This window comes from Microcaecilia unicolor, chromosome 8 (assembly GCF_901765095.1).
Source record: "Microcaecilia unicolor chromosome 8, aMicUni1.1, whole genome shotgun sequence".
NCBI lineage: Eukaryota > Metazoa > Chordata > Amphibia > Gymnophiona > Siphonopidae > Microcaecilia > Microcaecilia unicolor.
In genome coordinates, this window is record NC_044038.1 from 86,138,490 (window position 1) to 86,282,668 (window position 144,179).

Genomic DNA, 144,179 nt, shown 5'->3' on the forward strand with positions numbered 1-144,179 from the left:
CCTGAATAAGAAAATTTGAGGCTGGCAAAAAAGGGTTTTTATTATTTTATTATATTATTTCAGGACACAAGCAGTAGCCGAGGGTTAGCTCCTTAAGAAGAAGAAACGAAACAGGGGACTCTCTGTCGAGTGTTCCCTTCTAACTCAGCTACAGCTACAACTCGGATAAGTAGCTCTTCTACTCCAAAAAATATAAGTAGTAAGATAGCCTGCTAGCAATACAATTTAACGAGCTCACATCATATCCATTAGTAACAGACAATAGTGTCCATTTTGGATATGGAGCAACCAGTTTTGAAAACATATGGGGAGCACTGAGAAGGCAGAGCATCAGAAGTCTTTTCCTCCGATATAAAAGAATATAAAAATTAAATACTGAGAGGAATACTTGTAATCAGTACTGATTGAATAATTCTTCATTTACAGGTACCAAAGGAAAAGTAAATATAATATACCACTGCAATCTACAACAGCGGCCAATCCAGGCCAAGGGCACCTGGCAAGCTTCCCAAACATGCAAACATTCTATGCATATTATTCCTGGAATTGTGGATTTTTCCCAAGTCCATTTAGTAGCGGTTTATGGACTTGTCCTTTAGGAAACCGTCTAACCCCCTTTTAAACTCTGCCAAGCTAACCGCCTTCATCACGTTCTCTGGCAACGAATTCCAGAGTTTAATTATGCGTTGGGTGAAGAATAATTTATCCGATTTGTTTTAAATTTACTACAGTGTAGTTTCATCACATGCCCCCTAGTCCTAGTATTTTTGGAAAGCATGAACAGACGCTTCACATCCACCTGTTCCACTCCACTCATTATTTTATATACCTCTTTCATGTCTCCCCTCAGCCGTCTCTTCTTCAAGCTGAATAGCCCTAGCCTCCTTAGTCTTTCTTCATAGGGAAGTCGTCCCATCCCGGTATCATTTTAGTCGCCCTTCGCTGCACCTTTTCTAATTCTACTATATCTTTCTTGAGATGCGGCAACCAGAATTCAACAAATACTCAAGGTGCGGTCGCACCATGGAGCGATACAACGGCATTATAACATCCTCACACCTGTTTTCCATACCTTTCCTAATAATACCCAACATTCTATTCGCTTTCATAGCCGCAGCAGCACACTGAGCAGAAGGTTTCAGTGTATTATCGACGACGACACCCAGAGCCCTTTCTTGGTCCGTAACTCCTAACATGGAACCTTGCATGACGTAGCTATAATTCGGGTTCTTTTTTCCCATGTGCATCACCTTGTACTTGCTCACATTAAACGTCATCTGCCATTTAGCTGCCCAGTATCCCAGTCTCTTAAGGTCCTTCTGTAATTTTTCACAATCCTGTCGATAGTTAACGACTTTGAATAACTTTGTGTCATCAGCAAATTTAATTACCTCGCTAGTTACTCCCATCTCTAAATCATTTATAAATATATTAAAAAGCAGCGGTCCTAGCACAGACCCCTGAGGAACCCCACTAACTACCCTTCTCCATTGTGAATACTGCCCATTTAACCCCACTCTCTGTTTCCTATCCTTCAATCAGTTTTTAATCCACAATAGGACATTTTCTCCTATCCCATGACCCTCCAATTTCCTCTGTAGCCTTTCATGAGGTACTTTGTCAAACACCTTTTGAAAATCCAGATAAACAATATCAACCGGCTCCCCTTTGTCCACATGTTTGTTTACTCCTTCAAAGAACTGAAGTAAATTGGTCAGGCAAGATTTCCCCACACAAAAGCCGTGCTGACTTGGTCTCAGTAATCCATGTCCTTGGATGTGCTCTGTAATTTTGTTTTTGATAATAGCCTCTACCATTTTCCCCGGCACCGATGTCAGACCTCACCGTTCTATAATTTCCCTGATCTCCCCTGGAACTTTTTTTAAAAATCGGCGTTACATTGGCCACCCTCCAATCTTCTGGTACCATGCTCGATTTTAAGGATAAATTGCATATCACTAACAGTAGCTCCGCAAGCTGATTATTTAGTTCTATCAGTACTCTAGGATGAATACCATCCGGTCCAGGAGATTTGCTACTCTTCAGTTTGCTGAACTGCCCCATTACGTCCTCCAGGTTTACCGTGAAGTCAGTAAGTTTCTCCGACTCGTCCGCTTGAAATACCATTTCCGACACCGGTATCCCACCCAAATCTTCCTCGGTGAAGACCGAAGCAAAGAATTCATTCAATGTCTACCCTACGTCTTTATCTTCCTTGATCGCCCCTTTTACCCCTCGGTCATCCAGCGGGCCAACCGATTCTTTTGCCGGCTTCCTGCTTTTAATATACAGGAAAAAATTTTTGCTATGTTTTTTTGCCTCGAATGCTATCTTTTTTTGCGTAATCCCTCTTGGCCTTCTTTATCTGCGCCTTGCATTTGCTTTGACACTCCTTATGCTGCTTCTTGTTATTTTCAGATGGTTCCTTCTTTCATTTTTTCTGAAGGCGTTTCTTTTAGCCCTAATAGCTTCCTTCACCTTACTTTTCAACTATGCCGGCTGTCTTTTGGACTTCCGCCTTTCTTTTCTAATTCGCGAAATATGTTTGGCCTGGGCTTCCAGGATGGTATTTTTGAACAGTGTCCATGCCTGTTGTACAGTTTTTACCCTCTCAGTTGCCCCCCTAAGTTTTTTTTTAACCGTTCTTCTCATTTTATTATAGTCTCCTTTTTTAAAGTTAAACGCTAATGTATTTGACTTCCTGTGTATAGTTACTTCAAGGTTGATATCAAAACTGAACATATTATGACCACTGTTATCAAGCGGCCCCAGAACCCTAATGTCCCTCACCAGATAATGCGCTCCACTAAGGACCAAGTCTAGAATTTTTCCTTCTCTCGTCGGCTCCTGCACCAGCTGCTCCATAACGCTGTCCTTAATTTCATCAAGGAATTGTACCTCTCTACCATGTCCCGATGTTACATTTACCCTGTCTAGATTTGGATAATTGAAGTCACCCATTATTATCACATTGCCCATTTTGTTTGCATCTCTGATTTCTTTTATCATTTCTGCGTCTACCTGCTCATCCTGGTGAGGTGAACGGTAGTACACTCCTATCACCGTCCTTTTCCCTTTTCTACATGGAATTTCAACCCACAATGATTCAAAGGTGTGATTTGTGTCCTGCTGAATTTGTAATCTATCTGAGTCAAGGCTCTCGTTAATATACAATGCTACCCCTCCACCAGTCTGGTCCACCCTATCACTACGATATACTTTGTACCCCAGTATGACAGTGTCCCACTGGTTATCCTCCTTCCACCAGGTCTCAGTAATGCCTATTATATCCAATTTTTCATTTAGTGCAATATATTCCAACTCTCCCATCTTATTTCTTAGACTCCTAGCATTTGCATATAGACATTTCAGAGTATGTTTGTTGTTCCTGTTTGCATGATGCATAGTACTTGACACTACTGATTTACTACTACTACTGCTATTTAGCATTTCTATAGCGCTACAAGGGATACGCAGCGCTGCACAAACATAGAAGAAAGACAGTCCCTGCTCAAAGAGCTTACAATCTAATAGACAAAAAATAAAGTAAGCAAATCAAATCAATTATTGTGTACAGGAAGGAGGAGGGTAGGTGGAGGCAGGTGGTTACGAGTCAAAAGCAATGTTAAAGATGTGGGCTTTCAATCTAGATTTAAAGGTGGCCAAGGAAGGGGCAAGACGTAGGGGCTCAGGAAGTTTATTCCAGGCATAGGGTGCAGCGAGACAGAAGGCGCGAAGTCTGGAGTTGGCAGTAGTGGAGAAGGGAACAGATAAGAAGGATTTATCAATGGAGCGGAGTGCACGGGAAGGGGTGTAGGGAAGGACGAGTGTGGAGAGATACTGGGGAGCAGCAGAGTGAGTACATTTATAGGTTAATAGAAGAAGTTTGAACAGGATGCGAAAACGGATAGGGAGCCAGTGAAGCGACTTGAGGAGAGGGGTAGTATGAGTAAAGCGACCCTGGCGGAAGACGAGACGGGCAGCAGAGTTTTGAACCGATTGGAGAGGGGAGAGGTGACTAAGTGGGAGGCCAGCAAGAAGCAGATTGCAGTAGTCTAAACGAGAGGTGACAAGGGTGTGGATGAGGGTTTTGGTAGAGTGCTCAGAAAGAAAGGGGCGGATTTTACGGATGTTGTAAAGAAAGAAACGACAGGTCTTGGCGGTCTGCTGGATGTGAGCAGAGAAGGAGAGAGAAGAGTCAAAGATGACCCGAAGGTTTCGAGCCGAGGAGACAGGGAGAATGAGAGAGCCATCAATAGAAATAGAAAACGGGGGGAGTGGGGAGGTGGGTTTGGGGGGAAAATGAGAAGTTCGGTTTTGGTCATGTTTAATTTCAGGTGGCGTTGAGACATCCAGATAGCAATGTCAGACAAGCACGCTGAAACTTTGGTTTGGATGCAAGGTGAGATATCAGGGGTAGAAAGGTAGATTTGGGAGTCATCAGCATAGAGATGGTAGGAAAAGCATCTTTTGTCTAACCTTTAGTTGTATTTAAGGGCACCTGGCGTACCACGGTCTATTGTGCAACCTCACTATCCAGAAACCCTATCTTCCCTGTTTGTGAGGTATCCTTGCAAGATACCTTATCCCGATTTATAAGAGATTATTACTCTACCCTATGAAAAGTTATTCCGTTATTATACTTCCTATGTGTACATCCGTATGCTGCCTTCACAAACTGGTATGTTTGAAAATATAAGTGAGAAATAAAAATGTTACCAACAATAAAGAACGACAACGTGCATGCAGCAGCTCACAGGTTTGTTTGCTTTGTTTTGAGTGTATCGGGATGACAGCTGCGCGTGGGAGTGGAAACAAATTACCCAATTGGTTTCAACGTGTTGACGTCACTTCGTTTCCTGTTTTTATTCAAGCTCTTTGATTACCGTGTTGCTGGTAAATAGAAAGACGTTACAGCAGCTGTAATCAGTGTGCGACAATACCTACCGGAATATCTCTGAACCCTCCTGGGCGCTGGGAAACATTGTCTAGTGCAGACCTTTTAGCAAAGAACGGCTGTCAAGGAGGGGAGGGGTTTAAAATCTTATTTATTTCGCTGATTGTGACTTGGCTCCAGGCTTTCGTTAGTGAATAAAATAGACATTGGGTGGTGGGGTTTGAGATAGATTACTGGTTTGCTTCTGCGCAAACTTGAAAAAAAATTACATAAATCCCAGGCCAGCTTCTTTGTTTTTTAGTTAAGTAAGAAAAATATTTCTTATGTACAAAGAGTCTGAGCAGCATGGTTTGCTTTTAGAGGGCTGCTTTGACCAGGTAAAGGATGGGTTGGTTCTCCGTGCATACGCTTAATTTGGGTGGAATGGTTCGTTCTGGTAACGCATCCTTATTGTTAACATGGGACCGAAGTGCAAGGTTTCACATCAAAGGCACTGTCACGTCTCTATCAGGTTGCGAGACTAGGGTTTGTTTGTTTTGTTTACATTTCAGCACAATGATGGATTTCATTACCTTTAGATTTAAGGTTAACTCGTAATCATTGTTTTCATAAGCTATTAAACCCATTTATATTGTTGCTACACACACATGAATGAATTGGGGGTATTTTAGTGGTAATGATTATTTGTCAGAATGGGGTTGCCTAGTTTATTTTAATATTGTAAACTGCACAGATCCAGTAATAGATCCAGTAATAGTATGTAGCGGAATGTAATTTTTTTTATTGTATACATACATGGAAGGAGGCGATTTTTTTTTAAATGTGAATACTCCTCTTTTGTGAGGAAAGTGCTAACGTTTTTTAACCTCCTCCTTTCCTTACGGAGGAAAGATGGTTCCATATCATCATGCTGATCAATCCATAGACTGGTGGGTTGTGTCCATCTACCAGCAGGTGGAGATAGAGAGCAATCCTTTTGCCTCCCTATATGTGGTCATGTGCTGCCGGAAACTCCTCGGTATGTTCTCTATCTCAGCAGGTGGTGGTCACACACAGCAGCAGCTCTGGCTAGGCCTCCAAGCCTAATTTTTAGGTTTTGTTGAGTGCCTGGGGTTGAGGGCTCTTCTTGAGCAAGTGCAAACCTGGTGGTGCCAGGTCCCTCCTTTTCTCCCCCCCCTCCTGCTGGCTCTGTTTAAAAAAAAAAAAAAAATTTTGGACGTCCTTAAGGGCGTTTATTTTCGACGTTTATTTAAACGTTTATTGCAGCTACTCACTGGGACCCCAGGTCGTTACAACTCGGAGCAGAAAGCAGGTAATTTTACCTTTTTGTAGCGGGCAGGGGGTTCCCCGATTGATCTCCACGTGGCTGATGGCGTTGGAGGGCGAGGGCGCAAAGAATCGCTCTCCGGACCGCGTGTGCGCGTCTAGCGGGGATGCGGGGGTTTTAAAGTCTGATTCGCCCTTGTTGGGTGTCAGTTTGGAGGCCGGTCAGTGTCCCGGTTCTTCCTCGGGTGCGGCGGTTTTTCCCGCCATAAACGCCCATCCCCCGCTGCTCGCCTCCGCCATCTTGGCCGGCCACGCTGCTCGGACGGCTTCTTCTTGGGCCGCCCTTGAGGTGGGAGACGTTAATGCCATGGCCGCCCTTCATTTGGGTGACGGCAGAAAAGCGGCTAGTTAAGCGCTGTTCTTCCCGCGCGGCTCCTTCACGGAGTGTCGCGCCGGACGCCATCTTGGATGCGCAGCATGTTTCTCCCCCGCTCTTGCGAGCGCCGGTTGAGGGTGCGTCTAGGGCTGTGGCCCAGGCTGCTGAAGTGCACAGTCTGGGGGGTTTCTCCCCCGAGTTTATTTTGCTGCTGCATCAGGCCTTTCTTATGCAAAACGCTGCCCCTTCTCCCTTGTCCGATAAAGGGGTTGAGGCCCCCGGAAGTAAACGCCCTCGGGTGGATTCCCAGGCCTTAGAGGACTCTGTTTCCTCTGATGTAGATGAGGGCAGCGTATCTGAGTTCTCCCAACGGTCCTTTGGGGATTCCTTGGAGGAGACGGATTCCCGCTCGGATGGAGCGGATGACCCCTCTGCAGCACGGATCTTTCGCTCAGAGGATTTGCCCAACCTGTTAGTGCAGGCCATGAGCATTTTGAAGATTTCCTCTCCAGAGGACGTCTCTCCCTCAGCCCCTGTTGGCTCCGCCATTATGCTGGGGACGAAGCGCCCGCCTAGAACCTTCCACGTGCATGATGCCATGCACACCTTAATTTCGGCTCAATGGGATGTCCCGGAAGCGAGCCTTAAAGTGGCTAGGGCTATGTCCCGCCTCTATCCTTTGCCTGAAAGTGAACGGGAGACCTTTCTTTGGCCTACCGTGGATTCTTTAATCACTGCGGTGACTAAGAAAACGGCGTTGCCGGTGGAAGGTGGCACGGCCCTAAAGGACGCCCAAGACAGAAGATTGGAGGCAGCCTTAAGGTCGTCCTTTGAGGTGGCTGCCTTAAGTTTGCAGGCCTCAGTTTGCGGCTCCTACGTGGCCAGGGCGTGCCTGACGATTGTGCAGCGGGCTTCCCCCTCGGATCCTTCCTTGAGGGCTGAGTGGCCGGCCCTGGAATCGAGCCTGGCTTATTTGGCAGACTTACTGTATGATGTCTTGAGAGCCTCGGCTAAAGGTATGGCTCAGACAGTCTCTGCGCGGCGGTGGCTTTGGCTGAAGCATTGGTCTGCTGACCACGCATCTAAGTCCCGCCTGGCAAAGTTGCCTTTTAAAGGCAAGCTGCTCTTTGGGGTCGAGCTGGACAAAATTGTGACCGATCTCGGCACGTCTAAGGGCAAGAGGTTACCAGAGATCAGGGCTCGGGCCAGTGGTGCTCGCCCTGGTAACTCCAGAGGACGGTTTCAGGAAGCCCGTCGGTACCGCCCGGGCAAGTCGGGCTCCTCTGCCCCCTCTTCCTTCAAAGGAACTTCTCCCCCAAGCAGCATTCCTTTCGCAGAGACCGCCGTCCCGGAGGTGCGCCCTCCGGTCCTCCCCCAGGGTCTAGTACCCAATGACGGGGCCCTGGTCCATGGCCCAGTGCAGATTGGAGGACGCCTGTCCTCGTTTCTGGGCGAGTGGACCAGGGTAACTTCAGACGCTTGGGTTCTGGAAGTCATCAGAGACGGCTACAAGCTAGAGTTCTTCCGACCCTTAAGAGACAGGTTTGTACTCTCTCCCTGCAAGTCTCCGGTCAAGCTGTGGCAGTGCAGCAGACCTTGGACAACCTGATACGCCTGGGTGCGGTCGTTCCGGTGCCAGAAAATCAGATTGGCAAGGGATGTTACTCCATTTACTTTGTGGTACCAAAGAAAGGAGGTTCTGTCCGGCCTATCCTCGACCTCAAAGGGGTCAATCGGGCCTTGAAAGTGTGGCACTTTCGCATGGAGACTCTCCGCTCTGTTATAGCGGCAGTGAAGGCAGGGGAGTTCTTGGCTTCCTTGGACATCAAGGAAGCGTACCTGCATATTCCCATCTGGCCTCCTCATCAACGCTTTCTGCGTTTTGCAGTCCAGGGCCGACACTTCCAGTTCAGAGCCCTCCCTTTCGGGTTGGCTACTGCTCCGCGGACCTTCTCCAAAGTAATGGTGGTCATCGCGGCCTTCCTGCGAAAGGAAGGAGTACAAGTCCATCCTTATCTGGACGACTGGTTGATCCGAGCCCCCTCTTATGCAGAGTGCGGCAAAGCTGTGGACCGGGTGATTGCTCTTTTGAGCTCCCTGGGGTGGATCATCAACTGGGAGAAAAGCCAGCTGCGCCCGACTCAGTCCCTGGAGTATCTGGGAGTTCGATTCGACACCCAAGTGGGCAGAGTGTTCCTGCCGGACAATCGGATTGTCAAACTTCAGGCTCAGGTGGACCAGTTCCTAGTAGCCTCTCCTCTTCGGGCTTGGGACTATGTGCAGCTGTTGGGCTCTATGACGGCCACGATGGAAGTAGTGCCCTGGGCCAGGGCTCATATGAGACCACTACAACACTCTCTGCTGCAGCGCTGGACTCCGGTGTCGGAGGATTATGCTGTGCGCCTTCCCTTGGACCCAGCAGTGCGCAAGGCGCTGAGCTGGTGGCTGCAGACAGACAAGTTGTCTGCAGGAATGCCTCTGGTGACCCCGGAGTGGATTGTCGTCACAACGGACGCCTCTTTGTCGGGCTGGGAGCCCACTGCTTGGGAAGGACAGCGCAGGGGCTCTGGTCTCCTGCAGAGGCAAAGTGGTCTATCAACCTCCTGGAACTCAGAGCCATTCGGTTGGCGCTTTTGGAGTTCATCCCGGTACTGGCGTTGAAGCCAGTAGGGGTCCTGTCGGACAATGCCACGGCTGTGGCCTATGTCAACTGCCAGGGAGGTACCAAGAGCGCCCCTCTAGCCAAGGAAGCCATGAATCTATGCCAGTGGGCGGAAGCGAACTTGGAACAGCTGTCAGCGGCCCACATTGCCGGAGTCATGAATGTCAAGGCGGACTTTTTCAGTCGCCATACCTTGGATCCCGGAGAGTGGCAGCTATCTGCTCAGGCGTTCTTGGACATCATGAAGCGCTGGGGCCAGCCGAGCCTAGATCTGATGGCGTCATCAGCCAATTGCCAAGTGCCGCGCTTTTTCAGCAGAGGACGGGACCCTCGATCCCTGGGAGTAGATGCTCTTCTCCAACAGTGGCCGACACAGGAGCTTCTCTATGTGTTCCCGCCCTGGCCCATGTTGGGCAGGGTGCTAGACCGGGTGGTAAAGCATCCGGGCCGGATAATCCTGGTGGGTCCGGACTGGCCCAGACGTCCCTGGTATGCGGACTTGATCAGGCTCTCAGTGGACGATCCTCTGCGGCTGCCAGTGGAGCAGGGCCTGTTGCATCAGGGTCCCGTGGTGATGGAGGATCCCTCCCCCTTTGGTCTTACGGCCTGGCTATTGAGCGGCAGCGTCTGAGAAAGAAGGGCTTCTCAGACAAGGTCATCGCCACTATGCTGAGAGCGAGGAAGCGCTCTATTTCTACTGCTTACGCCAGGGTTTGGCGTACCTTTGCAGCGTGGTGTGAAGCAGGCTCACTTTCTCCCTTCACTGCTCCAATTTCTTCAGTGTTGGCGTTCCTGCAAGAAGGTCTGGAGAAAGGCCTGTCGCTCAGTTCCCTTAAAGTCCAGGTAGCGGCTCTGGCTTGCTTCAGGGGCCGCCTGAAGGGTGCTTCCCTGGCTTCGCAGCCAGATGTGGTGCGCTTTCTCAAGGGAGTTAATCACCTGCGCCCTCCTCTGCACTCAGTGGTGCCTGCGTGGAATCTCAACCTGGTGCTAAGAGCCTTGCAGAAGCCACCTTTTGAACCCTTGTCAAGGGCATCTCTGAAAGACCTGACGTTGAAAGCAGTCTTTTGGTGACTATCACTTCAGCCAGAAGAGTTTCCCAGCTCCAGGCACTCTCATGTCGAGAGCCCTTTCTGCAGTTCACTGAGGCAGGCAGTGCCTTCCTTCCTGCCCAAGATTGTTTCTCGCTTCCATGTGAATCAGCAGCTCTGTCTCCCTTCCTTTCGTAGGGAGGACTACCCAGAGGAATACTCTGCTCTCAAATATCTGGATGTGAGATGAGTCATCATCAGATACTTGGAAGTGACCAATGATTTCCAGAAGTCGGATCATCTGTTTGTCCTGTTTGCAGGTCCTCGTAAGGGTCTGCAGGCTGCTAAGCCTACAGTGGCAAGATGGGTCAAGGAAGCCATTGCAGCGGCTTATGTGGCCGCGGGGAAGGTGCCGCCTATCCAGCTGAAGGCTCACTCCACTAGAGCTCAGGCGGCCTCGATGGCAGAGGCCGGGTCCGTCTCCTTGGAAGAGATTTGCAAGGCGGCAACTTGGGCATTGGCCCATACCTTCTCCAAGCATTACCGCTTGACTGTGGCTGCTTGGGCGGAGGCCCGGTTTGGAGCTTCAGTGTTGCGGTCAGGGATTTCTATGTCCCACCCTGGGTGAGTACTGCTTCGGTACATCCCACCAGTCTATGGATTGATCAGCATGATGATATGGAAGGAGGGAGACAGACATTAGAAGTGAATAGGACAGATGTAGTATTTGTGTATATTGAGCATATGTTTAATAAAGTTGGTCGCTTTTCAATAGATTGTAGTATGGTCAACTTATACTAGTGTTTAAGAAGAATGGTTCCAAGGGTGGTCCTGTGAGGTATCTGTGACCTGGACTGGCCAGTGATAGAAACAAGGAACTAGATTTGATGGACGGTTTGACCTAGTATGTTTAGGCTAGTACACATCTGTTTGAGTTGCATTTAGATATTGAATGGTGCTATGCGTTTTATGTATATGTATTGATTCTGAAATGATTTCTTTATAGATAGATGGCTGATTCACCTTTTCTGAATGAATGGAGTCTGTGTTTTTGGTTGTGCACCATTAATGGTAATGGTGTTTTGTGATCATTAATGGTTGTGAAAGTTTTATTTTTGAAAAATTTTATCACGACTGCATGTGGTTCTCTTTTGGAAAAGCATCTTCCTGAACCTCTAGGTTTAGTGGCAGGACTGAAGCCAAATCAACCAAATAGAAAGCTGCAACCTAAGAGACTCCCCATCATGCAGTTATCGTAAATCTGTTTAGTTGTTTGGTTTATGAGTTACATTTCTGTTTCTGAGCTAGCTGGTAGTACCTTTGAGGTCTCGGAGCCACTTGTACTGAAAAAAAAAATCTGTACAGCAAATATGGGCCACTGCTCTAATGCCACAGAGGGTAGCATTATTTGGCTAATAAAATGGACGTGTCCAAACATATAATCTCATTTTTCTTCCTTTCTGATCTGTAGGAACCACTGAGACAAGATCCAGGGTTGTGTAAACACTGAAGGAATTGCAAAACTGCTGTACAGCTACTGAAGGAGTAGACAACGTTATTTGACTCTGTGTGCTCTCCTCTTCTTGTTGCCTTCCCAAAATGCAGTAGCAACCCAAACGCTTTATTTGTGCAGTTGAGAAGAAGGAATATGCCCGGACCAACCTCCTGCCAAGTAGGAGCATTTTCTAGAAATGATTGCATGTTGATTAAATGGGGGGGGGGGGGGGGGGGGGGGGGGAAGGGGGAGCATATACAAGCATGCTGGAAACCATCTTGCCACCAGTTTATAGTCCTCTCAAACCAAGTCACTTTATCAATAAAGCATGAATTATCAAAGACAACCAAACAACAATTTGGCAAAATTGTATCCTTTTGCCCACCTGTACTAAACTTATGAAAGAAAATAAGCTCCATTGCAGCTGCTTCTTAAATTTGTGTTAAAACTTAGCACCAGTGATTATCTTTAATCCAAGTGAAAAGATGCTGCACATGTAATAAGTAAAGCATAGCGCTATAAAGATGGAGACCCAGTTAGGCTGTCCTTGATTGAATAACTTAAGCTATATGTGTATGAAAATGGGCTGTATATGATTTTGTAGACATGCAGAGTTCTAGTAGTCCTGTTGGTTTTGGAGAAAATTGAGTTCTTTACAGGTTGTGAGACACTTATTTGGACTCTTGGACCAACTAGCTAAAGATGATATATCTGAACTTTCAAGGTTACAAAGACACTTTCTTCAGAAGGGACTTTTGTAGTTTTAACAGCTTCTTACTAGTTATTCTGCCAGACACCCTATAGATGGAGCCAGAGATCAAGATGTCCAATGAATTTGCCTCCCCCTATAAGTGCATGGTGGTCAGTTTTGTGTCTCAGCAGATGGTGGCATATTGATGCAGTAGTAATGTATTCTGTCTGCTGAACCTCTTGGGACAACAGTCTCGAAGAGCTGCTTCTCCCCTAGTGAAACATAAGATTGAGGCAAGGGTTTGTGTAGTCATGGTCAGTGGCTTGCTGATCTCCATGGTGGGACTTACACTTTCAGGCAATGATTCTCAGGTTCAGTATAGTGTACTACTACCTCTGATCTGCTCTTCTTGGCGTGCCCTAGGATAGTGCTTCTCAAGTCCAGTCCTGGAGTACCCCTGACAGATGAAAGTCCCTGGTGGGGCTGGCCACAGGCAACCTGCTTACAGTGCTCTCTCTGCCAGCCACTGGTTTGGGAGGGCCGCAGGGAGGAGGGGTGTGGAACAGAGGGAGTTGCCAGATCCGTGAATGGGAAGAATGAGCACAGAGAGGCTAGATCTGTGGAGGGGGAAGGGAAACAAATGCTGGACCCACAAGGTGGTGGATGAGGGGAGAGACGAAGAGAGGTGCTGGACCTGGAGGGTGAGGGAAGAAAGAATAACCAGACCAGAAAGGGAGGTGTGAATTGGGGGGGGGGGGGGGGGAGACACTTGACCGAGGGAGAGAGAGATATCAGACCACAAGGGGAGGGAGGAGGAGGGGATTCAAAGGTGCAAGAGGGAAGGATGCTGGTCCCAAGATGGGTCAGTGGGGGCATAAGAACATAAAAGAGTTGCCATACTGGGTGTGACGAATAGTCCATCCTAGCCTATTATCGTCTTTCCAAATAGTGGCCAAGCCAGGGTCACAAGTACCTGGCAGAAACCCAATTAGTAACAACATTCCATGCTACCAATCCTGGGGCAAACAGTTGCTTCCCCATGTCTGTCTCAATAACAAACTAAACTTTTCCTTCAGGAACTTGTCCAAATCTTTTTTTTAAACCCAGACACGCTAACTTCTGTTACTACATCCTCTGGCAAAGAGTTCCAGAGCTTAACTATTCATTGAGTGAAAAAAATATTTCCTCTTATTTGTTTTAAAAGTATTTCCATGCAGCTTCCTTGAGTGTTCCCTAGTCTTTGTACTTTTCAAACGAATAAAAAATTGATTTACTTCTACTTGTTCTACACCACTCAGGATTTTGTAGACCTCAATCATATCGTCTCTCATCCGTCTCTTTTCCAAGCTGAAGAGCCCTAACCTTTAGCCTTTCCTCATATGAGAGTTCCATCTCCTTTTATCATTGCTCTTCTTTGAACCTATTCTAATTCCGCTATATATTCTATATATTTTTTGAGATACGGCGACCAGCTCTGATGCAATACTCAAGGTGCAGTTGCACCATGGAGCGGTACAGAGGCATTATAGTATTTTCAGTTTTATTCAGCATCCCTTTCCTAATAATTCCTAACATCCTGTTTGCTTTTTTGGCCACTGCCGCACACTGAGCAGAAGATTTCAGCATATTACCTACGACACCCAGATCTTTTTCTTGAGTGCATCAGGTAACTATGATTCGGATTATTCTTCCCAATGTGCATCACCTTGCATTTGTTCATGTTAAATTTCATCTGCCATTTAGATGCCCATCTTCCAGTTTCCTAAGGTCTTCCTGCAATATTTCACAGTCGGCACTTTCTTTAACAACCTTAAATAGTTTTGTGACTTCTGCAAATTTAATCACCTCACTCGTCGTCCCGATTTCCATATCATTTATAAGTATGTTAAATAGCACTGGTCCCAGTACTGATCTCTGCGCCACTCCACCGTTTACACTCCTCCATTGAGTGAAGTGACCATTTAACCCTAACCTCTGTTTTCTGTCCAATAACCAATTCCTAATCCACACCATAACCTTGCCTCCTATTCCATGACTCTCTGACTTTCTCAAGAGTCTCTCATGAGGAGCTTTATCAAAAGGCTTTATGAAAATCTAGATACACTTCAACAACCGGCTCACCTTTATCCACATGTTTATTCATGCTTTCAAAGAATTGGTGAGGCAAGACTTCCCTTGGCTAAATCCATGCTGACTCTATCCCATTAAACCATGTTTGTCTATGTGTTCCGTAATTTTATTCTTTATAATAGTTTCCACTGTTTTGTCCATCACTGACATCAGACTTACCGGTCTATAATTTCCTGGATCACCTTTAGAATGCCTTTTAAAAAGCGGCGTCACATTGGCCAGTCTTATAATATGGACTATTTTAACGACAGGTTGCATATTACTAACAGCAGATCAGCAGAGAAGAGAGAGAAATGCTGGCCCCATGTTTTTTTTTTTTGAGGGGGGGGGGGAAGTAGCAGGACAGAGACAGAAATGCTGAGCTAGGGGATGCAGGAGGAAAGGAAGAGAGAAGGAATAAGCTGGATATGGGAAGGAACAGACAGTGAAGTGATGCTGGGTACGGAAGGAGCATAGGGCTAGGGGCAGGGACACAGAGAGGCAATGCTGGACACAAAGGGGAGATGCTGGATATGATGGATAAGGGATGCAGCAGAAAGATGGATAGTGGACATAGAGGGAGAAGAAATATCCATAGGAGAGAGTTAAGGAAAAATTCAAAGCAGAAGAGAAACACTTAGATCAAAGCAATGCTGAGACAACAAAGGTAGAAAAATAAATTTTTTTCTAAATGTATTGTAACGTGTTAACTTTGGGAAATGTGCATATCTAATATCTTGCATTTCAGTTTCTATTTCTATGATAGATTTTCTATGTAGGTCTGGAGTGTATTACTTCTGGCAGGGTTTGTTTATTGGACTCTGAAAGGGTTCCCTCTTCTGCCCCTCCCCATCCCTAATACCTTGGGAGAAATAGAGCTATAGGGGGCCCATCTTAATTTTTTCTCACAGGGGTTCACTGTATCCTAAATACACCACTGCACTAAGCAGCATCCCCTTCCATTTGGCAGCAGAAGATGGTGTTAATAAGACATCATCTTAGCTGCTGTGCAACCAGTCTCATGATAAGAACTGCAAAATCTCACAGCTCTTATCACAAGACTGGTCCCACAGCAGCAGGAGATAATGTTTTATATAGACATTTCCTGCTGCTTGAGAGAGAGGTGGGTTGTTGGTGCTGTGGCCGAGGTTTGTTGGAGTGGAGCCAGGAGGTGGAGTGGACGGGTCTGGAGGGAGTGATGGCATGGCTGGGCAGAGTGGGGCAAAGCTGGGAGCATGGCTTAAATATTCCTCTCAAAGATAAGTCCCCCTTGACAGTTCTGGTGTTTCCACCCTAGAAGACTGTGGCCTGGGGACTCCCTGGGCACTCTGCTCTCTCTGCCATTCATTTAATGTGTAGAAGGTTCAAGTTTTAGTGAATTACTTAATCTGATAATGCTGCAGTGGTGGATGGGGCTTTAGGATGGCTCATGGGACCTTAGGCTGCTTTGGCAGTGGCATACTGGAAAGTTCCAGCAGAGCACCAGCCTATATCTGGTGGTGTCACTGGAAAACTCAGCTTTTTACTTCCATCTCCTAGTAGGAAAGGGACACAACTAGAGAGCTGCACTGGAATAGGGATTGCGGGAGTCCCATGGGGATAAAAGAAGTTGCTGTGGGATTCCCGCGGGAGTGTAGTCAAAATCTCTGGTGACTTCAGAATGAGGCTTGGAATGCACTGAGAGACAGCTGGAACACCAGACTTAAAGCTTGGAACACTTATTGGTTGAATAGCGAATTCCATCCAAAAATCTACAGGAGATTGTTGGGGTTGGAAGGAAACAGAGGGCTGCGAGCAAGTAAATAAAGTGTCAACTCCTGCAGGTATGGGTGAGGATGGAGGAGACTAATTGTGGGGATGGAATGGATCTTAGCAGGAACAGGTGGGTATGGGTTAGATTTCACTGTGGATGGAATTTAACCCATTTGTACAGCTTTCTTGTGGCCGGACTAAAGAAAATAAGTTAACAGGTATGAATTAATTTCACCTAGATTATGTTCTTAGAGCTTAGGTTTGGTGCTTCTTTTTTTTTTTTATTAACTTTATTTATCATTTTCATTAATTTACAAGAATATATCTTGAACAGGTAAAGCAGTTTAACAGGTTACAGGCATTTTTCTCTAGGGAAAAATAAAATTAAATAAGGAAAATATAGATTATCAACTTGTATTAGACCCCAAATTAAAGGGGCTGGAACTTAATACTACTCAGGAGATTAGTTTCAAATATCTTCAAAAATTAAGAGGTAAAGGCTTAACAGTATATACCGCGCATTTTTACTTTTTCATTAATCTCTTTTTCCAAGGCTAATCAGACCTACTAAACTCCAACATAAATTATAAAACCTTTTTCTGTGTAATAAACTGTTTCAGATGCTCAGAAACAAAAAATACATATTTAACCCCTAGATATTTCACATTGCATTTACATGGGTAATTGAGATTAAAAGAGGTTCCCAGAGCTAATGTTGCGGATCTTAGTGCCAAAAACTCTTTCCTTCTAGCCTGAGTCTGTTTAGTGACATCTGGAAAGACTAGTACTTTTTTCCCATAAAATGGGGTTTGTAAGTGCTTTAATGCAGTTTTTCTAACCAGTTCCAGGTCCTGTTGAAAAATAAAAGATACCAAAAGAGTTTCTTTCAGTTATTTCAGTCAAGGAAGATTCTAATAGTTCCGATACATTTAAATCAGGTTCTGTTTGTAGTAGTTCTTGGGGGCCATCTTTCAATTTTCTTGCTGGCAAATAATATACTTTATTGAGTGGAGGTATTTTATCTTCTGTAAATTTCAAATTTTCCATCAAATATCGTTTGAAGATATCCAAAGGGGAATAAACTAAAGTTCTTGGAAAGTTCAACAAACGCAAATTAAGCCTCCTGTTGTAATTTTCAAAGTACTTCAGTCTGCTATGAATCAATGTATTGTCCTGTATAAGCTTTGCTGAAATTTCTTTCATTTTTACATTTTCACCAGATAAATGATTCATTCTTTCTGAGACTTCATTTTTCATTGCTGTAAGGTCTTTAGACAAAGTTTGAACGTTACTCACGAGAGAGTCGATCTTGCTAGTTGAGGTTAAGACCGTCTGAAGTATCTCCCATATAGCCTCGAGTAATACCGGCACTTTCTGGGCCTTAGATGAAACACAGGCATCGACTGGGGAGATCGCTATGGGGCCCAGTTGACTCACCGCTTCGCCGTCGTCGCGGTTTTGCAGGTCGCCTCCATAATTGGGCCCAGTCGGTTGTGGCGGTTGAGATCGCGATGGAGGGGACAACGAAATATCCTGTCCCAAGAGGTCAGCCTCTCCTGGCGCTGTAAACTCAGCGGGACCTCCAAACGCCATCGTCGCGGTTCTCGCGAGAGGTTTGGTGCTTCTTGCTGCACTCTCCTCTTATAGGGGAAGTGAAGTCACTGAAGGTCTTGTTCTCTGCTTCCATTGCAAATACCCACTAATCCGGACTAGTCAAACAGGATTAAATGTCTTCTACAATTTTGGGTTATTTTAATCTTGGTTCTATAAGAGTGTATTCACAACCTTCAATGAATCCTGGTTTTTCAGCAAAAAGATATTGTAGTTCTGTAAACTAATTTGTCCAGTTCTAGGTATACTGACAGTGCTCTGTATATGTTATTATTTCAGGCTTCGGTGACGTTCCATGATGCGGTAGTCTGTTTCTCCCAGGAAGAGTGGCAGCTTTTGGAAGAATGGCAGAAGGAGTTGTATGCACGTGTGGTGAAGGAGATCCACAGAGCCCTGTTTTCACTGGGTGAAGCAGTGTCTTCTCTGCTTATCAGGCAGACTTAGAGTTGCATGTGTTCAGTCCCCAAATTCATGGCTGCAAAATCCAGGTTCTCACAAATCTGTGACCCATGGCATTTGTTTTTCTCAAGGAGATACTGACCTGTTCCTGTAGAGATTTCTTGCTGTGTAAGATTTTCTGCAAGTCTATGAATTTCAAAGGATAAGGGTTTTACTAAGGCTGATATACGAATCTGCAGTGGCTTTGCAAATGCATTAAAATGGCAAATAGTGCACGTGGGGCTCCTTTTACTAAGCCGTGGTACTGACTTCTTAGTGCGGCAAATGCGACAAAGCCCATTTAATTCCTGTGGGCTTCGTTGCATTTTCCATGTGAGAATCTCTATTGCTGCTTAGTAAAATGAGCTCATGATTTTGTGTGTGCGAAGCCATTGTCAAAAATTGTGCTGTTTCACTAATGGAGCTGAAAAATCCCAATAAATCAGCCGATTAGTGATTCATCATAACCAAAATAATGCCAGAAAAATGTTGCAAGAGCAGAAGGCTTCCCCCTCCCCCCCCCCCCCAAAAAAAAAAAAAAAATTTAAACATCTTTTTAAAGGTATAATTAAGATTTTGTTTGCAGTCAAGTTGTGATTTCATACAAACTCGGTCACAAAAAGTTTGGTGAAACCGATTTGCATATTTTAATGGGCTGTTTGTGCAAGAAGAGTAATGTGAAAAAAATCTGTGTATTATTGGATTTGAGTTGGAGCTTTGGGATGGGAAGACTTGCTTTAATCCTGTGTTTATTTGGTTTTTTTATTTGCTTGTTTTTAAATAGGTTGTGCAATTGTTCATTCTGACGTTTTATTCAGGATAAAAAAAGGAACACGTTTCAAAGATGAATGTGATGCCAAGGGGCAGAGAATCATCAATGGGTGCACCACATGTAAGAACTTTCCAAACTTTCTTTAGTTAGGAGACTTTTGTTCTAATAGTTAATAAAGTGGTATAGGCTCTGTATTTTGGCTTCTCCTTTTTCCTCTAGTACTGATTCCCCTATACACAGATCTGCCAGTGCACATCTGTGTGGCCTTCCTCACCTCCTATTTTAATCGCATACTAAATAACACAACCCCCCCCACCCCCTAAAAAAAAAAATCATTCGTCCATCCAGTTTGCCCAATTGTGACTTCCATTTGAGGCGCATGAGCATACAGATTCCATATTCAGCCCGACACAGCTTGTCTATTTACTTGAATGCCCAACACTTCATTTTTATTTTTAATTTTTTTTTATCTCTACTTTGACTCCCTAGCTGACCTGAGCATATTCAGAATCTGTTTACGTGCTGGCTTCTGCCGTTGCCACTTGTAGCAAAAAAAGAAACAATTATATAGGGAAATAAAAACAATTACTATTCTTCGTAGTACACAAAATCTTCACAAAAAAAGTTATATTGAAAATACAACACTAAACTGTGACACACTCTTTAATCAAAATTATTACCCATAACTATAACCTATTTATGGATTTCTGCCTGTCAGGAAATCTAATAATGCAGATCTCCATACATATAATACTTTCTTATACAATAATATTAAACATCCATTTCAGCTTCAATAAAAATTCAAGCTATTAATAATTATCCAGTATATGTATTGGATTCGGTTACATATTCTGTCAAATACTCCAAGCAGATTCATCCATTAAGAGACCACAGCCTCTCCAAATACCAAATAAATGTCACTCAAAAATAGCGCAAAAAAAAATCTTCAAAGTACTTCTTCCAATGTCAGTAGCAATTCTTCAAGGGGTTATCAAAGTGGATACTTGTAGATCCCATTAAGCTTCACTGATAAGATTGTCAACAGCTTTGAAACTTTGTAATCCAGTCCTGAAAGTATCAAAGTAATCAGTGTTTTCAGGAGCTGTTATTCCCTGCCATTGAAAGCAGCACATGAGTTTTAAATTGCATTATCAAACCACTTGTAGGCCATATTAGGCTGTGTAATTATTAGCAGGTAATATTCAGCTGGCAGCGGTCAGTGTTTTTATAAGTGCTGACCGTTGCCGGCTTAATTAGACTCTGATGTTCCATGCTGGGCCATGTCCAGATACCGGCATTGAATATCCAGAAGTTATGAGGCTGTGGCCAGTATTCAGTGCTGTACCTGCATAGCTATTTGGGCAAAGTTAAGACTGCTATTTACGTGGTTCTACTTACCTGGTTAGCTGTGCAGGCACAGCCACTGAATATTATCAGTGCCTACATAACTTCAGGTCTGCCCCGGCTCTCAGCTTCAACTGCCTGTTTTCAATTAGAACTAATATTCAGCAGCACTGCCCAGTTAAGTGCCACTAAATATTGGCGGATGGCCAAATTGGACAGGAGCCTCTTCTGTCCTGTTTTATACCCTTCTGAATATCGGGCCCTGAGTTCCCATAACATGCCTTATTACCAAGTTTTCTAATAATCCATACCACTACCTAAGCTAACAAAACAATTGCCCAGAACTTCCAGCCTTCCTCCACCCAACTCATTGAAATTTGGTGTTGCTCTTTGTAGGTTCTTTCAATTCCTTAGAAGCATAGGCTCTTAGGGCTGTAACCCTAGGAGCTGTTCTGATTGTGGGTCAGGTATGACAAGCTCCATTTCATTGACTGGTTGGAAAAATATACAGGAAAGTGGGCTGACCAGTAGTGCTCCTCCAGATGTTGCAGCCCATTGAGGAGAAAGGTGAGAGCCCGCCAACTATATCTCTCCCATACACATCTGCCCCCCCCCCCCCAAAAAATAAAAAAAATTCTTTTTAAAATTCCTGATGACGTTCTCAGACTGCCCCTTGGCATTTTCTATAATTTAATTGTACAACTTATGTTGGGAAAAGTTACCTTTTTGTGTGTGTTTAATACTTTTCAGGTGTTTAAATGCCTGTATTGTATTTCTACCCTCTCACCTCTCCTAAATGGTATACATTTCTAGATCTTTCATTTTCATCTCATATGGCTTATAATGCAGACTGTACCCATTTGGTGGTCTATTTATATCCTTTCGGTGGAATGTTCTCCAAATCTGAATACAATATTTTAGATGAAACCTTGCAAACAACTCATGCAGATGCATCTACCACTTGTTTTTAATTCTGCTAAGAAAATATTTCCTTATAGAAAAGGGTGGTGGATGTGTGGAACAGCCTCCTGATAGAGACAGACTGTTCCTAAATTCAAGAAAGTATTGGACAAGAACATAGGATGTCTATGGGAGAGGATGGGATAGTGGATGGCGTGGATGGGCAGACTGGATAGGCCAATATGGCCTTTATCTACCATTATTTTCTCTGTTTCCATGCTTGTAATGTCTCTTCCTGTGTTCCCTGTTACTCTAGCTCTGGTCACTGCCTTTTCACCCTCTTGCTATTTCAAGATCATCGGGTGCTATATAACCCTGAGATCTCCTTCCTCTTCTGTGAACATCAGCTTTCCACTCCCCCCCCCCCCCCCCCCCCCCCCATTTTATTCTGAGCCTTCAGGTTTCTGCATCCTAAAGATATGAGACTATTTCTTGCATTAAATCTGAACTGCTACTTCAATAGCTATCGTAGATTACATCTTTCTTTTTTTTTTTTCTCTTAAGTGTGTCCACTCTTTTGCAGGTATTTGTCATCCATGGGAAGGGAAATCTCTTTCTTTCCATATAATACACAAAGATATTGAACAGAACTGGTCTCAGGACCAATCCCTTAGGTACTCCACTACTCACCCTTCTCTCTCCAGAATGAATTTCATTTGCTGCTACCTTTATTTATTTATTTATTTATTTGTGACATTTATATCCCACATTATCCCATACAAGTTTGAGTTCAATGTGGCTTACAATTTTATTTGTTAGGCTTTATTTACCGCCTTTTTGAAGGAATTCACTCAAGGTGGTGTACAGTAAAAATAGATCAAACATGAGCAATGGGCAATTAGAGCAGTAAAAATATTCGAACAACAATACAAAGTATGGCATGGTATACTACTTCCAATGGCAACACAATACGTACTAGAACATTATAATTGGTAGTGAGGGGTAAGGCAAAGTTGTAACATATAGATGAGTAAGAAAGTAGGAAGAATTAGAAAGTAAGGGGATTGATGTGAAGAAAGTAGGAAGAATTAGAAAGTAAGGGGATTGTTGATGGTTAAATATTATCTCAGCTAGGGTAGGAGTGGATAAACATGTCCCGCTGCAGTATGTGCAGCCCGAGTCAATCCTTGTGTGTGAGTGAGACTAACAAGTTAGTTACTTCTTCCATTAAAGGCTTGGTTGAAGAGCCAAGCTTTCACCTTCCTGAAGTAGAGGTAGTCTTGTGCTAAGCGGAGCCTTTCAGACAATGCATTCCAGAGTTTGGGGGCTACTCCGGAGAAGGCTCGCTTGCGGGTATCACATCGTGTAATGTCTTTTGGAGAGGGTGTAGTTAGTGAAAGTCCTTAGGAGGACAATAAACAGTATAGGATACATAACAAAGAATTAATTCATAAGAAAGTAATTTGTTGTAAGAATCCAATTTTACAGTACATTATCATAAACATACTGGGATAACTATGGATATTAACATTTAGAAAATCTATTATGAGTGAGAAATTGTACATGAAGAAAAGAGAAAGTTAATGGTAAGTAGAGTAATAACCAATTCAGGTGGTAATTAATTATTTGAGATATGGTCATTCTTTATGAGGATTAGTTTGAATAGGAACGATTTGAGGATTTTGCGGAATCTAGTATTTTCCTCTATATTTCTTATTTTGGGTGGTAAGGAGTTCCACCATTTGGTTCCTAGGTAAGTGAAGTCTGCAAAGTGGACAGTTTTGTAGGTCACGTTTTTGCAATTTGGGAGGTGTAGTCTGAGAGAGTTTCTTGCCTCATATTTAGTGTTTCTTTGAGGTAAGTTTATTAATGGTATCATATAGTCTGAAGCTGGGCCATTTAGTATTTGAAAGATAAAGGTACATAATTTGAAGGTGATTCTTGCTTTGATGGAAAGCCAGTGTAATTTGATTAATAAAGGGGAGGCACTTTCAAAATGAGAGATTTTATATATGAACCTGGCTGCAGTTTTTTTTTTTTTTTTTTGCTGTTTTGGAGTTTTTTCAACACGCACGCCTTACATCCAGCATATATGGCATTACAATAATCGAATTGGGATAATGTTAATGATTGTACCAATAGGCTGAATGTTTCTGATGAGAAATAGGGTTTGATCCTTTTTAGTTTCCAAAGAGACCTGAAAGATTTTGTGATTACTGAGGAAACTTGAGTATCAAATGTTAAATGTTTGTCTATAATTATACCTAGAATTTTCAGATTATTGTCGATGGGGAATGAAGTGTTGTCAATTGTGAAACTGTTGTAGTCGTTTTGGTCAAATAGGTTGGTAATGACCATGAATTTTAGTTTTTTTTTCTTTATTTAGCTTTAGTTTGGATTCTGAGGCCCAGGTTTTCATCAAATTTAAGCCAAGTTTTATCTTTTGTAAGATACCTTTAATTTTCTTTTTGAAGGTTGTGTATATGGTAACATCGTCGGCATATATGAATGTTTTGAATACCGCTGTTTCTAGTCTGTTACCTAGTGGTGACATCATTATATTAAACAGAATGGTCGATAATGGAGAGCCCTGAGGGACATCACAGCCCGGTGACCAAGGAGAGGATAAGGTTCCTTTCATTTTCACTTTGTAAGATATTGATTTCAGGAATCCTTGAAACCATTTGTGGACTGTGCCACATATACCAAAGTTGTCTGATATGTTTAGTAGGGTATTATGCGCTAAACATATCGAACTGCATTGTTAAGATCTTAGACCCTATGCTAATTTATTTTCTGAGATTTGATACTAGGGTAGTAAGGACAGTGTCGATGGTATAGCATGGTCTGAAACCTGATTGCAATTTGTGTAGTAGGGAGAAATGTGAAAGGTAGTCCATAGTTTGTGCTGCTACTATTCCTTCCATCACCTTTGTCATCAAAGAAGTGGAGGCTACTAGTCTGTGGTTTGTTACATCAGTTATGGTGATTGAATTGTTTTTTGGTATTGGTGTTAGGATAATAGAACCTTTGTTATCAGGGAAAGTGCTGTGGAATAGTAGGAATGAGATATGCTGCTGAAGCAGATTGATGAAAATATTAGGAACTTCCTTCATAAGGTAACAGGACAAGGATCTAGTATGCATTGTGAGTTTGAATATTTTGGGAGGTAATGTTTTACTGTGTCATGGGTTGGTAGTTGGAAGGAAGACCAAATTCTGTTGGTTTCTATTCCTGTATCTGTGTCTGACTGTTTTTCATAAATATCTTGATGGTTGACTTTTAATTTGAGGACTCCTTCTCTGATTAACTATTTTTTGTTTGAAAAAAGTAGCCAGTTGCTCTGTTATTGGTGGAGACTCTGTTGTTGTGGTTATTTCTTTTGCAGATAATAGGCTTTTTATCAGATTGAAACGTTTGCTGGAGAGGGTGGTGAACGCTTGGAATGCCCTCCCGCAGGAGGTGGTGGAGAGGAAAACGGTAACGGAGTTCAAACATGCATGGGATATGCATAGAGGAATCCTGTGCAGAAGGAATGGATCCTCAGAAGCTTAGCTGAAATTGGGTGGCGGAGCAGGTGGGGGGAAGAGGGGGTGGTGGTTGGGAAGCAAGAATAGGGGAGGGCAGACTTATACGGTCTGTACCAGAGCCGGTGATGGGAGGCGGGACTGGTGGTTGGGAGGCGGGAAATACTGCTGGGCAGACTTATATGGTCTGTGCCCTGAAAAGGACAGGTACAAATTCAATTCAAGGTAAGGTATACACATATGAGTTTGTCTTGGGCAGACTGGATGGACCATGCAGGTCTTTTTCTGCCGTCATCTACTATGTTACTATGTTACTATTAAAGAAATTACCACTGATGCTTTTGTAATTTTGATCTAATTTTTATATGTTTTGATGGCAGTTTTCCAAGTTAATTTGTTTTCATTTGATTTGTCTTAAGCCCATTTTCTTTCCAGTTTTCTACATTTTCTTTTCAAAAGAAGGATAGATTGATTAAACCAAGGTGAAATTTTCTGGGTTGGTTTGGATGTAGATTTGAGGGGAGCTATGTTATTTAAGACATTTTCATATAGATCATCCCATTTAATCATAAAGTTGTTGTCTGCGGGAGGAAGAGCAGGATTATTCAAGACGTTAGACCAGAATGTTGTGGTATTTATTTTTCCTCTAGTTTTGTGATCAGTCGTAATACTTTTATTTTTCATTGATTTTGTATTTTTCCTCCAATAGAGGGAAAACACAAGTTTACTGTGATCTGACCAGGGAGTTTAAGTGCAAGTATGGTTACTTAGATGAAAGTTGTTGTTTGCAAATTGATAGTCTAATAGGTCAAGTAAGTGGCCTTTATTGTGAGAGGTATGGCTGTGTGAGTTGCCAGTAGTTTAAAAAGTCAAGTAAATTTTTTGTATTACTGTCATTCTGATTATCTAGGTGTAAATTGATGTCATTATCAAATTTAGTGCATATTTTAGATACAAATTCAGTGAAGATGTTTTCTGTTGATTGCCACCTCCCTGGTGGGTGGTAAAAAAGGATGATGCAGGTAGGATCAGATAATATCATTGTTGATTTTGCAAGCAATTGTTTCGAGAGTAGGGGAGTTAATATGAGATATCAGTTCTACTTTGAAAACGTACCACTTAAGTTTCTAATCCAGTCCATCATCCTGGAACTCACCCCCTAGTCTGCTTGGTTTATTACTGAGATATTTCAAAATCACAGTAAACCATTTTCAGCATATCTCCTTGATCAAAATTTTCTGTGCTACTGGAAGCATCAGTGTGGTAAGCACACTGCCTTCAGCAGCCCCGGAAGCTCTCCCTCTGTTGCAGCATCCCGCCTATGCAGGACAGGAACTGTAGCAGAGGGAAAGATTTCGGGCCGCCGAAGGCAGTGTGCTTAACCCTTTAGTGTCCAATGTTCCCGAAAGCTATATAGGAACAGATTGATGGGAACATTGGACACTAAAGGGTTTAAATTAACCTTACTAATGCTGCCAGTGGCCCGGAATATTGAAGGACAGCGGTGCAGGGAGCAGAGGGTAGCCAGTAGTGCCCAAAACGCAGGCACTTGTCTGGCCACTAGAGTTGGGAGTGCCTGAAGCTGGAATGGGGGGCCTGGGCCCCCAAGGCCCCCCATTGCTATGCCACTGGCTTAGGCACCCTGCTGGCATGTTGACAGGTTAGTATACACTTATGCACGTAAGTGCTAGTATCCTGTACATTTACACGTCCAGCTATAGAATTGCCATTTTAGTTCTTAACCAATTAATCCTCAGTCCGTGCAGCACCATACTTGGTATTAATGAGCAGGTATATATGATTTATGGTTCATTAAACTTGATATGCCTCACTTCCTGAACACACACTTGAAAAGAACCCAAATTGAGACAAAATATATATACACACGTGATTAACTGGAAATAAAATTGAAGTGTGAGAACAGGAGAACCAGCAATCATTCAAAACCTTATATATGTGTCAATATTATAGTAACAAAATAATAATAACAAAATGAAAGGTGGCAGATCTCAGTACTCTACAGGCACCCATGCCTGAATCAGTAGTGTTATAAATGAGTGTGTGCTAATTCAGTTCTCATTTAAACTCTGTTGCACATCCTTGAGGAGGCAACCATATAAAATGAAACTAATGTATGAATACATGTTCTCACTGTGCACACACAACACTATATCAATCCCACTGAAATGTGTCCCCAATTAAAAGTTGAAATCTTCAAAAACTTCATCATGTTATTAAATACTTAATGCTCTGAAGTCTTCCGCAGTCAGTGTACAAGAGTCGCTTATCTGTGGGACAAATTTAAATCTGCCTTGAGAAATGCTTCTGCACACAATGTCTCTTCCAAAGATGAGGGCTATAAAGAGCTTCATTTCAGATTCCTCCTTCCTTAGGAACCCCCAGCTCAAGCAAAAATTGTGGAGGCTGCAGTTCATGAGGCAGGTTGAAACGTGCCCTCTACAATGGCAGCGCTAAAAGGGAATGCTCACTCCATTATACACAGAGAACAGAAATACCTGGATGACAAAATGAACAAACATAGCAGAGCGCTGTACAATAAAAAATATATTATAATCAAATATGAAAGTGGGAACTCCGTTAAAATTTAGGACAGAACGAGAAAGGAGGAGAGGGAAGGAAATGGTTGTAAAACAGATGCTCTATCCCATGCCATCCACTAATTTCCTAATTACCGTATGGAGTGCTGAGGTGTGAGAATAGAGATGTCCCAGAATTTTGTCATGGTTCCTTTACAAAATGTGGTGTTTTTTCTGCCAGCAGGCTGTACCTGTCTGAACCCTGATATTTTGTTACGAATTAAAGAGGAGGAGGAGGAGGAGTCATGTGATCCCCAGGACACAGAGGGACAGGACATCAGTAATGGCTTGGCCACAGGTGAGTTTGCAGCTGTTTTACAAAATGCTTCGCTGTGTAGCCAGATAATTTGTTTGTAACAAGGAAAAAAAAAACTGTTTTGTGCAATGAAGTGATTGGACTGGTGAGCTGGGTATTGTTACCAGGTAAAATGTTGGAAATACTGTTAAGTAAACCCCAGGGAATTTCAGAATTTTTATGCACCAAAAAATGCAAAATTATGCTAGATTCTCTGGTGTGTACATAGTGAGGTTGCTGTGCTGCAGGGGTGTTGCTATCTCTGAGAGCAGCACAATGTGTCTTTTGCCTTCTTTGATTCCCACACCCCCCACCCCACAAAAAATATCTAGAGTGGACCAAATGGCCCATTGCAGATCTCAGTACCCTCCCTTGACACGTCCCTCCCCCAATCCAAAGTGGCCCAATTGGCCCCCTGGCACCTACTATGACCCTCCCCTCTAAAAAAAAAATATATATATCTGTGGTAGGCAAGCCACTTCTACTCTCCTCTCCCTCCCACACTTCCACTCCGGGATCTCCTATGAATTCTAAAATTGATTCAATACTAAAAATGAAGCCACAATCAAATGTTCCAAAATTTGTGAGTCAATGAGAAATCCTGTTCTTTGTCCCCAGTGTCATCAAAGCTTAAGTGCCTTGCATAGTTGGTCAGATTTTTTCTCATTTACAACCAATAGGCAATCCTTGTGATTCAGACTACAGATTTTCTATGGAGGCAAAAGACCAATTCCTCACGGATCTGAATGGAGTACTCTTCCAGATTCAATATTTTGGAAATAATTAGGGCAGATGAATCATGTCATTCCAATATATCTCAAACCACTATGCTTGGTGTTTGTCATTCAATTTGTTGGTCTTAACATGAATTCACGTTTTGCCCCACATGGCGTCATGAGGAGACTAAACTAGAAAATTATATACGTATACATATGTGATCATTAAAAGCAATCATCCTTATGCTTTCAAGGCTATACGTTCAACACTGTACAAAATATAAAAGTACATTACTCACTAAACATCACTTGTGTACAGTCCTGCACATCTTTAACTGGGGAATAACCTCCTCCCGTAGATGCTCAGGAAACTACCGAGCCATACTCGCAGGAACTGGATATGATGGCAGACATGAATCCTCTCATTATATACTATTTTTGTTTCTACTGTATAATTACTGCACATGTGATGTGCATTTATGGGAGGATTTATGTCTGCCATCATATCTGGTTTCCGCTAGTATGGCTCAGTAGTGAATAACATTTGAAATATTATTAATGATCTTTGGTAATTAGGTTAATTTATGAGCTCATTTGAATATGCTTTAACCCAGTGTTATGGTATACCTCTAAAAGCAGGAGTAATACCCCATTTGCTCTTGCCTCCAGCACAGCCATCTTGGAAAATGGTGGTGCCTACCCTTAGCAATGCCTTCCGATGTACCACTAGAGGTCAAATGATGCTATTTGCCAATATGGCGGTAGTGAAGAAGGACACTGCTGGACCCCTCTCTGGGCCAGGCATAATTCAGACCCCCGGGGGGGGGGGGTGGTGAGTTCCGCCAGCATCAGGAGGCTCTCTAGGCCAAGGTCTTGGCCTACATAGCCACTGAGGACAGGGTTGCCTCGAGAAGGGGGGTTCAGGAATGGGGGAGCATCCAGTGCCCACTGGGCCACTAGGTAAATGTTGTGGGGTTTGTGGACTAGGGAGTTTGAATGATGAGGTTATTCTGTACCACTGATGCACAGGCTGATTTTCTACCATAGGACCAGATCTCCTCTGATGCAGCTCTCCACACACATTGCCTGCATTATTCAGGGCGTGCAGCAGAAAAATGATGCTGTTGCTTTGATGAACTAAATCTCTCTGTGCCCCTCAGCATGATTCCAATCCATTTTCTGCCAACTGGCAGGAGAAAGCTATAGACTGATGGGCTCTAGGTAATTGCCTTCTCCCACCTGTGCTTGGAAGCCTTCCACATGCCTTCAGACCATCTTTTTCTTGGGCTCTGACTGCTGCTGAGGGCAGCTTATGCAGAATTACATTATTTGGAGCACCCTCATTACTCATTAATTGCATAGGAAATCATACATGTACATAATCATACATGCGCATAATTGCGTGATTCCCAAGGTATAGTTAAGAACCAAATTGCTGGTTCAATGGATAAACATTACTTAATGAGAGAGACCCATTATGGATCTAGCAAAGAGAAGTTGTGTCTTTCAAATCTAGTAAGGTGTGAATAAGTGTGCGGGTAAAGACACTATAGGAACCTCAGTAAATTCAAAAGTCATGGGATAGGAGGCAGTATCCTGTTATGGACTGGGAACTAGCTAAAATACAGGAAACAGAGAGTAGGTCTAAACATCATTCCCAGTGGAAATAAGTAAATAGTGGAGCGCCCCAGGGATCTGCACTGGAAGCGGTGTTTAACTTACGCGTTAATGTTCTGGAAGTGGGAGCAATGAGTGAAATGATCATATTTGCAGATTACACAAAAATATTCAAAGTAATTTGTCATCCCATCTGAAAAAAATACATTGCAGAACTAGAAAAAGTTCAGAGAAGGGCAACAAAAACGATAAAGGGGATGAGAGTGGAAGAGTTCTCCTACAAAGAGAGGCTAAACAGGTTAGGACTCTTCAGCTTGGAACAGATGATTGAAAAGGGGATGTGCTAGATGTTTAAAAATCATGAGCACGGTGGAACATTTAAATAAGGAATGGTTTACCCTTTCAAACCTTACTAAGACCAAGAGACATTTCTTGAAACTAATGGTAGTAGATTTAAAACAAATGGGAGAAGACATTCTTTAATTCAGTATCACAATTAGGCTGTGGAATTTATTTCCAGATGATAACATAGCTGTTTTAATCAGATACAACAATGATTCATACATATTCTATGAACCGTCATAATTATCATTGCCTTGTCGCCTTAGTTGATGTTTCCCATGTATGAAAATGTAGCTCCCTAGTTTTGAACTTTAGGCTGTCCCTTTGAAATATTTGCTTGTTGTTTTTCTTGAGCAATTCTTTGGGTTGGGGGTCTTGGTTTCTCCTGTTTTTGAGGACTTAATTTTGGGCTGTGATGGAAGTTGTTTGGAAGATTTGATCATTTGTGTTATTTGTTCTTTCCATTACATCAGATGTTATTTGTTCAAGTGTTTGCTTGTTTTCACAAAAAAAAATAATTGAAGTAAGCAAAAAGGGTTTAGACAAGTTCCTGGAGAAAAAGTCCTTAAGCTGAAATTGGTCAGGTAGTCTTGGGAAAACCACTGTTTATCCTGGTAGAACAACAACAAGGAATGGATTGGCTAGATATTTCCTAGTGGCCCGGATTGACTGTTGTTGGAGCCAGTTTGCTGGACTTGATGAATACTTGATCTGACCCATCAGGGTGCATCTTCTTTCTACTCTGTCACTGACTGTTCCATTATAATGAGATTTTCCATTATAATGAGATTTAAGATTTAATTTATGTCGTTTGGATGCTTTTTTTTTTTTTGTTTAGGATCTGGGCATATTTTATTAATGATTAAAAAGGAGGAGGAGGAGTCATACAGGCGGGTTTGGCAGCGCTCTGAGGAGCAGGAAAGCACTATGTGCCCTGGTACAGGTGAGTACCAAATGCTGACAGCATGGACACTGGATTTCTCTTACCTGGCACCAGGAGTACAGAAGTGAACAGTAGGGCACTTTAGGCTGTGTCTGAAGCAATCTTGTCAGAAAAAAATGAATCACAAAACATACACCAGACACATGCATGCAAGCATTCACAGACATACACACGTGTCCATGCATACAAACATGTATAAACAAACCAACCCATACACACACAAAGACTGGAAAGAATTCCATAAGCCATGTCCTCCATGTTTTTCCCAATTAATGTTTGATTAAATACACTTGCAGTGAGCTTTCAGGGGCTACAATCCCGTCATCAAATCGGCTAGGAATGATAAGGAAAAATAGAAATCAATTCTAGTGTATCCTGGTTTCTGATGAGAGCTAGAAAGTAAAAGGGGGCAGGACATATGTTGGGCATCATTTAAACCCAGAAGACATTTTGTCTATCATCGTGGGAAAAATTGAGTCAATCACATTAAAGTTAAAATAGTTTTAAATTTTCAAAATTAAAAATTCCCAGATAAAGACCATATTAAGGAGAACAGAGAAGGACAATATTGAAATTAATCATTCATCAATCAGGATATACTTCCATCAAAAATGCTACTATTTATTTATTTTATTAGAATTTATTTACTGCCTTTTTGAAGGAATTCACTTAAGGCAGTGTACAGTAAGAATAGAACAAACATGAGCAATAGGCAATTACTACTACTACTTAACATTTCTAGAGCGCTACTAGGGTTACGTAGCGCTGTACAATTTAACATACAGCAGTAAAGTATTCAAATAGCAATACAAAATATGTCATGGTATATTACTTACATTGTCAACACGATACGTAATTGAACATTTTAATTGATAGTGAAGGGTAAAGCAAAGATGAAACATATAGATAGGTAAGAGAGTAAGAAGAGTTAGAAAGTAAGGTGACTGATTTAAAGAAAGTTGCACATGAGGTCAAGATAGATGGTTAAATATGATCTCAGCTAGGGTAGGAGTGGATAAAAATGTCCTGCTGCTGTATGTGCAGCCTGAGTCACTCCTTGTGTGTGAAACTAACAAGTTAGTTACTTCTTCTGTTAAAGGCCTGGTTGAAGAGCCAAGTTTTCACCTTCTTCCTGAAGTCTTGTGTTAGGCGGAGCCTTTCAGGCAGTGTATTCCAGAGTGTGGGGGCTACTCCGCAGAAGGCTCGCTTGCGGGTATCACATCGTGTAATGTGTTTTGGAGAGGGTGTGGCTACTAATAGTAATTGGGAAGACCTTGGTGTCCTTGGCGGTGTGTGGAGGATCATCCTATTCTTTAGGTACTTGGGGCCTTTCCCTTTCAGGGCCTTGAAGATCAGACATAGAGTTTTAAATTTAGCCCTGTATTGTACTGGTAGCCAATGAAGGTTTTGCAAAAATGGTGTGATGTGGTCACGTCGCTTGCAACCTTCTATGAGTCTTGCTGCTGCATTCTGAATCAACTGGAGCTGGTGCAGGCCCTTTGTAGTCAGACCATTGAATAGTGCATTGCAGTAATCCAGTCTTGATATTATATCATGGCATATACAACTGGGATATTGTACTATAGACCCTAAATTTATACTTTGCCTCCTACAGAAACTTCTTTTTCTATAAGAAATCTTTCAAGCTGCATAAGATCAAAATAAACATAATGTACATTTTGATAAATAATTGGGCACCTGCAGGGGAGCTGCAAAAAATAAGATGTCCCTATCCTTCAATGTAAGAAATTCTTTCTGACATCTTTGAGAAGTTTTCGCAATGTCAGGAAAAACCTGAACTTGCTGACCACAGAGCTGCGTATGTTTCTTCTGAAAATTAGATTTTAACAAATTTTCTCCTGTTTTAGATGCTAAGGTGACCAAAAGGTAGCTTGAGTATCCTGAAATGTTACTAAAAATGCAGTTAAATCCAAGGACTCCATCTTGAGAGCACCCCTTCACCACCCAAAACATTTTCAATTCCAAATAAGCAAACTATGAGTATTTTCAAGAAGCAATATTTCCTTTAAGTATCTTCACAGCAGAATTTCTGAGGATAAAAGATGACAAATTCAAAAAAACATAGAGACCTTTTTACGAAAGTTTAGCGCGTGCTAAATGCTAAGAAGTCCATTTTAAACTTATAGGCTTCTTAGCATTTAGATGCTCTAAGCTTTATTAAAAGGGCCTCGTAATGTTTTAGATCTGACTATTTTCTAGAAATTCCAAACTGTTTGTGAATCACTAAGCTAATAGTAAACAAACATGTCACATAGTAATTAACATTCTGAGATTCACATTGAGTCACTCTAGATTCCAAACATGTATCTGTATCTGCCAGCCCATCCACAGTCTGTTGAGAACACTGAAACAATAGGGAAATTGATGACTGAACCGTCCCTCAGTTGTTGATCTTTTTATTCTAACATGCAGTTCCTACTGCTTTAGAATTAAACTGCAAAACAGAGAAAATGGACTCCTTTTCTTAGTGGGATTTTGGAGAGATTCTTTTTTGTAAGCAGCTGGGATGTATGTGACACTGGAGTGTTCTGAGTAGAGGTGTGAGTTAGAGAGAGAAATCTTATTTGTTTAAACTCCATGGCCTACTATGGAAAGAATAGTAACATTTTTGGAAATTTACTTTTCTTGTTATGGAATGATTCTGCCTAGTCTGTGGTGGAGTAAGTCTCCATGGTGTGCTTTCTGCCTCTTTGTACCCTGCACTAAAAATGTATGTTTAGTGAAAACTTGATATACCACCTTTCAGTTAAAAATCAAAGCAGTTCACAATTAAGAATTCTTACAAGAACTGCAATAATTGACAGGAAAAGGACAGGGAAAATAAAAATAAATTTAAACAAAAAGTTGGTCTTCACTAAGGATCTGAATCTGAGGAAAGATTGTTCTGAACGAATCTCTACTGGAAGAGAGTTCCAGAGGGACGGGGACAACAGAGAAAAGTGCTGAATGGTGGGTTGATTCCAGTCATGAACAGTGAACAGCTTGGGTAGATAAACAATGTGCAGATAAGAACATAAGAGTAGCCATACTGTGTCAGACCAATAGTCCAGTGGTCCATCTAGCCCAGTATCCTGTTGTCCAAACAGCGTTCAAGCCAGGTCACAAGTATCTGACAGAAACCCAAATTGTGGCAACACTCCATACTACAAATCCCAAGGCGGTATGCAGTTTTGCAGTGAATGAGAAGGAGTATAGGGGAAAATAAGTGAGAGCAACTTTCCAAGATATAAATGTTTGACCTTTATGTTTGAATTTTTTCTGTATTGGGGAGGAACCATAGGTCACCCGTCTATTCTGTCTTTTCGGACCAAGGAAGATAAAGAATCATCGGAACCGAACAAGGAATGTTGGAATTTGGAAAAACAGGAGAGCACTAGCGATCCCGCCTTAAGTGAGTACTGGGTAGCAAACCCTCAAGATATGTTGAGAATGGCATGCGGATATGAAAAACGCTAGAGGAAGAATGGCATTACTGTTATTTTTAGCATTTAACAATGAACACCCAAAAGAGGCTAGGATCTGCAGTAGCCAAAACACTAGAAACAGGAGCAGATCACCCCTTCAAAAAAAAATACAAAAAAATAATTACTGTACTTTTTAGCATGTGCAGGTACCAAAACTAACGTGAAACACTTTAGTGCATGCGGCGTTAGGTTTTTTTTTTTGTTTTGTTTTTTTTTGCACGTTTTAATGTTAGCTTGTAAAACAGCTTGGTAAAAGGACCCCCATGTGATCTAGGTTCAAATTTTTCTCCTGCCATTGGCACTTCTGACATTGGGCAAATCATTTTCTCTCTGACCATCTTGGGTACATGGACTGTGAGCTCCCTAGGAAAGGGACTTGTACATATATTTAGGGCTCCTTTTACAAAACCGCAATAAGAATGATTTGGCGTGTTACTAATTGCTAGCACTGCTTTGTAAAAGGAGCCCTTAGTTTGTTGCAAAGCAGCCTGCTTTAGAGTTCTGTATAAATGCTAAAAATCTCCAGAAATGGGAGCAGATCACCAACACAAAAACAAGTCGTGTTCATTAACAAAAATACCCAACATGTCCATATTTCGTCTAAATAAGCTGCATCAAGGGTCATACGACAATCCTAAAACAGTTACATAAAATACATTAAAAAAATTAAAATATCTTAACTTTAAAACAAGTTTAACATAAACACAGATACATATTAAAAAAATACCCATTTTTAATTAAAATCTATTGAAGACATATACCGTCTTAGTATAAATAAGACTATGGAGTCCTTTTACTAAAGTGCGCTAACAGATTTAACGCACTCTAACGATTATCATGAGCTAAATGAGAAGATGCTCATAGGAATATAATGGTGTCTTATCATTTAGTGCATGCTAATCATTAGCGCAAGCTAAATCCGTTAGTGCACCATAGTAAAAGGACCCCTTTGTAACTTAGTATCAGTTCCAAATGACTTACATTGTAAAGTATTTCCTTAAGGAGACTTTTTAAAAATATTTGCATATACCGCCAAATTGTATAAATTGCACCTAGTGTTCTGTGCCAAAATCCAAATGTATTCTATAACAATGCATGTAACTTAATTGGCTTAAGCCAATCAGAGTTTTAACAGCACTTAAGCAATAATTGGCAATTAGTATTTACATACATAACTCGCTAAGCGTATTTTGTAATGCACAGCGCCTAAATTCTAATGCATGGAGCCAAAAGGGGCGTGGTTATGGGTGAGAAAATGGGTGTTTCATAGGTGTTCCAGAATTTATACATACTGTTTATAGAATACTAGTATAAAAGGCCCGTTTCGGTAGGCAATGAAACGGGCGCTAGCAAGGTAATCCCCCCCCCCCCCCCCCCCCGCAGCATCCTTCCTGTCTCCCCTGCCCCCCCTGCAGCCACCCATGTGCAGCGACTCTCCTCTCCCCCTGCCCCCCCCCCGCAGCCACCCATGTCCACCAACCCTCCTCTCCCCCTGCAGCTACCCATGTCCAGTGACCCTCCTCTCCCTTGCCCCCTGTAGCCACCCATGTCCAGCGACCCACCTATCTCCCCTGCCGCCCCTGCAGCCACCCATGTCCAGTGACCCTCCTCTCCTCCTGCCCCCCTGCAGCGTCCCTTCTGTCTCCCCTGCCCTCCCCTGCAGCCACCCATCTGGTCTCAGGACCCCCTCCCCACTTCCCTCTTTCCTGCCCCCCCACAGCCATCCATGTCCAGCGACCCTCCTCTCCCCCTGCAGCCACCCATATCCAGCGACCCTCCCCTCCCCCTGCCCCCCTCCAGCCACCCATGTCCAGCGACCCTCCCCTCCCCCTCGGCGCATCACCCAAGCCCCTACCCCCCCTCGGGCACATCAACCCCCTCGCCACCCGCAGCCGCCAATACTAACGCTGTCCGGCCGCTGCTGCGTCTCCTGTTGAGCAGCAGCGGCCGGTACAAAAAGAAAAAAGCCAAAAATAGATTTTAAACCTGAAACATGGCTCCGTAGACAGCCATCTGGCATTGGCTATCATCTCTGCAGCCGCTCCTCCTCTCCCCTCTGACGTCGCTGCGCTCCTCCGGGGTCTTCCTGCAGGGGCAGTGACGTGGAGGGGAGAGGAGGAGCGGCTGCAGTGACGACAGCCAATGCCAGATGGCTGTCTATGGAGCAGCGTTTCACGTTAAAAATCTTTTTTGGGCTTTTTTCTTTTTGTACTGGCCGCTGCTGCTCCACAGGAGAAGCAGCAGCGGCCGGACAGCGTTAGTATTGGCGGCTGCGGGTGGCGAGGGAGTTGATGTGCCCAAGAGGGGGGGTAGGGGCTTTGGTGATGCGCCGGGGGGGAGGAGCTTGGGTGTTGCGCCGAGGGGGGGCACTGAGAGCTGATTGGTAGGCGGAGCGTGTTTCCCTACTCCTCCCCCTGCCTGGCTCGCGGTTTTGCAAGGTAGGGGCTTGGGTGTTGCGCCAAGGGAGGGGCACTGAGCTGTTTCCCAGGCAGGGGGAGGAGTAGGGAAACACCCCTTGCCTTGGAAGCTGACTCCCGTGGCACTGAAGAGTTCGTAGGGGTTCGTGCTGCCTGTAAGCATCTGTCTCACTGTCCCGCCCTCGCGTCCAAATGTAATGACATCGAGGGCGGAACACTGAGAGGGAAGGGGACGCAGCATAGTTGCCAGTCACTCTCGAGTCGTCGCAGGACACGCTGCTCTCTCTCTCGCCCCTCCCGAGTTGTGGCTGCACCCTGTCCCCAGGCCACAGTCCTCACCCACCCTGCTCCACGATGGACACTACCCGCAGCCGCATGCAAGCCGTCCCGCCGACCTCCCTCTGCTTTCCAAGTTCGGTCCCTCCCCCTCCTCTCCGACCGACTCCCTCCCGAGTCACTGTTGGACCCCCCACCATCTCCCCCCGCTCGCTCCAGAGTCGCCGCTTGAGCCGCGGCTCTCTCCCGCCCCCCTCACCCACCCTCCTCTCCGATGGACACTCCCCATCTTGAGTCGCCGCTGGACCCAGTCCCCCGCCCAGAGCCCCCCTCACCCAACCTCCTCCCCGATGGACACTCGCCGCAGCCGCACGCTCCCTGTCCCGACGCCCTCCCTCTCATCTCCGAGACCCTTACCTCTCTTCCAGTTCCAGGCCCCCTCCCTCCGATGTTTAAGTCATCTTCACTTACCAAGTCAGGATTATGGCGGCCAGCAGCAGTGGTAAAATGCGTGCAGCCTTGGCCCTTTTCTCTCTCTCAGCTGTGGTCCCGCCCTCCTTTCCTACTTCCGCAAGGGCGGGACCACAGCTGAGAAAGAGAAGGGCCGAGCCTGCATGCATTTTACCGCTGCTGCCCGCCGCTGTAACCCAGACTTGGTAAGTGAAGATGACTTTTAAAAATCGGAGGAAGGGAGATCACGTGATGCACGGCTAGAGAGAAGGTGTCGTCGTGCTGAGCTCCCGCCTTCCCCGCGCCGTTTTCCGCAAATAAATACCTCATTTCGCAGCATTAAAAAGCGAGGATAACAACAACGGCGATCCGAAACATCGGGGTATCGCGGAATACTAAAACGGAGCTTGGCAGAGGTGCGATGGCGGCTAAACTCCCCAAAAAAAGAAAGCATGCGGACCCGTACAACAGACTCCAAGATGGCGGACGGAGACGGCCCGAGGTCAGTGAGCTCGGCGTGGGCCGCGGAGGTGGCAGCAGAAGTCTCTGCTATGTTGGGGGCATCAGTGGATCACAAATTACAAGCGATCAAAGAACAATTAGGAGGCATCGACGCGAAGCTGGAAAACATCCACTCAGAGTTTTCTCAATATAAGCAGCGATTATCTGATGTGGAAGATCGAGTGCAGCAGCATGAGACAACACAAAAAGACCTGGAGAGCAAGGTGGAACGGCTGGAGAGTAAGCTGGAGGACCTAGAAAATAGAGCTCGCAGGAGTAACATAAGAATGATTGGGTTGCCTGAGAAGATCAAAGACTCAGAATTAAGAGACTTTCTAGAAATCTGGCTACCAAAAATTTTACCTTTACAACTGTCTGCTGGGCCTTTAAGAATAGAACGTGCTCACCGTCTGGGGCCTGGAAATTCGAAGGACCCCCGCCCAAGAGTCGTCATTTTCAAAGTCTTGAATTTTGCCCACAAACAGGAAATTTTTCGGGCGTTCAGAAAGGCTGGGACCATACAATACGAGAACCATACAGTACACTGCTTCCAGGATTTCTCGACCGGAGTTTCTTTACAGCGAAGAGCATTTCGTGGAGTGTGCCAACAATTATTTGAAAAGAAAATTCAATTTGCTTTACTTTATCCTGCCCGTCTAAAGATCTGGCATAATGGAAAACACTCACTGTTCTCATCGGCGGCAGAAGCGTTGAAGTTTGTGCAGCGAGACCTGAGCCCTGAGGATCCGGCCTGAAAGAACAACCAAGAAAACCTGGCTGATTTGATTAAGATGGTGAGCTTGAAAAGCGGGGGTGGCGCGCTCACGCCGAGCTGACGGGACACAGTTTGGTAATTTTATAACCCAGAACGTACCTATCTGCTACTGACTATAAAGAGGGTACATGGGGCATGTTATGTTTACTGTTGCTGTTTCAAAGGTTCTTTGTTTGAGGGGGCCCGCAGAAGAGGGGCATGGTTTTACAATTGGGCCCTCACATCTGATACTATAAATTCCCTAGTAGGGATTACAAAGGTTAGATGGGTTTCTTTTGGGATAGAGGTTTTCACAGGGTAATTGTGGATACCAGTAAGGGGATAGCCCCAATAGTGACGGGTCTAGGGATTACATAAGGAGGGGGTGGGGAAGATTGTAGGAGGTACTATACTAGATACTAAATCAGAGGAGGGTGTGGGGAGGGGGGAGCTCACGTGATTTTAACCATGAGGGAATGGTTGAGTGATTCTGGGAGGGGGGTAGGGATGGGGGGTGGGAAGGTTAAAGAGGGAGGGAAGTATCTGACAGAATTTGGGCTTCAGAGACAAAATTCAAAGGGATTGAAAAGGGAGGCCCTATGTGCTGGGAGGGTTTCCCTTCTTTTGTTTAGATGTATAACCTTTTTCATGATGTTATTGGATTTCTGGTGTACTGGGATCACTTAAAATAGTTTCTTGGAATATTGGGGGAGTGTCGTCCCCAATAAAGCGGACAAAGGTGCTTCAGGCGTTGAAAAGACAACAAGTGGATATAGCCCTACTGCAGGAAACACATCTGTCCTCAGGGGAGCATTTAAAATTTAAGACAGGGTGGGTGGGATCTCTCTTGGAAGCCCCAGCGGTGGAGAGGAAAGCTGGAGTCCTGATTCTTTTTCGAAAAGGACTGCAGATAAAGATCACCTCCACATTGAGGAGTTCGGAGGGCCGCTATATTCTGGCAGAGATAGAGATTGAGGGCCATACTTTAGTGCTCTGTAATGTATATGCCCCAAATGTATATGACAAGAAGTTTTTTCAGGGGCTGATCTCCAACTTGTCCAAATTTAAAGGGGGGAATATTATCCTGGGAGGTGATTTTAACTTAGTGGTTGACCCCCAGCTGGATAGATCTGGCGCTGGTGCCAGGGGTTCGGGAGGGGGTGCTCGAGCCTTGACTTTGCTCTGTGATGCATTAGACCTTGTGGATGTGTGGCGTGTTTTACACCCATCGGACCGAGATTACACTCATCTTTCCAGGGCCCATGCATCCCAATCTCGCATAGATTATCTATTTGTTTCAACTCCCCTGTTTTCGCAGATGGTTCAGGCAGAGATTGGTCCCTATGAGGTCTCAGACCATGCTCTGATCTGGCTGAGATGGGGGAGGCCTGTGAAGGGGGGTGGACTGCGCCTCTGGAGATATCCCTTAGACCTAGTAAATGATCAAAAATTTCAGACATTTTTAGCAGAGAGGATAACAGATTATGAATTCCATAATGGGGTTCATAGCCAGCAGCCGACCCTTTTTTGGGAGGCGGAAAAGGCTGTCTTGCGCGGAGACATAATCTCTTACTGTGCTAGAACTCGACGGATTCGAGACAGGGAGATTTTGAGGTTGGAATTACAGGTCCGCAAATATAGAAAACTGTATGGTAGGAATGCTACTGCGGAGAATAAGTCACTGCTTTTCATTACGCAGCAAGAGCTCAACGAATTGCTGCATCGGAGGGCGGTTAAGTCCCAATTTTATTATAAATACAAGCTATTCCAATACAGCAATAAGGCAGGGAGGTTGCTGGCGAATATGGTGCGGAGTAGAAGGGGAGCCTCTAAAATTTTACAACTGAAAGATTTAAATGGAAAGTTGTTGAGAACGGATCAGGGTATAGCAGATCGATTTGGCCAGTATTACGAGGCCTTATACGCTAGGCCGGAAGATGAAGGACTGAATGCTGATATGTTTTTAGAGTCGGTACAGTTGCCCAAGTTGTCCCCTCGCCAAATACAACGATTAAATAGCCCACTTGAGGAAGGAGACCTTATGTTGGCGTTACAACAAAGTGCTTCTCACAAAACGCCGGGTCCAGATGGATACCGAGTGGAGTTTTACAAACAGTTCTATGAACATATCAAGAGACCGCTTTTAGCTTTGTTTAATTCCATGATAGAGGAGAGGACTGTGCCTGAAACAATGAAGAGAGCTCAGATTGTAGTTATCCCGAAAGATGGTAAGGATATGGCAGACCCTGGATCGTATAGACCAATCTCCCTTCTCAACGTGGACGCCAAGTTGTACGCTAAGATACTGGCGAACAGGTTGGCCCAGGTACTCCCGGACTTGGTGGAAGAGGCCCAAGTGGGTTTTGTGAAGGGGAGGACAGCGGTTCGGAATCTTCGTGCAATTTTGGCCTCTTTAGAGACAGTGCAATATAAGAGTCTGGCTTCTCTGTTAATTAGTTTTGATGCAGAGAAAGCCTTTGACAGAGTGAGCTGGCCTTACTTGTTTGAGACTTTGAAGCAATATGGTATTCAAGGATCGTTTTTAGATGCGATTCAGGTGTTATATCAGGAGCCAATGGCTTATGTGTGAGTGAATGGGGTCTGTTCTCGCTCATTTCATATCTTTAGAGGTACTAGGCAATGATGTTCGCTCTCTCCTCTACTGTTCGTTTTATCCTTGGACCCCTTGGTTAGGGCGATACAAACTCATCCAGAGATCAAGGGAATTCCGATAGGGACCTCGAGGTTTCTTCTGTCAGCCTTTGCGGATGACTTACTGGTGCACTTGACACAACCATCCCAATCTCTCCCGGCTCTGTTGGAGCTATTCCAAGAATTTGGAGATTATGCGGGATTCAAGCTTAATTATATGAAATCTCTGGCATTGGCGTCCTCAGAAGACCAGAAGAAGGAATGGGGGCAGGCTTTCCCACTTCGGTGGGCACGAGGGTCATTTCGCTATCTGGGAATATGGTTGTCTATGACCTCAGCGGATCTTTATCGATTGAATGTGAATAGATTGCTAAGTGGTACAGAGACCAGACTGAAAAGTTGGGTGACACTGCCTCTTACACTTTATGGGCGCATTCAGCTGTTTCGGATGGTGGAGTTCCCCAGATGGCTTTACTGTCTACGGATGCTACCAGTCCTTATCAAACAGAGAGATCTCAAAGTCTTACATCGTTTACTCAGACGATATTGCTGGGGGGGGGGGGGAAAAAGCTAAACTACCACTACCTCTGTTAATGGGCAACTGGAAAGAGGGGGGCCTGGGTTTGCCAGACTTGAGAAGATATAATAGGGCATGCTTATTGCGATACTTTGGTGACTGGTTTTTTGACCGTGAAGATTATACACCCCGGAGAATAGAGGCTCAATTTTTTGCTCCTTGCCACTTTTATTTTTTGTTACAGGCACCTGGGGCTCGTATACCTGAACACCTAAGAAATAGCCTGTTGCTAACATCTTTGCGGTTTCTTTGGAAAGACCTGATGGGTATTTGGGGTATATCGAAAAACACATCAGATATGCTACCCATTTGTGGGAATTTATTGTTTAAACCGGGGATGGACAATAAAACATTTCAGGCTTGGGGACGCTTGGGCATTAGTCGTCTGGAGCATCTTTTAAACCAGCAAGGGACGCTATTAAGTTTGGGAGCTTTGGGTATTGGCTATGACATGAATAACATTTTTGCCTATAATCAAATTATACACTATGTGAAGACGGTAGACTCAGAGGCTTTGAAACACAGACATTGTCACCGAGTAAGACAGTTTTTAACAGGAGGAGACACAGAACGACTCTCTGTCTCTAAGTTGTACAAGCTCTTGGGGAAATTGCCACTTCTAAAGGACCGGGAGTTAATACAAATGCGATGGGCCCGAGATTTAGCGAGACCAGGGCTGTCTTTGGATTTTGATATGTTAGTTTCTAGAATTCCGGAGATGACTGGCAATGCAGGCTTCCGTGAATGCCAATACCGAATTTTGCATAGAGCATACCTTACAAAAGCTCAGATTTTTAGGATGGGAGGGGTGGAAGACCCACTATGTGAAAAATGTGGAAGATTACCTGGGTCATTATTTCACTGTTTGTGGGAATGTTTTCGGGTACACCATTTCTGGAGGGAGGTTCTGCAATATCTGTCCTTTCTGTTGGGCTCTGGGGTAGTGGACTCCCCGATGGGTGTGTTGCTGGATAAACATGAGGTGTTTGCACTGCAGAGCATATCTGGAAGACATTTGATCCGTAGGGCCTGTTTGGTTGGCAAGAGGTTATTGCTTTGTCAGTGGGTGGGTAGTGCTCTCCCGGATTTCTGGCACTGGAGGAATAGATTCCATGAACTAATGTTATGTGAGCGCCGAGGGGTGGGAGGTTCGAAGAGGAGGAGGAAGGCCTTTTTGGACATCTGGGGCCCGTATATTCAGACACTACATACCAGAGGTAGAAGTCTGGTCCTGAATTCCCTTTGATTTCACAGCGAGATACATTTCTGGAAGATATCTCAGGGTGGGTTAGGAGGGGAAGGGAGGGTAGACGGGAAGAGTATGATATAGAAGGGTGGGAGTCTGAGAGATGGAAAAAAAGGAGAATGGCATTTAAAACCGTGATATGTTCCTCCTGCCCTGTGGGCGTTAACTTGTTGATGAATCACAACTTTGACATATGATGGAGGAGACATGGAAAGTAGTGAAACACAGGAACTACATATACTGACTACAGAATGTTGACAGCATTCCATATTTATTTTCATTATGAATCTTGCTGAACAATGTTTTGGTTACTGTTTGATGCAGTCCAAAGGTTCCTGTAAAGCTTCCTGGACAATAATTCTGTACAGATTTTCTCTTCAACAATGGATACAGTCAATAAACATATTACAAAAAGAAAAGGGAGGGGGAGGGGGGAGGGAAAGGGAGGGGGGGATAATAAAAATGTTGATGATAGAAGTTCAGATGTATTAGTACAGGTTTGGAATGTTTACTACTGGAGTTTTAAGGATTGGCATGATATTGTATCATTTATGCATTCATCAATAAAAACACTATTACAATAAAAATCGGAGGAAGGGGCCTGGAACTGGAAGAGAGGGAAGGGTCTCGGAGATGAGAGGGAGGGCGTCGGGACAGGGAGCGTGCGGCTGCAGCGAGTGTCCATCGGGGAGGAGGTTGGGTGAGGGGGGCTCTGGGCGGGGGACTAACATCTTGCTGATTGAAATTTCCAAAAAAGAAAGTGATCGGTTCAAGAAAGAGATTGATCTAAAAGATAAAGATTTACAAGAGACTTATGTGGTGGATTACAGTAAATTTATAGAAGACATCAAAGCTTTAGATTTTAAAAAGTGTTAAAAGGTCAAATTTGACAAGTTTAAGAGTGATGAAGCAGATTATAAAAAAGAGGCCTGGTATATCCATGGATGAGGAGCAAACTCCAGATTGTTAAACAATCCCAAAAATACAAGAAACCAATCAGGATAGATCTGAGGATGAACCAAAAAAAGCAGAAAGAGGATTCAGAGTGAAAAAGAGACTTCTTTATCACTGTCATATATTTCACTCTCTAGCCCCTCTCCATTCATTTCAAGGAATTTTTTAATATAATAACATATGGAGCCAACAGCTGATGGAATAAGATGAGGTTGAGGATCTCTGAGGAGAGGTAGAGGACTGACATACACCAGATCAAACACCTGGTGGTAAACCTGTCTTCTGTATGGTTGTCCCAAACTCAGAATAAAGTTCTAGAAAAAGGCTTGTTTTTTTTTTCTCTACCTACAAATATAAGGGATTACAATTTTTTTTAACAAAGTCGCGCTAGCGTTTCTAGCTCGCAGTAAAAATCAGCTGGCAGTAAGTGCTGACACCCATTATATTCCTATGGGTGTCTCAGCATTTACCACCAGCTGATTTTTACTGAGAGCTAAAAACACTAGCGCAGCTTTGTAAAAGGCCCCCATAATGCCTTTCAGACTCAGATTGACCTATTTAAAATGACCAGGAATCTATAGATCAGCATAATTTTTCAAAACTTTCTGCTGGACCATGTGATGGTTCAGTAGCTAAGCGTGCATCAAAATGGGTTTTCCTAGTCATTCCATTCAGATCTACCAGAGGATTAGGATGAAAGACATTGAAGCTGTAAAACAGAAAAAGAAATTCTACAATATTGCAAAAGAAGAAAACCAAGCTGATCTCCCTACAAAAGTACACATATATAATCCATAAAAACTGCTGACAAGGGCGGTGCCATTGTCATCATGGACAATTAATAGACAACAACACAAACTTCTACCTTCCCCTTGAAACTAACTCGAAAAAGGATTTACACAAGCACATTGAATCTCTCATGACCATAGGAATAGAAGTAAGGTTTCTAACAACTAGAGAGAGAGTTTCTTTGTGTGGAATATTCAGTCATCTCTACTATTTATAGTTTGCCAAAAATACATAAATCTTTGAATTCTCCAAGTCGACTGTTTAGTATGAGCTATAGGATCAGTTTTAGAGCCTCTATCCAAATTTACAGATTTTTTTTTCCTTTGACCTCTCATTCTAAAGTTGAAATCATATGTAAGACTCTGCACATGTGATTAACATCCTGAAGCACATTCATATGAATCCCTCAAACATGATTCTTGTTACTCGCAATTAAGAATCCCTCTATGCTAATATTCCACTGGACGAAGTTTTATCCATTGTCAGGTCTGTCCTTGGGAACAGAAATTCCCCTAGGATCCTAACAGAGTTTTTTTTATAGAATTGACTAATCTAGCATTAACAAAGAATTTCTTTACGTTTAATAGTCATTTTTTCAACAAATGAAAGGCACTGCCATATTGGGACCTCCGTGGTTCCAGATTTTTATCCAATTTGTATGTAGTGAAATTTGATGATACTTTTCTGTATGAAAACGACTTCGATGACATTTTTCTTTGGAAGAGATACATTGACGATGTCCTCTTACTGTGGCAAAGAGACCACCAACAACTAGATTGTTTCTATCAACGGCTCAACCAGCGTGATTTTTATCTAAAATTTCAAATGGTTTGTGATGAACTAGAAATCTCCTATTTGGATATTCTGATTAGGAAAAGAAAAGATTATTCTGAAACCACAGCAATCCAACAACCAGGAACAAGTATTTGCATTATCAGAGTTTCCACGTAAGGAGTATGAAAGATAAACTTACCTGTAAGTCAGTTTTTATGCATAAGAAGAATTTGAAGCACAAGACATAGATTTGAAGCACAGATTCAGGGAGAAAGGATATCCTGATATTGCATTACCAGTGCATATATAAAAGCCAGACATATGATCCGTTGTCTTTGTTAACTACAAAACAGAGGAATACTAAGGACAAGTTCTTCTGCCCTCTGTACTTTTCCACATTTGGCTGGAGACATTAAAAAGATTTTAAGAAAACATTTGTACTTTAAAGTTTAGACTGATTTAAGCGCACACCAGAAGGCAGAATCTTAGAAGTAAACTTGTTCCATCAGCCTTTCGTACACACAAGAAATCTGAACATTTCAAATGTGGCAAATGTATGTTTTGCAAACAGTTAATTGTGACTGGTACATTTACATCGTGTTAACAAGGGCAAGGTAAAATTACATCAATTCACTAATTGTACATCAGATTTTTTTTATATATGCTGTTGTCCATGTAAGTTGTTATACATTGGAAAAATGACTCTAAGCTTAAAACAAAGACTTTCTGAACATAAAATCTGCATAAAAAGAGGGTGGCTAAAGGCCTCTTTAGTTGATCATTTTTAACTTGAAACAATTTTTATTGATGACTTCACAGTATCCGACATTACATTCTTACGCAAGCTCTAGCAAACAAACATAACAGATCCAACATGGTAACATCAAGCTTGTGCCATATCGATACCATTAATACTTCCACGTCATCAAATTTTCTCCCTAATCTCTTCTACCCCCGGCCCCCCTCAACGGTCCAGTGAGAATCTATTTAAAATTTGACTTCGAGCTACCGGTGAGATTTTATTCAAATAGGCCTCCCAAATTGCAAGAAACCTCTGCTGCCTCTTTGGAGACAAGTGGGCTCCCTGTGATTCCCAGATCATATGCTGGTGTATCTTATTCTTCCAGTACCAGACCTTACCTAGAAACAACTTCGCCCAGATTCCCAGGACCCCAACAGCCCAGAGTGCAAAAAATCGCTTTTTCAAATGTGAGGGAAACCCTGCGCCCGAGCACTAAGCTATGAAACCCTGCTATTGCCGACCAAAATGGTCTTATGTATCTACACTGCCACATACCGTGAAACAGAGGCATCTGTCGACCCACATTTCTGACATTGTCCCGTATCCACTACCCCAGCATGGCAGGCCTGTTTAGGAGAAAAATATGCTCTGTGGTACTGTACAAAAATGGCATTCTTGTAATTCAGCACTGTGTACTATTCGCGAGCCCCCTCTAAGAGTGGCTAACAAGACTGTGCCTCGATTGGCTGACCCACTTCCCATCCCCACCGATCTGCAACCACTTGCAGACTCCTTGTGGGTGAGCACTTTCCAAGTTCTTTACAAAACCATGATACCGAAACTTGGCCCAGGGCATCCCCCTCCAGGAGCCCCCACAGCTGTTGCCCGAAAACTACTGAGGCTGCCTGCTGGCAAGGCACTCAAATAATGAAACAGCTGAAGATAAGCGAGAACCACCGCGGGGCCCTGTGCCTCTTGGGTAAAAGATTCTTGAAAAGACAGGATGGACCCATCCTCCCTGACTACATCTTCTAGCAATAACACCCCCCCTCTCTCCCAATCTTCGCAAAATTTGGTTCTCAGTACCTGGTGAAAAATCTGCGTTCCCCCCCCCCCCCCCCCAGGCAAAAATACACTGCTGGTAGGCTTCTGTCCCCACAGGGAAAGCAATGAACGCCAGAGAGACCATAGTGGTCGCAGCAATACACTTCCTCGAATCCCCACGGGTAGTCTTCCCTGGGGAGCATGAAGTAAGTAATTCAAGTGCCAGGGATGAAAGTATGCGCGCTCTAGTTCCACATCAGTATTTATGTTAGTATCCAAAAGCCAATCTCGTAGATGCTTCAGTAGGCAAGCCTGATTACCTACCCAAATCTGGGAGACGCAACTCTCCTTGATTCTGAGTGCCCACTAAAAATCTCCATTGCATTTTGGGCTCCCCCCCCCAGCAGAACTTCATCAGCATTTTCCGTAAGGACTCCAAATCCTGATGCAAGACTCTAATGGGGAGCGACTGCAACACATACAGCCATTTTGGAAAAATTATCATACGATAAAGCTGTATCCGTCCCATAAAAGTTAGTGGAAGCATTGTCCAATGCGCTAGCTGCTGCTGTCTAGTGTCCCTGAGCAGTTTAGTAATATTAAGGTCATATAAAAGCTTCGGATTCATTGGCAGCTGTATGCCCAAGTACCGAAACGAGTCCTGAGCCCATTGTAAAGGGAAGGTATTACCCCAGGACTGCCTGACCTTCTCTGAGCTGGCCAGTGCCTCCGACTTGGTTAGGTTAAGTTTGAAGCCAGAGAAGTCGCTATACTCCTCCAGGCTTTCCATTAAGTGAGGTAAAGAGAACTTCGGGTCTGAGATCAGCAGAAGGAGATCATCAGCGAATGCTGCTGACTTGAACATCTGCTTACCAAACCGCACTCCCCAAATCCCTACATTATCTTGAATCGCCCTAAGTAATGGATCCAAAGATAATACAAATAAAAGCAAAGACAAGGGGCAGCCCTGCCTGGTTCCCCTTATAATTGGAAACCAATCTGAAAAAACTCCATTTGCGAGTATTTTCGCCCTAGGATCAGTGTACAAAGCTTGAATGGCCTGTACAAAGAAACCGCTGATGCCATATGCTTTCAACACTTCGAAGAGATATCCCCACTCCACCCGATCAAAAGCCTTTTCGGCATCAAAAGTAATCAGTAGAGTGGGGATATCCTCCGACCTCACCCTTTCCAGTGCTGTCAAAATACGCCTCATATTCTTTGCCACTACTCTCCCACAAGTGAACTCTACCTGGGGTTCCAAAATCAGCGATGGTAGCACCCTCGCCAGTCAGTTGGCCAGAATCTTGGCCAAGTATTTAGCTTCCATATTTAACAAAGGTATAGGACGGTAAGAGTCTGCATGGTCAAGTGGCTTACCAGGCTTAGAGAAGACAATAATTTGAGCCTTATTAAGATGACGAGGCAACTGTCCTTGTATGGGTTCGAGGCAACTGTCCTTATATGGATTCGTTGAACACATCTGCCAGGAGCATTCCCATTTCAGGGTGTAAAAGCTTATAAAACTCTTTACGCCACCCATCAGGCCCAGGAGCCTTGCCTGACTAATCACCCACTCCACCTCCTCCGCTGTGATGGGCACATTAAGCTCTGCCAAACCCTGGTTCGCCACTATAGGCAGATCCAGGCCCGATAGGTACACCTCTCCGTCCAAAGGCGTTGACGTCTGAGGGCCATAAAGATGACCAAAAAACTCTTTTAATACTGTATTAATATTGTTATCGTGGTGCACCAAGCTCCCCCGTAGCATCTCGCAATGTGACTATCTTGCCTGGCCCAGAACTATCGGCCATTTTAGCCAGTTGCCTGCCACTCTTGTTTGCAAATCTATAAAGTTTATATTTGTAATGCGCTTGGGACTTCTTTGCTCGCCTATGCAACAATTCATTTAAAGCCTGTTGGACCTCCAGTAATTGTTTTCTAACCCCCATGGAGTGACTCCTCCCGTATTGCTGACGCAGAGAGGTTACCCTTCTCTCTAACTGCAACACCTTGTGGTGCCAGGCTTTCCGCTGAAAACTATCATAGGATATCACCTCCCCCCCCCCCCCCCCCCCCCCCCCCCCCCGCCGGAGGATAGCCTTCGCGGCCTCCCAGTAGAGAATTGGGTCCTCTCTGTGTTCTACATTGCTAGTCTTATAGTCTTGCCATTTAGATCCTAAAAAGGACTTAAAGCGACTATCCTTGTACAAGAAGATGGGAAACCTCCAAGAACCTCCCTGAGGAGTACCGTCCGTAGCCTGCAGTTGTAATTCCACCCATGCATGATCAGAGATCATTATGGGTTCCAGCTTTATTGCCCCCACAGAGGACAGATGTTCTCTGGAAAGTAGCCCAGAAGATACACACACGCATATTTTCAAAGCACTTAGACTTACAAAGTTACATAGGGGCTCATTTTGAAAGCACTTAGACTTACAAAGTTCCATAGTAGCCTATGGAACTTTGTAAGTCTAAGTGCTTTGAAAATATGCCTTTTAGTAACCTATGGAACTTTTTAAGTCTGAGTGCTTTGAAAATATGCCTTTTAGTAACCTATGGAACTTTTTAAGTTTAAGTGCTTTGAAAATACACCTTATAGTCTCTTAATCTTCTGAAGCAGAAATTGTATCAGCGGTTAGCTTAGCGGAGTTTAAAAAAGGTTTGGACGGCTTCCTAAAGGAAAAGTCCAAAGACCGTTATTAAATGGACTTGGGGAAAATCCACTAGTTCTGGGATAAGCAGTATAAAATGTTTTGTACATTTTTGGGATCTTGCCGGGTATCTGTGACCTGGATTGGCCACTGTTGGAAACAGAATGCTGGGCTTGATGGACCTTTGGCCTTTCCCAGTATGGCAATACTTATGCACTTATGTAATGATTGGATAGCATCTCATGGCCTTAAGCTGAATACGGACAAAAATGCCACTGTTTATTCTTTGGCCCAACCATGGTCACTCCGTCACCTCAACCTCTGCAAATGTGTTGCGTTTTACCAGTGGCTGAACAGGTGCGGGTGCAGGAAGTGATTTTGAACAGTTCCTTGTCCTTCGCCAATACATGTCTCAAATTGTTAAAAGCTGTTTCTTCAAACTGAGAACTTTATTCAATTCGTCGGTTATTTACTGTTTCTGCTCTCCGGGTACTTCTGCATTCATTGGTGATTTCTACATTAGATTGCTGTAATTCTCTATTATGTGGAGTTACTCAGTGACAGTTGAAATGCTTGCAAGTGGACAGAACGCGGCCTTACGTTTACTTACAGGAGCAGGCCATTTTGAACACATCACTCCTTACTTGCGAGATGAACACTGGATCCCTGTCTCATATCAAGTGACTTATAAATTACTGCTTCTAGTTTTTAAGACTCTTTCCTCTGCGTCTCCTCTCATTTTTTTGCAGCCATACAATCCCTCATGGACACTCCGCTCTTCTCAGGGTGGACTACTCCAGATTCCTTCTTTGCTACCATTTGCTCCTTTACTGTTAGGAAGAAACTGTTTAGTGTGCAAGACCCCATTCTATGGAATGCTCTCCCAGTGAACCTACGCTTGACACAATAATTGGATGATTTTAAGGTTAAACTTAAAACTCACTTGTTTCACAAGGCATTTGGTAACCTAGGCGTCTGACTGGGGCCTGATAGTAGTGGGGGGGGGGGGGGGGCAATTTGATCTACAGCAGTGCAGCTCTTTGTTCCTTCTATCTCTCCTTTTCTATAATATTTTAGTTCCTTTTCTTTCTGTGTTTTTTTTTTAATGGTGTTATTGTGGAATTGTACCTCTCTGATAGTTTTCTCATGAGTGGTAAATTGAGTACAAAATAAACTTTAAACTTTTGGAGACGGAGATTAGCAATTACTGATGACATGAGTTTGGATGAGACGGTCAATGGATGGGTAAATTCATTGTCAGAGTCTCTAGATTCAGTAGCCCCGGAAAAAAATATCAAACATATAAATTGCAAGTGACCGACTCACCCACAAATGCGCAGTAGGGAGCATGTCCTGAACGTTCCGCGCATGCGTTTAAGCTCCCCTCGTGCGGCGTTAAGATTAAACAACGACGAAAACCAATATGAAGCTGGGCGGAGCACCAACGAATAGCTCAGCAATGTTATCCAATGCACAGAAGCGCAACGTCAATGGGTGGAGCCGCTACGGCGAATTAGAGAACTAAAACCAATGGTCAGAGGCACAGTGATTGTGGGCGGAGCAACTGCGGCGACTTGCACTAACATAAGCAATGGGCAGAAGCGCTAACATACAGGGAGGAGCCAAGAGCAACGAAAACCAGTGGGCAGAGGCACATCGATTGTGGGCAGAGCAACAGGGAGGAGCCAAGAACGACGAAAACCAATGGGCAGAGGCGCAACGATCGTGGGCAGAGCAACAGGGAGGAGCCAAGAACAACGAAAACCAATGGGCAGAAGCACTAAAATCTGGGGCAGAGCCAAAGCGGAGACCTGAGCGACGAGAAACTAAGGAAGGAGAGAAGAGAACCACGATGTGCAAGGACACAGCAGGAACGGCGACATGGGCGAGGCAAAACAAAGAACAGCAGCAGAAAACAAAAAGAGATCCAAAAACGTTATCGGCCACACAGGAAAAGGTAAGAAGGTGCATTCACACACACACACACGTCCTGCTTTGCTGCCTGAAGCAAAGGCATAACTGTCCCGCCCCTTTGGCTCACTGAACAGCGTGAGTCAGCAGAAGGGGTGGAACAACAACAACAACATGTATACGGGGGGGGGGGGGGGGGGGGTGGGGGGAGTAAAACCGGCACACGATTGCAAAACGAGCCTGACATTCAAAAAGCTCTAACAACTGCCTACAAGGACACAATGAACCACCACTGTGACACAGCTCCAACAACAGACTACAAGGAGACAATGAACCTCCACTGAGACAGGGAGTCATAACAGCTACTAGCACTCTCTCTTACTCACTCACACACACACAGAGAGAGAGAGACATACACACACACACACACACTATATGAGAAGAAGGGGTGGGGGCAGACAAATGAAAAACATACCCTGATTTCCTACTTTAAAAAAAACAAACAAAGGAGCAACTAACACTCCACTCTGACAGGGAGAACTAGCTGCACACTCTCACACTCACTGTCAATTTTCCACAGAAACACACTTCCTCTCTCACGCACTCTCACACACAGACACACACACACACAATGTTATAAGAAGGGGTGGGGGGAAGGCAAATAAAAAACAAACCCTGATTTGCCACTTTAAAAAATGGCTATAAGGAGGCACTGAGCACCACCACTGTGACAGCTCACTCTCACGCTCTCCAAGGATCAAATTCTGTTTACACAAAAAACATTGTATATAAAAGTGTACTGTAAAAATCAAATATTAAATGCTTTTTAACTTTATTTCAAAACTTTATTTAATGAATCAATGACGGGAAGGGGAGGGCAGGGCAGAGAGGAGGGTGCCTGGATATTGGGGGAGGGCAGAGGACAGAGGAGGGTTGCTGGACATGGGGGAAGGGCAGGGGACAGAGCAGGGTTCCTGGACGGGTGGGGGGGGGGGAGGCCAAGGGAAAGAGGAGGGTTGCTGGATATGGGGGAAGGACAGGAGAGAGAGGATGGTTGGTGCACAGGGGGAGGGCAAGGGAATACAGGAGGGCTACTGGACATGGGAGAGAGGGCAGAGGAGAGAGCAGGGTTGCTGGATCGGGGGAGGGGAGGGCAGGGGACAGAGGAGGTTTGCTGGACATGGAGGTGAAATTTTAAAAACTCGCCCGTTTTAACGGGCTTATTGGCTAGTAATATATAAAGAAAGTAATGAGAAAGATCGTTAGTATACTGCTGTTTTGAAAGAGGTGCGTAGAGGAGGGAGAGCAGCCAAATGAGTATGGAGAAAAACCAGAGATATTGATGATCATGAATATATTTGTTGAAATTATTGGAATAGAAAATTTTCTGGGGCCCTTTTACTAAGACGCATAGGCGCCTATGAGCATCCAACATGCGTCAATTTGGAACTACCGAGAGACCCGGGTGATAATTCCATTTTGTATGCGCGTCCCATACGCGCAGCAGAAAATATTGTTTATTTTCTACCACGTCGCGCTAACTGGGTGGTAATCGATAATGTACGTGCGCACACGATTACTGCCCAGTTAACGCATAAGACCTTACTGCTAAGTCAATGGGTGGCGGTAAGGTCTCAGGCTCAAAATGGATGTGCGCCAATATTTATTTAGCTGCACGTCCATTTTTTGCAGGCGCGCTGAAAAATGGACCTGCGCACGTCCAATAATCACACCTACAACAGCACAGGCCATTTTTCAGCACACCTTAGTAAAAGGACCCTCCTATGAGCAAACTAGAAATTCATACTATCAAGAGGCGATTTAAATTGGCCAAAGGAATTATTTCAAACTGTATACTTTTTGATTAATGGTAATAAGTTTGATCAGAGTTTGTCTCTTTAAATTCATGGTGACTGGTTGTATAAAAAGTTATATTCAGATGAGGTTCATTCTTGTAGGGTCGTAAGAGAAGAGGTTAAATTGGGTGTGTCTGAATTATGGTCAGAATCCCAGACAGTGCTGATGAAATTTCTGACTGTGTTAAATCTTTCCCCTGTTTGCTCCTTTTCAGATCCATGTTCTTCTATTTTATTTAGATCCATGGTGGATTCTGCCAGGTAACCACCTGCAAGAATACTTTTTTTAATATTTCCACTAGTGCCGGAAATGCCGTGCGCTGGGGGTGGAACTACCGCTAGCGCCCTTGTTAGGCTGGTTGTAACTCCAAATTGGTGCACGGTAAGCCCGTGGTGGGCTTACCACTGCTTAGTAAAAGGGCCCCAGAATTTGCTAAGCAATTTTGTGTTCCTGTTAGTCGTTTGGCTGAAACATGTAATCAAGCCTTTTCTGTTACAGGGGCAAGTTTGATGGAATCACTTGCCAGGACATTTAAGACTTTGTTCCAATAGACAACAATTAAAGAAATATTTGATGATCTCAGATTTATAATAGGCTGTTCTCTTTGGGATTGTAGTATGATGTAAGACATTTACAGAAATGTTTTGTTTTAAATGATTTTATATGTTGTTTTGTAACCCACTTTGGATTAAAGCAGAGTATAAATATGAAAATAAAATAATTAATAAAAGTAATTAACCTGAGATTTGAAGATCTAGCTTCATTTTCCAGAGCCTCAATTTTAGCTCTCATAATCATATTATCTTTTATTATAGAGGCATCACATGCCTGTATTTTTAATTTTTCATCTTTAAGTTCCTGCTTTGATTTCTTCAAATCTTTTGCCTCTGGAATGCAAAATGCCAACTTCTCCTCTTGATCCTGTACCTTCTGTGCCAGTAAATTAACTTGAGGGATCAAAACTTTCCCCAATTCAGATATGGCTTACCAGATGGATTGCAAGGTAAAATGTTCTGGCCATGATAGAGTAAATTAAAATATCTGAGCTGAAGGAATGTGCTCTCCTTTTCTGACAAGTGCCTTTAGCTCAGCAGCCCCAACGATGGAAACGGTCTCTTCAATGGCATCTTTCTCTCACTGACAAATGCTGAGCTTCGTTCTGGGAAAATCCGTTCTGGTTTCAACTCCTTAAGCCTGCACCTGCAGGTCGCTTATAGCTTCAGTAAGCGTCTGTTCATCCTGCCTGGTCATAGGGAAGGAAGTTTGTTGCTGACTAGGAGCGTTTGCTGCTGTGGGCTGAGAGTAGTATCCAAGGGAGGAAAACTGTCCTCCTGTCTCTGGTTCTGGTCCCAGCGCCTGCACTCCAGAGCTCAAACTTTGAGGTTCTCTACGATGAAAAAAAGAATCCAGTGATCCAAGGGAAGCAGATACAGAGGTCTCCAAGGGAAAGACCTGTGGTTTCCCTTTCCATTTACCAATAGGTATTAGTTTAAGAAAATGTAAAAACGGCATGAAGAACAAGTTCACATTCCCGCCGCCCAATTTTGTTTATTTTATTTACAGGCAGATATGTTATCCAACTCACTATGAATGTAATATTCACCCCTAATGCTGAAACAGGTTGGGCTTTTTTTTTACAATTGATTTTGAAGTGTCTCTCTCTCTCTCTTTCTCTTTCGATATACATACACACACTTGGAACCACCTTTTTATTGGCTCTCATTTGAGCATTTTTTTTTTGCTGCCACATTGCTCATTTTGTTCGCTACATTCGTTTTGCAGTTGATAATTGCCTCTTTTTTTTTCCTGTGACTAATCCAATAACATGTCTATTAAATGAAACCAGTGAAAAGCCTTAGTATATTTCATAAGGAAAACCCTCTTTAGAAATGATCAGCATCTGATATACTGTAGACTTAAAATAAAAAATATTACCTTTACCATATGTATATACAGTGGGGGAAATAAGTATTTGATCCCTTGCTGATTTTGTAAGTTTGCCCACTGACAAAGACATGAGCAGCCCATAATTGAAGGGTAGGTTATTGGTAACAGTGAGAGATAGCACATCACAAATTAAATCCGGAAAATCACATTGTGGAAAGTATATGAATTTATTTGCATTCTGCAGAGGGAAATAAGTATTTGATCCCCCACCAACCAGTAAGAGATCTGGCCCCTACAGACCAGGTAGATGCTCCAAATCAACTCGTTACCTGCATGACAGACAGCTGTCGGCAATGGTCACCTGTATGAAAGACACCTGTCCACAGACTCAGTGAATCAGTCAGACTCTAACCTCTACAAAATGGCCAAGAGCAAGGAGCTGTCTAAGGATGTCAGGGACAAGATCATACACCTGCACAAGGCTGGAATGGGCTACAAAACCATCAGTAAGACGCTGGGTGAGAAGGAGACAACTGTTGGTGCCATAGTAAGAAAATGGAAGAAGTACAAAATGACTGTCAATCGACAAAGATCTGGGGCTCCACGCAAAATCTCACCTCGTGGGGTATCCTTGATCATGAGGAAGGTTAGAAATCAGCCTACAACTACAAGGGGGGAACTTGTCAATGATCTCAAGGCAGCTGGGACCACTGTCACCACGAAAACCATTGGTAACACATTACGACATAACGGATTGCAATCCTGCAGTGCCCGCAAGGTCCCCCTGCTCCGGAAGGCACATGTGACGGCCCGTCTGAAGTTTGCCAGTGAACACCTGGATGATGCCGAGAGTGATTGGGAGAAGGTGCTGTGGTCAGATGAGACAAAAATTGAGCTCTTTGGCATGAACTCAACTCGCCGTGTTTGGAGGAAGAGAAATGCTGCCTATGACCCAAAGAACACCGTCCCCACTGTCAAGCATGGAGGTGGAAATGTTATGTTTTGGGGGTGTTTCTCTGCTAAGGGCACAGGACTACTTCACCGCATCAATGGGAGAATGGATGGGGCCATGTACCGTACAATTCTGAGTGACAACCTCCTTCCCTCCGCCAGGGCCTTAAAAATGGGTCGTGGCTGGGTCTTCCAGCACGACAATGACCCAAAACATACAGCCAAGGCAACAAAGGAGTGGCTCAGGAAGAAGCACATTAGGGTCATGGAGTGGCCTAGCCAGTCACCAGACCTTAATCCCATTGAAAACTTATGGAGGGAGCTGAAGCTGCGAGTTGCCAAGCGACAGCCCAGAACTCTTAATGATTTAGAGATGATCTGCAAAGAGGAGTGGACCAAAATTCCTCCTGACATGTGTGCAAACCTCATCATCAACTACAGAAGACGTCTGACCGCTGTGCTTGCCAACAAGGGTTTTGCCACCAAGTATTAGGTCTTGTTTGCCAGAGGGATTAAATACTTATTTCCCTCTGCAGAATGCAAATAAATTCATATACTTTCCACAATGTGATTTTCCGGATTTAATTTGTGATGTGCTATCTCTCACTGTTACCAATAACCTACCCTTCAATTATGGGCTGCTCATGTCTTTGTCAGTGGGCAAACTTACAAAATCAGCAAGGGATCAAATACTTATTTCCCCCACTGTATTCAATGATTAAGAAAGCTAGCTTATACATATGTATTCAGAATAAATAAATATAACCTAATTTCTATCCTTAAAAAATATCTTTTGAATCCAGTAGAATAAAATCTTCATTTGAAACAATCACATTCAAACTATTGATCTCTTCATAAACGAAATGAATTCTAGTCTGATGTGATGATTCACACAAAAACTTCTTAATCTACCTCTGAGGAATTACACACCAGTGCAACAGCAAGGCAGCTTTTGATATAACTCTAGCAAAAAGACTAGCATTACCACTGCAACAAAACATCAAAACATATTAGTTTATTTCCCAAAAGAAGTTTAAACCATTATCAAACGAACCATAATAAGGTACTACTTGCCAAGAACTCAGATCAAGCGTTCTGCAGCATGTTAATCAAAAAGCAGAGGGCTACTCTGCCGCCATTTATAAAGAGGAACTCCTGCCTTACTACACTGATTGGCAGATGACATCACTTGCCTTCACCACCATTCAGCCATTAGAAACGTTACTGGCTGAATACCCATTGTGAACAATATCCAAACACAATTGTCCTCCCAGTTCCTAGGGTATTTTTGTCAAGTAACACTAATTTCTGTAGTTTAAACTTTTACACTCTTTTGTGTTGGTGATCGGCTCCTGTTTCTAGAGATATTTAGAATTTATACAGCACCCTAAAGCAGGGTGCTTTACAACAAACCAAGGGTCCTTTTATTAAGCTGTGGTAAGAAATGGCTTTAGCATGCCCTTATGTGGGTCTTTCTGGCACACTAAGACCATTTTTACCGCAGCCATGAAAAAGGTCTGTTTTCTGTTTTTTCAATATATGACTTTGTGTCCCATTTAGAATGATGCTAACTTGAGTCCCAAAGTGTTAGGTAGTTATTGTCCTATATCTGCTTTGCCAATCTTAGCAAAGATAATTAAGAGGTCTGTACATTGTCGGTTGGATGATTATTTCTCATGTATGGAGCTTTTGGACCATTTTCAATATGGTTTCCACAAGGCTCATATCACAGAGTCCTTGGTACTTGCTACCTTGGATAAAGTGCATCGTGGGTTAGAATATCACATTGGCTATTCATAGCCTACCTTGATATTTCTGCAGTGTGTGACATACTAGACCATCAGATTTTGCTTCACCATTTACATACTTGTGGCCTTGCGGGAACAGTACTGAAATAGTTCAGCTCGTTTTTGTCAGGCAGAAGGCAAAACATTTGTGTAGGCTTTCAGATTTCTAGGACTAGGTTGTTGCAAACCAGAGTCCCACAGCTGTCGGCTGTTCTTTTCAACTTGTATTTGATTCCATTGTGTAAATTGCTGTGCTGTTTTGGAGTTTCTTATTGTATTTATGCGGTTGAATGTCCAATTTATGCTCCCAGTGGATTTGTCAGTCTCAAATATGATTGCACAGTTGCAGGTTATTTTTGAGGGCATCTTAGATTGGATGAAAGAGAATAAATTATTATTGAATGTTTCTAAGACTGAACTTCTATTGGTAACTAAAGATTCCATTTCAGATATACCTTCAGAAATTTTGCTACTTGGAACCCCTGTAAAGAATGTTAATCAGGTATGCAACCTTGGCGTTTGGTTTGATTTACAGTTGTCTTTTCAACCTCGACTACTGAATGTGATTAGAAATTCATATTTTAAGCTGCAGTTATTGAGCAAATTGAAACAGTTTTTGTCATTTTCAGATTTTAAATGTTACAATCTATGGTGCTTATTGGAATTGACTATTGAAAATTTTTTTATTTAGGACTCTTTGATTTCTGTATGCAGGCTTTACAGGTTCTGCAGAATTCCACAGTACCGCTGTAGTTGGGTGTTAGTAAGTTTGATCATATCACGCCACATCTTGCCGGACTTGGGCGGCTCCCTGTAGCCTACCGTGTCAAGTATAAATTACTTATATTGGTACATTTGGGACTTTATCATGCCTCTTCCATTTGTGTACTTCATGCTTTACCATCTTATGTTCCTACATAGACATTACACACGGCGGATGTCTGTATATTGGTGGTGCCAGCCTTTCGACAATCAAGGCTAGAAGCAACTCGGCGAAGGGGTTTTTCACTAACCGAACCTTGTGAATAGAATCAGTTACCACTGGTGTTAACGTCAAACACAAAATGTCACTTTCTTAAAGAAGTTATTGAGGTGTTAGCTTTCGCAGAGTGCCTTTGCAACACATTGTGCTTCTTTGGATGGACTAGATGCACGCCTAATTTAAAAAAATATATATTTATAGTTTATTTGGTAGTGTATGTTTAAGTGGTAGATTTGTTGATGTTTTTGTATCTTGATTTGGATAAAAACAGGTTATAAATAATCTAATCTAATGTTAGCATTAGAGTGGAGGAGTAGCCTAGTGGTTAGTGCAGTGGACTTTGATCCTGGGGAACTGAGTTCAATTCCCACTGCAGCTCCTTGTGACTCTGGGCAAGTCACTTAACCCTCCATTGTCCCTGGTACAAAAAAGTACCTGAATATATGTAAACTGCTTTGAATGTAGTTGCAAAAACCTCAGAAAGACGGTATATCAAGTCCCATTTCCATTAGTGTGCAGCCATTAAAAAAAAAAAAAAAAATGACATGCTCTCTTATGTGGCTCCCTCGTAAGCATCGTTGTTTACCGGGAAATCTTTGTCCTTCCGTTGTTATGACTTTTTAAAAATTGGGATGGCCTTTTTACTTGACCTGATTTGGTCCTTTTGCGCTTCAAGCCTATAGCTTTTAATCAGTTTTCCCCCCGGGCTTTGTCTCAGGTTTCTTTACTCGCTGGGCCTCTTTTGGCTTGGTGTCCTGGGGTCAGCTGTTTGACAATGATGCCTTGGTTTCTTTTGAATCTCTTGAAAGCTGACTATCCGGTGTTGCCACAGGAGACTTATGCATACATTCAACTATGTCATTTTTGTCTGCGGCTTCCATTCGTAGCCGAGTGGTGTGCGAGGAGTCCTCCTTGGAGGTCCTCTGTGAAGACTCTAGGCCCTAGGGGTACACTGGGCTCGATCAGTTGTCTTTACAAACACCAAAGACTTAGTCTCTGCCCTTATGTTTTGGGGATTACTTTTGAGGATGATCACTGGAATACCATGGAAAAGACTCGAGCGTTTCTGTTTCTACACCTTTCAAAGAAAATGCAGTTAAAAGTGATGTACTGTTGGTATCTCACCCCTATTTGACTTCACCATATGTTCCCTAAGTCTTCTCTGTGTTGGAGGGGTTGTGGTGAACTTGATACTATGGGTCAACCATGTCGGGGCATGGGATTATTGAAGAGCGGTGCAACATCGATTACAGGGCTGGTTGAATTGACCCATTCAGTGGTCACAAGCTCACTTTTTGTTCCCTAGGAAACCACCAGATCTTACCTGCTCTCAGGCCCTCTTCGTACGCCATGCTATGTGTGCTGCCCATGTGTATTTGGTAGCTCACTGGAAACAGCCCTCTGTCCCTTCCCTGGTGAAGTGGGTGCATTCCTATGGTATTTTTATGACTGGATCATCTTTTGGCAAGTTGTCGCCACTCTCTTGCTAAATGGGAGGCAATTTGAGAGCCTTTTTTGCACCATTGCTCCTCTTGGCTTTCTAGTTTCTGGTCTTTGTCGTACCTGGATCTTTATTTTGGGGGAGAGAGAGGAGTGTGTGTGGGTGGGAGTATACAAACAAAATGCTTTTAGGTGTGGTAAACCAAGAAGTGTTTAGAAGTACGTGTTGAGCTATTTTTTCTCTTTGAAGTTGGGTGACTTGTACTGGTGGGATGCCATTAAGTTTGTAACTACGCTTTGTATTCATTATTGTTGTGCAACCTTTCATTTTTGTTGTTTCCTGTTACTTTGACACCTGGTTCTTAATAAAGACTTCTAAAAAAAAAAAATTACCATGGGAGTATTTACTACCAGCTATATAGGAGATGGTAAGGGCTTCTAGGGAAACTGTGCGTTAACCAGTTAGCATGCAGTAATGTAGATGCAATAATTGGTTAGCATAGGAACACCCATTCTCTGCCCCGACACAACCCCTCACAAAAAATTACTGTGCACTTAGCATGTGCACACCAAAATTAACACAGAACGCTTTAGCACATCCTGCATTAGGCAGCTTAGTAAAAGGACCCCTAAATACATGTTCAACTAGTCCCTTTCCTAGTGAGCTTATAGTCCATATACCTAAGGCAGTCAGAAAGAAAGTGACTCGCCTAAGGCCAGAAGTGCCGATGGCAGAAAGAAAATTTAAACCTAGATCACTTAGTTTCCAGTGCATTTTATAGGCCTGGTAACTGTCACTTTCTCCTTTGTTCTTCCAGCTCAGTTGGAACCAGTGCTTGGAGTTTGGCACCATAAACCTTCCTGGGGATCAAACCCATGTTTTTACAGACCCATTCTCTTACCTTTCTTAGTTTGGTTATTGTAGCAACAGTTCTGAGGGCTGGAGCTTTGCATTATGGGTTCCAGACCCAGCTGTCAGGTGGTTCTTATGATCTTATGTCACCATTAATGATAACCATAACACCCTCCACCCCAGGGGCTGTGAAATCTGCCTCCATAGCATCCCCAGCCAACTTGGTAGTTCCCTGGTTTGATCCCCATTTGGCAGTGCACAGCACTAAGGGGGGGGAGGGGGTAATTCTGAAAAGTGTCGATTGCACATGTAACTGTTCAGAATAATGACACATACTCATTTACATGTGCACATATGCGTAAATATGCCAAATTTGCACTTGTGCTATTCTGTAAATATTTGCGTATCTTACATAATACGTATTTTGCAGATGGGCATGTACATAGGCGGAGATGGGATCATGGGTGGGACTCTCACACATATAACTTTTGGAATACTATAAGTTATGTGTGTATCTCTGACACTTAGATGTGTGTACTTACGCCAGCTCTTGCCTAAATTTATAGGTATCTAAGCTGTTTATGCTAGTATTCTGTAATGGAAAGTAGACGTCTACTTTCTGTTGCAGAATAGACGCCTACCAGGCACACTTCAAGCCACCTGACCAGCCCCCTTCCTATTTTTCTATCCATTACGATATCCTCTGAGAAAGACCATTACACCTATCTCGTTTCTAGCAGCTCTTCCTCCTACTGCACTACCACAGACCCTTCCTAAGCTTTGGTGTTTACCTCTGATCCCCTGCTGTGCAACACCTCTGCTTGAATTCCAGTACCATTGTTTCTCCACTAGGCAACTGCCGCAGGCTTCCACTACCCTTTCTGAGAAATAGAAGTTCTTCATTACATTGCGCTTGAATCTAGCCCCTGCTAATGGACATGGTCCATCAGTGTAGAGCTTTCTTTCACCTGAAAAATGCAGCTCTCCAGAAGATGACTGTGATGGAGTATTAACATTGTTGCTGTTGATGATATCTCCATTTTAATTTTGTTTTTATTGTTTGAGGTTAGGGAGGGAATGCGGGTAGGTTTATATTTTGTTTTGGATCTGTAAACTGCTTCAATTATTTGTTTTTAACATATTAACAAGTACGTGGTATGTACACATTTTAATAATAATAATAATTAATTACCTCATTGTGCACACTTTACTGAGATTCCTATATTGCTGATTTATTTCTGTGCTATAGATTTGCTCTGTCTTTGTCTGTGCTGTGAGTTCATGGGGACCTTCTTGTGATATAGTCTGTGTAATGACGCCTCTTAAAAAAAATTCCTCAGCTTTGCTGCCATGCAAAAAAAAAATATATATATATATATATAATTGGTTTACTTTTGAAATTTAATAATAGGATATCCAGCAAATGTGCACCCTGAAATCCTGCTAATGATTAAGGAAGAGCAAGAGGCTTCTTTAATGAATCAGCAGAAGGCCATGGGAGCATGGAGGGTACCTGGAGCAAGTAAGTGACAGAAGAGCGCTGTCATCTGTGAATTTAATACAAAAGTGAAAACAAGAGACTTATTGTATGAAGAAATATGGCAGAAACTGTCTGAATTAAGTAGCAGCCACCAACAGGATGGGCTGCTAATTGGTTGAATGGCCTCTGTGGAAAATGAATGGAACTGAATGCTTCAGTTGATGAATTGATGAATGTTGAACTGGTAAAAAGGGGTAATCTACTGGGGCGATTGGAGGTAGCATCTGTGGATCTGTAGATGGTTTTTAAAATATGTTTATTTTTACTGCTTCACCAGACTTATGGCATTAAATGGACTTTTCTAACACTCACTGTAAAATGTATCGTCGTGGACACTGTCCTGTCTGTCAGTCAGTCATTGTAACTCCGCTTCTCTAGAATTGGTCCCTGTACTTTTGCATTGTAGAGGCCATTGCTCTGTCTTTTCATTTATAAAAGGCTATTTTAGATTCTTCAAGCTAACCAAATTGGCAGCTGTGGAGGTCCCTGTAGTACAGTGGCATAGCAAGGGCGGGGTGGTGGGGGCGGTCCGCCCCGGGTGCATGCCGCTGGGAGGGTGTCGGCTCCGCTGGTTCCCTGCTCCCTCTGCCCCGGAACAGGTTACTTCCTGTTCCTGGGCAGAGGGAGCAGGGAACCAGCGGAAATGATACCCCCCAGCGGGGTGCACGTGGCAGGCAAGAATGCACTCGGGGGGGGGGGGGGGGGGGCTTGGGGGATGCGCCGGGGGGGGGGGGGGTGCGCAGCTGCAAACCGCCCCTGGTGGCAGCCGCCCTCGCTATGCCACTGCTGTAGTAACTGTATAACTGGGGCTACAGTCCCCATAGAGAGTAACTGTGCATCAGGGGTGGTCATTGTACCTCCAGAGCCGTATTGGTCACTGACTGATTCTGGGGGACATTGCAGCACTGCATTGTGGAGGGGTTATTGTTCCCCAAAATATTGCTGCATGGTATGCCAGTGTTTTCTCACCCCTTCTTTCCAAGTTCACTTATTAAGGAAAAGGTTGTACTCTTAATTATTTCTGAACAGCCCTAAGCCATACCACTTATGAGCCTGTAAAATAAGAGTAGTGTTCTATAGTTGAGGCTGCACCATCCTTATCTTTATTGGTGCCTTAGCAGAGGTGTGCGAGGCCCTGCTGTCCAGAGAAGAACAGGAAACAAAGATCCACCAAGCATGGGACTGTGAACTGGTGCATGCTTTCAGTCTCCACTCAAGCCCTGTCACTACTCACTTCATGTTTCCTGTCTGAAAAGGAGACTTGCAGGAGTAGAGGGCAACAATGCTGTTAGGACAGTGAGCATTCCCAGGTTCATGGCTCCAAACCTAATGAAACTTGTTGCTGTGATTTTTCTCCAAAGAGCAGCACCATGCATGCTTCCACCAGCAGGGATGGAGTGGGAGGTGATAAGGAAAGTGGAGTAAGAGATGGACGAGAAGGAACGTAGACATGAGAAGTGTGCAAGCCAGGTTTTTCCTTAAAACTTAAATGTTGATACTGTGATTCATAGTTTGTCAGCATGAGCAGATGAAATAATGTTAGAACCTAATATTTTTACATTCACACAATAGGAGATGATGTGAACCAGGAGAAGAGAGATCTACATCCTAAGACTTATACAGAGAAATCAAAACATGTTGTAGAGACTGTGTTAGAGAAATCTCAGGAGGATAGCCTCTCTTTTTCTGAGAAGAGACAAGATGAGGCTGAAGGGTGTTGGAGATTCCCTGCAGCATTCAGGGGTGATACAGCTCCTGAGTGTGTAAGGAGTATCAGTAGGCTAGCAAACTCAGTTACACGGGAGTGGGAAGCGCCACGTATCCACCTTGAATGTGAGAATTCCTTGCTCCATCCACATCTGGAGAGGCCACAGCTGTGTACCGAGAGTCCAAGCATGCCAGACAGGGTCCAGGTTCATTGGCAGAGGCATGTGGGCTCCAGATCCTACCAGTGTCCTGAGTGTGAGAAGTGCTTCAGCCGGAATTCCACCTTGAAAGTTCACCAGCGTACCCACACTGGTGAGAGGCCCTATTCCTGCTTGGACTGCGGAAAGAGCTTTCGAAAATCAGACCAGCTGAAAGTGCATCGGAGGACTCACACAGGTGAGAAACCCTATCGGTGCGGGGAATGTGAAAAGAGCTTCAGTGACAACTCAAGCTTTGTCCAGCACAAGAGGATTCACACTGGTGAGCGACCCTACTCGTGTGCTGGATGTGGGCGGAGCTTCCGGCACAGCTCCAATCTTATAGTGCACCAGAGGACCCATAGGAACTTGGATTAGAAGATAATGTTGCACTCAAACTCATGGCAATATCATAGACCAGAGGTTATCAACTCAGTCCTTGAAACACACCTAGCCAGTCAGGGTTTCAGGATACTCTCAATGAATTTAGTAACATAGTAGATGACGGCAGAAAAAGACCTGCATGGTCCATCCAGTCTGCCCAACAAGATAAACTCATATGTGCTACTTTTTGTGTATACCTTTCCTTAATTTTTATCTGCCATTTTCAGGGCACAGACCGTAGAAGTCTTGCCCAGCACTAGCCCCGTCTCCCCCCACCAGCTCTGCCACCCAATCTCGGCTAAGCTTCTGAGGATCCATTCCTTCTGAACAGGATTCCTTTATGTTTATCCCATGCATGTTTGAATTCCATTACCGTTTTCATGTCCACCACCTCTCGCGGGAGGGCATTCCAAGAATCCACCACTCTCGCCGTGAAAAAATACTTCCTGACATTTTTCTTGAGTCTACCCCCCTTCATTCTCGGTTCATGAGAGATCTGTATACCATGGAGGTAGTGCATGCAAATATCTCTCATGCATATTTGTCATGGGTATCCTGAAAACCTGAGTGACTGGGTGTGCCCCGAGGAATGGGTTGAGAACCTCCATTGTAGACCTTTTTAACCCAAGTGGATAAAGCTGGGACATTGGGTAGCATTTTTTTTTAGGTGCCTAAATTTGTACTTCATTTATTGAATTCCCTCCACCTTGACAACCAAATAAGAGCCTTTGAGTTAAGATAGCAAGGCCATGACTGAGAAAGTAGGTTTAAATTGAGGAGGTCTAACAGAGTATCAGACACCATATGTGGAGTCCGGAAATGTTTTAAGGAGGACTCTAGCTCTGCAAGTTGTTGACTGTCAGCCTTTTCTTTTTCCAAATTCAGTAGGTCTGGAATGTCAGTCTCAGTCCCAGTAGTGTAGGGAATATTAAGACATACAGGGGAAAACAAGAAGCTTTGGGTTAAAGCAATGAGGCCATGAGTGAGAAAGGGGCAACTTAATGAAAAGAAGATTTGTCTGCTTCTGCCTGTTCACTCATACCTGAAATAATGCCTGTGTTAGTCTGGTGCTGTCCACTGGGAAATAGGAAAAAAAGGGGAGATGTTAAAAATAATCTCTGTGAAGACTATCTTAGCTTATGGCAGTACTGGATCTGGGCAGTGTTTTCTTTTTTTTTTTTCTCCTCACTATTTCACCAAGTCCAACCCAAAGCAGCCACTCAGTTGCATCTTTCTTCCAGCTGACTATTTTTTCCTTGGTACAGAAAACCAGGAGCAAATGTTTCTTCAGAGGTTCTGCTGCCATGCCTTTGTCACCTTAATAAATGTTACAATAGCACATTTGCACCTTACTGATATGGTTTTGCCTCTTGTGACCTTATTTTACACACACACACACGATTTGCAAGTCTGCAATCTTGATGGTTTCCTTCTGATGCCTCTTATTTTTTACCTAATAAGTGCTATGTCTGCGGTCTGTGGCTTCTGCAAAGGCGTTAAAATCAAGAGATTGGAAGCCAGCCAGCCAAAGGCCTTGAATCTGGTATTGAGTGTTTTGTAAACTGTTTTAGGTCATACTGAACAATGTATGCAGTGTTTTTATGATTCTGTTAACCTGCATAATGAGAGGTCAAATGAATGGTTCCATATTTTGTAGTATGTACAGAGAACACAGATTTTTTTTTTTTTTTTTGACTGGTCCGTTATGAACTTGTCCTGTGTCAGCTGCTGCTGTTCCAATAAACATGCACAGAACAGGAGTATTGGAATGTTAAATAAGACACAGAATTACTTACAAAACTCCAGGGATACAAGTCATCAGCCTTTGGGACAATATTGAAATGAAAACTGACAGTTCTGAATCCCCTGAAGAATTGCGAAGTGCTGGCCCCCGTCGGTGGGATCATGACAATTATTTCAAGTTTTTGAAGCTAAATGCTGTTTTTGGAAAATGTTTTCACATTTTTCACTTAGCGTAGTTTTTTGATCTTTATTAAAAATGATTTCAGTACTTGGACCTGTTCTGTGAATTTTTGTAATGTCTATGTTTAACAAGCGTGGGTGGGGTGGGGGGGGGGGGAGTCTGAAGCATTTTTCTGCCTTGATAAAAAGTATTTTGAGACTTTGTTTCATGCTTTGTATATTTGTATCACTGAAGTTGTGTAAGTGATTGAGGCATATTTTCAAAGCCTCTCTGTGTTCCTATAAGCACCATTAGCTACTAACTGCTTAACTTCTCTCAAATAACATCTTAAATTAAAATCCTAGAATTGTAGAAAGAGTTGTAAGGAACTGTAAAAACATAGGGCTGGAATAGATCTCAAGAGGTCATGATAGAACTGAAAAATGAGCTTGCGGAGCTACTGCTAGTGATATGCAATTTTTCCTTAAAATCGAACATGGTACCGGAAGATTGGAGGGTGGCCAATGTAACACCCATTTTAAAAAAAGGTTCCAGGGGAGATCCGGGAAATTATAGACCGGTGAGTCTGATGTCGGTGCCGGAGAATATGGTAGAGGCTATTATTAAAAACAAAATTACAGAGCACATCCAAGGACATGGATTACTGAGACCGAGTCAGCACGGCTTTTGTGTGGGGAAATCTTGCCTGACCAATTTACTTCAATTCTTTGAAGGAGTAAACAAACGTGGACAAAGGGGAGCCGGTTGATATTGTGTATCTGGATTTTCAAAAGGCGTTTGACAAGCTACCTCATGAAAGGCTAAAGAGGAAATTGGAGGGTCATGGGATAGGAGGAAACGTCCTATTGTGGATTAAAAACTGGTTGAAGGATAGGAAACAGAGAGTGGGGTTAAATGGGCAGTATTCACAATGGAGAAGGGTAGTTAGTGGGGTTCCTCAGGGGTCTGTGCTAGGACCGCTGCTTTTTAATATATTTATAAATGATTTAGAGATGGGAGTAACTAGTGAGGTAATTAAATTTGCTGACACAAAGTTATTCAAAGTCGTTATCTCACGACAGGATTGTGAAAAGTTACAGAAGGACCTTACGAGACTGGGAGACTGGGCGGCTAAATGGCAGATGACGTTTAATGTGAGCAAGTGCAAGGTGATGCATGTGGGAAAAAAAGAACCCGAATTATAGCTACGTCATGCAAGGTTCCACGTTAGGAGTTACGGACCAAGAAAGGGATCTGGGTGTCATCGTCGATAATACACTGAAACCTTCTGCTCAGTGTGCTGCTGCGGCTCGGAAAGCGAATAGAATATTGGGTATTATTAGGAAAGGTATGGAAAACAGGTGTGAGGATGTTATAATGCCATTATATCGCTCCATGGTGTGACCGCACCTTGAGTATTGTGTTGAATTCTGGTTGCCGCATCTCAAGAAAGATATAGTGGAATTGAAAAAGGTGCAGCGAAGGGCGACTAAAATGATAGCGGGGATGGGACGACTTCCCTATGAAGAAAGACTAAGGAGGCTAGGGCTTTTCAGCTTGAAGAAGAGACGGCTGAGGGGAGACATGATAGAGGTATATAAAATAATGAGTGGAGTGGAACAGGTGGATGTGAAGCGTCTGTTCACGCTTTCCAAAAATACTAGGACTAGGGGGCATGCGATGAACTACAGTGTAGTAAATTTAAAACGAATCGGAGAAAATGTTTCTTCACCCAACGCGTAATTAAACTCTAGTATTCGTTGCCGGAGAACGTGGTGGACGCGGTTAGCTTGGCAGAGTTTAAAAAGGGGTTAGACGGTTTCCTAAAGGACAAGTCCATAAACTGCTACTAAATGGACTTGGGAAAAGTCCATAATTCTAAGAATAAGATGTATAGAATGTTTGTACGTTTGGGAAGCTTGCCAGGTGCCCTTGGCCTGGATTGGCCGCTGTTGTGGACAGGATGCTGGGCTCGATAGACCCTTGGTCTTTTCCCAGTGTGGCATTACTTATGTACTTATGTAGAATTAAAGAAAGATTGGGCTGGAAATAATTATGGGATCTCCATAATCATAGAGAGGGGTGGAAAGAACCTTCAACGCTTATCCAGAATCATAGAATGATGGGGTCTGAATGAACTTTGAAGTGTTATAGTTCATCCTGATGCCTCCAACTATGATGCACTGGTCCCTGGACCTTCCCAGACAGATATTGATGTAATCAACTTGCTGTTATCTCTAGTGATGGAGAATTCACCTTCTACCTCACAACAAACCCTTATGCATAGAGAAAAAGGAGATGGGGCCACTGCAGTGTCTAATCCTTTAAGCATCATGCCATGGACTTTAATCCATGGAATCACGTTACCCAGAAATGGATGCTCTTTATCACTGGAAATGTGTAATTCAGAACTTTGTGATGTTTTTGTGGAGAGATGTTTTTTTTTTTTAAACCCAGCAACGTTTTGGCTGACACTTGGTCTTTCTGCAGGTGGAAATTAATATGGTCAGAGGCTGGCCAAGGGCAGGTCTTCTCTTTCTAAACCTTTGGCATAAAATGATTGGCAGCTGTGGTGCAATCCTGCTCCTGGTAATTTAGAACCTGATTTGTTAATCTTTAGTAAATCAGGTCCTTAAAGTGATGCTTCAGTAGGATTTTGCCCATTACTGATGCTTCTCAACTTTCTCCTGGAGGTACATTCAAGTTTTCAGGATTGCTACTATGAATATGCATGAGACAAATCACAAGATGTTGGAGACCCATTCTATGTAATCCTGTCTTATGCACATTCATTGTGGGAATGCTGAAAACCTGGGTTTGTCTTCAGGAGAAGGCTGTGAAGCGCTGTGTAAATAGATAACTGAAAGCATTTTTACATTGCCTTTTGGAAAAAATTTTTTTTTTAAACTTGTGTACGTTTCTAATAACTGAGCCACAGTGTTTTGAGGCCGCTGTAATGTCACAAGTGCCCTCAACAAATCTTGGCCTAAAGTTTCTCTGCTGCCCCAACAGAAGTTTTCTACTTGTGGAGAAGGTGCACTGTGAGCAGTGTGAGGGAGTGGGTTTGGTTTAGACCAGCGGTTCCCAATCTTTTTCCTCTTCTGATGCACTAGATGAATGGTGTTTATGTGTGTGACATATTGTGAACTACAGTCTGCAACTGAACTTAATTTTTTTTTTAATCTAAAATTATTGCTGCTAAGAACAACACAAGAGAAACATAAACTATTCTTTACAATTTAGGTGTGGATGTTTAAGCACTGGTCAATGTTGACTTCAGATGCTAACTGCAGAGTTTAAATTTATACCAGGCTATTCAGCATCTGTTCCTGCAAGCTTTTCAGCAGCATTATCTTTATGATGCTAATGAAAATCAATGGTTTGCTTTTTTTTTTTATCCATGTAGGAGCTGCTCCTACACAGATAAGTGCCCTTAAATACAGAGATACCAAGTTACCCAGTTCCGGTCTGGAGACATTTTGGCTTGTCCTGGTTTTGAACTTATATTCCAAAGCAGTATGGGAATAGTAGTAAAATCAGTGCTGCAAGTCTCACTATTTATTTAGTTATTTATTAGGATTTATTTTCCGCCTTTTTGAAGGAATTCACTCAAGGCAGTATACTGTAAGAATAAATCAAACATGAGCAATAGACAATTACAGCAGTAAAAACAATATTCAAATAACAGTACAAAGTATGGCACAGTAAATTACTTACAATGTCAACACAATACATAATAGAACATTTTAATTGATAGTAGGGTGTAAGCAACGATGGAGCCTACTAGGTAAGAGGAGATAAGAAAGTAAGGTGACTAAAGAAAATAGCATACGAGGTCAAAGAGATGGTTACCATATAGATATGTAAGAGAGTAAGAAAATAATGCACCAAGTTGGGGTGGTCAAAAATCCAGGCCCATCCTAAATGCTCCAGCCTGGAACTGGATTTCTGTGTTCTTTTTAAACAAGCTATTACTTACAGTAAATTTATTAAATGTATATTTTTTCACAAAAGTTGCAATCTTATGACATCATCAGAAGTTTGGGACTGGGAATATAGAACACCTTCACCAGTTCACGGACAGAACAAGCTGGACTGCTGTTGATCTCCACAAGGAAACTACACACTAGCAGAATCCCTCCCTGCAGGCAAACGCAGAAAGCAAACTGATTCTTACTAAGCGATTTCCAAACAGTGAGTCGAAACACCAAATGAGGTCTCAAACTCTTTGGGCTCATGTGCTAAGTAAAGAAAAAATGTTCCTGTGACGCTGTGTGGCTACCAAGCAAGCAACACTTATATAACTCATACTTTCACAACAACAGCCAAATGTGAGGTGAGTGAAAGCATGGAATGAGTTGTTTTTCTTTGCTGCCTGGGCTTCTATGTGCCTACTGCTAGGTTTGGCAGAAATTAGGTAAACCCAACCTCAGAGCTTGTCCTTTACCTCCATCTTCGCCCCCACGTCTTTATTTATTTATTTGTTACATTTGTATCCCACATTTTCCCACCTATTTGCAGGCTCAATGTGGCTTACATGTTACCGTACAGGCGATCGCCAATATCGGTATGAACAAATACAGAGTGATGTTGTGGCACAGTAGAGTTAATGTGTGACAGACATTCACAGATTGCAGTGAAATATACACAAATATACTCAAACACACACAAAAAAACCCTGTGAGTAAACTGAAGAACTGCAACTTGCAGCATTCTCAGGGTAGAGGAGATCTGTTTGAGAATAGATGTTTCTAGCCAATCCTCTTCCTGACTTTATGTTTAAATCTTTTTTATTATTAATAAACAACACATGGTAAATATACATTGTATGTTTTCTACCAGTTCTACAATCATTCATATTAAACCATATTTGGAAAACAGTGTTTTTAATTTTCACCCCCCCTGCCCTTAACTTCCTCCCCCCCACCCACCCCTACCCTCCCTCTCTCTTTCCCACTCCTACATCCACTTATTTCCAAAGTCTTATTATCAGGGATTTAAGATATGACTTCTCGCTGCTGCTGTCATGGTAATCCAAAACGGGTTCCAGCGTTGTTGGAATTGTGTTCCTTCTGTAGAATCTAGGTCCCTTATAGCCATGCGTTCCATTCGCATCATGTGTATCATATGTATCCTCCACTGTTGCACCCTGGGGGGTTGATGGGATATCCATTCTGACAGTATTGTCTTTTTACCTGCAAGTGTGGCTCGCATCACAAATGCTGTGTATCCTCGTTTGGGTCTTTTCCCCAGTTTTGGTTGTCCAAATAACAATTGGGCGTCATAATGCCACGTTTGTCCCCACATAGTGGTTACCTGGGTCACAATCTGCCGCCAAAAACTTTGCGTATATTTACAATGCCAGAGCATGTGTCCCGTTGTCGCTCCTGGAGCTCCGCATTTTGGGCATTCGCCCCAAGGGGATAGTCCCATGTGGAATGCCCTTCTCGGTGGCACGTGAAGTCTCAAAGCCACCTTATATTGTAGTTCCCAGTGTGCAGCTGCATTTGTGGTCTTCCGAATCTGCAATATGTGAGATTGTAACATCTGTGCAGTTATTTTAGTTTGTAAATCCAGGGTCCAGGTATGTGCTAATTTGGCATAGTCCAGTTCCAAAGCTGTATCTCGTATATGTCTATGGTGATATGCCATAGGTACTTTTTGCTGGGATTCCAAAGAATATGCTGAGGAGATTTCTTCCTGTACGTCTTCTGTTAATGATGTCCATGGTAAGGATGACACGTAATGACGTAGTTGTCTATAATAAAACTCATCACTGGCAGGCAAACCATATTTGGTTTGTAGTTCATTGAATGATTTGAGTCTGCCCTCAGCAGTCACCACCTGGAGAAGGTATACCACACCTTTCCTTTCCCACCTCTTGAATACAGTGTACATTTGTCTGGGTACAAAGGAATGGTTGTTACAGATAGGCAAATATGGTGTCACCTTAGGTGAAAAATGGTGGAGGCGGCACACCCATTCCCAGACAGCCCTGGCAGTTGTCATTATCCCAGAGTGCTCCAGGGGGTATGGAACCTCCACTCCAGTACCATGCAGATAGTTACTAAAATGCATCCCCGGGGACACCCCCAGCTCCAGGGCTGTGTTAGTATAATCACTGGTTTGCCTGAACCAGTCATTTATATGTCTCATGCCATTAGCTATACTCATGAAGCGAATATTCAATAATCCTAGCCCCCCATATTCCACCGGGATAGTCAATATAGAGATCGGTAGTCGTGCTTTCTTTCCCCGCCAGAGAAATCGTTGCGTGTGGCGGTGTAATGTGCGCTCATCTTTTTTTTTCAGGTATAGAGGTAAGGTTTGGAATATATATGTCCATCTTGGTGCAATGACCATGTTAAAGAGTGCAATCCTACCCAATAGGGATACTGGAAGGGCGCCCCAGGTCCGCAATGTCTGTATGGTCTCTTTGAGTAAGTTGTTTACATTAAGATCGTATAGCTGAGAAAGATCTGCCGGTATTTGCACTCCCAAATATTTAACAGAATTTAATTCCCAGACAAGGGGAAATCCAGCAGTCCATCCCCTGTGTGGATGTTTTACTATTTCCAGGGCTACAGTCTTAGTCAAATTTAATTTAAATCCTGAGATTTGTCCAAATCGCTCGATCTCCTGTATCAGCCGTGCCATGGATCTGGGGGGGTCTGTTATGGTCATCATTAAGTCATCTGCAAAAGCTAATACCTTTATATGTTGACCTGCTATCTGCACTCCCGTGATGCTTGTCTGTTTTCTTAATATATGTAACAGTGGCTCCAATGATATCACAAAAAGGGCAGGGGATAATGGGCACCCCTGTCTAGTTCCCCTCATTATTTTAAATTCAGTCTCTTTTATACCATTGACAATAATACTCGCCCCCGGGTTACAATATAGTGTTTCTATTGCTTGCATGAACCAGCCCTCAATCCCCATCGTCCTCATAGTCTGGAAGAGATAGTCCCACCCCACCCTATCGAATGCCTTTTCTGCATCTGCACTCATTATTACCGCTGGCGTTTCCTGCCCCTGACATGACGCTATAGCTAATAACAACCGCCGGACATTGTGTGTGGCTTGTCTATTTCTAACAAATCCAACTTGTTCCGGACTTATTAGGTTAGGGAGGCATTTTGCCATTCGGTCTGCCAACATTCCTGCCAGTAATTTAATGTCAACGTTTATTAGGGATATTGGGCGATAATCTTCTGCTTTAGCCAGCGATTTCTTTGGTTTAGGGATTAAAGTAATTAAAGCTGTATTTGCATATTTGGGAAATGTCCCTGCATTGATCACCTCTTCGTAGTACTCCAACAGTGTCTTTTGGCCTTCTAGGGGTAAGATTTTATAGAATTCCCCAGTATATCCATCTGGCCCTGGTGCCGTTCGGTTTTTCAATTTTTTTATAGCCTGTTGGAGTTCCGTTAGGGTTAATGGAGCATTGAGTATAGCTAAGTCTTCAGGTGTTATAATTGGCAGACCCGCCTGAGTTAAGTAGTCTTGTATCACCTGCTTATTTACTTGGTTTCCTGGTGTGTACAGTTGTGTAAAGTGTGTAGTAAAGATTCTCCCAATTTCACTTTGTGTTACTCTAAGCCTACCCTGCTCATCTTTCAGGGCCGCCACCGTCCGGGAGCCCCCCCAACGTTTTATGACTTTACTCAGTAAGCGTCCCGCTTTGTTCCCAAATCTGTGTAATTTATATTTATAATACACTGCTGATCTTTGTTCTTTTTCATGGAGCAGAGTATTAAGTGTGACCTGTATGGTCTTTAAATGTTCCAATGTGACCTGGGAGGGTCTTGAAATGTGCATGCGCTTAGCTTTGGAGAGCTGTTTTTCCAGTTGTAATATTGTTGCCATTCGGCGTTTCTTTTGGGTACTACAATATGCAATAATATTCCCTCTAAGAACCGCCTTTAGTGCGGACCAAAACAAGATTGGGTCTGTCTCTGCATGTTCTTTATTATGAAATGAGTAGTCTCCCCATTTATCCAGTAGATATTTTTGAAATTGAGGGTCCCCGTCTAAATATGCCGGGTATCTCCACCCTGCCCCTCTCGTCCTGTCATCTGGTAACTCTAAATCCATCCATACCGGAGTATGGTCAGAGATCTCCTCCGGTCCTATGGTTGCCCCCCTCACCTGGTGGAACATAGTACGACCTAAGAGAATATAATCCAATCTCGATTGTGTGTCATGGGCCCTTGATCTATGTGTATAATCACGTTCCCCAGGGTGTAGTGTTCTCCACACATCCACCAGGTCTAACGTCTTTAACAACATTGGCAGCTCTCCTGCTCGTTGTCCGGAGTAGTGTGCCGACTGTGGATTAGTGGTGTCCTCTCTTGGGTTAAGAACTAAGTTGAGGTCCCCAAGTATTAAAATCCTACCCTGTTGGTATTGGAGACATTTACTTCCCAGCGTCCGGTAAAATTCTTTATCATATTCGTTAGGTCCATATACCCCAATCAAGTAAAATTCAAACCCTTGTAGCCATACTCGTAGTGTTATATATCGACCTTGTTTCTCTTTTTCTACCACTGTTACTTTACAGGCCAACCCTTTACGAATTAGGACCGCAATTCCTCCCCTCCGCCCCTGGGCATTCACCGCATAGCATTCTCCAACCCATAATCTTTGTAATTTAGAATGTTCTATATCATTTAATCTGGTTTCCTGTATGCAGGCTATATCTGCCCGGTGTCGCTTGAGGGCTGTGAGTATTTTGTTCCGTTTTATAGGGGATGTTATGCCCCCTACATTCCATGTTATAATTCTACTTGGCATTGTTGCATGGCTATACACATATTTTTACGCTTATAACCCATAACATTTGTGCCCGCTAGGGACCTTGCATATATCTTGATCAACATATTTCCATGTTTTACCATAACCTCAATATTTCTGAAGAGTTCTGTCTTTTGTCCCTTATTTACCATATTTAGAGTAGGTTCTTCTTCCCTAATCCCCCCCCTCCCCCTACCATCCCATCCACGCATGTGACCTTTGTACATCCACCTGGATATTCCAGGTGGATGTCCTGTGACCTCGGTGATCACCTGGAGCTCCCGATTCCCCAACATTTTTAAACAATAAACAATAATCTTGCTATCCACATATTCAGTAATACTTGCTGTGATTTGTATATTATTTCAGTTATGCCAGAAGGCTAACTTAAACTGCCTCCAAGATTTTATTGTCCGTTAAATGTTTCCTGGCTTCAGTTGCCGTGGAAAAATGCTGCCATTTCTCCTGTATATATATTCTTAGTTGAGCTGGGTATTGTAGTCGAAATCGAATTTTTTTCTGTGCCAGTTCTGAGCAAAGCGGATGATATTGTTTTCTTTTTTCTTGGACAGCAGTAGAGTAATCTTGAAATATCAAAATACTCCTCTGGTTATACTGTAGCGAGTCCCTTTTAATTTTGAAGCCTTGCATTATCTCTACTTTATGTCGGTAGTTCATTATCTTCGCTATGACTGCACGTGGCCTATTTCTATTCTCCATTTTCCTGCCCATGCGGTGTGCTCTTTCAATGACCATTGGGCCCATCGTGTCCGTGAGCGCCAGCTCTTTAGATAGCCAAGTTTCCAACCATGTTTCAAGGTTGCGCTCCGGGACAGATTCATCTAGTCCAATAATGCGTATGTTATTCCTTCTTGCTCTATTTTCATATTCATCTAGGAGGTTGCGCTGCTCCACCACTTGTTGCCTTAATTCTGCGATATCGGGGCCATATCCTCGCGTGTCATCCTCCGTTGCCGAGACCCTCGTCTCTAAATCTCCAAGCCGGATACTGAACCCGTCCAGGGTCGTCTGATATGCCTCCAGTTTGCTATTCAGGCTTATCCATTTGGGTTCCCAGGCCCTCTCGGTCGCTTGCGTCAGTTGGTGGAGCTGAGCCTCTGTAAATATAGGCCCTATTGGCGCGGTTTCCTCCAGCGTCTTAGTGTCGCCGCTACTCGCTTTGCTTCTATCTTTTTTCAGCGTTTTTTGCGCCATATTTGTGGGCGAACTTGTTAGGTATTTTTCCATATAAAGTAAGTACCTTGCTTTGATTTTTATTGTGGATTGCGGTGGTTTAAGGGGGATTAGGCTCGGAGCTTCAGTATCGAGCTGCACTCGAGCTCATGACGTCACCGGAAGTCTTCTCTTCCTGACTTTATAAAAGAACATTTGGCATTCTAGAATCAGCAGCCTGAAAAGAACCAGAATAGTCTGGTCAGTAATTTTTTTTGATTCACAACAACTAGCTCTGCATGAAGAAACCAAGTCAGAGGCTTGGGTTTAAATTTTAAACTGAGACTTGGACTCCCACAAGCTTATCAGTCTCTGCATGTCTTTATATAGATCCATTATTCTTTTAAGGTCTTACTCGGCTTGGCATTTAGCAGCTGCCACCTTCAGTGGTCACAGCCACTAACTTTGCATGGTGTTTGCTACCACAGCTGCAAGGTGCAGCCCTTGTCTTCACTGTCCACCACTATCTCTCCCCCCCACCCCCCAGGGTGTAGAAGATAAGGCCTAAGACATTCCTATACTGTTATTTCTGCAGGCTCTACTGACAGTTTTAAAAAGGGACTTACAGGGGAGTGGATGGAAGGAGATGGGGAATGACTGCAGGGGGGGTAGGGCCTGCACCTTTGAAGAGTGAGAAAAGCCTACAAAAGGTGAGAATGAGAAGAGTTGGAGGGGGGTTAGCATGAACCAGTCCCTCTGCTCTTGTGTGTGTGTGTTTATAATATCTATATCCCTATATATGTCTATCTATCTATACACACAAAGTGCACTCAGTGCCACATCATGCAGGCATGGTGTAGGTACATAAGAAAAAAGCATAGATTTACATACTGCTGAATGTTTAAAGAAATACAGTGAATGTTTTGCTTATGTTTGAGTATAATTTTATTTCATGATTAGTGTAGTGGGCTGAGATCTTGGGGAACTGGGTTCAATTTCCACTGCAGCTCTTTGTGACCCTGGGCGAGTCACTTAACCTTCCATTGCCCAAGGTACAAAACTTAGATTGTGAACCCACTAGGGACAGAGAAAGTACCTGCATATAATGTGTACAGCATGGCACTACAGAAATAATTAGTAGTATATGGGGTTACCTGAGTTTTCAGCTCCTAAAATGGGGTCACATTGAATCATAGTTTGGGCGGCACTGCCCTTGTCAAATAAAGAATAAAGGAGTAGAAATTAGAAGCATACAGATGAAATCCTGTAATACACATTCTCAAAGCTGATACAGCTAATCACTGAACACTGACCTGGGGCAGACTGACCATTTGGGCAACTGGGCAGTAACAGGGCCCAGAGGCTGTGCCTGGATGCCCGCCGCTCTCCCCACTCCCACCCAATATCCTCCTGCCATGGCCACCACTGTTGCTGTTTCAGCAAAGGCGGCAAAAACAGAAAAAAAGATTGTGGTGCGGACTGCGCTGTTCCTGCTCATGGCTGCAGGTCCTGCCTTCCTCTGACAGAATTTTCTGTTCCAGGGCAGAACCAGTCAGCTGTGAGCGGGAACAGTGCGGCCCTGCATCCCGCAATCTCTGTTTTTGCTGCCACTTTTGAAATTGCAGCAGGGGCAGTATTGGGTGGGAGTGGGGCAAGCCTGGCACACCAGCAGCAATGGTGAGGGAGAGGGGGGTTTGGTGGGGAGCTGAAAAAAGGCATTGGATGAAGGGGGAAAGATGCTGGATGGAGAGAGTGGGGGGAGGGTGAACAGATGGAAGGGAGGAGAGATGGAACATGCTAGATGGAGGGGAGACGGAGGACAGATGCTGGATGAGGAGAGGGGGCATGTCAGAAAGAGGGAGAGGAGGGACATGTCAGCTGGAAATAGAGGAGGGACAGACACTGGATGGGGAAGAGAGAGGGGATAGATACCAGATGGAAGGGGGAGAGAGGATGCAGATGGGTGGAACGGGTGGAGAGAGGGGGACCTGAGTGGATGAGAAGAGAGACGGGCCAGATGCTGGATGGAAGAGTGAGAAAAAGGAGAGACTCTGGATGGAAGTGAGGAGAGAGAAGGGTCATATGCTGGATGGAAAGTGGGAGAGAGGGGGCAGACGGATGGAAAAAGGGGGAGAGGGGCAGATGCTGGACAGAAAGGAGGGAGAGAGGGGGCAAATGCTGGATGGAAAGGACAAAGGGTGGAGAGAGGGGGCAGATGCTAAATGGAAAGGGAAGAGAGAGGGAGCAGATGCTGGATGGAAAGGGAGGGAGAGGGCCAGACACTGATGAGAGTTAAGAAGAAACCAAGGAAAGAAGAAATGAGACTGGGACCAACACAATTAGAAAAAGTAAATGGCCAGACAACAAAGGTAGGAAAAAATGAATTTTATTTTTAGTTTAGGATAAAATAGTGTGGTAGCTATGTTAATAAACACAGAAAATGGAACTAGTGATATCTTTATTGGACTAATTTTAATACATTTTTTACTAATATTTGGAGACCCAACTACCCTTTCTCATGTCATAAGTACATAAGCACTGCCACGCTGGGAAAAGACCAAAGGTCCATCAAGCCCAGCACTCCGTGTCCGACAGCGGCCAATCCAGGCCCCAAGAACCTGGCAAAACCCCAAAATTTAATAACGATCAATTTAAATTAATAATGTTCAATGGCCTTTTCCTTCAGGAATCTATCCAGACCTTTAAACTCAGCAAGGCCAGCTGCTGTCACTACCTTCTCCGGCAATGAGTTCCAGAGTCTAACCACGCGCTGAGTAAAGAAAAACTTTCTTCAATTTGTTTTAAACCTACCACATTCTAATTTCATCTTGTGTCCCCTAGTTCTATTATTGTTAGAAAGCGTAAACAAACGCTTCACATCCGTCCGCTCTACCCCACTCATTATTTTGTAGACCTCTATCATATCACCCCTCAGCCGCCTTTTCTCCAGGCTAAAGAGTCCTAGCCTTCTTAACCTCTCCTCATAAGGTAGTTGTCCCATCCCTTTTATAATTTTCGTCGCCCTTCTCTGCACCTTCTTCAATTCCTTTATATCTTTTTTGAGATGAGGGGACCAGAACTGAACACAATACTCCAGGTGCTGTCTCACCATGGAGCGATATAACGGCATTATAACATCCTCATGCTTGTTTTCCATCCCTTTTTTAATAATACTCAACATTGTCAGAACAGAATACCTTAACAGCAGTATACTGTCCTGACCTGAGGAAAGAGGTTTTGGCCTCTGAAAGCTAATTGAAAAATGGATTTAGTCCACTAAAATGGTATATTTTTCCATTTTTTTGTTCTATTTGTTAACTTATAGTGTTTAAAATATGTCAGTTTTTGAAATTTGCATCTGTGGGTGGGGGAATAGCGGCAGTGCAGCGGGCAGGAAAGAACTGGGATGGCGGGGGCATTGGTTGTGGCAGTGGTGGAAGCATCAGGCGGACGTAGGGGGTGTTGTGCAGCGGCTGGGCGGGGGGCCCAGACCGGTCTCAGTCCATCCCTGGTTGTACATTGCAGCATAAAAGTGTACAGTCTGTTATCAAGATGCAGGACACTGCATGGAAGTACTCTAGCCCCACCTAGAAAGTTATACTCCAGCCTCTAGTAGGGTTTATCCTGCAACCCCGGGTACTGAGTAGCCCTTGATTTGCTGTTTCTAGAGATCAAATTTAGTCCATAGTGGACCTGCATAGAAGACACACGGGTCAGGATTGGGGTTGCAGCCTAAGAGCAGTGATAGTGGACATTTCAGGACAGAAAAAGCCGCCTGCGGCAGGTTGGAAACCTTGTCCAACTGGGTGAGTACTGCTGCCTTATTATTAATTTAATTTTCTTCTTTATTGAAAAGATCTGCAACAGCAGGCTGGCTTTCCCAGGGAATAACAGCTGCTGTAGGGGTAGGAAAGAACTGGTCAGCGCAGACTAGTTCCTTCCACCGACATATAACTAATAAGAACAGTGCTAACACTCAATATCTCAGTGTCTTGCAAAGTTTCACACACCCTGTTCGGTCTTTCACCATCTCACCCCAATGCAAGGTTGGTTTCTTACAATGGTGTGCTGGTAAAATTTTAACAACAGGCTCTCTCCCCGGTCCACCTCTGCGCCCCCCCCCAAAAAAAATTACAGAGCTGGCTATAGCCGGGGGGGGGGGGGGGGGGGGGGGGACAATGCATTACTCTCCAGGAAAACAAAATGATCCCAGGTTCCAATCTAATTCATGTTTAATATGGGATAAAATGCCATAAATAAATATAAACTTTTAACGTTCAGCACCTGATTCTCAAAGTGGACATATTCCAAACACTATAATGAAAATAAAATTATTTTTTTCTACCTTTGTTGTCTGGAGACTTTGTTTCTCTGATCATGCTGGCCCAGTATCTGATTCTGCTGCTCTCTATCTGTTCCCTTGACTCTGTTTCCAGGGCTTCCTTTCCATTTATTTTTTTTCTTTCCTCCTTCTTCATTTCTGGTCCTCCGCAGACTTGACTGTACAGTGGATCCAGCTTCTGCTTATTTTCTCCACCCATGTGCAGTTTCTCTTCTCACTTCCTTTTCCCTCATCTAATCTCCTTCCTCTATCTTCCCTCCATGTCCAGCATTTCTTCTCTCTCCCTTCCCTCCTCTCCATCCATGTCCAGAATTTCTCTTGCCCTCCCCTTCGTCCATGTCCTGAAACTCTCCTCTCTCCCCTGCCCCCCTCTACCCCTCCATGCCCAGCAATTCTCTTCTCTCCCCTGCCCCCCTCTACTCATCCATGCCCAGCAATTCTCTTCTCTCACCTGCCCCCTCTACCCATCCATGCCCAGCAATTCTCTTCTCTCCCTTGCCCCCCTCTACCCATTCATGCCCAGCAATTCTCTTCTCTCCCCTGCCCCCCCTACCCATCCATGCCCAGCAATTCTCTTCTTTCCCCTGCCCCCCTCTACCCATCCATGCCCAGCAATTCTCTTCTCTCCCCTGTCCCCCTCTACCCATCCAAGCCCAGCAATTCTCTTCTCTCCCCTGTCCCCCTCTACCCATCCAAGCCCAGCAATTCTCTTCTCTCCCCTGCCCCCTCTATCCATCCATGCCCAGCAATTCTCTTCTCTCCCCTGCCCCCCTCTACCCATCCATACCCAGCGATTCTCCCTCCCCTGCCCTCCCCTCCCGCTCCCATCCATCTCCAACGATTCTCTGTTGCCCCATCCTCCCCTCCCGCTCTCATCGATGTCCAGCGATTCGCCGTCGTGCCCATCCATCTTTTTCTATTACCTCCGTTGAAGCGCTGCATTATTTAAAGCCCTGCTGCCCGTCTCTAGCCTTCCCTGTTTGTTTCTGATAAGTTCGTACCCTCAGTCCCGCCTTCGCGGAAAAAGGAAATGTCGTCTACATTAGAGTCAGTTGCAGAAATTGGTGAATCTTTGGAATCACAGAAGGTTCAGGCTGCCCTGATTAAAAGTAAAGTTTATATGGCTAGAAAAGTTGAGAATCTAGAGAACTCTGTGAGGTATTTGAATTTGAGACTGTTGAATTTCCCAAAGAATCTGTTTTTTTTCTTCAGTACATTTATTGAAAACCTATTTTGAGGAAATTCTTTTATTGCCAAAAGAAGCTTTCCCACCAACAGCTAAGCATACTACATTTCTAATAAATCTAAGATATTACCTCAACAGGATATACCTTTAGGGGCTGTTCAGATTCTAAATGTGGAGGAATTATCTCAGGACAGCTTAGATCTGACTGCTTATCAGGAAAAATCTGAGACTGTGACTCCAGAGACATTAATAGTGATTTTCTTATTTCCTCAAGACTGTGACCATATTTTGAAGTTATATTTTTTATGGATGTTTCCTGATTTAATTTACTACACAGGATCATAAAAAGTTCAGATGCAGCAACAAGTGCTTGCAGTTGGTGCCAAGTTTACTTTCAGGCTTATTTTAGAAAGAGAAGGATGCCCATCTTTCAACACAAATCGGAAGATGGGTGTCCTTCTCACAGGGTTGCCCAAATTGGCATAATCAAAAGCCAATTTTGGGCGTCCCCAACTGCTTTCCGTCGCGGGGACGACCAAAGTTCACGGGGCATGTCAGAGGCATAGCGAAGATGGGACTTGGGCATGCCTAACACATGGTCATCCTCAACCCATAGTGGAAAAGAAAGGTGTCTCTGATGAGCACTTGGATGACTTTACCTGGTCCTGTTTTTCTTACGACCAAGCCAGAAAAAGATGCCCGAACTGACCAGATGACCACTGGAAGGAATCGGGGATGACCTCCCCTTATTCCCCCAGTGGTCATTAACCCCCTACCACCCTCAAAAAACATCTTTAAAAATCTTTTATGCCAGCCTCAAATGTCATACTCGGGTCCGTCGCAGCAGTATGCAGGTCCCTGGAACAGTTTTAGTGTATGCAGTGCATTTCAGGCAGGCGGACCCAGGCCCATACCCCCTACCTGTTACACTTGTGGTGATAAATGTGAGCCCTCCAAAACCCACCACAAATCCACTGTACCCACATCTAGGTGCCCCCCTTCACCCATAAGGGCTATGGTAGTGGTGTACAGTTGTGGGTAGTGGGTTTTGGAGGCTTAGCACACAAGGTAAGGGAGCTTTGTACCTGGGATCAATTTATGAAGTCCACTGCAGTGCCCCATAGGATGCCCAGTTGGTGTCCTGGCATGCCAGGGGGGGACCAGTGCACTATGAATGCTGGCTCCTCCCATGACCAAAAGGCTTGCATTTGGTTGTTTCTGAGATGGGCATCCTTGGTTTCCATTATCGCTGAAAATCAAAAATGACCGAGTCTAGGGACAACCATCTCTAAGGACGACCTAAATTTCAGGATTTGGTCGTAGCCGACCGTATTATCGAAACGAAAGATGGATGTCCATCTTGTTTCAATAATATGGGTTTCTACGCCCCTTCACCGGGACGTTTTGTGAGGATGTCCTCAGCAAAACCTGGGCATCCTTTTCGATCATGCCAATGTTGTGTGACTTTGAGTTCTCAGAAATTTATCTTTTTTGACCCTAATCAGTTGAAATCGTTTCTGGAAGCAAAGAAATCAGAGACTCCTACACCTGCAGGTGAATAAAGGCAGATAAGATTTTCAATAGATAGGTTCTCTCTCAAGTAATTCTTTTATAGGCTTTTCATGTTTACCTTTGTTTCAGGGATTTTTTTCCTCCTTGTTGTGGACTGACATAGCACTAATATTTTTCCTTTTCTATTTTACTTTTGCCTTATAATTATGTAACATTGCTTCATGGTGTTTTTCTTATTAAGTAGATACTTGTATTTATTAAATGCAATAAATAACATTTTAAATACAAATATTTTTTTCCTTTTCACCTTTGTTGTCTAGGCACTTTTCTATTGTGTTAGTCCCAGTCTGTTCCACATTTTCTTTTGGTCTTCACCTAAATTTTTTTCCAGGTTTGCCTTTCTATTCCTTCTAGTACTAATCTTTTTTTCGTTTCTTTTTTTCACTTTTCTCTTCTCTGCCTCTATATTCACCCACATATGATTCTTACTCCTCATTCTCCCTTTCTCTCACCCTCTAATCCTTCGTCTCCTCCTTTTCATCTTTCATCTACCTATTGGCTTTTCTCATCTCCCTCTCATCCCTTCTCCACCAATCTTATTGCTCCCCCTGTCTTTCTCCTTCCCCAATGTATTACACCACCTCTATCTTTCACCCAATCCCTAGTTCCCCATTTCTATCCTCTGTACTCCCCCTGTCAGCCCTCATCTACCCTCCACCTCCTCTCATCCCCTCACTAGTTCCAGCTCCATCATTGTCTCTCTTTCCTTCCCTTGTTTCCAGGCCATTCTGTCTCTTACCTTCTACCTCATCTTCTATTGCCACACTTTGACCATATTAACTCCATTTTCACCCTTACTCAGCCCCTTCAGAGACCTATCTCCTTCTTTTCTCATACCCTTCCACAGCACCTGGCCTCTGTCACATACACAAGCACCTGTTCAATTATAAGATATGTGACCACAAACTAAAAGCACTAATGTAGACATTCCAAAACTAACATATTCTAATCAATTATTTTTCTACCTTTTGGGGTGTGTGTGTGTGGGGGGGGGGGGGGGGGGGGGAGTTTCTTTGAGCATATGCTAGCACTTTCTGTACCTCGTGTATATTGTTCTACAGTACATAATGTTCGGATGTTCTGAATATCTGTTTGCTGTTCTTTGTTCTAGAAAAATAACTTTTTTCCAATATAGTCTTTATTAAGTACTAATTATAAAGACTATATTGGAAAAAAAATATTTTTCTACCTTTTGTTGCACTGGGCGGGGCTGAGCGCCACCATTTTGCGGCGTCGAAAGAAGAGGAGGGAGGCAGGCTGCGTCACTCCTCCAACTAAGGTAGGGAGGCTGGGAGGGGGTTCGGGGTTATTTTTAGCAGGGATTCGGCGGCAGACAACTCTGGGAGTTGGGGTGGGCTGGAGGTCCGCCCACCCCTGTTGCTCGCTGGGAGGGAGGGAGGGGGTTGACCGGCGGCCACTGGACCACCAGGGAGTCTTTTTCTGGGGGTTTGGGGGGGCTGGAGACCCACCGGATCTCCAGCCCTCCCTGAACCTGGGGGGGGTGGGGGTGGGATCATCGGGGGGGACTGGAGGTCTGCCGGATCTCCAGTCCCCTGTTGTTGGGGGATGCTTTTGCGTCGTTGGGGGGGAATGGAGGCCTGCCAGCATGCAAATGCATGCTGGACAGGGCTCACCATTCCTCCCCAATGATCTGCAAATCCTAATGCCAGCTCGGAGCTGGTGTAGGGTTTGTCGTGGCCAGCAACCCAATCTTTGGCGCTGCTCGCTGATCATTGGGGATGAATGCGTTAAGCCCCGTTTAGCATGCATTTGCATGCTACTTGCGTTAAGAGCCCTCGAGCGCGTTTTCACACGCTCGAGGGCTCTAATGGGGCGGTAGCAAACGCCGGTGCTAGTATGGCACTAACAGCCTCTAGCCCCAGCGTTTGCTTTTGATCATGAGGGTACAGTAGCTGAGCAAAATTCAGAGAAGCTATAGTTAAACTACAGGCAAACAAGTAGGGAAAGTATGCAGAGCATGGCTCATGGAATTCTTTCCAATCTCCTTCTCCTTGTGAGTTTTTGTGTGTGTGTGTGTGTGTGTGTGTGTGTGTTTGCACATCTGTGTATGTATCTGTGAGAAGTGCTCACAGGTGAATGAAATGGAAACTTTTTGCTCACGCCAACTCACTCCTTAGATGGAACATTGTCTCCCTTCTTCCTTGCTCTACCGTGAGGGGTTTCCTTTTTATCTCCCTCTCCTGGGGCAGTAAGCAGAGAGGCATTGTGATCAGCCAATGTGGGTCCTTGAGCGTCTATGCATACACAAGGCCTTGTGGCTTTTGCCCCATCCAAAACAGGAAGTTCAGAGGTGATGGGAGCCATTAGGCCCTGAGCATGTGCAAAAGGAGAGAGACTGGGCACAATGGAATGGGGGGGGGGGGGGGAGAGAACGAGTGAGATGCTGAACATGGAAAGTTGAGTGGCAGGGAAGGTGAAAAATGCTGGACACCATGGGGTGGCTATGAAATAGTAGGTAAGGGAATGAGGTGGAGGGGGTGGGGATGCGGTGGGGCCAAAGGCAAATCTGGAGAGACAGAGCTTGGGCCCCCCCAAACAAAAAATGCTTATCTTCCTACCCTAGTTGAGATAAAATTTAACCATCTCTCTGACCTCATGTGCACCTCTCTTTAAATTAATCGCCTTACTTTCTACCTCTTCTTACTCTCTTACCTATGTATATGTTCCATCTTTGCTTATACCCTACACTGTCAATTAAAATGTTTTATTACGTATTGTAAGTAGTATACTATGCTGTACTTTGTATTGTTATTTGAATATTTTTACTGCTGTAATTGTCTATTGCTCATGTTTGATTTATTCTTACTGTATACCGTCTTAAGTGAATTCCTTCAAAGAGGCGATCAATAAATAAATAAACTAACAAATTAAAAAATTCTGCTCTCTTTCTGTAACCTGGACATGCCAAGTACCAGATTTAAGTACAGCCCAAAACTTCTTTGTTCTAAAAGACAGTTATTTTCTGTTCCTTGGCTGCTGGAGAGTTAGCTCATCCAGCGACCTCAATTAAGTGATAATTAAGGTGTGGGGAAGTAGAATATTTGCATAGGTTGCTGAATTAGCTTCAAAGAGCCTGTTTAAAAGAGGCCCCTTAGATTCAAAACTATATAAAGAGGAAAGGTCCCACTAAACCATTGTTGCCAGTGTTGCGGTTTTCCCACCCAATGCGGGAAAATTTCGGCGGCTGCGGGGTGCGGTTTTTTGGGCGGTTTTCCCGTGGCCACTGTGTGGGTTTGGGTGCTTTTTTCCGGGGCTTCTATTGGTCCAATTTGGTCCAATAGAAGCTTTTCCGGGGCTTCTATTGGTCCGATGTGGTCCAATAGAAGCTTTTCAGGGGCGGGGTTGGTGACGTGGGAGGCGGGGTTGGTGACGTGGGAGGCGGGGTTTGACTTTGGGCTTTTTTGGGGGCGGGTTTAGGGCTGGAAAAATTTTTCCCATCTGGCAAGCCTGCACTGAACTTTCTTTCTGAGAAGTTCTGAGAGAAGAGGACATTTCTCTGGTAAGTGAACGCTACTTTGCTTTGTGCTTTTGGAACTTAAAGATTGGGGTTTAAAGGAGGAATTGTAGGTTAGTGTTAGGCAAAAATAAAAATATAAAAGCAAATTTTAACAACTAATCTCCATAGTTGTTTCCACTTAGTTTTAAAAGCTTTGCACCACAGCATTAACAGTTAGAATCTAACAGCCACTGCAGGATCTAATTTAGTATTAAGGGCGAATAAAAGAGAGGGAGAGGGAAAAGCAAACAGGACCTAGTTTAGTATTAAGGGGGGAATAAAAAGAGAGAGAGAGAGAGAAAAGCAAGCATCATTAACTAGTTGCCATAGTGTACAAACCCTTTTCCCATAGTTTTAAACTGAACTTTTCTCTAGAAATAGGCATTTTCCCCATAGTTTTAAACTGAAACCTTTTCTAGAGGTAGAAACTAAACAGCCCAAAACTCCTTTGTTCTAAAAGGCAGTTATTTTCTGTTCCTTGGCTACTGGAGAGTTAGCTCATCCAGCAACCTCAATTAAGTGATAATTAAGGTGTGGGGAAGTAGAATATTTGCATAGGTTGCTGAATTAGCTTCAAAGAGCCTGTTTAAAAGAGGCCCCTTAGATTCAAAACTATATAAAGAGGAAAGGTCCCACTGAACTTTCTTTGCTAGATGGGTCAGTTTCCCACCCAATTGGGCTGGTTTTTAAGCGAGGATGCGGGAAATTTTCGAAGGCTGCGGGCTGCGGGAAATTCGGCTTCTTTTTCGCTGCAGCTGTGCGGGTGTGGGCGCTTTTTCCGGGGCTTCTATTGGTCCAATTTGGTCCAATAGAAGCTTTTCTGGGGCGGGGTTGATGACGTAGGCGGGGTCGATGATGTTGGAGGCGGGGTCGATGACAGAGGCGGGGTTTGGCTTTGGGCGGGTTTTGGGTGGGGAAAATTTTTCCCATCTGGCAACCCCAATTCTTTGTGAGAAGTTCTGAGAGAAGAGGACATTTCTCTGGTAAGTGAACACTACTTTGCTTTGTGCTTTGGGAACTTAAAGATTGGAGTTTAAAGGAGGAATTGTAGGTTAGTGTTAGGCAAAAATAAAAATATAAAAAGCAAATTTTAACAACTAATCTCCATAGTCTTTTCCACTTAGTTTTAAAAGCTTTGTACTACAGCATTAACAGAATCTAATAGCCACTGCAGGATCTAATTTAGTATTCCCACCCACCCCTAGGACAACTCTTCATTTATAGTCAGTTATTGAAATTAGAGTAACAAGCAAGGAGGGAGGTCTCCTAGAAGGATCACCCTGGTGAAGTAGGAAGTACTGCACCAGGGTGATGCTCTCCTTCTAGGAGACCTCCCTTCTCCAGGGTAGCACAAGGGCTACCAGAATGGAGGTGGGACTTCTCTACAACATCCCTGTAGGTCTCCTCTATGTACCTCTCTGTCTCCCTGAGCTCCACCAAGTCTGCTACTGTAGCCTCAAGAGAACGGACACGTTCCCTGAGAGCTAGGAGCTCTTTGCATCGGACACACACATATGACATCTCACCAACTGGGAGATAACCATACATGTGACACTCAGTGTAAAAGACTGGATAGCACCCCTCTCGCTGCTGGACTGCTGACTCCATCTTAGTGTTTTTGAGTTTTTCAATAATTTAAAACTTGCTACAGTATTAAGGATATTAGCCTAATATAAAAGTGTCTTTTAGTTTATATAGTATATTTTATGATTTATTTAGTGTTTCCTTCTTAGATGGTAATGAAATGTATTTAAAACTCTGTAAGAGCACTCCTTGCTTGTTACTCTAATTTCAATAACTGACTATAGATGAAGAGTTGTCCTAGGGGTGGGTGGGAATACTAAATTAGATCCTGCAGTGGACCTGCCCACCAGGGGATGTACTATCCTCTCGCACCGAGGATATGTCTCCAAGTGCTGCCCGGGAGGGAAAGGTTAGGACAGCTGTTGTAGTTGGTGATTCGATCATTAGGCATATAGATAGCTGGGTGGCTGGTGGACGTGAGGATCGCCTGGTGACTTGCCTGCCTGATGCAAAGGTGGCGGACCTCACGCGTCACCTAGATAGGATTCTAGATAGTGCTGGGGAGGAGTCGGCTGTCTTGGTACATGTGGGTACCAATGAGATAGGAAAATGTGGGAGAGAGGTTCTGGAAGCCAAATTTAGGCTCTTAGGTAGAAAGCTCAAATCCAGATCCTCTAGGGTAGCATTTTCTGAAATGTTACCTGTTCCACGCGCAGGGCCCAAGAGACAGGCGGAGCTCCGGAGTCTCAATGCGTGGATGAGACGATGGTGCAGGGAGGAGTGGCCTAGTGGTTAGAGTGGTGGACTTTGGTCCTGGGGAACTAGGTTCAATTCCCACTGCATGCACAGGCAGCTCCTTGTGAGTTTGGGCAAGTCACTTAACCCTCCATTGCCCCAGGTACAAATAAGTACCTAAACCGCATTGAGCCTGCCATGAGTGGGAAAGTGCGGGGTACAAAAAAAAAATCTGTTTAGATTTGTTAGGAACTGGGCAACATTCTGGGGAAGGGGGAGCCTATTCCGAAAGGATGGGCTCCACCTTAACCAAGGTGGGTACCAGGCTGCTGGTGTCGGCATTTAAAAAGGAGATAGAGCAGCTTTTAAACTAGAAATGGGGGGAAGGCCGACAGTCACTCAAAAGCGCATGGTTCGGGATAAGGTATCTTGCAAAGATACGTCACAAACAGGGAAGATAGGGTTTCTGGATAGTGAGGTTGCACAACAGACCGTGGTAGGCCAGGTGCCCTTAAATACAACTAAAGATCAGACAAAAGATGGCAAATCAGTAGTGTCCAGTACTAAGCATCAGGCAAATAGGAACAACAAACATACTCTGAAATGTCTATATGTAAATGCTAGGAGTCTAAGAAATAAGATGGGAGAGTTGGAATATATTGCACTAAATGAAAAATTGGATATAATAGGCATTACTGAGACCTGGTGGAAGGAGGATAACCAGTAGGACACTGTCATACCGGGGTACAAAGTATATCGTAGTGATAGGGTGGACTGGACTGGTGGAGGGGTAGCATTGTGTATATATATATATATATATATTTTTTTTTTAGTTACATTTGTACCCTGCGCTTTCCCACTCATGGCAGGCTCAATGCAGCAGGCAATGGAAGGTTAAGTGACTTGCCCAGAGTCACAAGGAGCTGCCTGTGCCGGGAATCGAACTCAGTTCCTCAATTCCCCAGGACCAAAGTCCACCACCCTAACCACTAGGCCACTCCTCCACTCCACTACATATTAACGAGAGCCTTGACTCGGATAGATTACAAATTCAGCAGGCCACAAAGCACACCTTTGAATCATTGTGGGTTGAAATTCCATGTAGAAAAGGGAAAAGGACAGTGATAGGAGTGTACTACCGTTCACCTCGCCAGGAAATGATAAAAGAAATCAGAGATGCAAATAAAATGGGCAATGTGATAATAATGGGTGACTTCAATTATCCAAATATAGACTGGGTAAATGTAACATCGGGACATGCTAGAGAGGTACAATTCCTTGATGAAATCAAGGACAGCTTTATGGAGCAGCTGGTGCAGGAGCCGAAGAGAGAAGGAAAAATTCTAGACTCGCTCCTTAGTGGAGCGCATGATCTGGTGAGGGACGTTATGGTACTGGGGCCACTTGATAACAGTGATCATAATATGATCAGTTTTAATATCAACCTTGAAGTAACTATACACAGGAAGTCAAATACGTTAGTGTTTAACTTTAAAAAAGGAGACTATGATAAAATGAGAAGAACGGTAAAAAAAAAAACTTAGGGGGGGCAACTGAGAGAGTAAAAACTGTACAACAGGCGTGGATGCTGTTCAAAAATACCATCCTGGAGGCCCAGGCCAAACATATTCCACTAATTAGAAAAGAAAGACGGAACTCCAAAAGACAGCCGGCCTGGTTGAAAAGTGAGGTGAAGGAAGCTATTAGGGTTAAAAGAAATGCCTTCAGAAAATGGAAGAAGGAACCGTCTGAAAATAACAAGAAGCAGCATAAGGAGGAGTGTCAAAGCAAATGCAAGGTGCAGATAAAGAAGGCCAAGAGAGATTACGAAAAAAAGATAGCATTAGAGGCAAAAAAAGATAGTAAATATTTTTTTCGGTATATTAAAAGCAGGAAGCCGGCAAAAGAATCGGTTGGGCCGCTGGATGACCGAGGGGTAAAAGGGGCGATCAAGAAAGACAAAGACATAGCGGAGAGATTGAATTTATTCTTTGCTTCAGTCTTCACCAAGGAAGATTTGGGAGGGGTATCGGTGTCGGAAATGATATTTCAAGCGGACGAGTCGGAGAAACTTACTGACTTCACGGTAAACCTGGAGGACGTAATGGGGCAGTTCAGCAAACTGAAGAGTAGCAAATCTCCTGGACCAGATGGTATTCATCCTAGAGTACTGATAGAACTGAAAAATGAGCTTGGGGAGCTACTGCTAGTGATATGCAATTTATCCTTAAAATCGAACGTGGTACCGGAAGATTGGAGGGTGGCCAATGTAATGCCCATTTTTAAAAAAGGTTCCAGAGGAGATCTTGGAAATTATAGATCGGTGAGTCTGATGTCAGTGCCGGGGAAAATGGTAGAAGCTATTATTAAAAACAAAATTACAGAGCACATCCAAGGACATGGATTACTGAGACCGAGTCAGCACGGCTTTTGTGGGGGGAAATCTTGCCTGACCAATTTACTTCAGTTCTTAGAAGGAGTAAACAAACGTGGACAAAGGGGAGCTGGTTGATATTGTATATCTGGATTTTCAAAAGGCGTTTGACAAGGTACCTCATGAAAGGCTACAGAGGAAATTGGAGGGTCATGGGATAGGAGGAAATGTCCTATTGTGGATTAAAAACTGGTTGAAGGATAGGAAACAGAGAGTGGGGTTAAATGGGCAGTATTCACAATGGAGAAGGGTAGTTAGTGGGGTTCCTCAGGGGTCTGTGCTAGGACCGCTGCTTTTTAATATATTTATAAATGATTTAGAGATGGGAGTAACTAGCGAGGTAATTAAATTTGCTGATGACACAAAGTTATTCAAAGTCGTTAACTCGCGACAGGATTGTGAAAAATTACAGAAGGACCTTACGAGACTGGGAGACTGGGCGGCTAGATGACAGATGACATTTAATGTGAGCAAGTGCAAGGTGATGCATGTGGGAAAAAAGAACCTGAATTATAGCTACGTCATGCAAGGTTCCACGTTAGGAGTTACGGACCAAGAAAGGGATCTGGGTGTCGTTGTCGATAATACACTGAAAACGTCTGCTCAGTGTTCTGCTGCGGCTCGGAAAGCGAATAGAATGTTGGGTATTATTAGGAAAGGTATGGAAAACAGGTGTGAGGATGTTATAATGCCATTATATCGCTCCATGGTGTGACCGCACCTTGAGTATTGTGTTCAATTCTGGTTGCCGCATCTCAAGAAAGATATAGTGGAATTGGAAAAGGTGCAGCGAAGGGCGACTAAAATGATAGCGGGGATGGGACGACTTCCCTATGAAGAAAGACTAAGGAGGCTAGGGCTTTTCAGCTTGGAGAAGAGACGGCTGAGGGGAGACATGATAGAGGTATATAAAATATTGAGTGGAGTGGAACAGGTGGATGTGAAGCGTCTGTTCACGCTTTCCAAAAATACTAGGGGGCATGCGATGAAACTACAGTGTAGTAAATTTAAAACAAATCGGAGAAAATGTTTCTTCACCCAACGCGTAATTAAACTCTGGAATTCGTTGCCGGAGAACGTGGTGAAGGCGGTTAGCTTGACAGAGTTTAAAAAGGGGTTGGACGGTTTCCTAAAGGACAAGTCCATAAACCGCTACTAAATGAACTTGGGAAAATCCACAACATGTATAGAATGTTTGTACGTTTGGGAAGCTTGCCAGGTGCCCTTGGCCTGGATTGGCCACTGTCGTGGACAGGATGCTGGGCTCGATGGACCCTTGGTCTTTTCCCAGTGTGGCATTACTTATGTACTTATCTTATTGGAGTTGCCTAATGGTTAGTGCAGCAGGATTTGATCCTGGTGACCTGGGTTCAAGTCCCACTGCAGTTCCTTGTGACCTTGGGCAAGCCACTTAACCCTCCATTGCCCAAGGTACAAAAACTTAGATTGTAAGGTTTTAGGGACAGGTGAAGTACCTGCATATAATGTGTACAGTGCTACATCAGAGTTGAAGTCCATGTTTTAGTCCAACCCAAAACACACCCAGACCATGTCCTCCCCTTGCCTTAACTTCAATTTTAGATGTCTATATCCTGGCTGTATAAAATTGGGATTTGAACATCCGTGCAATATTGTTGCCTAAATGATGGTTTTCAGACATCCAAACCATGAATAGAGCTTCTGAAGTAAGCACCAAAGTGTCACCCATGATGCAAAAATCCATTTTTATGTGCACATGAAGGCATTACTTGTTAATGAGCAGTCCTTCCTCAGGTCTCAGTACTTCCATCACTGTGCCAAAGTTATATACCAAATGCACCACATGAAAATCCTCACTCCCTGACCTTAAATCTCACTCATTGGGGTGGTAAATCTCATTTTTTGCATGGGCCATCCTTGGCATCTCTGAAATGTTCCTGTTCTCTTAATAAGCTTCTCCATCTCTCCAGTGCCTTTAAATTAGCTGAAGGACAGCGGGACTTTGCTTCTTCATTTCTGCCACTCTCTGTCCTCTGTTGCTGATTGGCAGCTGATTCCGCAGTGCTGTTGAAATTGGTGAACAAGTGCTTCCTGTAACATACAGGAAGTACTTGCTGTCCGAGTTTAACTCCTGCATAGTGCCAGTGGCCAGAGCTCACAGCGGAGAGCAGTGGTGTGCTGGAGCAGGCTCTCACAGGCTCGCAAGAGCCGGTTGTTAAGTTTTTAAGAATTTTGGGAGCCGGTTGTTAAAGTAAGGCCCTCCATGGCTACTTTAACAACTGGTTCCCAAAATGTGGGCTTGGGCCCCCTGCTGAATTATCTTTTACTTTGCTGGTGGGGATACTGAGCCCTGCCAGCCAAGTAAATAGAATATTGCTGCTCCCCGCTCCTTGTTTCCAGCTCTGGGAAGCAGGCTGGGACTTCTCGAGCATGTGAAAGAAGTTCCAGCATGCTGCTCAGAGCAAGACGTTGGGAGTGGTGACAGTCCATTTATTAGCTGCCTGCAAAGGTATGCCTAGCGTGCCCGCAAGAAGGAAGGGAGGAGAGAGATGCAAGTGTTGCTGCCCCCCCCCCCAGCCACCCCTAGCTCTTCCAACTGCAGAGCTGGCTACGCCCGGAGAAAGAGCCTGTTGTTAAAAATTTACCAGCACACCCCTGGCGGAGAGGCCAAGTGGCGGGAATGAAAAGCAAAGTCCTTTCATTCTGCAGCTAGATTAAAGGCACTGGAGAGATGGAGAAGGTGGCTAATGCTGATGTTGGGGCTTGGGGCTGACATGGAGGCTGGTGGTGGGAGAAGGGAGATGGGGCTGGGGGCTGACACAGTTGGGGATGGCAGAAGGGGTCTGATATTTGCAGATGGTGGGGTAGCAGAAGGGGGTTGATGTTGATAGATGGTGGATTAGTAGAAGTGGTTCATGCTAAGGCTTGGGAAAAGATCTGATGCTAGGGCTGGAAGAAGGGGCTGGAGATGGGGAAAAAGGCAGATGTAGGAATGGATGTAGGAGAAGGGTTCTTAATGCTGGGCCTGGGAGAAGGGGGCTGACACAAAAGCTGGGGCTGAGAGGAAGGCAGTTGAGAGAAGGAGGTTGGGGCTTGAGGATGGGTTTTATGCAGGATCTGGGACAAGGGAGCTAGAGGCTAATGCAGGGAGTAGAGATGGGTGACAGGAGAAGGCAGAGAGCAAGAGGGCTCAAAGTGCAGGTAGGGAGGAAGAAGATAAAGTGGACTGGACTACAAGGTGAGAGGTCAGAATGGAAGGAAAGAGGGAGGAAAGTGGTGAGAAGGGATCAGAATGGAAGAAATGGGGTAAGAAGGGAAAAGTGTGGAAGGAGGGTTGAGAAGTAGGAAGACTGCAAGGAGGGAGAGGGTAAGAAAAGGGAAGGGATGAAGGATCAGGAGGGGTGGAAAAGATTTAGAGGCACTGAAAAGGAACAGATGAACGAGAGAGATCTGAGAAAGAAATGAGGAAATTGGGTAGCAGGTAAGAGAAAAAAGGGGGCTAGATGCCAAGAGGGGTTGAATGACAGCAGTGAAGGAATAATCTAATGGTTAGTGCATCGGGATTTGAGCCTGGCGACCTGGGTTCAATTCCCACTGCAGCCCTTGTGACCTTGGGGCAAGTCACTTAACCCTCCATTACCCAGATACAAAAACATTAGATTGTGAGCCCTCTAGGGACAGAGAAAGTACCTGCATATAAACTATACAGTGCCACATACATCTAGTAGCACTGAAGAAATGATTAGTAGAAAATGATTAATAGTAATAGCTAGGGTTGGTGAGGTGAGGGAGTGAGACTTAAAGAAAAATGATAAATGAGGGTTGGGAGGGGCGAGAGTGGAAGATGGAAAGCTCACACTGAGGAAAGATGTGAAAAGAAAGAAACTGAAGACTAGAGGGTAAGAGAAGGGGAGAATGAGGGGCCAAAATCTAGCTTCTGAGTGGAGATGCAGAGAAGAGAAAATGATGAAAGGGAACAATCAATGCAAGAGCCATGCAGCGAGGAAAGTGAAGAAAGAATATGTAAATATGAGATCTTGGAAAAAAAAACTTAGATGAAAATAATACAAGAAATGTTGAAAGAAGAGGCTGGGACCAAGCAGATTAGTAAAATAAAATGACCAAACAACAAATGGAGAAAACATTTTGTTTTCAGTTAAGTGATTGGAATGTGTCATCTTTTGAAATGGGCAACCCTGAAAACTTGATAATTTACACAGTACAGAAGGAGATACATGTCTGCTTATCCAGTGTCGCATTGCATTCAGACCTCGGGGTTTTCATTTCTAGTCAGTGGTTGTTTATTCTGTATTTGAGGGGCTGTCTGTATTGTGCAGGAGGGACAGAAGTGAGGTATTCTGTTTAGTTTCTGTGTAGGGATCTGAGACAGTCTGGCTTGTTCTGTTTTTCCAGCAGGAAATATATTGGTATTCTAGGATGCTGCCTTTATATAGGTTGGTTTGTTGCTATTTGAGTCCTGGATATTAGTCCCTTAGGAAAAGGAGGAGTTAGTGGTTACTGTGGAAGAGCAGACTGGATGGGCCATTTGGCCCTTATCTGCCGTCATGTTTCTATGTTTATTATGACAGGTCTAGAATGTGTTTGTTTTATGCAGGGTTTGGTTACTGGAGCTCTGATTGGGCTTCTGCACCCCCCTTCCCCTCCGGTCCCCACTATTGGGAGAAATGGTGAATAGGGGCCCATCCAGTTTTTCCGCCCAAAGCTCATTCAGTCCTACCTACACCACTTCATAGGAGGAGAAGAAAACTCTTCATGGATTTTCAACTGTTCCCAGCCCACACTGTATTTCAGTTCTTGTTTTGCCCACAAGAGGGTTTTGTTTTTTTTTTTAACATCCCAGACAGTTGCTCCTCCTATCCCCAGGGAGGGAAAGGAGGAGTGGGAAGGGAAATTTCAATTACCTGGTTTCATGCCCCTTTTGTCCCCATCTAGTTATAGCTCTGGAGGGAAAGCAGAAATGAAGAGCAACAGTGAAGATTTCAAATCCTTGGCTCTGCACTCTCCATAGACAGCAGACACATTCAGCTTATATGGAAAGCATAAGCTTGCTGGCTGTTCAGTGGTTTACAAGTGTGTTACCCTATTGAGAATTGCTGGCTTAGCCTAGATATTCATCATTATCCATCTAGCTAAATTAAGTGGTTAGATTGGGTCACTGAATTGGCTGTCTTAAAATTATCCAGACAGGTTTATCTAGATATTTTTAACTTGTTATATTGAGTGATCATTTTACTGTAGCTGGTAAAAGATAGCCTCATAACTTATCCAGATAATTTTAACCAGACACAGATGTGCTGAATATTGACCCCCTTTAATGGTAGTTCTAGTTTTGAGAGGGGATTTGGCTTTTGGTGGAGACAGTTAACCCTTTGTAGCCAAAGGATCCTTAGCTAAAAAAAATGTGAAGGAAACATGCAAATTAATTAGGGTCTATGGTATTATATCAAATAATATTTTTCTAATTGAACATGTTTTTTTATGCATGAAAGTTTCATAGAACCCCATGTAAACTGCCAGCAGTTACTAGGCGTTATGAGGTTAAATGTCCCACTTTCTTTTGGTATATTTTTTCCACCCATCTGACCTCTTTAGGCTTATTAAGCTGCTTATTTTGTAGGGTGCAGCCCACTCCTCCCCACATCCTTTATTCTATTAAATTCACCACTTTCCTATAACTGAGCTTCAAGTCTTGACCTTTCTTGAAGGCTGCAACCTTGGTTTTGCAAACGCCATGCCACTGAGAAGATGCCGCCTTCTTCACCTGCTCCTCTGCTGCGTGCCAACACAGCTCCTTGTCTCCCTCACAGGTGAGCCTGCTTTCTTCTGTCCCAGATGCACAAAGAAACATTCTGCTAACTCTCTCACTTGGGATCAGTTGTGTCTCATAAGGTACATAGGAGCCAGCTTTATAGGTACTGAACATTCCCAATATTAAGCAAGCTGCACTGTGTCCAGGGAGGGCTAATTTGTATTGTGTTTGGCATCCTCGAGCTTTATAAAATGTTGGTGCCTATGATGAGGTACATCTGAAATATTCTCATTTTATCAGTAAAAACTTTATGTATTTTTTAAAACCCCTTTGTCATGTGCTATTCAGATTATTGCAGAATATAAGAGCCTTGATAGTTAATGCATTGTCTTTGGGCAGAACTCTAGTAGCTACATTAGTCCTAGAAAAAAATGGATTCTATGTAGGCTGTGTTAACTTGTACATAAGAACATAAAAGTAGCTAATACTGGGTCAGACTAATGGGCCATCTAGCCTAGTATCCTATTTCCAACAGAGGCCAATCCAGGTCACAAGTACATGGCAGAAACCCAAATAGTAGCAACATTCCATGTTACCAATCCCAGGGCAATCAGTGGCTTCCCTATGTATGTCTCATTATCAGATATGAGCTTTTCCTCTAGGAACTTGTCCAAACCTTTTTAAAGATATGTTAATCGCTGTTACTACATCCTCTGGCAAAGAGTTCCAGAGTTTAACTATTTGTTGAGTGAAAAAATATTTCCTCCTATTTGTTTTAAAAGTATTTCTATGTAACTTCATTGAGTGTCCCGTAGTCTTTGTACTTTCTGAAAGAGTAAAAAGTCGATTCACTTCTACTCGTTCTACACCTTTGTATTTTTTTATTAGGATTAATTTACCGCCTTTTTGAAGGAATTAAGGCAGTGTACAGTAAGAATAGATCAAGCATGAGCAATAGACAATTACAGCAGTAAAAATATTCAAAAACAATACAAAGCATGGTATACTATTTATAATGCCAACACAATACGTAATAGAACATCACAGGTGATAGCGAAGGATAACTCAAAGATGTAACATATAGAAGGGTAAGAAAGTAGGAAGAGTTAGAAAGTTAGGTGATTGATTTAAAGAAAGTTACACATGAGGTCAGAGAAATGGTTAAATGTTATCTCAGCTAGAGTAGCAGTGGATAAATATTTCCTGCTGCAGTATATGCAGCCTGAGTACTCCTTGTGTGTGTGAGTGAGACTAGCAAGTTTGTTACTTCTTCCAGTAAAGGCCTGGTTGAAGAGCCAAGCTTTCACCTGCTTTCTGAAGTAGAGATAGTCTTGTGTTAAGTGCAGCCTTTCAGGCAGTACATTCCAGAGTATGGGGGCTACTCCAGAGAAGGCTTGCTTGCGGGTATCACATTGTGTAATGTCTTTTGGAGAGGGTGTGGTTAGTGAAAGTCCTTGGGAAGACCTTAGTATCCTTAGAGTTTTAAATTTAGCCCTGTATTGTACTGGTAGCCAATGAAGTTTTTGCAAAAAATGATATGGTCACGTTGCTTGCAACCTTCTAGGAGTCTTGCTGCTGCGTTCTGAATCAACTGGAGCTGGTGCAGGCCCTTTGTAGTCAGACCATTGTATAGTGCATTGCAGTAATCCAGTCTTGATGTTATCATGGCATGTACAATTGGGATAAGGTTTACCTTCTCGATGTAAGGAGAGAGGCAGCGTAGCTGTCGCAAATAGTAGAAGCAGCTCTTGAAGGTTGCTTGGATTTGGGGAATCAGAGTAAGTGTTGAATGTAACTGTATTCCAAGGTTTCTGACTTGTGATTTGAGGGGGAGTTCATACTTTCCAAAAGGGATTTTGATATGTATCCACTTGTGTTAGGGACCCAGAGAAGCTTGGTTTTACTTGGGTGCAGGCAAAGTTTGTTGTGTTTAGCCCATTCTTGAATTGATGTTAGACAGGTAATCAGTTTATTCAAGGCTGTAAGTAAGTCAGGTTGAATGGGTATGAGTAGCTGCACATCATCCGCATAGATGTAGAACTGAGTGTCCATTGACCGAATCAGCTCAGCTAGTGGTTTGAGGTAGATATTGAACAAAATAGGTGACAGTATCGATCCTTGTGGTACCCCGCAGGTCAGTATCCATGGTGGTGATGAGCTGCTGCCAAACATTATGGATTGTTGCCTGTCTGATAGATAGGATCTGAACCAATCAAGTACTGTTCCATTGATACCTGTTTCTGTCAGTCATGCTAGCATGATATCATGATCCACGGTGTCAAAGGCTGCCAAGAATTCAAGCAATACTAACATCGAGGCGAATCCCTTGTCTCAGTTTCTGTGAAGATCATCTAGTAGGGATACAAGGACCGTTTCTGTATCATAACCAGGTCTGAAAACAGATTGACATAGATCTAGCCAGTTTCTCTTTTCTAACCAGTCATTAAGTTGAACACAGACTATTTGTTCTATGAGTTTCCCTAGAAACGGGATGTTGGATACTGGCGTGTAATTTTCAAGTTTGTCCTGCACAAGGTTGTTTTTCTTCAGCAGAGGGTGGACCACTGCCCTTTTTTATGCTGTTGGTAGCTGCCCATTAGAAAGAGAGGTGTTCACAATTTTTGTGGCGCCTTCTATGAGGTCCATACTTGCCTGCTGCACTATTTTTGATGGGCAGGGATCGAGGGAGCAGGTAGTTGGTCGAAGGTCTCTTAAGATTTTGTAAAGGCTCTTCTGTGTCATTGGGTTAAAAGTGTCCCATCTGTCTCTGTCAGGAGGGGGCGAGTTTGTGCACCCCTGGTTGACTAGTTGGGGACTGGGTGAGATTGCCAGTGAATCCTGGTGGAGATTTTTTAATTTTGTTGGCAAAGTATGCAGCAAAATCATTGCAATTCAGTTTAGACTGGGCAGGCTGGTTCTGTTGTGGGGGCTGCAGTAGGCTGTTTACTATACTGAACAACTGCTTGGTTGAATTGGCAGCCTGTGCAATGCATTGTGAGAAATACTGTTTTTTGGTTGTTGTTAATGCTTGGCGGTACTTTGCAATGTGCTTCCTACAGTTTAGTCTGTCTTCATCCAGGCGAGATTTGCGCCTTCTCCTTTCCAGTTTTCATCCTTCGCGTTTAAGGATCCGAAGTTCTCGAGAAAACCAAGATGAGCATTTGTGAGTGGGGCATAAGACATTTTTTAGTGGTGCTGTTTTCTCTAAGGTCTTGGCTAAGTGTGTATTCCAGATGTCAACTTGTTCTGACACTGTTGTCTTTTTATCCACATGTGGACAGTCCAAGGCCTCTAGGAAATTCTCAGCGGTCAGCTTTTTTTTTTGTCTCTGATCTCCTTCCAAACTCTGGGAGGTGCCATTTGTTTTAGGTGGCCAGTTATGGAGAATTTAATTGGAAAATGGTCTGACCATGATAGGGGTGTTATTTCAATACTGCTATCCCAGAATTCTGGGATATCCACCCCTTTGTAGAATACCAAGTCTAGTATGTGACCCTTTTTGTGGGTTGGAGAATTGATCACCTGTGTAAATCCTAGTGCTGTCATCGTGTCCAAGAAGGCAGCTGTGGTGGTATCTGGGGTTTTGATGTGTAGATTGAAGTCTCCCATGATCACCAGCCTAGGGTAATTCGGGGTCACTTGAGTAATCAGGTCTAGGAGTTCTTGCACAGTTAATGTGTTGTTACGAGGTGCTCTGTAAACCATGAGCAGCCAGATTGGTTTCTCCTCTTCAAGTTGTATTAAAAGAGTTTCAGATTCATGTAGCTAGGGGATGGATATTCTGCGCAGTTTGATTTTATCCCAAACCAAGACTGCTATCCCTCCACCCCGTCTTCCTGGTCTTGGTTGATGTTGGATGTTGAAACCTGTTGGGCATAGTTCAACCAGTGGTAAACCCCCACTTTCGTCTAGCCAGGTTCATTTATGGAATCATGGATCACGAAGGATTTCTTTGCAGCTGATCTGGCATTCACCAGTCCTATAGTTCCCAAGGGTAGTCTGGGGGTGCTGTGGGTAGCTTTGGTGTGGCAATGAAGTGATCTTTTAAGTACTGTTATGTAGGTGTTTGACCTCTTGCACTTTTGCCTTCTCTTTGGTTTATGGGGGTTATGGTTTCCTCTCCCACACACCACTGGGATACTTGATTGATGTTTGAGCCCAATGCACATTTTTTGTGTCAGAAATTAGATAGGCAAAATTTCACTGGATGGCACTGCTGTCCACTCTGTGGAGTTTACAATCTTACTAGTTGGCAAATGCAGGGTTAAGGCTTTATGTTCTGAAAAAAACAGACCTTTTAAAAGTTGTAAATTCAGATCAGGCCTGTGAGATCAAACGCTTCTAGCAACAGCCAAAAGCAAATGGCTGCACACTTAGCACTTCTATGTGAATTGATTTGTAGAGGGAATTGATGATATTTGCCTTTAGTTTTAAGGAATCTAACAGATTCGGAGTTTTAGAAATAAATACAGTTAAAATAAAGTTTTGACTCACGGATTGCAAGTACGAATTTTAGAGTTTCTGGTTCTGATATCCTCGGATGGTCCAGTTGATGGTCCAATTGATGCAGATTGCTGCAGGCTTTTTCTTTGTTGTCCGGGGGGGGGGGGGGGGGGGGAGGTTAGATGTAAATAAGGATCAAGCTCCAATCACAGGGCATAAGGAGAGTTATTTGCAATGTGAAGGAAAGATAAAATTTCCTTTCTCCATCCAAAATAAATGGAAGAAGTTCAAAGTAAGATTGACGACTGGTTCCTGAAGACAGGCTGAGCAGCAGTCAATAAAAATTTGGGTTGTAAATAGGCAGAAACTGTAATTATTTAATCTAAGTTGCAGAGCCTGATGTGAACCCAGCCAGCCAGCCCCAGCTATTCGAGGAGTACCATCCCCTTTATCATTTTATTTGCTCTTCTTTGAATCTTTTTTTAATTCTGCTATATCTTATTTGAGATACTGTGACCAGAACTGAACGCAATACTCAAGGTGAGGTTGCACCATGAAGCAATACAGAGGCATTATAGTATTTTGGTCATTTACCATCCATTTCCTAATAATTCCTAGCATCCTGTTTGCTTTTTTGGACACCACCGCACACTGGGCAGAAGATTTCAGCATATTATCTACCACGACATCTAAATCGTTTTCTTGGGTACTGACCCTCAAAGTGGACCCTAGCATTAGGTAACTATGATTATATTGTTCTTCCCAATGTGCATCACTTTGCATTTGTCTACATTAAATTTCATCTGCCATTTGGATGCCCAGTCTTCCAATTTCTTAAGGTCTTCCTGCAATTTTTCACAGTCCGCATGTATTTTAACAACCTTGAACAGTTTTGTGTCATTCCAATTTCCAGATCATTTATAAATATGTTAAATAGCACCGGTCCCAGTACAGATCCCTGCTGCACTCCATTATTCACCCTCCTCCATTGACAGAAATGGCCATTTAACCCTACCCTCTGTTTTTTTCTCCAATAACCAGTTCCTAATCCACAACAGAACATTGCCTCCTATCCCATGGCTACTCCATCCTTAACCCATGACATTTTAATTTTCTCAGGAGTCACTCATGAGGAACTTTTGTCAAAAGCTTTCTGAAGATCTAGATACACTACATCAACCCACTCACCTTTATCCACATGTATATTCATGCCTTCAAAGAAATGAAGCAAATTGGTGAGGCAAGACTTCCCTTGTCTGAACCCATGCCGATTCTGTTCCATTAAGCCATGCGTATCTATGTGTTCAGTAATTTTATTCTTTATAGTAGCAGTTTCAACTATTTTACCCGGCACTGACATCAGGCTTACCAGTCTGTAATTTCCCAGATCAACCCTGGAATCATTTTTAAAAATCGGCATCAGATTGGCCACCCTCCAATCTTCAGGTACTACAGATGATTTTAACAACAGGTTACAGAATACTAGCAGCAGCAATTTCATAATTGACCAAAATTACAGAAATGAGCATCTGATACGGTCAGGTTCCTTCTGAACAACATGTGGTCATGATAGCTTGTGCACTAGTATAATATGAGCAAAATATAACCAATACATTGCAAGTATGATTCTTAATAAGAACCTAAAATCACAAATAGATACATTTTAGGGCTTTGGATTCTTGTCTTTTTATAAATTTTAAAGTTAGATGTTTGTTTTTCAGGCTATTAGATTTTTTGAAAAGTACTGAAAATAAAGTATTCAGCAGTAGTTTTAAATGTGAGCAACACTACTCAGTGCGATTGTTGTTTCATTGTATTTATTTAAAAGTAGTTCTAGCTAAGTGATTTAAAAAACTTGTTTTCTAGAGGTGACAGTCACAGTAAAACAATAGTGTTCATATAGTACAAATAAAAAAAACCACATACAATGAAAAAATGAAAACTTAAATAATATAAATCAGGGCCAAATGTTTGTTCAAAAAGTAGATATTCCTTTTATATGAATGGATAAATAGTAAAACTTCAGATGTAAGGTAATTTATCAATTCATTCCCTGCAACTGAAAAGCCACTATATTAATTTTCAACAAGATGCCAAATGTTTGGAGAAGGAACTAATAACCATACTTTACCTTCAGAATGAAGAGAGAGTGAAGGTCAGTATTGTATTATTGAACAAACATACTTAGCACCAACCAGGAAGGGGATCCAGGTGTCATTGTTGATGATACTTTGAAGCTCTCTGCTCAGTGTGCGGCAGCTGCTAAGAAAGCAAATAGAATGTTAAGTATTATTAGGAAAATAATGGAAAACAAAAATGAGGACGTTATAAAGTCTTTGTATTGCTCCATGGTGTGACCGCACCTCGAATACTGTGTACAGTTCTGGTCACTGCATCTCAAAAATGATATAATGGAATTAGAAAAGGTACAAAGAAGGGCAACGAAAATGCAGCTTAGAGAAAAAATGGCTGAGGGGACATATGATAGAAGTCTATAAAATCAGGTAGAGGTGAATTGGTTGTTTATTCTTTCCAAAAATATTAGGAGTAGGGGGCACACAATGAAGTTACAAAATAGTAAATTGAAATCAAATCAGAGAAAGTATTTCTTTACTCAATATGTAATTAAACTATGGAATTCATTGCCAGAGAATATGTTAAAAGCAGTTAGCTTAGTGGGATTTAAAAAAGGTTTGGACAACTTCCTAAAAAAAAGTCAATAAGCCATTATTAAGATGGACTTGGGGAAAATCCACTGCTTATTTTTAGGATAAGCAGCATAAAATGTATTGTACTGTTTTGGGATCTTGCAAGGTACTTGTCACCTAGATTAGCCACTGTTGGAAACAGGATGCTGGGCTTGATGGACCTTTGGTCTGTTCCAGAATGGCAATGCTTCTGTTCTTAGAAATGATCATAAATATTTTAAACTTAACCCTCCAAGAAGCCAATGTAAAGTATATAGAAGAGGAGCAATGTACTCTTGATAATGGCAGTTAGTGATAACACAAGCTACAATATTCTGAATTAATTGAAGAGACTTTATATTGGATGGTGGAAGACCCAAGCACAATGAATTATAATAAACATCCAAGGTTAGAACTAAGGCTTCAACTAGAGTTTAAAAATCATCTCTAAGTGGAGAAATTTAATGTGTAAATACAAATTAAAAGAAGTGGGGAAAGCATGTGAAGAACAGCTCATTCTTTTCAACCCCTCTGTGTATGTGTCTGTATCTGTGTTGCCTCTGAGTGTCTCTGACCTAGAGAGAAGGGGATGGAGACACTTTGAATAAAACTGTTCCTAAATATCTGTTGGTTTGGAATGAATAATAAAATGGAACAAAGTGTGAGAATATATTTAACAATTAGTTGTCACTGTCAATAGATTTGAAAAGATGAGTTTTTCATTTTAACCACAGGTTGGCACTGTCCCACAGAAACAAGTATTACTGTGCTTCACCACCACAGGGTGGCAGTACACATAGTAACTAGTAGAAGACTACATGATTCAGTCACTTGGTGTCACTGTACCTAGAAACCATTAAGACAGTTATATTGTCGTTTCACTAGGTTTCACAGTAGAATTTACAACAAAGAAAATGAAATGTACATCTGAATCAATAAAATCCAGCACAGCAGGGCTAGAGATGTGGCAGGAGGGAGGGGGTTTGTGATGGGGTACAACCTAATATGAAGTCTACTGAAAAGGAAAATAGCTTGTGTGCCTGAATTTGTAGCTGACCCTTGAGATTGGATTTGGAAAATGCAAATATTTAAATCTAAATTCAAATTGCACTCAGAAGAAAGGTTTTTGGTGGGAATGAGAGCGTAGAAGAGCATGGAATACCAACTTGGTCCTCAAGTGCCATAAGCATCTATTGCCTATTCATTGTGAATGTCCTGAAAAAAATGACAGGCTTATGACACTTGCGGATTGAGGTTGCCTACCCCTGATACAGGGAATAGTGCTCTCGAAGTGATTTTAAGCTGGCCAATCTATTTAAGATTGGGAAGGAATGTTTATTTTTCATATGGTGGGAACAGCTAGACTTATGGTCTTCATTTACACTAAACAGCTAAATAAGGGGCCCTTTTACTAAGTTGCGTAGGCGCCTACGTGTGCCCAACGTGCACCAATTCAGAACTACCACTCGGCTACCACGTGGCCCAGGCAGTAATTTTCATTTTTTACATGCATCCACTATGTACATCGGAAAATATATTTTATTTTCCAGCACGTGGTGCTAACCGGGCGGTAATCGACATTGTACGTGCGTAGATGATTACCACTCGGTTAACCCGTAAGACCTTACCGCTAAGTCAACGGGTGGCGGTAAGGTCTCAAGCCCAAAATAGACGTGGACCAACTTTTATTTTGCTGCATGTCCATTTTCAGCCAAAACAAGGCCTCTTTCGCAGACGCGCTGAAAAATGGACCTGCGCGTGTCCAATATACGCATCTACAACAGCACAGGCCATTTTTCGGTTCACCTTAGTAAAAGGATCCCTAATTCTAGTTTTGTACCAAAAACACAGTGGCTTGAAGGTTACATAACCCCATTGTCCTAATTACAAGGAGGGTTTCTTAAAAACGTAAATGATGTGTTGGTCTTCTTACGTATCAGGAGCATAGCTAGGTGGGGCCATGGGGGCATGGGCCCCCACAGATTAAGCCCTGGCTCCCCACAGATTAAGCTCTGGCCCCCCCTCTACTTGTGACCCCCCCCAGCTGCCGACCCCCCGCTGCCACCAGGTACCTTTGCTGGCGGGGGTCCACAACCCCCACCAGCCGAAGTCTTCTTCAGCACCGGTCGACTCCGGCGCCTTCACTGATGATCTGTTTCTGACTCCTGACGTCCTGCAAGCACGTCCTGCACGGGGCTACATACAGGACATGCACGCAGGACGGCAGGAGTTAGAAACAGATCACCAGCGAAGGCGCCGGAGTTGACCGTCGCTGAAGAAGACTTTGGCTGACGGGGGTTGGAGACGGGGGACGGTCGGTGGGGTTGTCATTGACGGCGGGAGAGGGGTTCAAAGTAGCGTGGGGGTCGGTGCCTGGGGGAGGTGGGCTAAACTGTGCCCCCCCCCCCACCTTGGGCTCTGGAGCGCCCTCCTGCCCCTGTAATACGTATGCAGAGATTCATTAGGTAATACACTTTGAACTAACCCAAAGACATTTGGGACAGTTTGAACGAGACCATTTCACAATTCACAAATCTCATGAGCTGTTTACAATATACTGTTGTGTCGTTCCAATAAAATGTTGCTGTCTTCAACTAGTTGATTAACCTTTTTATTTCTTATGATGATTCATGGAAATTTCCATGTTATTAGATTCAATTGTTTCCCCTTAGACTTTACCCTCCTATCACTCAGTGCAAACATAAATTTGTAAATACATTTTTTTGTCTCTGTAGAATCTCTCTCTGGCCTGCATGATTCATGCAGCAGGCTGCTTTTCAGAACACAATTACTACTGGGTAATATTTTTGCATCAAAGATAAAGTAATCTATGTTATGCTCTTCAAAGTTAATACAAACCTGCATGAGTGAGATAAATGGTCATGATTCATGGGGTGGCTAACGCTGCATATTCCTTTCATGTTCAAAAACAAGGGTACAAATCGCACTACCATTTTGTAAATTGAGAAAACCAGGACAGAGGCAAACTTGTCGTATGGCCACCCAGACAAGCATAACATAGTAATATAGTAAGAGATGGCAGATAAAGACCAGCATGGTCCATCTTACTGCCCAGCAGACAAGTGGCTAGAGTTGTACCTGCCGCTCTGTGCAGAACATTAAGGTTACCTCCTTTGTGCCTTTGTTTAGGATTGTATCTGCTGCTCAGTGCGGGTTTTATCCCTCTTTGTCATTTGTTTCTGATCGTGACTGAATAGATATGGATAGGCTAGACTAGAGTGTAAATTTTAAGGGGCTTCGACGTTAGCTTCAGAACGTTTAGTACAAAAGTAGCGCTGGGCAGACTTCTATGGTCTGTGCCCTGAGAATGACAAGGACATATCAACCTCGCGTATGCATATAAAATATCACATTCCATGTAAAATGAGTTTATCTTGTTGGGCAGACTGGATGAACCTTACAGGTCTTTATCTGCCATCATTTACTATGTTACTATGTTTTGTTTTGATACTACCCTGTTGCTAGCTAGGGAAATTCTATATTGATCCCATGCCTTTTTGAATTCTGTCATTTGTTTTTGCCCAAAACACCCTCACCAGGAAGGTGCTCCAAGCATCCATCACCCTTTCAATGTCCACTAATTGTAGCACTTGAATCCTCACACATGCTTTGACTTTACTATTGTGGAAGGGCAGGGTTCTTGATATTTGAAATCTGCCAATGGGTAAAACATGCAAGATAGCCCTGGCTCTGAGATCAAATGTGTGCAGACATATCTCATAAACATTCACTGTACATGTCCTGAAAGCCAAACTTGTTTATGTTTCTGGAGGAACAGAATTGAGGAGCCCTGCAATAGGGCCTCAATGGGCTCTATTTTTATTAAAGAAAAAGCAGGAATTAAATGACAATCCATTGAGTGAGATAAAACCAGTTCTGTTTCAAACCAAAAATCTGTAATTGGTAATTCCTAATAATAATAGAGTTTCTTCAAATAAAGATTGTGTTTTTCCTTTTTTTTTCAGTGAAAGACAGTGCTGCGTTTTCTGTGGTTCAGTTCCCTTCATCTTTGGTAGCAAATCAGGGGCAAAAGGTGACACTAGGTTGTAACTTTTCCTCAGGTGCTGAGGCAGGATCTATGGGAAAAAGAGCGGTGTCCTGGACCAAGAGCTTGCCCGGACAGGACTTCTCCAGTAGCCAACATGTTATAATGGAATCTCGCTTTGCATTTGCCTTTCCTGACACTCTCATGCACCGTGGGGATGGGTCACTGGTGATTACCAACACCAGTCTGGATGATGCTGGTATATACTTTTGCAAAGCCATGATGTGGGATAAAGGAGAGGACCGTGGAAATGGGACCAGCCTCATTGTATACGGTAAGACCACTGCTACCAGAATCACAGCCCCAGACCCACCATGCTAGGTAGCCGATTTCACAGTCTGATTAATCCAAATTCCAGGTGACAACTAAGAGGCTGAGCCATGCCTGGTTTTGCCCCATTGCATCTATGGATTTGTAGTTCTCATTCCTTGAAGAAAGTCAAGAACTCCAAAACCCATAGTTGCAATAGGATAAATCCAGGTCTGGCTCACTCTGTTGTGAATTCTGACTCCCAGCACAAAAGTGTTCCTTGCAGTCTGTGTCCCTCTTTTTCAGTTTCAGAGGGTGTCTGTTTTGCCTTGTCCCTATTAGTAAACTCTGAGCTAAACAGATATTCCAGTAGCTGGCTCAGTTCTGCTTATCTCTCTGCCATTTGCATGCTTTTGTTTTGCTAAGAGTGCTGCTTCAGTAGTTTCAGTGTTCCTTGAATTTACAAATAATTTATAGGAAATGCAATTTTCAAAAGGCTCTAACCAGATAAATATTAATTTCCTCGGTAGGTTGCCTGTTAGAAAATTCTCTCTCTCTCCCTGTAGCTAAATATATGCACAGGCTATTATAGCATGCATACTTTTAGCTGGCGGGTGCGTTCAGGATGTGAATACACACCAGCATTTAAAAAATGCAAGCATGCTAGTTTACTGGCAGTGGGCAGCCCACTGATGTAGCAGGTAGAAATGTCTTGTGGACAACTTTCAAAGGGAAGCCAGTCACCAGATATTTGCCCTTTGCAAACTAGCTACAAGATATGCAATACAAAGCATGCACATTCCTTGTAACATAACAGGTTACTGAATATTATGCCATAGCTCTTGCTGAAGTATCATTTCCCCCCTTTGTGAGAGCTCAGCATCTCCTGATTTTCCAGATGGGGATCTTAGGACTTAGCTTTGTAAAACTCTGACTCCAGGAAGTCAACCACTCAGCAAAAGATGCAGCTTCCCTAGCTGAGCTTGTAAGGGTCTGAGTGCACATATCCCTCCCTTTACTGCTCTGTGTCATCACTCTGCTGTCAAGCATATGATCCATGGTCTCACTGATTCATCTGCTGTCCTTTTACTTCTCCATGTCCCTCAGTTCCACCTTCACAGCCCACCGTGTTCCTGCAGCTGGTGACCCAGCCAGAAGAGGAATGGACCCTGGTGTGCAGAACTGGGGGATTCTACCCATCTCCAGCCAAGCTGACCTGGCACAGTACTGGTCCCCTGCTTCCAGCTTTGTCTCCACTGGAGGAGTGTGAGGTGAAGGATGGGCTTCCCCAGGTCTCCAGCTTCCTGGTGCTTTCCTCACACCTGGAGACCCTGGAAAGTAAAACCTTCACCTGTAGTGTAGAGCACCCCTCCCTCTCCAAGCCTCTCCAAACAAACTACACTTATTGTGAGTATCAACGTTAGCATTGATAGGGTAAGCATTAGCTCAGTGTCACTCCTCATTATATTCAGTATTAAGAGGGTTTGAGATACTCTATGTAGTTTTTGCTCTTTGTATACATGTAAAACAACTGCTGAAAAATTGTGCTACCACAATCAGTCATTCCAAACAGTGGACAACCACTACAGGTGTAATAAGAGCATACAAACTGCCATACCAGGTCAGACCAAAGGTCCATCAAGTCCAGTATTCTGTTTCCAACAGCAATTAAACCAGGCCACAAGTACCTAACAGGATTCCCTCCCTCCCCCCACCTATGCTGCTTCCAAGCTGCTTACCCCTAATGTAGAGGCTTGTTTTAACATAAAGCCTGCACTGGATCTGGATCTGGCAGGAAGGGAATACTGCAATACAGATCTGACGATGTCACAAACATTGCATTGTGATGACATCAGTGTAGAGAATGTACAGGACCAAAAAACTGGGATGTAAGATTGTGATGCCACAGGCTGGACTGTGACAACACTACAAGGGAAATGAGGAGGAGAAGAAGGTCAACATCACACCACTGTTCATTATACAAATCTTCACTAATTAACATTCAGGAGAAAAGAATTCCAATAACACGACAAATACACAGTTTTGCATACATAAATTAAAGAGGCAGAAAACAGGATTTTATGTATTGGCTTTTTTTTTTTTTTTAGCAGAAATTCAGAGGAAACATGGAATTCACATAGAATATAAACCTGAAATCTGCATCATAGCCACAAGATGGCATCATGGTTAAATCACCATAAATCAGGCTTGTAGCCAGGCATTTTTATCATTTGAAAGATTAATCGGACAATGGTTGTACTTATCTTCCTTTACCTCAGTTTACTTACCTGTAAATGGGTAGAGTAGTAATAATGGCATTGCTACTTCTCACAATGAAATCTGCCCTGCAGTTCATACAGCAGCTGTGTGCTGACAAGCCACTCACTCCTCAGGTGACTGCATTAATATTTCTGCAATATTATCCTCAAAGTGCCTTGAGATCCAGTTTGGATGCATGACACTACCATAGAAAAGTGAAATTTCATCTCTTTCTGAAGTATGCAAGCAAAAGAAATCTATCTGTTTAATATATATTTTTGTTTTCCCTATGAATTTTGTTTTAATCTAGATTTCCCAAAGAAGTCATTCCAGCTAATTGAGTATCTGAATATTGTGAAAGTCTTCCTGGTTTGTGGTGTTACCCTGACCTTTTTCATCACAGGTGAGAGCCTTTGGGATTCAGCAGTCTATTCTGCAGATGTATTAGTAAGTATATAATGCTGGAAGCCATTCCTGTAAACCAGTGGTTCTGAACCAAGTGCTGGGGATACACCTAGCCAGTCAGGTTTTTGGGATATCTTACTATCTTTCAATAAAGTCCTACTAGATGGCTATAGCGAATGTTTACCAATGATTATTCCCCTTTTTACTATCTTTCAACTATATTCTGCAATTTTACAGTTTTTATCTAATTTGTTATCGTTCACTATTTGTACTGTTTTTATTTATTTAGTTATTAGGATTTATTTACCACCTTTTTGAAGGCGGTGTACAGTAAGAATAAATCAAACATGAGCAATAGGCAATTAGAGCAGTAAAAATATTTGAACAACAATACAAAGTATGGCATGGTATTCTACTTGCAATGACAACACAATATATACTAGAACATTATAATTGGTAGTGAAGGGTAAGGCAAAGTTGTAACATACAGATGAGTAAGAAAGTAGGAAGAATGTTACTTTTTATTACTTATGTAAGCTGCATAGATCTGAATAACTGAATTCGGATAATGTGGGATACAAGTATCAAATAAATATCTACAATGAATATGCATGAGTTAAATTTACACGCACTACTTTTTTTTATATGCAAATGTATCTCATGCACATTCATGGAGGATATCCTGAAAACCTGACTGGCTAGGTGTGTCCCAAGGACTGGGCAGAGAACCCCAAGTTATTGTGCACAGTGATAAAGGAGACCTGCTTTTTCCTTAGGCTGGAATCAGTGTGTGATATGTAGTGATAAAGTAGATCTGCCATTCCTCTAGACCAGGGGTTCTCAACCCAGTCCTAGGGACACACCTAACCAGTCAGGTTTTCAGGATACACACAAATCATGGGCATAGCCAGACTTCGGCGGGAGGGGAGTCCAGAGCCCAAGGTGAGGGGGCACATTTTAGCCCCCCCCCCACTGCCGCCACCAACTTTGACGACCCCTGCCGCCGACCCTCTCGACCCCCCTCCCGCTGCCGACCCTCTCAACCCCCTCTCCTGCCACCAACCCTCCCCCACCGCCGCCGTCAGACTCACAGAAAAGAACGAAGCCTTGCCAGATGGCTTCGTTCTGTTTCTGTGAGTTTGATGTCCTGCACGTACAACGTGCAGGACATCAGAAATAGAACGAAGCCTTTGCGGGAAGAAGAGGACCTTGGCTGGCAGGGATTGGGGTCCCCCACCAGCAAAGGTATCCCAAGGTGGTGACGACGACGGCGGTGGCGGCGGGAAGGGGGGGTCGAGAGGGTCATCGGCAGGAGGTGAGTTAAAAGGGTCGTCTGCAGGGGGGTCCAGGCCCCCATGGCCCCACGTAGCTACGCCACTGCACACAATGAATATGCATCAGAAACATTTGCATGCACAACCTCCATTCTATGCACGTCTATTTCATGCATATTCATTGTGAGTATCCTGACAACCTGACTGGTTAAGTTTGTCCCAAGGACTGAGCTGAGAACCTTTGCTCTAGAGACTAAAGTCGGTGTACACAATGATAAAGGAGTCCTGCTTTTTATTCAGGCTGGGATTAGTATCTGATCTGTAGTGATAAAGCAAACTTGCTATTCCCTTAGACTGGTCTGTGTGCACAGTGATAAAAGAGACATGCTTTTCTCTCAGGCTGGGATTTGTGTGTGATGTGTAGTGATAAGAGATCTACCATTCCCTTAGACTGGAGTCAGTGCACAAGGTAATAAAGGAGACATGCTTTTCTCTCAGGCTGGGATCAGTGTGTGACATATAGTAATAAAGGAGGCCTCCATTACCGTAGACTGGAGTCAGTGTGCACAATGATAAAGGAGACCTGCTTTTTCTGAGGTTGAGATTAGTTGTGTAGCTGATGTTGTTATACTAGTTAATGCATTTTGTAGTACTGTAGAAACCCAGTGAGCCACTATTTTATTAATATTTTCTCCTTATAGCAATGATGGAAGTTTGCAAAGAAGAGGAGGAGTCAGTGTTCAGGTAAATCAATGCCAACCTGAGATGAAACCACAATGTCCCTGTTACATTTCCTATGCATATATTCCTTCTCATTTCTTATCTGCATTCCTAAGAAGGAACTCTTGCTTGAGATGAAGAACATTAAAATGTGTTAAAGCTTTTTCTTCATAATGAGAGCAATTTTCAAACCATCCACATTGTGTTACTAGTGATCTTTCCATCAGTGTTCAAAGAGAAAGTGCTTGCTTATTTCCTAAGAGAAAAACAATCTCTTGTACATGCTTTTCTTTTTTTCTGACTAAAGCAGGGTCAATTCTCTTGAAAATGCAAAACTACACATTGTTCTTTCAATCCCTGGCTGTGGGAGATAACTCCATTGAACATGGATAAAAGTATCTGCATTGAAGAACACACACTCTTACCTGTGCATAGGGTGGGCAGTTTCAGAGATCCTTTTACCTGGATAAGTAACTATTTTTATTAGTGAAAAGCTTTTGAAATCTGCCATGCACATAGCAGACATAATTCTTTATAGGTCTCCATGGATTCAGCAGAATCACAAGACCTGACATTCACTGAACCACAGCCCTTTAAATTGGTAGCTGTAAAATAGGAATATCTCACAAAGCCATGTCAGTAGGTAGAGACTGAATCTGTCCTGGTTTTACTCTGATTGCTCCTATGGACTTAAGAAACCAGAAAACATGTCCATGCATGCAGTGGGTAGAAAATCAAGACTGTCAGCCTTTCTATAGTAATGTGGAGCTTATACAGTCAATCTAACTGTGTATGCATATGCATCTGTTAAATAAATATGGTCCTCCAGTGCAGGAAATAGTAGAAAATGTAGAGCCCTTCACCACTATTCTTCCCACCCCAAAGTGAAGGCACAGCGACAGCTCCAAGAATGAAAATCCAGAGACAGGGTTGATGTGGTCATCACAGCGAAGTTTGTTCAGGGTTACCAAATTATCCATTCCAGGAGGGAGACTTTTTGACCTGTCTTGGATTTCTAATAACCCCATCCTGGTGCATTATGGGACCTGTATCACTGATTTCAATGGATAGAATCATGCAAGTACTACACTGCTTTCGGATATAAGTTTAAAACCAGAACTGGCCAAAAGGTCTCCCTCCTGGAATGGGTAACTTGGCAGCTCTGGTTGTTTGTTATGGGAATTGTTCACTGTATAGTGATACTTCCTGTTTTGTTGGCTATTAAAGCGCTGTTAAAAAAAAGTTGACTTTGCAACCTCATCAAAGTTACCTATTATACACTTGATTTCTTGGAATAGTCACTGTCGCTTCCAGTTTAGTCAATATTATAAATGAATGTTTATTTTATAAACACTGTTGACCTCACTGGCAGCCATAGAAAGATAATGCTGTTTAGATTGTGATGTTTGAAAGTGGTCTGCATGAGGTGCTGGGTTTATTCACAGCCATGTTTCTGGCCCTAAATAAATACCATAAATAGGCTCTTGATAAAGCGACCTATGTCCTTAATTCACAGGTGTTTTGATTTACACAGATTTCTCTGTGGGCATGAATGTCGCACTGCTTCATTTCAGAGGTGTCATAATGTAATGCAGAACATTCGGAAACCTTTATGTAATCTTCAAAACCTCTCCATTATCAGCACGTCTTGTTATCTGCTCATACCTCCCCCAGCATCCTGTCTCATTAATCAATAAGATTGAGGGTCTTATTAAAAGTCTCATTTGGTGTTATCAATAAGGTAAATGACAGGGAGCACATAGTGCCTTTCAGCAGCTGGCCAGGCTCATATCAAATTTCCTCTAAGTGGCCTTTTCAAAGTGATGAGGTAAATGATTGGGCCTGATGTATGAAAAGCTTCCTCCTCTTTTCTCCCTCTGGCCCTCCACACCCTACATTCATTAGACATAGTGTGTGAAATTGGAGACTTTTGTAGTGTGTACAGAGAAAAATTCATGGACTTTTGTAGCAGGGAGAAATCAGCATTTCAGTTCCCATTCCAGGGGCGAAGTCCAGCACTTCAGCATCCACCATGGGAAAAAGACCAGCAGCACAGCTAACACTGCAGGGGAGAAGTTTAGCATCTCATAACCTACCACAGGGAGAAGTCAAAACTGGAACTCCCACTGCCGAGGAGAAGTCATGAATCTCAGATCCTGCTGTGTCTATCTTGTCCCCTACCTCTTCACTCAGGATCACAGCCACCTTCTCAAAATCTATAGGTCACCAAGATCAATACGGAGAGGCATGCTGGAGTTCCTCAGAGGCTGAATTACTGGGATGTGAAGTCCACCATATGCTGGCAGTTCTCCTAAACAAGCTTTGTGCTAATTCATGTTCAGCTTAATTTTTCCTGGAATGCTTCAATAGCCAATAAAAACAGGAAGCTCATTTATCTTGAAACAAGCTGTCACTGTGCCTTTCATGTGTACTTTACCATGAATACATGAAGAAAAAACTGTCTGAAATGGAACAGGCTATAAATAACAATTCCTTCTGGATTACATGAAAGGGACCGTACCTCAATACAAAATCAGATTTAGCAATACTACCACTACTACTTATAATTTCTATAGTGCTACTAGACATATGCTGCACTAAACATGTAAGAGACAGTCTCTGCTCAACAGAGCTTACAATCACAATCCAAAATGGTAACATTTAAACTGAGCACTTCGAGGAAGTCTCACACACCCCCAAAAGAAATGATCAAAGCTTACCAAACACCTCTAGACAGCCCTGTTACAAGGCACAAAATCAAAGATTGCCTCCAGATATAAACCCTAAAAAGCATGTGGTCCCAATAGAATATTAAATCCAGAAAGCATAAATAAAATGATCTAACCTGATTTTATTCTCTGGTCACTTCCTTAAGACAGTTAGAGGGGCTAATTATACCAACCTATGAACAGGAGAATACTGTTAACCGGACTAATTACAGAGAGTTCTGTGTCAATAGCAACATTAGCAAATGTTCTGTAATGCGCTCGACAAATGAATACTAAAATTCCTAATGAACAGCAAAAGTCTGCAGACTGGGGACCCAAATCACAAAGTTTGCCGTGCTTGTAATGTTTGCTTTAGACCGGTTATAGCCTGTCTAAAGCAAACATTATTTAGCGTTCCTGTCACCATTCCAGATAGCAGCTACCGACTATCCTTTGCAAATGCATTGCAAAGAGCTCATTAGTATTAAAATGAGCATTCTGAGCAATGCACTGACCTGAGCGCCTACCTTTAAACGTGAAAAATTTTATGGACTGTATAGTGCAAGCATACTGCTTCCTATGGTAGGCACTCATGGATCCCTGATCCACTGACCTGACCTGACCCAACCTGACCCCCCCTCAAGACCTTGGTAGTCCAGTGGACTCTGACCCTCCTCTGTACCCCCTCCCAGCCCCCCAAAGCAAAAAATCCCTTGTGGTCCATTGGACCCCATCTTGAGCCCGTCCTCACTCAAAACAAGTACATAGTGGTCTAGTGACCCCCTCCCCTTTCCTCTGTTCTACATATCTCATTGGAGGCAGAAGGGCAGGAGCAATGCAAGAGGTCCAGGCCCTGCTCGGTACATCCAGGGATGCACTGGGAGAGGCTAAGCACTATGTGGACCAGAGGGGAGGGGTTTACTAGACCACCATGGACTTGTTTTGAGTGACCTGGCTTGGCCACTGTTTGGAAAACAGGATGCTGGGCTAGTTGGACCATTGGTCTGACCCAGTATGGCTACTCTTATGTTCTTATGAGGGGGGCTCAAGAAGGGGTCCACTGGACCTTTTGGATTATTTTAGGGCCCAGGGGGTAATAGGGTGGTCGGGGGGGGGGGTCCACTGAACTACCAGGTTTTTTGGGGGCCTGTGGGTGTGGCAGAAGGGGATCCACTGGACTACCAGAGATTTTGTGGAAGAGGAGGGAGTCACTGGACCACCACAGAGTTTTTTGAGTTGCATGGGGGGGGGGGGGCTTGAGAGGGGGCCTGCTGGAATCTGATGGACCCCCTCTCAAGCTCCTCCCATCTAACTCAAAAAAACTTTGTGGTGGTCTGTGTCAATTGCATTTGACAGCTTTGAGTCACAAACAGTGACCGATTCACAAAGGGGGATCCGTGCATTTCATCTGCATGCCATCCCCTTTGTGCATCGGTTGCTGTTTGCGACTTGGTATTTTCTCCCATGGCAGCCATATTTTACAGCTACCTTTGTGCATCAGCCCCTGGGTTCCTCCCAAAGCACTGAGCCACTGACCCTATCTTTAACTTGATCAAAAAACATGTAAAAACACTCCACCAGGGAGAATATTTTCATGTTTTATTGACTTCAAAACAGAGGCATAGCCATGGGTGGCTCTGGGAGGGCCTCCCCAAAGCCCCAGAAGCCGAAGAGACCTGAAGCTGCTTAGAATGTGCCAAATTGCAGCAGGCAGCGGCATCCGGTTGAGTAGCTAGTGCCAGCATCAGGAGCATGATCAATTCCCATATATGCTCAGTTCATGCGCAAGAACTGAGTATGTTTTTAGTGCCAGCATCACCTGCTCAATGTGCTGCCACTGAGTGCAGTGATTTAGGCAGGGCCAGTTTTAGACATGGTGGGGCCCAGGGCAGAAATTAAGGAGGGAGCCCCTGATCCCATCTGTTCCACCCCTCCCTCAATCTCTTCACCTGCATTGCTACTATGAGGTCTGGGCATCTCTTACCCTTCTCTCCACCACAGTCCATCTCCCTCCATTCCCCTCACCTTGTGATCTTCTTTAAAAAAATATTTCCCTCCTCAAAGGGGAGAAAGAAAGAACAAATAGAGAGGGTAATACAGCATACATAGAAAGTATACAAACAAAAAAAAGCAACACTGGGCTTTCAAGACTGAAACAACAGGAGTCCTTTATTGACAGGTGACCTGATACGGGCCGTGTTTTGGTGTTAAACAACGCCTGCCTCAGGGGTCAAGGTTTGGTTCTGTAGTATGCAAATTGTATAAGTCCAATGCCTCAAAAAATGAAAGGGTGTCTGTTGAAAATTATCGCCGCAATGCGAAGATTAAACTCCTGTAAAAGCCTTCTCGTTTGCTATTTTTGCTGGAGGCGAGCCAATCTGAGCCTGCTGCTTTTGTTGCCATTGCTGCAACTTCAGGTAAAATAAAACTTTTAAAGGCAGGGCAGCAGGAAGGAAAGGAGGGCTGTTGTGGGAGAAGAAGGTGGGCAGGTAAGGGCTGGGGTTGAATTGAAACTCGGGGGCTTAAAAGGAGGGCAGGTGGGGGCTGGGGCGAGGCAATAGACATGAATGTGATGGGAGGGAAGGGCAGAGGAGAATCGCTGGACATGGATGGGAGGGGAGGGCAGAGGAGAATTGCTGGACATGGATGAGATGGGATGGGAGGGGAGGGAGGAGAAATCGCTGGACATTGATGGGAGGGGAGGGCAGAGGAGAATTGCTGGACATGGAGGGGAGAAAGGAGAAATCACTGGACATGGAAGAGAGGGTAGGGGAGAGAGGAGAATTGCTTGATATGGATGGAGGAGAAGGCAGGGAAGAGAGAAGAGTTGCTGAACATGGATGGAGGGGAGAGCAGGAAAAATGCAGGACATAGATGCAAGAGAGGGAAGACAGGAAGGAGATGCACATGGATGGAGGGGAGAGAGGAGACATGCTGGATATGGATGGAGTGGAGGGCAGGGAGAGAGGAGAAATGCTGGAAATGGATGGAAGGGAGGGAAGACAGGAAGTAGATGCACATGGCTGGAGGAGAAATGCTGGACATGGATGGAGGGGAGAGAAGACAGAGGAGGAGATGCACATGGATGGAGGGGAGAGTGGAGAAATTCTGGACATGGAGGGGATGGAAGACAGAGGAAGAAGATGCACATGGATGGAGGGGTGAGAGGAGAAATGCTGGACATGGATGGAGGGGGAGAGGGAAGAAAGAGGAAGGAGATGCATACTGAATGGAGATGAGGGAAAGGGAAAAGAGGAGAAAAACTACCCATGGATGGATCAAATAGGCAAAAGCTGAATCCACTCTATACCTTCTCCAATCAGGATCGCGGGGGACCCAGCTTTTACCTATGGATGTAGGGCAAGAAATGAAGAAGAAAGGAGGAAAGTAAAGAAATAAATGGAAAGGAAGCCCTGGAAACGGAGTTAAGAGGGTCCCAAAAAACAACAAGGCAAACGATCTACAAAATCCAATATGGAAAAAGAAGCCAGCAGATCAATATAACATCAGAAAGATTTTATTGAAGATACCGTATGTAAACAAATTGCCCGACACAGGCCGTGTTTCGCCCACCAAGGGCTGCGTCAGGGGCTAATTTGAAACCTTCTGAAAGGAGCAACTCTAAAAAACCAGCTCATACAGCAGATGCCTAAAATGATGTGACTCTTAACACAACCAGGTTTGACAGCAGTGCATCTGCTTGCATTGTGTTAAGAGTCACATCATTTTAGGCATCTGCTGTATGAGCTGGTTTTTTAGAGTTGCTCCTTTCAGAAGGTTTCAAATTAGCCCCTGACGCAGCTATTGGTGGGCGAAACACGGCCTGTGTCGGGCAATTTGTTTACATACGGTATTTTCAATAAAATCTTTCTGATGTTATATTGATCTGCTGGCTTCTTTTTCTAAACGGAGTTAAGAGAACAGATAGAGGGCAGGAGAATCAGAGACTGGGACCAACATGATCAGAAAAACAAAGTCACCAGACAACAAAGTTTGGAATATGTCCAATTTGAGAATTTATAGTTGCTGTCTCATTTTGCAATATATAGCAATGTGTTTCTTTCTGTTTTTCTGGTATTGTGCTGTATGCAGTCTAGCTTCTTAAGATTTCAGGTTAAATTTGAAGAGGGGCTATCTCTGTCCTGCATGTGTGACTGCAAGGCCAAGTGTCTGAATAGAGATCTGTCTGTTAGGTTCTGAGATTTTGATAACATATTGTTTCAGGTTTGGCAAGACTGTTCTCCTAATTCCTGGTCTGTATGCTAATTTGTGTCATTTTGGGTATACTGGAGCTGTAACAGCTTACAGAAATTATTTATAATAAAAAAAGTTCTTTTTTCTCCTATACTGGTGTAATATTTTCAATGAAGCCTGTTTATATAAGCCATGGCTGGTAAACGGGGTGTGGCTACTGTAGGGTGTGGTTACTGTAGGGGTGGAGCCATAGTGACCCTGCCCCTGGATGGGTAGGGGGCGCTTACTAATAGACTGCAGGAGGTCGCCAGAAACCCTAGCACTGGTCCTGGCTTTAGAGCTGGGGGGGGGTATTTGGGAGGAGGAGTGTAGGCATGCCTAGTACAAATTGGTTAATGCAGCTACGTTGTCGCACATCAACTGATTAGTGCATGGTTAGCATGTGAGCCCTTTCCACCTTCTAAATAGGTGTTGTTAAGGGCTCACATGCTAATAGCCACACGCTAATTTGGAAATTAGCATCTGGCCATTAATGGGAAAAATGGAAATGCAGTCATTTTACAGCCATGTTAAAAGTGACCTCAACATATAGAGAAACCGAAAACTACAGAGAATGGGTCAAAACCCCAATAGAAAACCTGCACCTCCAGTTCTGCAAATGCAGAAACATCTCAATAATGGGTGCAGAGCACAGATGCTTCCCCTTACTAATCATAATCCAAAAGAGAATACCCACATTTTGGTAACATAAGAACATGAGTAGCCATACTGGGTCAGACCAATGGTCCATGTATCCCAGTATCCTGTTTTCCAAACAGTGGCCAAGCCAGGTCACAAATACCTGACAGAAACCCAAATCATGGCAACACTCCAGAGCTTAATTATTCATTGAATGAAAAAATATTTCCTCCTATTTGTTTTAGAAGTATTTCCATGTAACTTCCTTGAGTGTCCCCTAGTCTTTGTACTTTTGGAACAAGTAAAAATTGATTTACTTCTACTCGTTCTACACCACTCAGGATTTTGTAGACCTCAATCATATCTCCCCTCATTTCATTCTCTCTCTCTCTTTCTTCCAATCCTTCACCTTCCTGAACATAGAGAAGACAGAGAACAATGAGACCATTGACTTGATCAGAGCCCAGGCTTGGAGTAAGATTAAGCAGCAATCTGGGAAACCAAGCAGGCATGAGAAAATTCAGGGTACTTAGGATACCCATTTGTAATAGCCAACTCACCACTCCTCCTGACCCTTCCATAGCTGTTTTCTAGATATTCTCTTTCCCCCTGTTTCCAAGTCTCCTCTCTGCATAGCTTTGTTCAGAATTTCAAAATGATCATTCTGCTGTTACCAAGGTGTCTCTCACTTCCTGGCATCCTCACCCTGTAACTTTAGGTGTTTAACTGCTCCTCTTAACATGTCTCTCCTCTCCTAGATCATTCATTGTAGCCTGTAATCATGATTTCAATCCTAAGGTGCTTCATAGAGATCTAGAGAGCACTGGATGTTCAAAGACCTGGCAGCAATATAGAAACAAACAACAAATCAACTGTCTTAACGCCCACATCTATGGCTATCCCCTACGTCCCCAAGGTTGATTATGGGATTCTAAAAGTAAAGCTCGCAACTTCATGCTCATGGTAATTTGGGTTTTTACCATGGTCCTTTCATGCAAGGAACTCCGGTTTTTCAAGGAGTTTGATCTTATTCAACTACTGCTGTAAGTACAATACAATATATGCCATTAGGGCAAAGCAGCTGATTGCATAGGCATCAGGATCAAGGTGGATGCTTAACCAGCTAGGCACTGATGTTGCTGTCGATTGTGACATGAACACTGCTCTAACCCTTGCATTCAGTATCAGGGTGTCCATTATGTGTTCTGTCTCATCTCTCTCCTCTTATCTTCTTCATTACCTCCATTCATCTCAAACACAAAACTGAAAAAATACACTCAGAACATAGCAATTCTGGCCCACCAGGATGGAAAAGAGGGAGCGAAAGAAGGGAAATTCTGGATGGAAGAATGGGGAAATAAAGAGGGGAAATTCTGGATGGAAGGAAGGAAGAGGATAGAGTTAATGAAAGACTGGGGAATAAAAGGAAGGGGAAGAGATGGAAACAGAGGTGTAGCTACAGGGGGCCACAGGGGCCTGGGCCCCCCAAATTGGCCCTGTGGCCCCTGGTTTGGGTGGCGGGGGTCCCCAACCCACTCCAGCTGAAGTGTTTGTCCAGTGCTGGTCTTTGGCTCTCTGCCACATTGCTTGCTCTGCTCTTCTTCCCACGTTGCGTACATGCTCCTTTTAGTGAAACTGAGCATGTGTGAAGTATCACATATGCTCAGTTTCACTAAAATGAGCATGTACACAACATGAGGGGAAGAGCAGGGCAGGCAATGTGGTGGAGACCAGTGCTGGACAAATGCTTCAGCTGTCAGGTGTTGGGGACCCCTGCCAGCCAAGGTATGTGAGGTGGGGGGGGGGGGGGAGTGTCAGGGAGGCGGGCCAAAATGTACCCCCCCTGCTTTGGGCTCTGGACTCCCCCATGCGAGGTCTGGCTACACCACTGGATGGAAAGCTGTAGGTAGACATAATAAAAAGAAGGAAATTAAAGCTGGACAGAGGGGTAGAAAAATAAACTGAAGAAAACTTAAAGGAAAAGGAGGAGAGAGAAAAATGACAAGAGAGTTAAGAGAAGATGGAAGAAATCAGAAACCAGAGCTCAGACCAACACAATTAGAAAAATACAATGACCAGACAACAAAGGTAGAAAAAGTAATTTTATTTTCTATTTCATGATTAGTATGTTAGTTTTTGGAGTGTTCATTTCAAAATCTCTGCTAATCGGAGTGTGGGGGTATTCGGTTGAAATTTATTCGGCTTAGGGGGTACTTGACATAAAGAAGTAGAGAAACACTGCCCTAGAGCACCAAGACACCTATAGGGAGGCACAGATCCAAAATCAGAACTAGTTGAACTGCTATAGTTGCACAGACACTATACACTAGCAGAATACCTAACCTTACCACACATACTAAATACAGACAGGCCCTCACCAAATACAGAATAAGTGACCACAGAGTAGCAACAGAAAAAGAAATATCAAGATATTGAATCACACATTTTCCAGATCTGAGAGAGAAAATGAAGGCTTTTCACAAACGCATGATCAGGAAAAACTCTGTATAATTCTGGGAGAAAGAGAAGAAATAACAGTTTTAGCAGCAAAATTCCGCATTTTTAGGTATAACTTGTCTGGAATGTTTTTACGTTTGGGGAGCGTGCCAGGTGCCCTTGACCTGGATTGGCCACTGTCGGTGACAGGATGCTGGGCTAGATGGACCTTTGGTCTTTCCCAGTATGGCACTACTTATGTACTTATGTAAAATATGCTGTATCCATCTACCAGGCAAGAAATGTGACGTGACCAGGGACAAAGCAGACCTGGAAATTATTCTTGTTTTGACCTAATTCTACATTGCTAAGTTTTTTTTAAACTTATCTTTTGTCTCTCTCTCTCTCCCAGTAAATGTATTATTTTGGGAACACATGTAAAACTTTATCTCAATCTGTGTTTTTCTCAGGCTGGTGTCAATGTGTCTGGGTATGTGTAGTGTTAAAGATGTACACACATGCGACAGCTTTTCATAGCTCCTTTAAACCACTCACAGTCTCATATCTGCTGTCAATGGCCTCCATTTTACATTGATGTGGAGTTCCTTTAATCCTGGCCAGGGGTCTTTGTTTTTTTTATTTTAATGTTGTTTTCTCCTTCTTGTGGGAGTTGAGTAGTGATATTTTGGGGACTAGTGTAAAAGAGCAACTGTGTGGGCTCTTGGAGCTCACAGTGTCACTGGTGAAAAGGGAGAAACCAATACAGAAATATTCCCAACCATTCCAGGGGAAGGAGATGATCAGGTCCTAGTGAGAAACAGGATTTTATTTCAGCCCCTAACACAGGGCTGAGACCACAAACAAATTTTTCTTATCCGTATCATCTTAATTAAATAAAAGTATATTTAGGGTTGCTGATCACATAGGATGGACTGGTGTTCCCTTCTTCCTCCCCCTCCCCTCAAACGCTACTACACACAGTAAAATGTAATTTAATTTTGCAAATAAAAATCAGGAGCTGTAAGTTCAGCATACCATCAGGGCCCACGCAACCCACTATGCAAGCTGTGCGTGTCAGCGCAGTGCCCAACTGAACACCTGCCCAGGTGGATGGAGGAGGAATGATGCAAACCCTGGCTATTATATCCATTTTGAGCTCTCTCCACATGTCACACTAGCAAACGCTGTATTAAACATTTCGAATGTACAGCTTTTGTCTTGAGACTGCCCCTGTAAAAGAAATTGTAAATAATGTCACACCCTGCCACCTGGGGAAGAAACCAAAATAGAAAAAAATGCTAGGTTTGTGCCATCACTGACAGGGAGATGCTGGACTATGGGGATGGGGGAAATGGGAAGGAGTGAGGAGAGATGTTGGATTGTAAGGAAAGGAACCAGAAAGGAAGATGCTTGCTTGCTTGCCTGCAGGGGGAGGGAAGGAATAAGGGCAGATGAACAATGGGGAAGGGAAAAGAAAGGGGAGATGCTAGACTGTGAGGGGAGAAGGGTTGAGAAAGATCTGGACTGCAAGGGGGAAGAAGTGAGGGGAAATGGACTATGGGGAGAGGGAAAGAAAGGGGAGATGCTGGACTGTGGGGGGGGGGGGATTGAGGGGTATGCTGGATTTCAAGGGGGAAGGAGTGAGGGAAGATGTTGGACTGTGAAAGTGTTGGGGGGAGAGCAAAAAGAGATACTGGACTGTGGGAGGGGGAGGGGGAGAGGATAAAAGAGAGACATTGGGCATAATGGAACCATGTGGGAGAGGCCATGGGGGGAGTGGCAAGGAGATAAGGATGGAGAGCTGGGGAGGTGGTAAAAGGGGGCAGTTGGAAACTGGGTGGGGATAAAGGACAGTAGAAAAGGCCCGACAAGGAAGAAGCTGGGATTAGTGAGGGGATGATAGACAGAGATAAGTAGATGAGAGCTGGGAAAGAGTGAGTACAGAAGTTGGAAGTGGGAGGGCAAGTGAGTGAAAAAGGAAACAAAAGGCTGAGGAAAGAGTGAGATGGGGAGTGGGAGGACAAAAGAGAGGGTAAGAATGGGGATATGAGCTGGAGAAGAGATGAGAGGAGATGAAAGGTTGACAAGTGAAAAGTACAAAAAAGTGAGATTGAGAACTGGAGAGTGAGAGAGTGAATTTCAAGTGGATAGTCAGAAAAGAAAGAAATGGAAGAAAGAGCTGAAAGGGAAAGTTCAATGTCAGAGACAAATGTAAGAGAGGAATGGATGAAGATGGTCAGCAGACTGATCTGGCATCTTTCCCCGCACCTGTGATTCAACATCACCCCCTGCATGCTGGTCTACTTTAAAGGTGATACTCTGTTGGTCCCCAGTAGTGGCAGCATTGCACATATGCTGCCTGCGGCATGTTCCGAATCTTTCGCTCTGACCTGTCTCACCATGCAGAAACAGGAAGTGATGTCACGGGAGTTTGGACGGGCCAGAGGTAAAGCTTTGGAGCAGGCTGCAGGCAGTATATGCAACACTGCTGCTGCTGCTGCCAGTAGGGTTACCATATGGCTCCAGAAAAAAAGAGGACAGATTGAGCCAGTCCAGATTTTACATCCATTGAATGCAATGGAAGTAAAATCTGGACTGGCTCAATTTGTCCTCCTTTTTCTGGAGCCATATGATAACCCTAGCTGCCAGGGACCAACAGATGAACACCTCTAAAGTAGACAGGTGGGGGTGGGGGGAAGGTGCCAAATCCTGGGTGGGTGGAGGGAAGTGAACTGCAGACCCATGAGCGGAACTGGAGAGGGCACTGGTGGAAGCTATGGCTGAGGCAGTGAGCTCCAGCAGCCACGAGAAGAGCTTGGTACTGCTCATCACCAAGTCGTGTTGCTGCTCATAAGGGTGGAGGAGAGGGAGGGAGGGATAGGTGCTGGACAATGGAAAGGGGAAGAAAAGAAAGAGAGAGAGAGAGAGAGAGAGAGAGAGAGAGAGATAATGGACCTGGCAGATAAGAGAGAGAGGGAGGGTCGGAAGAGAAAGGGGAAGATATTGGATCTGGGGGTGGGAGGGAGGGAGATTATCAGTCCTTTAGGGAAGTGAAGGGGGTGGGATTTGATATACTCCAAACAATGAAGTGGTTTACATATTTATATATAGGTACCATAGGCATTGCTGTGGGGTGGCAAGTGCCATGCCCCAAAAATGGCTTGCCACCCCAGTTCCAATATATATACTACAAGAGTTGTCCCGGAGCTGCAGCAGCAGATTTTAATTCAGGCTGTGGGTGCTCACTACAGAGAAAATGTGCAGGAAGTGCCCCGACATGTCCTGGCAGCCTCACTCGATTGTTGTCAGCCCTGTCCAAGATTTCCTGTCACTGCTACAGTAAAGTGTAGACAAAAAATTAAAATGTAAAAATAAATAAAATCAGATTCTAAGCAGTGCAATGCTAAAAAAGTACAACAGAAAGCATACACTTTTCCCAAAGCTGACACATTCCTGTCCCAACAAATTTCAAGTATTTGTTTTCTTTTCTACCTTTTTTCTGTGGGCATTTAATTATTCCAGATTGATTCTAGTCATTTTCTCTACTTTCTTTGTGTTAATCTTCTCAAAGGTTCTCTCCCACAGTCTTCTTTATGGTAAAATTGATCATTTCTATTCACTAAATTAAAAATAAAATTATTTTTTCTACCTTTGTTGTCTGGTCATTTTGTTTTTTCTGATCATGCTTGCACCACTCTCCAGTTTCTACTTTCTCCTGTCTTTTCTTAATTTTATTTCCAGAGTCTCCATTCTATCTGCCATTTCTCTTCCTTCCTATCTTTTTCACTTCCTCTTCTACATCTATCTCTGACTTTTGATCATTTCCTTTCAGCTTTCCTTCATTTATTTTTCTGACTCTATCTGCTCAGACTTTATTCATTCTTACTATTCAGTCTTGAATCTTTTTACCTCATCTACCTACAGCTATTATTTCCCAGTTGTTTGCTAACTCTCCCCTCTCTTCCAGCACCTTCTCTCTCGCTCTTTCCTCCCTCCTGTACAGCAACCCATCTCTGACCAGTATCTCCATTCTCTCTTTCTCTTATCCCTTCTGTTCAGCATATCCTCTCTTCCCCTTCCATCCAACATCCCTCCCCATCACCTTACTCCCTTCACATATTCAGCATCTGTCTGTATCCCTATCCCACTTCTAAGTCAGCACCTTCCTTACCCATGTCCAGCATCCCCCTCTGAACCAGTTCCTGTCCAATTTCCTGCACCCCTTTTGTCTTCATACTCCCCCCTGTGTCCAGCATCTTCCCTGTCTCCCTACTCACCCCATGTCCTCCAGTATTTTCCTTCAGCCTACAACCTCTCATGTCCCATATCTCTTTTTCCTGCCTACCTGATCTAGCATCTCCTCTCTTCTTCTTTCCCATTCCAGTACATCCTCTCTCTTCACTTACTCTGATCCAGCATCTCCCGTCACTCTACTCCATGTGCATTATCTCCCCTTCTCCCAAGCAAGCATACTTTCTTTCTTTCTTTCTATCTATCCTCTCATTCTGCCCCTCCCTCCTTTTGTGCAGCACCTCCCTTTTATCTCCCCTCTCCATCTTCACATTTAAAGTTAATGGGCTGTGTCGGCATTAGCGCATCAGGGTAAATATGTTAGTGCTCAGCACAACAGCTTGAAGTACAACCAAACACAGGCTGTTTCCTTCACAGCTGCAGCAGTACACATACTAGTTTTTGCTCTACCACTGCTAACACAGTTCCAGCTTGAAGCACACAACTAAGTAGAGACTAGTATGTGCAGTGCTGCAGTTGTGAAGGAAACAGCCTGTGCTTGGTTGTGCTTCAAGCTGGAACTGTGTGAGCAGTGGTAGAGCAGAAACTAGCATGTGTAGTGCTGCAGCTGTGAAGGAAACAGCTTGTGCTTAGTTATGCTTCAAGCTGATGTGCTGAACACTAACACAAATAGGACTAGATTCTATATATCATGCCTAAAAAATCAGCGCTGGAATGAAATTTGCCTAATCGTATTCTATAAAGTACTAGTGCTGGGCAGACTTATACGGTCTGTGCCGGGGCTGGTGGTTGGGCGGCGGAGATAGGGCTGGGCAGACTTATACGGTCTGTGCCAGAGCCAGTGGTGGGAGGCGGGGCTAGTGCTGGGCAGACTTATACGGTCTGTGCCGGGGCTGGTGGTTGGGCGGCGGGGATAGTGCTGGGCAGACTTATACGGTCTGTGCCAGAGCCGGTGGTGGGAGGCAGGGATAGTGCTGGGCAGACTTATACGGTCTGTGCCAGAGCTGGTGGTGGGAGGCGGGACTGGTAGTTGGGAGGCGGGGATAGTGCTGGGCAGACTTATAGGGTCTGTGCCAGAGCTGGTGGTTGGGAGGCGGGGATAGGGCTGGCCAGACTTATACGGTCTGTGCACTGAAGAGGACAGTACAAATAAAAAAGTAGCACATATGAATTTATCTTCTTGGGCAGACTGGATGGACCGTGCAGGTCTTTTTCTGCCGTCATCTACTATGTATGTTTACTCCTTAATTTAGGCTTATTTTATAGAATAAGCCAAAATTTCCACGTGGTATATAGAATACGCTGAGCACCGGTCCACATGACTAAATTTAGTCGCAGGCAGTTACGCCAAGTAAAACTTGGTGTAAATCCAGATGCCTAAATTAGGCGTGGACTGGGTGTAACAATGGGTATATAGAAATGCCCACGACCCACCCATTCCATGCCCAGGACCACGCCCACTTTCCAGCTATGCGACTTATAGAATACGCTTAGACAGTTCTGGGCATTAATTCTAATTAATGCCAATAAGTGCCAATAATTGCTTGTTAATTGGCAATTATCCATGCTGATTGGCTTAACTAAGTTGCGTGCGCAAATACAGAATACTTAAGTTGTGCTATAATGAATCCAGGGGTTTGATTGGGAGTGTGCATCCCAGGCACTCTTCCCTGGTGAGTGTAACCCAGTGGTTCCCAAACAACACCCATCAGAGAAAGTCTAATAGGTTAACTGTCTGTGTAGCTCTTATGTCTAGCTCCTTGAGAGAGATTTGCATGCAAATTTATTTTATGAGTATTCATTGTGGATTAACTGGAAAACTGACTGGCTGGGGTGCCTCCAGGACCAGGTTTGGGAACCACTGGTGTAACCCCTGATGCAGCCCATGCATGGGCGAAACGTGGACCACATTGGGTATTAAAAATGAAGACATCATTTTATATATAAGATTTGGATTTGCTCTCTTTTTGCACAGAGCTGTCAAGTTAACCAGTTCCAACTGGGTGATTGTAGGCCAGTTCTGGCATTCTGAAACCCTACCATGATGCACTATTGGACCTGCATCATGGATTTCAATGGGTAGAATCAAGTACTATAAATTCCACACTGCTTTAGGGTGTAATTTTAAAACCAAGAAAGCCAAAAAGTTTTGCCTTCCTTCTGGAACAGGGTAACTTGGCATCTTAGAATTTACTCCCATATAGAAGACTTTGTAACTGTTAGCATTATTTCACAATGGTAGATTTTCTGGATGGCTGAAACTAACTAGGAGATTCTTTATGTATACAAGACCCTTAGAAATTTCTTATAGTGTCTCTTATAGCTAAAGGTGGGGGAGGGATGATTATTTTGTATTATTTTGTATGGAGATGTCACTTTGGCTTGCCTCCCCCCATACCTAGCTTGTCTCCCTGTTGCCACCCCAAATATTTCTGTCTAGAGATGTCATTGATAGGTACTTATTTTGTACCTGGGACAGTGGAGGGTAAGCAACTTGCTCAGTCATAAGGAGCTGCAGTGGGAAATAAATAAATACAGAAATACATTTAAAAATACCTTTAATTGTGCGATTCATCATGATTAAAAATATTACAGTACAAGTTTAAAAATCTGGATGACAGAAATCCAGACCACCCAAGAATCCAGACTCTTTGAAACCTAGACCTTTTCTGGTAAAGGGTAGGTGGGAGGGAAGGGAAATACTGTAGAGAGGACATTGAAGTTGAGATTCAGAAGAGTACTCTGAATCTGTGCTATTAAGGCTGGGAACGCTTGGAATTCTGAGTGGAGGTTGGAAGAGGGGGCAAGCAGTTTTGTTGAGGTTAGCAAAGCACTGTGACAATGTAAGTCAGACTTTTCTGGAGACAGACAAGCCATGCTGGATGGGAAGAAAAGAGAGAGATGGGGTGATGGTGGATGGGGATTTTTGGGCTTGTACTGTAATCAAAACAAAGCCATATTGCTAATGAATGCTGTTGGAGAAAACAATTTGTAATACAAAGTCCAAATCTCATCCTTTTATGTGTAAAAATAAAAAAGTTAAAGATATTGAAACATGTAACTTTTTCAGACTGCTTATGGACCCATGACATGGAAAACTGGCCATTCTCAACATTTTGGACCTGAGATTTTAGTCACCTTATATATATATATATATATATATATATATATATGTGTGTGTGTGTGTGCGTGTGTGTGCGTGTGCGTATATAGATACAGAGATAGTTAGATACACATTTAAACAGCAGCTTCCCCCTCCATCAGCAGCAGAAGCTGCATCAATAAAATGTCATCTGCTGCTGCGGGACCAGTTTTGCAAATCTCATAGCTTGTTGGTGTGAGGCTGCTGAATTAAGGTCTCTCAGGGGGTGGAGCCATGAGATGGAATGGGTGGGGCTGGAGCGTGGCTGGGCAAAGCTGAGTACATGGCTGGGTGGAGTGGGGTGGGGCAAGGGGGCATGTCATAAAACCTTCCTCTCAAAAGTCAGGCCCCCTTGGTAGCTCTGATTTAAGGTCAAAACCTATGCCAATCTTCTTTCTATTGTGGTCTAGGCCAGCCATTGATTTTCAGTGGCATTATCTGGGTAATCTTATTAAGTAGACCTAACTAAAAGTGTGGGGATTCTTCTCAACTAGTTCACATATAATCCCAAACACGTATATCTCATATCCAATATTTTTACCATTCAAAGTAGTGATGTCATATACATAAACATTAATCAGACATTATATTTTTTTATGTATATATATATTTTTTGTCTATATGTATACTTTAGCATGTATACTTTCGGGGATCTTCAGATATCAAGCTCATTTCCACCATACGGGGAATCTTCCCCAATTCTTAATGGTGTTTTACAAATCTTCATGGATCAACCCGATCTTATAGTATCTTATAGTATTTGTCTTTTCTATCTTATCTAGTAGTTAACATTACTTAGCTTCAATTAGATAGCAGTAGAGCAGCAAATTTTCTTTCTAATCAAACCTCCGCCGACTTGGCCAGGTTTCGTGTATACTTCTTCAGGGAAGAGGTTTGCTACAACAAAAACAATAATGTTAAAAAAATTTTTCAAATCTTATTCGTATCACCACATTCTAATTTAACTCATTCTTATTTACCATAACTATTTACCATCATGTGTTCACTTCCGTGTCCCAAAAAAAATGGCTGCGGCGTTCTCTAACGCTACTACAATTTAAATAGACCTCAGCTGTTTCTGAATACTCTACTCTGATTGGATTCTTTGCTTCTGTTAACCACCAATCAGATAAGAGACCACCAATCCAATTCGGAGTTCAACCCATAAGGTTGCAGAGAATGTAATTGAAAAATCATTTTTTGTTCTTTATAATTCAACAAGGATCCAGCATTACCACCCTCCCAGCCCAGCTGGATATGATCTATAATTCTCCATTTGATATCAGTTATATGATGATTTTTATCTATCCAGTGTTGAACAATTGGGGCAGACGTGATTTTGTTATTAATACGAGATTTATGTTCATTGAGCCTAGTTTTAATAGGGCGACTAGAGCGCCCTATATACATCATTTGACAAGGACAAACAATGGCATACACAACATTCTTCGAGTTGCAATTCGTATAGGAGCGAGACATTAAAGGACGTGTAGTTCCTGGAGGTATCCACGTTATACCCTCAATTGTGAACTCACACCATTGGCAGGTTTCACATTTGTAGTGGCCTAGTTGTTCCTCGGAGTTTGCCATATACTCCAACCTTTTATATGTCAACATCTCTCCTATCGTTTTGCCTCTTCTGAAGGCACAGATTGGATGATCCCCAAAACAAGCATGAATCTGTAAAATTTTCCAATTATTATGTATACTTTCTGTAATACGAGAGCTTAAAGTAGAATAAGGAATTACCATCACTAATTTATCTACTTCAGATAAAGTATTATATTGTAATAGTAAATCCCGATGCGAATATTTAGCTCTCAAATATGCTGTTTTAACAATTGCTTTAGGGTAACCTCTCTCTTGAAAGCGAACAGCCATTTTTGATGCTTGCATCTCAAACATCATATCTTCTGAACATATTCTCCTTGCTCTTAACATCTGACTCACTGGTAAGCTTTTTTTCAAATGGTACGGGTGGAAGCTGGTAAAGTGTAACAAAGTATTACGTGTCATAGGTTTTTGATATAAATTAGTATGAAGATGACCATCTTTCTTGTATATCCAGACATCCAAAAACTCAATACCTGTCATGTGATATTTAACTGTAAATTTCAAATTTTGTTGATATGAATTAAGCTTAGTCATAAATAATTCCAGCATTTGTAAAGATCCATTCCAAATAAAAAAGATGTCGTCCAAGAAACGTTTCCATATTAAAATATTTTGATATTCTTCCAAGTTATATACAAATTGTTCTTCAAATTTAGATAAATATAAGGTGGCAATGGAAGGGGCTAATGACGCCCCCATCGCTACTCCTTGAATTTGTTCAAAAAATTGCTGTTGAAAAAAGAAATAATTTCTCTCTATCACCAACTGAGCTAATTGCATCAAAAAATTCTTAGAAATTCGCTGGGGAATTGGGGAAGATTCCCCGTATGGTGGAAATGAGCTTGATATCTGAAGATCCCCGAAAGTATACATGCTAAAGTATACATATAGACAAAAAATATATATACATAAAAAAATATAATGTCTGATTAATGTTTATATGACATCACTACTTTGAATGGTAAAAATATTGGATATGAGATATACGTGTTTGGGATTATATGTGAATTATCTGGGTAATAGCATTATAAATCATTGAAGCCTGCCTCGGTGCTGTCCAAATAGTGCTAGGGTGGATTCATAAAGCATCCAGACAGTGGCTATTATTAAGCACTGTTATCCAGAAAACTGTGGCAATGGGTGACATACTCCAATATTCAATGCCAACATGGGTGTAGCTACCATTGATCAAGCCTGGCAAAATGCTCAGGGCTGTCCAATGGTAGGATCTGCCTGAAGTTGACCCCCCCCCCCCCCCCCCCGTGCTTTCATTAGTTTGGCTTCACTCCAGCATCCCCACTCCTGCCCCACTGCTGGTGATCCACATGCTGCTGTAGTCAAGGCAGAAGCAGTGCTGAAAGCTGCCTTTCTGGCCGGCAGGGCCTTTTCTCTATCGTGTCCTGCCCACAGGAAGCTGCATCAGAGAGGCGGGATGTGGCAGAGGAAAGGCCCTGCAGGCCAGAGAGGCAGATTTCAGCACTGCCTCTGCTGTGACTGCAGCAGCATGTGGAGGACTGACAGCGGAGTAGGGATGGGGAAGCTGAAGCGAGGCCGGACCCACACAGGTGTGTGTGTGTGTGTGTGTGTGTGTGGAGGAGAGGGAGAGGACAAGAAAGGAGAAATGCCGAAATGTCCAGTGGGGGGAGGGGCAGAGGGGGAGAAATGCTGGACTTGGGGAGGGTGATACACAAAGTATCCACAAATCTCTGGTAAATAAATATAATGCTCTACTGGAACCAGGATCTAATTTAAGGAACGTAATTTAAGGGACAATTTGGTACACACCACAGAGATTCAGATCAGTCCGTCTGTTGATGGAGCAGTACATCAACCTTGTGGGGATTGTCAGTTTTGCGCCCAAACTACAATTTTAAAAGAATGGACACATGCTCAAACATAGCAAATTTATAAATTCAGACACAATACCACTTGTTTGTCATCTTTTGTGGTATATATTATAGTGTGTCCTTGTGGTTTATGTGGGACATACTATTAGACAAATGAAAATCAGACTGATAGAACACAAAAGTCGGTTAACAACTCAAACGATGACTGCTCCTCTAGTGGCCCACTATTTACAATTTAATCACAAATGTATTGATTTACGGTGGTTCATTATAGATCATGTCCCAGTATCTCCCATGGGGTCCGATCGGGTTTCATGTTTAACCCGTCGGGAACAATGGTGGATATTCAAACTACAGACCATTAGCCCTAAAGGATTAAATGAATGTATTGAATAGAACACTATAATTTAGTGTCTTGAGATTATATATCATTCAAGATCTGGAAATGGGTATTTTTCTATTATTTAATATTATAGTAATTAAAAAACAGTAACACATAAAGTTTTTCTATTTTGTAGTGATGTCAATATAGGAACTTCCTGTGTGTAACCACGAGACGGGCGCCTTTATAACCTACGTGATTGAACATCCGAAGTGTCTTGCTATTTGCTTTCTAACAACAGTAAGAGCAGGAGGCCACCTTAACCCTAGTCCCTGAAGAAAGAATTTTGAAACCTGCGGAGTCGGGCGCGTTCAGGGGAAGGACTATTGGCCAGATATTCTATTCAGATATATGATGAGGCATTGAAGTAATAGCATGAAAGAAAATTCAGATACGTGCTTATTGACTTTTTGATAAGTATTGCCATTGATGAACATTGAGGTTGGCTTGCACTAATATTGTACACATTTTGTATTTTAAGATGGTTTTTACACAGGGCTGGTTTAGAAGGTATACCATTTGAAAACTCACACCAGTCCGTTAGCACTTATGCAGTGTTTCATTACATATAAAAAGAGTAAACCGATGAAAGAAGTGCTACACCACTAAGCAACAGAAAGATTCTGTGTGCTCAAGATAGTGGGAATATCTGAGGGTGCTCTAATTAATATCTAAGAATTTTAGAAACACATACATATTACGGCAATACTATATTACACATTATTAGCGTTTGGATACGTACTTGTAGTAGGCTAGTGAGATCCTGGTTCCAGTAGAGGACTTGGGGAGGGGGGCAGCAGAGGGAAGAGAGAGAGAGAGAGAGAGAGAGAGAGAGAGAGATCTGAAGCAAAGGGGAGGAGGAAGAGGGGACAGATGCTGGACTGGGGGGAGGGGGAGAGACACTGGACTAACAGAGGGAGGGAGAGATGCCAGACCACAGAGGGTCTGTGGGGTGCAGGAGGAAGGGAAGAGAGAAGCTGGACATGGGGAGGGATAGGGACACAGAAGAGATGCTGGCTGTGGAGCGAATATATGGACAGGGACACTGAGGGGCAATACCGGACACAAGGTGAGGTATAGGAACACAGAGGGAGATAGAGTAAAGGTCATAGAGATACTGAACATGGGGGGAGGAGAGGGACAGGGACAAAGAAGGGAAATGCTGTTCAGGACAGATAGGTACATACAGATAAAATGATTGCTGGATATACAAAACGAAGAAATGTCAAAAGGACAGATCTTGGAGATAGTAAAGAAAAAAAACAGAGGAAAGCAAAACAGAGATACTAGGACCATAAGAACATGAGAATAGCCATATTGGTCAGACCAATTGTCCATCTAGTCCAGTATCCTACGTCCGATAGTGGCCAATCCAGGTCGTAAGTACCTGGCAGAAACCCAAATAGTATTAACATTCTATGCTACCAATCCCAGGGCAAGCAGTGGCTTCCTCCCCCCCCCCCCCACTCATGTCTATCTGAATAGCAGACTATGTATTCCTCCAGGAATTTGTCCAAACCTTTTTAAAACCCAGATATGCTAACCTGTGTTACCACATCCTCTGGCAATGAATTCCAGAGCTTAACTATTCTTTGAGTGAAAAAGTATTTCCTCCTATTTGTTTTAAAAGTATTTCCATGTAATTTTATTGAGTGTCCTCTGGTCTTCGTACTTTTTGTAAGAATTCATTTTTACCCATTCTACATTAGTCTGGATTTTGTAGACCTCAATCATATCCCCCCTCAGCTGTCTGTTTTCCAAGCTGAAGAGCTCTAACCTGTTTAGCCTTTGCTCATATGTTCAGGCAATAAAGGTAGAAAAGGTAGAAATTAAAAAAAAATTGTCCCTGAATTTATTAATTGTAATATATCAGCTTTTGGAAATGTACATCCTCTCCCCCCCCCCCCCCCCGGTTCCCACTAACCAGGGAGTAATGGAGTTACAAGGGGACCATCTCAATTTTTCCATCCGGGACCTATTCAGTCTTAGCTATGCCACTGAGTGCCATGTCATAATGTGATTATTGACCCATAGGGCTGAAATCTTAGGCGAGAAAATAATCTACAAAGCTGGTTAGGCTTGTGCATACTGTGATGGTAATGAATAGAGAATATATCACAAAAAACGTTCTTCCTTTAAAATATTTAATTTCTTTTATTACAATACATATATCACATAAAACCACTTATGCTGTGTAAGTTCCGGAACTTGCCCAGTCACACCCTTCACTTCACCACCCATTCACATAAACCTTGTGTGGGCACATTTCTATATATCCATAATCTGTGTACATGCTCCCCAATTGTTGTTTCCTCAATTTCAAATCTTCCACTTGTGTCTTAGATATCGTCCTTAAAGGTTCAAATTATAGTCCTTTTAAATCATAAAAATCTTCTAAATCACATCAAGCAGGAGCACAGTGTTCACAACAAAGTCTCTCCAGCACTCTTCTTGGAGTAGTGTTAGTTCAGCAGAGTGAATCAGTGCAGTGTGTCAAGGGCTTCCTGGAATTTACATACTGTTTCCAGACTTTAAGCACCTTCTAACTCTTCACACCTTCTCTCTTTTGTTCCTCGATGCGAGACCGCATTTCGAACACTCCTTCTTCAGGAGGAACATTTCCCTATACCAAAAACAGTACATAGTTTATCTATAACATTTCCCTACTTTCATTCCTATCTATCTCTTTTAACCCCCCCTATACAAACTTATTCAATCTAAATCAGGTTAAAAGAGATAGATAGGAATGAAAGTAGGGAAATGTTATAGATAAACTATGTACTGTTTTTGGTATAGGGAAATGTTCCTCCTGAAGAAGGAGTGTTCGAAATGCGGTCTCGCATCGAGGAACAAAAGAGAGAAGGTGTGAAGAGTTAGAAGGTGCTTAAAGTCTGGAAACAGTATGTAAATTCCAGGAAGCCCTTGACACACTGCACTGATTCACTCTGCTGAACTAACACTACTCCAAGAAGAGTGCTGGAGAGACTTTGTTGTGAACACTGTGCTCCTGCTTGATGTGATTTAGAAGATTTTTATGATTTAAAAGGACTATAATTTGAACCTTTAAGGACGATATCTAAGACACAAGTGGAAGATTTGAAATTGAGGAAACAACAATTGGGGAGCATGTACACAGATTATGGATATATAGAAATGTGCCCACACAAGGTTTATGTGAATGGGTGGTGAAGTGAAGGGTGTGACTGGGCAAGTTCCGGAACTTACACAGCATAAGTGGTTTTATGTGATATATGTATTGTAATAAAAGAAATTAAATATTTTAAAGGAAGAACGTTTTTTGTGATATAGTTTTGGGATCTGTTCTTCTAGTTTAAATATTTATCCCCAGTAATATATATAATGAATAGAGAATGACACAGGGACAAAGTTTGTCCCTGTCCCCATGGGTTCTGTTTCCGTCCCCATCCTGTCCGTGCAGGCCCTGTCTCCATCCCCACGCTGTCCCTGCAGGTTCTGTCCCTGTCCCCATCCCCAGGGATTCTGTCCTCATCTGCAGAAGCCTCAAACACTTATGATTTTATATTTAAATCAAAATGTATGAAAAGGAAAACTATGCTGTGCAACTGTTGTGTATAAATTACAAATAGAAAACAATACTAACAATGAGCAGCTATAGTAACCCTCCTCCTCACCACCATTCTTCTACCCCAAGGAATCCTAATCCACCCTGTTAAAATGTCCAGGGGTACAAAATACAACCCATTCTGTATGCCCTAGAGGGGAGAAATATGTCCTATGAAGCACTGTTATGATTTTTTAATCTGTGGATGAATAAGAAGTCATCAACAATCTATCTCTCCTGCTTTCCAGAATCCTTCCTTCAATAGAAGATGTCTTCTTAGAAGATGTGCTGGTAGCAGGATATACAGCATCCCCCATAGAAATTTTGCTAGTTGTAGCCAGCATGTTTGCTCGTTTTTCCAAAAATTCAAAATATTGTCGTAGGCATCACTCAAACAGAAATAACTGTCCAGTTCATTAACAGACTTCAAAGTAGAAAATGACACGGGGACAAAGTTTGTTCCTGTCCCTGTGGGCTCTGTCCCCATCCCCGTGGGATCTGTCCCCGTCCCATCACTGTGGCCCTGTCCCCCGCCCTGTCTCTGCGAGCTCTGTCCCCGTCCCTATCCCCGCCGTTACCGCAGGTCCCCGTCCCCGTGTCACTCTCTAATAATGAACCTCACTGCTAAACTGCAGGGTTTATGGAGAATGATCTCAGTCTTACAATGGTCATTGTGTTTGCCTGTGATAGGAGGTCACTAATAGACAGATGCATGGACATGATGCACCCCAAAGCCATTCATCTATATTTTCTATAGCCATAAGAAAGAAAGAAAGAAAGAAACTGCTTCCAAAGTGGAGACTTGCTTCATAAATAAAACAATTGATCTTATGGTATGCACAGTGTTTTATGAGATTGTACTTTATATATACTCTAGTTTATGAGTGAGGTACTTACCACCATGGTGAGGGCATGCCAAACCTATGACATTGTCCTCCTCAGAAAGACTGGGAGCTAATGAGATTCCTTTAATGCCATTTCTGAATCAGTATTCTTTCTGCACTATGACATTTACCAAGGCTGCTGAGCAATCACTCTTAATGCTCCAGGGCCCAGCAGGAGCTGCCTGGAATAGAACTGAGCCTTTTGAACAGCAGTGCTTCCAAACCTGCTTCTGGAGGGACACCAAGCCACAATTAACACACACAAGATGCGTTTCTACCTGCAAGAAAATAATGAACTGTGCTGAACCGCACAGGGAAGGGGAAGGGAATATGGATTGAGCTCACACCTTTTCAATAGCAGCTCAAGGTGGGTTACATTCAGGTATACTACATATATCCTCATCCTCAGAGGGCCAATGCAGTAAGCTTGCATTAGAACTGTTTGAGCCTAATGCAAAATTTTAGTACCCACAATGCAATGATTACTGCTGCATTAAAAATTGTGTGCTGTCAGGAAAAAACAGTCTGCAGTAAGATGCATCTCTGTTGCAAATGCCTCCCTTTCTTCTAGTGTGTGACCAGGGATTGGCTCACACCCTGACTGGAAGGGGGAGAAAAAAAACAAAAACAACAAAACCCAAAAAACAGCCCACCAGACTCCATGTCCCCTCTCCTGCTGACATCCCATAAATAAATCCCTGGTTGTCTAGTGGACCCCTCGTTTCGTGACACACAAGCCCTGGCAGTCTAGGATTGTTGCCATTTTGGATGATGGTGGTGCAGGAGGCAGGAGTGAGTGGGTATTGCTTCTGCCTTGCGGTTTTTGGAGGTGAGTGGAGGAGGGTCCAGGGATCCACTAGACTAGCAGAGATTTATTTTTTTGTCCCTGCTGCTCACAAGCAATGAGCTGAGTGGCTCATGAGACTGCCACAAGTGTGATGGTTTCAATGGGGGTGAGGTTGCCAGTGCCACCCCTGGCTGTTGAGGCAATGGGGGATTAAGTGGCTTGCCAAAGGCCTCAAGGTGCCACAAAAAGATTTGGATCTGGGCCCATTGGTTCCCAGCCTGCAGCTTTAACCATTAGGCCACTCCTCTGCCCCCCCCCCCATAGGCTACGAGGGATTTATTTTTTGCATGTGGGATCCAGTGTAAAGAAGGGGGATCCACTAGACCACCAGGGATTTGTGTGTTGGGGGAGGGGGGTCCACTAGACCACTATAGATTTTGGATCATTTGAGGTTGTATGTCACACTTCACCTCAATTGACCCTCAACCTAAGCCATTACAGCGCAGCCCATTGCCCCCAGGCTTTAAGTGCACTCATCTCTGCATTGGTATGAAATAGCTAATTAACTCTATAGGTTTAAATATGCTGTGCACCAATCTCTCTCTAAAAAGGCTTTGTGCAGGGTTACCTCGTGCACAAAACCTCTTCTGTGCCCACAACGTTATGTGCTGAAGTAGCCTCTAAAGTCTGTACCTGTGATAATGGAGGGTTATATGACTTGCCCAAGCTCACAAGGAATGTTGGATTTGAACCCTGGCTTCACTGCCATATTAGGTTACTTATAAGTCGGTCTGTTGAACAAATAAGGAATTACGGACTTGTCAAACTGTATGAAGAGAGATGGGGGGGGGGGGGGGGGGGGTCAGTGAGCCACATGGTAAACTCCTCTGAGCCTACTCATCATGGAGGGACATACTGGGTCCACTTAATTTGTCATCAACAGAGTATCAAACCTCAATGGACAACTGTAAGTGGTCTGTAGTGTAGTGGGATATACTAAGCCCCATACCTGTCTGTACTAAATATAGAAAAAACTCTACCTGCTTGGAAATATTATTTCACATTGATTTGCTGTAGAAAGCAATAAAGCTGCAATCAGTCCGTTCAAATGTTGCTTAGAAAATTTCCCATATCATCACTGGTCCATATAAATTTTTCGTAATAACTATTCTTACATTATATTTATTTTGATTTTTGTTTTATTACCCTTTAAACTTATAATTCAATGAAAAATGTACTTAGCTTTTTCCACAAAGTAATGTCAGCTTCAGAGGGTTTTTCAATCCAACACGGCACATGTTTCGCCATCAAGCAGTTTTGTCAAGGATAGTCCCCTCTTATAAACATTATACCTGTTTGTATGCATAAGGTCTGCATGGCCTAACTGAGGCCTATGAACCAAACTGACTAGGCCAGGAGACATCTTTTTAGGACAACTGTCATTACTTTTACAAGACTTCCTGCAGCATTAGACACTGACATTCCAAGGGACATCTGTGGGTTCTATCTCTGGTGTGAAGCTGCAGGAATAAGATTTATACTGATACTGGTATATGGTAATCTTAGCTGAGCATCTCTTGAGGCACTAGCTGTACCAGCTCTGATAAGGAGGACCATCACCAAGACCAGGGGCCTCATTATAACATCCGCACAGGCATTCCTGTGCCCAGCTAATGACAATTACTATTTGGTTAGCTCAGTGATCCTAGTGGACCAAAGCCACTTTCCACATGCACACTTCATGCCAACAGTCTTTGTCTACCCAGCTCATCCAATCAGAGAACTGTTACACATGTGATACGATTAGCACTATATAAGGGACACTGACTGACAGGAAGGGAGGCTACTCAAGGAGTTAGACACAAGAGCTACACAGACAGCTTATTAGACTGAGAGACAGACACTTTTCTCTGATGGGTGTTGTTTCATTAGCCAACATGCAGTTCCTCTGAGTATTAATGAGGGGCTAAAGACCTCAGTGCTCAAAAAGGAACTGAACTACAAATATGCGCCTACCCTGTCATGATATATCTGGGACCTGCCTTCCAATGTCAAGTTCTCACTACCTGCAAAACTTTTAGGTTTTTCCAGAAAATGCCTACCAGACCTCCTCACTACAGAATGACAGAGAAACTACAATTGGATCACTGGAGGAGGCTGTTATAGGATCTCTGGTCAGTGCAAAGAGGAAAATTGCCAGCTGGCTCCATTATTCTCCTGTATAGAAGAAAGTGGGATGTTTGACCACGGCAATTCAAGACCTGGAGAGATGGATCTTAAAAATACTTGTTTATTGATGAAAAAAAGACTCGACACAACCGTTGTGTTTCGGCCGTTAGGCCTGCATCAGGAGTCTCGCTTGACAGTGTTCCGTAGAGTGGGTCTCAAACACCAGAAACCAGCTGATGCGTGCGTTAGGAGACATGTAATGTGTTGATCTATGAAGTGGG

The 144,179-nt window shown here is 43.4% G+C and overlaps 1 protein-coding gene across 3 annotated transcripts; it reads left to right on the top strand.

Annotated features, from left to right (window-relative positions):
- The first annotated feature begins 4,961 nt into the window (after positions 1-4,961).
- LOC115476560 (zinc finger protein 211-like) lies at positions 4,962-117,575 on the top strand. 3 transcript variants are annotated; one of them, XM_030212987.1, is made up of 12 exons: positions 4,962-5,274; positions 11,701-11,901; positions 18,167-18,293; positions 19,110-19,217; positions 27,650-27,763; positions 34,671-34,790; positions 63,773-63,883; positions 110,237-110,590; positions 111,673-111,972; positions 113,135-113,227; positions 115,205-115,247; positions 117,227-117,575. In XM_030212987.1, the coding sequence occupies exons 2-12, from the start codon at positions 11,878-11,880 to the stop codon at positions 117,312-117,314; spliced, it is 1,482 nt and encodes a 493-aa protein (XP_030068847.1). In that variant the 5' UTR covers positions 4,962-5,274; positions 11,701-11,877; the 3' UTR covers positions 117,315-117,575. The 3 variants fall into 3 exon arrangements, with proteins under 3 accessions (XP_030068847.1, XP_030068849.1, XP_030068848.1); XM_030212988.1 differs by lacking the exons at positions 4,962-5,274; positions 11,701-11,901 and having other exon boundaries at positions 18,223-18,454; XM_030212989.1 differs by lacking the exons at positions 110,237-110,590; positions 111,673-111,972; positions 113,135-113,227; positions 115,205-115,247; positions 117,227-117,575 and adding an exon at positions 65,474-66,269.
- The last annotated feature ends 26,604 nt before the right edge of the window (positions 117,576-144,179 follow it).

Coding starts and splice junctions, on each gene's coding strand:
- LOC115476560 (XM_030212987.1), top strand. CDS start 11,878: ATGCCCGGACCAACCTCCTGCCAA. Junction 11,902..18,166: donor CCGGACCAACCTCCTGCCAA/GTAGGAGCATTT, acceptor TTATTATTTCAG/GCTTCGGTGACGTTCCATGA. Junction 19,218..27,649: donor CATCAATGGGTGCACCACAT/GTAAGAACTTTC, acceptor TTCTGCCAGCAG/GCTGTACCTGTCTGAACCCT.